A 144179-nucleotide genomic window follows, 5' to 3' on the forward strand; every position below is an offset into this window, starting at 1 on the left:
ACTAATTAATATATGATGAAAGCAAAAAATGCAATTATAGCTGTTACTGCCACAAAACTATATTTTGAATGGTAATTACATGTGTTTACCTGTGCAGTCTTCACACATTTTGTGTGTAAAGAAAGGGCCTTATTTAGAGTTTGTAGTCGCTCGTTGACGGGCATGGTGGATATTCCTTCCATTGTATTATAAGTGGCATATACTATTAGGCAGTTATAATACAGTGGATGGGACATCCAATATGTTTGGTGTGAAGTATCCCAACTGTAAACTCTAAATAGGGCCCTTAGTATTAGCTACACATGATAAATCACCTAATTGAGTAGAACAGTGGGCCTAATTATGACCCTGGCAGACATATTGCCAGCCCGACATTCCGACTGCTGCATTGCAACATTACAGATGGGCTGGCACTGTGTTGGCAGTGCAGTCATGGGGTGGCATGCTGTGGCTCTAGGGAAGAACAATTTGCCAATGCCAGTCATGCTGCAATGCCCCCGGGTGGTCGGGTACACTGTTTTCCTGCAGCACGGTCTGCAGGAGAACATTGCGTGCAACAGTGCCAATGACACGGGGCAAACACAGCTGGCACCAGTAACATGCCTCAAGGGCACACTCACCTTGGAGACATGTTTGCACCACAAAACCAGCCTTTCCGCTGACCTTTTAATGGCAGTGTCCCCACCATGAAAAGGTCGGCGGAAAGACAGGTCGTGATCAGCCGGGCAGTGGAAATGCCGGGATCGCCTCTATGGGCCACCACTAACACTGCAGCAGTGGTAGCAGACATGTTGGTGGTGGCGGCATCCTGAACGGTCCGGCCACCCTGCTCGTGATCCGGCTGTCAGACCGCCCAGGTAGCTGGCGGTCGGACCGCCAAAAGTGACGGCATCTCAAACACTGCCAGGGTGGTAATAGGGCCCAGTGAATCTAGAATTCATTATAAAAACTAGCGCACTCTTTCACCAACGCCAGGTCAAAAAGAAAAAATGTAATTAATATATTTGCATGTGATAAAGATTTTGCTCCTTCACCAACACGTATATACAATTAATTTATTCAGTGAATACACTGCATACCTTTCAGAATTATGTGCAGAATGAATTGCTTCTTTAACACCATTTCCAGGTTTCAGTCTAGCTAGATCTGAAGTAAAGCTAACTGACGTACCTCCTGGACCATTCAAGTGTAGAAACAGCTGGGTTTTTTTCAAGCAGTTTCAAATTAAATTACTAACCAGAACTTGATTTTATGCTTAGATCAACAAAATGTTTCTGTTCTTTGTTTGTATTGCGATAATTGCAAAATGGAGAATTGCTTCGATGTACCTAGTGGTCTATGATTCTCTTAACCTATTCTCGGTTGTAGTGGCCTTTACCTCCCAGTGGTCCCGCCGGCAACTGCGTCTGTAGTGCTAGACTCTGCGTAGAGAAGCATATAGAGACAGTCCAAACAAGATTCTATCATGGCACCGAGCGTGATAGTGAGAAATGGCGAAGCAAACAAACCCAATTCCAGATGGGGTAGTTCCTGGAGAATAAAAACCCTGTTAAGATGGCATAAGGAGGTGCTGTCTTTCCCAGAAATCATTAACCTCCTCACCGAATTTGACAAACCAGCACCCGCTTCCAAAAATGCAACAGTCAACAACGATTCAAATCACGATATAGGCCCTAGTTCACCCTCCATAGCAGAAGAAGACACAACAATAGACCTCAGCAAATCCATCGAGTTTGTGGCCTCCTCAGCCAAGAATGACATTGGTACAACAATCTTTGAAAATCTACCCGATGTATACGAAGTCAGCGAAAATGTAATAACAAAGAAAAGCAACTACACAAAAAAGTCTCATATTGGAAGTACCCAAACAAAAAATATAAATGTGACTTATGTGGAGACATAATGGGAACTTTTAAAGAACTGAAAAAACATGTCTCCAACAAACACAAAGGCTTCTATCTTAAAACATACTGTTCAAAATGTGATAAGGAAGCTGAATACCATAATATTGCATGCCATTATACCAAATGTAAAGGAAGACCTCAAAAAGTAGAGCTGCCATTCCTGTGCAGCTTCTGTGACCTCAGATTTGGAAAAAAATTGGTGTTTCTCAACATGCTTGGCATGCGCATCCAAGAGCGCAAAACGAGGCTAGACTAGCAGCTCTAGCAAGCAGCAGACTGTCAAAATTATAGTCACAGGAAGAAATACTGCTACTAGCAGAATTGGAAAAAGTATATGAAAATAAGAGGAGTATTAATGCGCTGATGGTTCCACATTTTGACAATAAAAACAGAAAACAAATTGCAGAAAAAAGAAGAGATAGAAGAGATAAAAGTAAAAAATCCACAAAAGATGTACTGCAAGCATCAAATGTTTCAGAAAACGACTCTTGCGATGAACCAGAGGTTACAATGGAAGTAACAACAGAAAAGCGCAAAGACTTTATCAACCGCAAACGTGCGCGAAAAATCAAGAACGTTGATGAACTGGAAGACAGAATCTCAGAAATCGAGAAGTACACCCAAAACGTAGAGCAACACAATGCTGCTATGGATCTGATGGATGAGGTAGTGACTTATATCGCAGAAAACATCACTGATATAAGTCCTACACCAGCAAGTGTACCAACAAATGAACCAGCAAGAGAACTCAATAATGAATCTATGAACTCTGCTCAAGATGAGCACCAGAATGCCACAGTAGAGAACAAGATAACAAAAATAGACATGAAAAACGAAAGGCTTAATCGGACGCACAAGAAAAATTATGCCAAAGCAAAGGGCAGCTATAAAGAATACCAGGCAATGTTTCAAAAAGACAAAAAGAGAATTGCCAGGATTTTCACTGATGGGGTAGAAGATGCCACTTGCCAAATCAGTGCTGATGAAATCTTTCAATACTACAGAAACATGATTGAAAAGGAAAACAAGAAAAATCTTAATTTCATGCTGATTGATCGGATAACAGAGGATTATGAAATTAGAAACCTATGTAAAGAAATAACACTGCTCGAAATAACTCATGCCTTTGATAGCTCCAATTTAAAGAAAGCAGTGGGGCCTGATAAGATTGGTCTGAATGACTTGTATAAAGTACACAGCAAACAACCAAGACTGCTGCCCAGAATTCTATTGTCTTGGTTGATGATGAGAAGAGTACCAGAAATTATCAAAAAGAACCGATCAATTTTGATACCCAAGAATGTACCGATTAGTGAACTTAAAAAAATCAGTTACTGGTGTCCAATTACCATCGGTACTGCATTCATGAAGTTATTCACAGAAAATTTATTGTTGAATTGAATACGAGACAAAAAGGCTTCAAGAAGGTGAGAGGTTGTCTCGAGAATCTGACTCTCCTGCAAAATATCATAAAAAGGGCCCAAAAAACAGTCACTCATTAGCAGTTGTGTTCATAGATATATTGAAAGCCTTTGACTCTGTCAGCCATGGCCACATTATACAGAGTCTCGCAAGGCAAAGAGTTCCATCATACATCAGAGACATAATAAAAGACCTATACACTGACTCGACATCATCTTTCATGGGAAAGAACAACGAATCAACTACTGAAATAACAATGACATCTGGGGTCAATCAAATCAAATCATCTTTATTCGGTTTTCCATTATTTTTGAAAGACCATAAAAGTTCATAAAAAACATGTTAAAAAGGATAAAACATTCAAAGTTTTTAAGTTTCAAATAATTAAAAGCTTTTCTTTACCAGTATTCTTATGCACGTTGAACAATTCGGTCCATTTTTCACAAATTTGTTCGATGTCTGACACAAAATTTAAGAAAATGTACTATAGATTTTACCATAAGTTCATTTTCCAAAAACTGCAAGGCCAGATAAGCTGGACGACATTGACGCATCTTCAGAACCTTCAAAAGTGGTATTATCCACTGTCTACGTGGTGAAACATAAAATTTACAGAAAAAAAGAACATGAATAGTAGATTGTGAGGATGTTGAATCGCAAGGGCAAGGGGATAGATTGGGAGACCAGTCATTTTGAGCGGGAAAAGAAATCATACGATGAAACATGTTGAACCTAAAACGGGTCAACAAAAATTTTCCATAGTAATTTAAATTAAACTGTAGGTACGGTTGGATGGTGGGAACAAATTGTATTAATAAACATTGCTGCACAGTTGGTTTCACTATCTCACTTAGTAAACGCATTTGGGACAAATGAGACAAACAAACTGTTTTTAAATCTTTGTTTGAGAGGTCTATTACTGAGGGGAGGTCGTCAAAAAATCTTGCATATCCAATGTCCGCAAGAAATGTCTTAACGTAATCCAGCCATCTAATCTTTCTCATGTTGTCGAGTCTCAAGCAGTCTTGGACAATAGTTCTCGTGAGATGACATTGTTCCGTTGCCCAGATCCTTCGCCACAGCATGACCGGTTGGATTTTAATAATGTCTGAAACATAATCCAAACCAAGTTCAAGATGACAACCATATGTCGTGGTACTTTTTGGGACTGCCAGCAAGAACCTTAGGAAAGAGTTTTCAATTTTTTGAAGCTGATCTACATTTGCCCCCCCAGACCCCTGCTCCATAGGTCGCAATACTGAGACATTTTGCGTTATATATTTTTAGCATTTCTGCCGGAGGTCTTTTACCTAGCCGAAGCGCAAAAGCCTTCAGTGCGCCAACGGCCCTTAAAAATGCTAATTTACGAGAGTTGACTGCTTCCCTCCACTTAAACGCCTCGTCAATTAAAATCCCTAAATAGGGATATGTCTCCGTTCTTTCAAGGGGTAAATTATCCACGTAGATACTCTTGTTTTTTTTTTCGCTTTATGCCAGCATGCATCACGTACGTCTTTTTTATGTTTACTTTGAGACTCAGGCTGGCCATAAATGAGCAATACGTGTTCAAAATCCGTTGGAGTTGGACTGGGGTTCGGGCTAAGATCACCGCGTCGTCGGCATATAATAGAGCTGGTATCTGCCGACAACCGGCTGATGGAAGATCTTTTGCACCCTCTAACATTGTAGCCTCTAATCCGTTAGTATACAAAGTAAATAGAAAAGGGGCCAGCACACACCCTTGTCTGACCCCCTTTTCTATTAGAAAGCTATCAGTTAGCTGGCCACCAGTCCCGAATCTCACTCTTCCCGTTGCCCCTGTGTATAGTTCGCGAAGGAAATCAACTATTGGTGTGTCAATACCCATTTGCAGCATAATAGTCCATAGTCTTGAGTGTTCAACACAGTCGAACGCTGCTGTAAGGTCCACGTATACCATATGTAGAGAAGAGCATTTTGCGTCTACGTACTTTCCGGCAAGTAGGGTTAAGTTTAGGGCCTGGTTCACCGTACTCAGTCCTGTCCTAAACCCATATTGCAGGTCCGAGATTGCCCCATGATTGATCGTCCACTCCTGGAGACGGTCGAGAAGAATGCGCCCTACCATCTTACCTAGCGAGTCCAGGAGTGAGATGGGACGGTAGCAGGTGGGACTGTCTCTGTCCCCCTTCTTGAAAATGGGGACCAGTATCGAGGTCGACCAGGAATCGACCAAACCAATTTCCTTTGCCGCATTCAATACGTTGGTCAGTAGTGGAGACCATCTGGGGTCAAACAAGGTGAGTCTTTATTCCCACTACTATTTAACATTGCCATGGATCCTCTGATCTGTGATCTTCAGAAAAATGGCAAGGGCTTCACATTTGGATCAGATGGTCTTATTGAGCAAATCACCGCTCTCGCCTTTGCCGATGACATCGCAGTACTCAGCAGTACATGGGAAGGAATGAGTACAAATCTGAAAATCATTTAAAAGGTTCAGTTAAACCACAGGATTAAAACTTAATGTGAAAAAGACACATGGATTTTATGTCAGTCACCATAAAGATAAAATCCTGGTTAACAACTGTAAACCATGGCAATTTGAAAAAGAAAATATTGAAAATATTCAGCCAGGAGAAAGTGAGAGATACCTCGGATTGAACTTTGATCCACACACTGGTCATACAAGCAACAACAAAATTAATGAGGTTCTTGTCAATTGAACTCAAAAACTTGATAATCTACCACTTAAGCCCACGCAGAAAATAGAAATTTTGTGCCAGTACTTGGTTCCTAAACTATCATTCAAATTAGAAATGACAGGAACAGAAGCAAAAACTTTAAATATTCTGGATCGAACAATAAAAAAGTATGTCAAACACGTTCTACACCTTCCTGCATACACATGTGATGGTCTCCTATATTCGAAAAGATCATTTGGGGGCCACAGTATTCCAAAACTATGTACACAAATTGGTCTCAATAAAGTCAATAGTTTATTTTATCTCAGGGCAGCTCCAGACCTGTACATAGCGCATTCATTCATGTATGCAGGAGAAGATATGAATGAAAAATTTGATAACATCATCAAAACACACAAACTTAACATTTTAAGCAGCAACTTTCTGAGCTATGATTTGAATTTGTTAGCAACAAATGATTGGAGAAAAGAAGAGTTTGAGAAATGGACAAATCTCCCTGTCCAAGGTGATGGTGTTAAATATTTAGCAAGTAATCCAACCTCAAACTTCTGGATCAGCAGGCATAACAAAATGAAAGAAAACCAGTACATAGCTGCGCTGATGCTAAGAGCAAATGTTCTATATACCAGAGAAACCATCCCTATGGGGAGAAATCGAAATCGTGCATTTGCTACATGTAGGTATTGTAATGATGTTTGTGAAACAATTTCTCATATTTCAGGTGCTTGTCCTAAAACTAAGGACATTAGGATAAAAAACATAATAAAATACTGGAATTGCTCATTGATAGAGCAAAAAGGTGTGGTTGGATGGCATACAGGGAACCTCATATTAAGAATAATCAAGGAGAACTACGAAAACCAGATGTAGTGTTTACCAAAAATGGTACAGCTGTAGTGATTGATGTTTCAATTCATTATGAAAATTCTCAGAATTCCCTTGAGTTAGCATTTGAGAGTAAAGTGAAATACTATCAGGATCAGTCACAGCAAATCAAATATCTCACAAAATGTGACACTGTTAAATTTCATGGCTTTATCGTTGGATGTTGTGGTATTTGGCCTCAATGTAATGATGTTGTTCTGGCTGATCTAGGTCTACAAATGGCATTTCCTTTCAAGAAAAATGTTTGCCTGACTAAGTTAATGGACACTCTTAAAATGTGGCAAGTATTCATGGACAATTGAGTAGCAAACTTATACTGAGATGTACACTTTCTTGTAGCACACATGTCACCCTTATAAAGCATAATGTTTTAACATAGGTTTATAGTTGACACAAGAGTTAGTATAGATGTAAATTTTTATAGATGTGAATTTTTCTAGATGTGCTTTTTCTAATTAGATGTGCAATTTGTAGATGTGTATTTTTGTTTTATATATATGTGTGCTTATAAAAATGTAGATATAGTGTGTACATCTTACTCATTGAAATGTCTTGAATGATGAATAGGTTTCAAATAATCGCATACACATAATTATCAAACATTGATTATTGATGTCCTGCTAATCATATGTTAATTTCTCAGGACTGTTAGTAGACAATTTTAAAATTGTTGGAATAGTACTGCAGGGTGTACTATCTCTGGCCTATACGTGATCCCAGTTCCAGTGCGGACAGCATTTGTTTCTGTACTCCGGAGCGAAAGAATGTTGTATTGTTGGAAGCAAAACCAAATTGATGCTGATGGGCAGCATAATAACCCAGAATGAGCCACCGCGAGCTAGTGCATATTAGCTCTTGTGTTTGTAGAGCTAGTGAGGAATATCACTATGACTCATGAATACAGCCCTGCTTTGTCAATTATTATGAATTGGCCCTCTCTATACCTTTCTAATGAAGACTATGTAGGCACTATCTCAATGTGGACTCATCTAAACAGAGTTGGTGAGTCTCATGTAAAAGCTCTGTCTTATGAGGTATACTCCTTGTTGCTTTTAAGTCACTATGAAAAGTAAAGAACTCACAAGTGAAAGGTCCTTTCGGGAATAACACAAGATAGCTGCCACTTCCGCTTTCTTTGGTTATGTGTGTGTGTTCACATCAAATGAGGTTTTGCACATACTTTTTCCGCTCATGCCTTACATATGAGGAGTGGAAGGAAAATCCATGACAAGGAATTAACAATAAATACATTTCAAATATGTCATACATCAAACAGCATCAAGGCTGAGCAGTAATAATTATCCTTATGTGTCTCAAATATAGAAGCGATTTTCCACCAGAGTTTCAGAATTGTAAATATAGTTCAAATCCAGGTGCTTGCTCGTTTCTGCGTTTCCAAATGTAATTGAAATGAAGCAAGAGCAAGTGCAATTGAATGTTCAGGCTGGAGGCACTGAGAAACGGGCTTCAAGAGGTCAGAGTGAAATTAATTTTTAAAAAGGACTATAACATTGCATCCATGATAAATGGTCACCAAAAGCAATATTTAAATGAAATTGTTATGGATATAAGTCACTTGCCAGGCATTTTAACCATTTCAAACATAAAATATGTTTTCAATTCATATATAAAACATTGTTATTATTCACATATTTTGTCATGCTAATATATTAAAACTTAAATGTTTAATACGTATATTAAAAGGAGGATCATTAGCCGAGCTGATGAATTCGCATTTAAATAAATGGAAAAGCTAAATCGAGATAGATAATTTTCATAATTAGGAAAAAATGTGTTACTTGAACTGCAGAAAGATCAAAACGTCAAAACGTAAAAGTTTGAAAAAGGCTGTTTTTGTCCAGAGGAATACTAGAGACATTCATTTTTTCCCATTAAATGAAAGGCTCAAATGCTTTATTTCAAACATAAATCACATCCCCTTCCAAGGAGGCACATGACAAGCTAAATTTGAGGTCTGTCTTGCATTTTAATGCCCTGCCCATACAGCAAACAGATGATCTGTGAATTTATAGATTGTATTTGAAGGATAAACAAACCGAAGCACGAGGGTATGGGAAAGATGTCACTTGGAACAGACATCAGCCCTCAGATTTCATGAGTGTCATGTCTAACCCATGTCACGTTTGCAGATATCAGTTTTAGAAATTTATACGAGTTCACTATTCCAAGAAGGAAAATGTTCAGCTTTTTCCAGCACATTATTAATTGTATCACTATGTGAGAACAGTGGGCGCCTTTAACATACTGCAAGGACAAACACCCTGACTGTGCCACGGCTCATATTTCTCGTGTCATTTTTCAGATAATTTCTACAGTTTTGTTTATTGACCTTTTTGTTTCTTTTGATTTTTATCGCAGGTTGATATCTTGAGTAATCTTATCTACCTTACGTCTAATGATCATTTACAGATATTGATAACGCCTCAATAGAAAAGTATGCCGTATCAATATAGTAATTTTCTATGCCATTGGAACTGGCAGCATTTACATTAAACCATCAACATCCTTTATGTGCCCAGGATTAATTTAGAAAGTAGTTGAACGTGTTTCACGCTCCACATGGAAGTATTGAGAGACTAGGGGGCAGATGTAACAACATCCTGATTTGCGAATCTAAAATCGCAATTTTTGGGGGATTTCTTAAAATTCATTAATTGCGATTAGCAAATAGCGAATCACAATTAAGGAATAATCTCCCATTCATTTCTATTGGCCAGGACAGCCGCGGCCGGCAGTGGGAGTACATGCAGGGTGGTGACGTGGGTAGGGTGTGGGGCAGGGTGGGGGGTAGTAATGTATGGATTTCAGAGCTTCCCCAGTAAGTAAATATTTAAATAAATAAAACGAATTTTGTTAAGTGCACTGCATCCCTAAATGCGATGCAGTGCGTGCAATGAAATTCGTTTTATTTATTTAAATGTTTACTTATCTGTAAAACTCCGTAATCCATACATTACTACCCCCCACCCTGCCCCTCCCCCTCCCCACGTCACCGCCCTGCAGGTATTCCCACTGCCGGCCGTGGCTGGGCCAGAAGGCCCATTGGAATGAATAGGAAGTTAGTCTCAATTTGCGATTCGCAATTTGATAATCTCAAATTGAAAATAATTCCAAGGGTGCAAGGGTGTCAGAAGGACACCCTGTTGCACCCATGAAATGAACATGTGTGCGCATGTGATGCACATACATGCCCTAAGGGCATATTTGTGCGCCATATGGCACCTTCACAAATGCCAAAAAATGCATTTATGAAAGAAATCGCAAATTACTACCAACTTGAAGTTGGTGGTAATTTGCGATTTCTTAATGAGAAATCACACAACTTGGGTGCTTCATACATAGCATTTAAGGAATCGCAATTTGCGATTCCTTAAGTGCTGACGCAAAATTAAGAAATCACATATTTTGCGATTCCTTAATTTTGCGATGCGATTTTCATCATACATCGCACTTTCTGTTTTTTTAGTCGCAAATGCTGCTTTTTTGCGAATCGCAGCGTTTGCGACTAAAAAAAGGGATGATACATATGCCCCAAAGACAATATCTTTGCTTTAGTACACTACATACAAAGGCCTCCAGTAAATGTGGGTATGAAAATCCTTGTTCTGGGTGGATCTGCACAACCGTGATCAATTGTAAGGGTAAGGTTGTGTGTGTTTTGAAAAATCTTAGCGTGCTTTCTAGAATGAGGGATGTGTGCCTGACTCCCTCCTAATTAACAAGCATTTAAATAAGAGCCCAGGGAAGCCCTGGACTGCTAGAAGCACAGCTGTTGGGCATTAAGCCTTTGAAAACTCAATGAAGTTTTAATATATATACACAGTATTCAACGTGCACATTTATTGGTCAATAGATAGCATCTTTACTCATGAACAATTAGGGTCAAAAATATATATACACATATATCAGTAAACATTCGTGATCAATGTTGAACAAAAGGCACATGAAAATATTATCAAGTCATATTTTCAATTCCTATTAATTGGTAATAACCACAGCTCAATGATTGTTATTCGAAATCAATTTCCAACATCCCAATGCATTTCGGGTTACGTAATGAACCCTTCTTCAGGGGATTAATGATATACAATCAAAGGTACAATATTCCATAGGTGGATGGTCTCTCGAAGTGTAGATTCAACAGGATCTAAAAAACAGCAACATACCAAACTGTATTGTGTTCTCACGTATATACAACTATTCATCACAAAAAACGCTCAGGAGTAACACTGAGGGAAAAGAACCAAAAAAGCAAACCACCAAGAGAAAGCACCCGTGTCTCGAAAGTCGATCAATCAGTGTTAAATGCAAAATATCATGTCAGCTATTTTATTAGGAAGAATAGGGGATCAAAGATACTGCGCTCTCAAAAGTGAGGAAAAAACCAACTTAAGTTATCGTAAACGCAAAGAAAACATGCTAGTGACAATATCGCCAAGTGAAAGAGAGTAATGGTTTATCTCCCGTTAAGTGTAAAAAAGGCTACATGAACGTGAAGAATACGTACAATAATTAAACAGCTCCGTGCTCGTCCACTAACTTATCCAGCGTAAATACCCTTGTCGTTTGCCAAACCCTAAACAACAAGTTAACGAAAACCATTTTCAATTATTGTGCAGTGAGTTACAAATGCAAGCTAAAATGAAGTACCAGTTAATGGCTTACCGCCAACTCCAGACGAAACCACACGCAGTTCAAAAATGGTATCCCAGGAACATTCTGTGTACTAAAGGAGAACTCATAGTGAGTTTAAAACTGATGGTCTAAAACCTTACCGAGTGAAACTGTAATGATTGAGCTTGTAAACCGACCTTCCGCCTCCAGCATCGGCGCCCTGAGTGAATCCAATGTTGCGAGTCCGCCCTTCAGATCACGTGGTGCGGAATTCGCCGAGTAAATACAACTCTACTAAACACTAAAAGAGGACTTGTGTCACCAAACTTAGTTTATCACCTCCATTCGCGGTGGTTCAAGTGCGCCAAAATAAGCCATATGCAGCTAAAGAACTGCAAGATAATTCGAGCGTCTGTTCAAAGACTGGGAATGTACTACTAATAAAAATAAATGAGTAAAATTAAAAATAAAGTATCCAGAGCTAAATCAGGGAAATAGGTAATAAAAAACGACTCATACATAGGAGAGTGCTCTGATACTCAGTTAGGTGAACCCAGAAAGAGCCTATACAATACTACCCAAAACACATACTGTATTCCTACACTGAATCAAAAAGTGCGGAATAGATAATAAAGGAGATGGAAGGAAAAGTACAGAGCACAATTGAAATAAAAGAAACTGAGATAAATAAGTGAGTGAAAAAACTCAGTGTTCCCCCTTACAATCTAGAAAACATACACATATATAATTAGAGAAAACACAATAATTCATAATGATCATTTAAACCATTGGGAATAACAGTTCCTAAAAATTTTATCCAGTGTGTTTCCCTTCTGGCTAGAAGTGTATTCAAGTCCAATCCTGGGGAGCGCTCTATGCGTTCTAAGACTGTGTACCTGAGTTGGGGAATTGTGTGTTTGGCTTCTACCCAGTGTCTGGCCAATGAGGAGTTTGTATTGCGATTCCTAATTCGACTTTTGTGCTCTACTATTCGAGTCTTTATTTTTCGACTAGTGCGTCCCACGTAAACCAGTCCACAGGGGCACTTAATCACATATACTACTCCTTCCGTATTGCAATCTGCATTGTATCTTAGTTTGATGCTTGCACCCGTTTGCGGATGCATAAATTGATCACCTGTGATAACGTTACCACATTGTCCGCAGTTATAGCATTTCAGCATGCCCCTCTCTCTTTGTCTTACAGTGCATTTTGGGGATTTCAAAAATTCCCTTAAGTTCTTGGTTCTGGTGTGTGCAAAAAGGGGACTGCCATGAAAAACTGTTGCAAAATCAGGTTCGTTTTCGATTAGTTCCCAGCGATTCCTGATTATTGTCTTAATCTGTGTGGCTTGCGTTGAATTCTTAAGGACAAATACCTCACGTTTCATGGGTAATTTCTCTTTAGATGTCAGAAGTTCATCACGAGTTTTTCTTGACATAATCTGGACAGCTTCACTGAGTATTTGATCTGGATAACCACGCTCCTTATATTGTTGAATCTGTTTTTTTATGTCTTCCTTACATTGGTCTTCATCTGATGTAATCCTCTTGATTCGCATCATCTGCGAGATCGGAAGATGTTTCTTCAAACTATACGGGTGTGCGCTCGTGAAAAGCAACGCATTATTAACATCTGTTGGCTTCCTGTATACAGACGTAGATAACCCGGTTGATGTTTTACTTATTTCAATATCCAAAAAATGGATCTTCTCTTTTTCAATACTATGTGTGAACTGAATCCGGGGGTTCAATTCATTCAATTTACAAATACTTTCTTCCAGTGAATCTCTCGTGCCTGTCCAAATGACTAGGATGTCATCAATATACCTCAAGAGAACTGCTGCATGTCTCTTCCACGTCAAATCTGATAATATGTGTTGTTCCTCAAAGTGAGCCATGTAGGTATTTGCATATGACGGTGCTCCTGGAAAACCCTGTACGCTGAATGAAAAAGTTATCCTGCCACATGAAATAGTTGTTATAGAGTGCAAAATGTAGTAATTCCAAAAGAAAAACTGCTTTATCGTGATCAATTTCTGAGTGTAACAATCGCCATTCTATTGCCTCTAGTCCTTCTTTGTGTGCTATAGAGGTGTATAGTGCGACTACATCAATTGTGCAAAGCCAAATGTCATTCTCAAAAAGATGTTTCTGTGATTCCAATTTCTGTAAACAGTCGGTTGTATCTTTAACATATGTCTCCCATGATTGGACCAACGGTTGTAAATAAAAGTCAAGATAATATCCTAGAGACTCGTGAATAGAACCACACCCGGCTACTATAGGTCGAAAAGGTGGTTGAGTTTTGTGCTTGTGCACCTTCGGTAGCATGTATAAGGTCGGGATCTTTGGTGTAGAGTTGAAAAGAAACTTCTTAGTGTTCTCGTCTATGATGCCGGATTCTAAAGCTCTAGACAGGAACTCATCCAGGACCCTCAATAATTCATTTGTTGGATCTTGTTCCAAAGGAAGGTAAGTGTCTCTATCTTGTATGTGTTCAAGTACACACTTGTTGTAAAAGTCAGTGTCGAGCACCACTAGAGCTCCTCCTTTATCTGCTGGATGAAATGTTACCGAGGGATCTTGTCTCAACTTATTTAGAATGCGTCGCTCCTTGGGACTCAAATTTTGGTGTTGTGTAAAACCATATTTAATTGATTCAAAATCCTTTTTAACAAGAGACTCAAAGGTATCAAGTGTCTTATGGGAGACTGGTGGCAAAAATCTGCTTTTAGGTCTGAATTTTCTCTGTTCCATTGTAAGTTCTTCTTGACTGGGGTTGATGGTAAAAAACCACCTTAATCTTAGTTTTCGCATGAATTTAAAAAGGGCTACCTCCGTCTCTAAAGCATTTGACATATAGGATGGGACAAAAGAGGTTCCTTTGTTAAGTACCTTAATCTCTTCCGAGGTTAGCTGTTTGGATGAAATGTTAATTACCAAAGAATTCACTTCTTCACAGTCCGCTGTGGCCTTCCTTGCTCTTTTTGCGCCTTGGGTTTTTCCACGCCTTGTGTTTCGTCTTGTGGTGTTGACGTTTTGTCGGGTGGAATTTTGGTCATGGGGCCCTCCCCTAAAAAAGTCCACTGCTTGTTGAGGTGGTAGCTATTGTATCTACGTTTGGGGCTGTGAATTGTGTCAAGGTAGCAGGAGGCCTCTGCATCGAGAGGTCCTCATCCGGTACTATACTCTCTTCAGACGACGTAGCATTTGGTTTTTTGAAGACCCTCTTTTGTGCATATTTTTCGGCCCAGGTGTAAACCTCGTCCAGTTTGTAATCGATCGTGTCCCTTCGGAACTTACGTATCTTCCTTTCATGCACTTCCTTTGCATGCGTGTCCAGATTTTTGTTTATCTTGTCTAGTACTTGATTACAGTTCTCATTCTCCATATGGTTACTGATTTCATTCTTAAGTTTATTAATGTCAAACAGTAGTTCTCCTAAAAGTGACGAAATCTCTTCTATTATAAGCAGAATCAAATCAAGAGAACATTTGTTCAGAATCGCGTTCCAGCGGGCCATAAAGGATTTATTATATTTGAAGAGCATCGGGCGAAGAGCAACCCTCAAGCCTCGGGGTATACGCTTGACTTTATGATATTCTATCAGAGTGGTTGCGTGTAATCTTTGGTTCACTTCTTTTCTCATTAAATATTCGAGTTGTTTCAGTTGCTGCGTCGTAGTTCCTGTAGATGTTCCATATTCCCTCACTTCCTTGACTAATGCGTAAATTACTTCTGCTTCTTCTGGTGAGTAGACTTTTGTTTCTGCCTGATTCGTGGTAAGATTTGAAATGTCCTGCCAGGACATAATTGCTCTTGGGTGCTGATCCACTAAGTGGCACTGTGGGTATGAAAATCCTTGTTCAGGGTGGATCTGCACAACCGTGATCAATTGTAAGGGTAAGGTTGTGTGTATTTTGAAAAATCTTAGCGTGCTTTCTAGAATGAGGGATGTGTGCCTGACTCCCTCCTAATTAACAAGCATTTAAATAAGAGCCCAGGGAAGCCCTGGACTGCTAGAAGCACAGCTGTTGGGCATTAAGCCTTTGAAAACTCAATGAAGTTTTAATATATATACACAGTATTCAACGTGCACATTTATTGGTCAATAGATAGCATCTTTACTCATGAACAATTAGCGTCAAAAATATATATACACATATATCAGTAAACATTCGTGATCAATGTTGAACAAAAGGCACATGAAAATATTATCAAGTCATATTTTCAATTCCTATTAATTGGTAATAACCACAGCTCAATGATTGTTATTCGAAATCAATTTCCAACATCCCAATGCATTTCGGGTTACGTAATGAACCCTTCTTCAGGGGATTAATGATATACAATCAAAGGTACAATATTCCATAGGTGGATGGTCTCTTGAAGTGTAGATTCAACAGGATCTAAAAAACAGCAACATACCAAACTGTATTGTGTTCTCACGTATATACAACTATTCATCACAAAAAACGCTCAGGAGTAACACTGAGGGAAAAGAACCAAAAAAGCAAACCACCAAGAAAAAGCACCCGTGTCTCGAAAGTCGATCAATAAGTGTTAAATGCAAAATATCATGTCAGCTATTTTATTAGGAAGAATAGGGGATCAAAGATACTGCGCTCTCAAAAGTGAGGAAAAAACCAACTTAAGTTATCATAAAAGCAAAGAAAACATGCTAGTGACAATATCGCCAAGTGAAAGAGAGTAATGGTTTATCTCCCGTTAAGTGTAAAAAAGGCTACATGAACGTGAAGAATACGTACAATAATTAAACAGCTCCGTGCTCGTCCACTAACTTATCCAGCGTAAATACCCTTGTCGTTTGCCAAACCCTAAACAACAAGTTAACGAAAACCATTTTCAATTATTGTGCAGTGAGTTACAAATGCAAGCTAAAATGAAGTACCAGTTAATGGCTTACCGCCAACTCCAGACGAAACCACACGCAGTTCAAAAATGGTATCCCAGGAACATTCTGTGTACGAAAGGAGAACTCATAGTGAGTTTAAAACTGATGGTCTAAAACCTTACCGAGTGAAACTGTAATGATTGAGCTTGTAAACCGACCTTCCGCCTCCAGCATCGGCGCCCTGAGTGAATCCAATGTTGCGAGTCCGCCCTTCAGATCACGTGGTGCGGAATTCGCCGAGTAAATACAACTCTACTAAACACTAAAAGAGGACTTGTGTCACCAAACTTAGTTTATCACCTCCATTCGCGGTGGTTCAAGTGCGCCAAAATAAGCCATATGCAGCTAAAGAACTGCAAGATAATTCGAGCGTCTGTTCAAAGACTGGGAATGTGCTACTAATAAAAAATAAATGAGTAAAATTTAAAATAAAGTATCCAGAGCTAAATCAGGGAAATAGATAATAAAAAACGACTCATACATAGGAGAGTGCTCTGATACTCAGTTAGGTGAACCCAGAAAGAGCCTATACAATACTACCCAAAACACATACTGTATTCCTACACTGAATCAAAATGTGCGGAATAGATAATAAAGGAGATGGAAGGAAAAGTACAGAGCACAATTGAAATAAAAGAAACTGAGATAAATAAGTGAGTGAAAAAACTCAGTGTTCCCCCTTACAATCTAGAAAACATACACATATATAATTAGAGAAAACACAATAATTCATAATGATCATTTAAACCATTCTCCTTTCGTACACAGAATGTTCCTGGGATACCATTTTTGAACTGCGTGTGGTTTCGTCTGGAGTTGGCGGTAAGCCATTAACTGGTACTTCATTTTAGCTTGCATTTGTAACTCACTGCACAATAATTGAAAATGGTTTTCGTTAACTTGTTGTTTAGGGTTTGGCAAACGACAAGGGTATTTACGCTGGATAAGTTAGTGGACGAGCACGGAGCTGTTTAATTATTGTACTTATTCTTCACGTTCATGTAGCCTTTTTTACACTTAACGGGAGATAAACCATTACTCTCTTTCACTTGGCGATATTGTCACTAGCATGTTTTCTTTGCTTTTACGATAACTTAAGTTGGTTTTTTCCTCACTTTTGAGAGCGCAGTATCTTTGATCCCCTATTCTTCCTAATAAAATAGCTGACATGATATTTTGCATTTAACACTTATTGATCGACTTTCGAGACACGGGTGCTTTCTCTTGGTGGTTTGCTTTTTTGGTTCTTTTCCCTCAGTGTTACTCCTGAGCGTTTTTTGTGATGAATAGTTGTATATACGTGAGAACACAATACAGTTTGGTATGTTGCTGTTTTTTAGATCCTGTTGAATCTACACTTCGAGAGACCATCCACCTATGGAATATTGTACCTTTGATTGTATATCATTAATCCCCTGAAGAAGGGTTCATTACGTAACCCGAAATGCATTGGGATGTTGGAAATTGATTTCGAATAACAATCATTGAGCTGTGGTTATTACCAATTAATAGGAATTGAAAATATGACTTGATAATATTTTCATGTGCCTTTTGTTCAACATTGATCACGAATGTTTACTGATATATGTGTATATATATTTTTGACGCTAATTGTTCATGAGTAAAGATGCTATCTATTGACCAATAAATGTGCACGTTGAATACTGTGTATATATATTAAAACTTCATTGAGTTTTCAAAGGCTTAATGCCCAACAGCTGTGCTTCTAGCAGTCCAGGGCTTCCCTGGGCTCTTATTTAAATGCTCCAGTAAATGTGGACACTAGCGGCACATAGGCACAGAAATGGACACAGTAAAACAATTAAAAAAAATTTAAGGAATCAATGCACACGCTGGCAAACATGCATACGGATACTTAGGAACACTGAGCAATATAGGTGCCCACTCTCATGCACATACATCAGCAGACACAAAGGCCCACAGGATCAAACAGACAACATATAGACACACTTCTGGCAACAAACAAAGACCTGCAAGTTGTATACAAGGACGTGAGAACATACATAGTTGAATTATTCCATCCGTATATGTATGCTTAGGCAGGTCAATGAATTCATGATTCTTAGTTGCTAAATAGGTGAATTGATGGATCTGTGTTTGCGTGCATGCATGGATGCATGATTGAAAAAAAGTATGGGTGGATGGAAAGCTTCTATTGCATGAATGGACAGACAGCGGATAACAATCATGCATAAATAACACTGCTAACTTAGCTGATCTTATGGTATGAAATATATTATACATGTTGGTATTTTGCTGATGTTTTGTATTTAAAACCACATTAACAATCTACAAGCAATCTGCTTTAAACATTCAGTGAATTACGGTCTTTACAAACATGTGATGTGGTCTAGAAGAAGCAATGCATGTTTTCAATCTTTGTGCTGCTGTGACAGTATCTCTATAAGTCATTAGTTGCAACTAAGCAATTTAAGAAAACTGAAGAAAGAAAACAACCAGTATGAAAAACTGAAGAATTTGTTTTGAGAAAAGGGGACTTCTAAGAAGAAGCATTTGTATTTCTGCAGATAAAGAAAAGCAAGGACTATTTTTTCAGTGATGCATGCATCTATAATTACAACACAGTCATAAATTATGCTATTCTGCAATCCAGCTCCAGATTCTGTTTTATGACATGAATAATAGATTTCCTAAGATTGACTCTAGGGCACATTAGGGAGAATCCGAAAAAAGAATACATTTATTTATTTGTTTGGTGGTGTATAGAGCGTTGCATTTTCGCCACTCAGGGTCTGATTATGAAATGGCCAGTTTTAAGTCATGAAGTTACAGGGGCCAGAATTTGCGATCCTGACTTTCTTAGCCCTACATCCATCCAACACAAGTTTTTGTCCCTAAAATGAGGAATAACCATGCGGCATTCAAAACATTGGGTCCTTTTCTAATTAGTTATTCCTCATTCTGGCCAGATTTACCACCTACTGTAAATCTGAGAATGCAGCTATGGAAAGGTGAGGTGCAGGGGGCAGGAGGGTGTCTAGGGGGAGGGTAGACTCTGCGTGCTAGAGGAAAACGTTGTATGCTCCCCCTGTGGTGTTGGAGTGGGTTGGGATGTGACGATGCCTACTACCCACAGCTCCAGCTCCAGCCCCATTCAGCCATATATATTTCTGGGTTCTGATGTGTACCTGATGAAACTAGCTCTGTGGTTTCTGCCCTTAATAATCCAGCACACAGGTACACCTTGTTACTTACAGTTGGGCAGTGTGGTATACTGTATATAGACACCTCTTTTCCCTACTTGTAATGGTGCCCTCAATTACTTCAGCTCACTGCCTTTCGCCTTGTTCCACACTAATCCATTACCATGTGCATACATGCATACAGAGCTCTTAGAGTGTTGCCAGCAACTTTACTTTGAGAAAATGACGAAAATGGTAGAGTCTGATCGTCTAAGGGGGCAATTTTATCTGATGTTATCTAGTTGTGTCCCTTTTCTGAATACAAAATAATAGAAAGTGAGTTTGAAGAATGTTTCTAAGGGTTTTCCTATACTGCGTTGAGCTTGATTTAGCTTTCAAGTCTGGGCCAAGGGCACTGCAAAATCTAGAGCTATTGGTTCTAAAGGATGTGCCTCTATGTATAAGTATCAATTATTTGCATGGTGAACCCAACTTGAAAACAATTTCTAAATAGGCACAAAACATTTCATGAGGATCTGTGAGTGGAAGGGTGTTATCAAATAAGTATACGTATAATTACTTGTGAATGGATGGGCAAATGATTATTCGGGTCATTTTTAAGAGCACATTCTTGGTAAAGAAGAAATACGAGGTGCAGATGTAAGGGTTTGAAAGTTTTATGGAGGTACAGCCCCTTTTGGAGCTACTAAACATATCAACATACCAATGCTTCATTCTTGGATTTTGCTGCTCCCAATAGAGCGATCGTCCATTAATCTATTTCCAAGGTGGATTTATTTATGTACTATGTTTCACGATGAGGAATGTCTTTGCACATTTCTGGTGGAGACAGTTTTTTTCTATACTATTCACTGGGATACTGTACGTTTACTTTTCTTTATAAGTCTTACACTGATTTATAGCATCCAATCAAGTTATGATTCTTCTTCCTAAACATCCTTTTTTCAACACTGTATCTTTCTATTGATGTAGAGTCATTCCGTCACATTGCCGAGCTACTCTGCTTGGTAATTGTTTTGTTACTTTTTTTCCCGCTTGTCTCTGGTCATCTTTTTTCTTGTTTCTTCTTGCAAGCCTTCATTCTCTACAATTTTTCTTTACACTTACAAATAGTACCTTATATGTCTAATTCTTATTGTAAGTATTTCACAGCCTTGAAAAAGTCAAGTTGTGATGAAACACATGTTGGCTGTTCCTCTCTGAAGAAAGAATGTGGAAAATATCTGTATTTGAAGATTACATGGCTGTCTACACTCAATCAGGAGTTTATAGAGCGCACTACTCACCCATGAGGGTCTCAAGGCACTGGGGAGGGGGGAGGTGCAGCTCCGGGTCAGTCAAAGAGCCAAGTCTTGAGGTTCATCTTGAAAGTGTGCAGAGTGGTGGAGCGTCTAAGGTTGACTGGGAGCTCGTTCCAGGTCTTTGCTGCGACGTAGGAGAAGGCTCTTCAACCTGCTCTGGTTCTGCGGATGCGTTGAGTGTCTGCCAGGTAAGGTCGGCGGAGCGAGGTTCCTTTTGGGTAAGTGGAACGAAACTCTTTCATTGAGGTATTTGTGTCCATTGTTATGGAGGCATTTGTAGGCGTGGGTGAGTAGCTTGAAGGTTACTCTCTTTTCGATGGGGAGCCAGTGGAGATCTCGTAGGTGCTGAGTCATATGTTCATGTCGTGGGGTTCAGATGATGAGTCTGGCTGTGGTGCTCTGGATGGCTTGGAGTTTGTGTAGCAGGGTTTTGTTGATTCCGGCATATAGGGCGTTGCCGTAGTCCAGTCTGCTGGTTATGAGTGCGTAGGTGCTGTTTTTTTTGTAATCGGGGGGGATCCACTTGAAGGTTTTGCGGAAGATGCAAAGGGTGTTAAAGCAGGTGGAGATAACAATATTGATCTGGCAGGTCAAGGTGAGGGAGGAGTCTAGAATGATGCTGAGTTTCTGGGTGTGGTCCGTCGGGGTGGGTGGATTTCCGAGGGCAGGGGGCCACCAGGAGTTGTCCCACGCAGTGCGGGAGGGGCCAAGGATGAGGACCTCTGTTTTCTCTGCAACAAACAAGAATTGTGTTCAGCAAAACAAGTCCTGTCTGTCTGGATATTGTACTTTTTGTTTATATTTAGTTTTTTTTGTTGTATATGATTTAAAAATACTAGATCTTGATCCAGTGTGTTATCCCACCTTTGGTAGTAGGGTGTGTTTAACCTATCTAGCATCACACCATCGTATTGTTTTTCATTGAACCTACTATATCCACAATAATTATATGCTTACACACGAGGTGCGATAATGAAACCATTACTACCTTGTTATTCAATTGTCCCTATGCAAAGCCAACCTGTAAAGCTATACTGTCATGCATCTACAAATCTCTCTCAACTCACCTTCTACAAAGTCCAATTTAATCATTGTTTGCAAAGGTTCCTCCTTATCACTGCAAAGCCCCATTAATATCCTTTCTCAAAAACCTCCATTTAAATCACTTCTGTGAAGTCCTATATAGACCCATCAGATCACATCCAGCAAACCTTTGTACTCCACACTGCAAAGCACAATTCAGACACATTGGGACTCATTATGATGTCAGTAGGCTCGCAACCGACAGGCCCTCGGTTGCGGTCTGACTGACAGCTGGTGCAGTGGTCGGACTGCCACATTAAGATGCCGGTGGTCAGAGGCAGTGGGCAGAGGGACCGACCAATACTTATGACACGCTCAAGGAGCCCGTTCGACTGTCGGATAGAGCATAATACCCTACAATAGGGGCGGTCCCTGCTCAGGCACAAGTGCAGGGATTACGATGTCTCTTTCAGACAGCCTTTCTATGGTGATCAGGCTGCCATAGAAAGGCTGTTGGAAACGGACTTTGGATCCCCAAGCAGGGCCCCCGTCCTACAATTGCCTCCGCTATGAGGGCTGGGGGGAAGCTGTGGTGACCCCTCAAAAATCCATACCCATGTGCCAGACACCACATGGTACCTGGCACACGGTGCATGGATGTTTGAAAATATCAATTTTTGCAATGCGGTTTGTGCTCTGGCCCTTTTCTGTCCGCAACACAAGCCACAATGGAAAAATGGATGTTTGCAACCGCCTCATGGGCGGTAGCATCCTAATTTGTTGGATGGAAATGCCGAATCCTACTTGTTTGGTTTCCATTCCATAATGATGTGAGTGGGACGTGCATCCGACTGACATGGTAATAAGGTCCATTCTCTAAATCCCAATATAACCTCTGCTCAACACATCCAGGTAAGCTCCATAATCAGGATATGCCCCTCTTTTAAAAAACCACATTGCCTTTAAAATCCTAATCACGCCCTCTTCTGAAAGGACAGATCCAGTCTCTCTTCCTGAAAGTTCACTTCTGGACAACCACATCCAATTTAATTTATAAAGTGAAGTCCATGTCCTATTCCAGTACTGATATTAAATCACATTTTATATGCCCTCTTGAAACTTCCACTGATTTCCTTCTAAAAAGTTGTAATCTGTCTTCTCGTTGAAAGCTGTAGAAAATTCCAAACAACTAAGGGCCTAATTATGATTATGGTGGTTCGACCGCCCTATTACAAGCTGGGCGGTCAGACTGCCATGGGACCACTCCAACCGCAGTATGCTTGGCGGTCCTGCTGTGGGACCAGCAGACATATTACGATTTTACCATATGGCTCGGTGTTCATGGCAGCGAGCCTGCCATGAAAGCTGTGTCAGAGAATAAACAAAGGGGGCCCTACAGAGACCCTTGTTGCCTCAGGGACAATGGATGCATGCACGGTGGGCACATGTTGTGCCCCCCCTGTGTACATGTACCCTAGTTCCTACACAGCATGCCATGCAGGAACTGCCTTTCACGCTCCATTGGGGTGCCCTTTTTCAGAGGCTCCGCTGTGAGACTGCCAAAGAAATTAAAGCCAGACATGAAAAAATGTGTAATCTGGTGGGTGGTGCTCACACCGCCAAAGTCGTAATAAGGCCCCAAATAGTGAGGATCATTTAAAGAGTGCAAAAGATTTGGGGGGGAAAACTAAACTGTTGAGCAGCCCAGCGACTGGGCGATGCTGACAGCAGACAGTGTCAATAGAACATCAGAGAGTTTATAAGACTCACCTAAGAATAGTGTGTACGTGGACTTTAAAATGACAATGCAAATAAAGGTAAAATAGTCTATTGGTTTTCTTGTATACTGAAGACTGTCGAATGAATTTCCTATAGGCACTTGGAAGCACTTAAGGAGGTGATTTTCTCCATAGATCCAACACACAAGTACCTTGTCAGTTTTTCTGGATAACCGCGGAACTATGTAAATTAGTAGTCATATAGATTTATTATATAAAAAATTATTTTATGTGGATATTCTTTAGATCTGGCATAGATCCCATCTTCATGGACTTATGCTGGAGACTTCTCTGCTTTAGGATAGTGGATTTCCAACCTATGAAAGCTGCTAAAGAGTGGTAATTTTTTTAGTTTAAGTGAGCTGTCAAACAGAGGTAAAGGAAGGGGGGCAAGCTACCATGCTTGTTCAGTTACTTATTTCTGTGCAGATACTGGGAGCTGGGCAGCAAATTGTGCATGACATTTATGTTGGTTTTCTTGTCTTAGAACAATGAGAAAATTGAACTTAAATAATTTTTATCTTTGGTTTCTGTATGGCGCTCCGAGGCGTGATTGAACATACGGCTAAGGTAGGAAGAATATTTACTGTGAATATATCAGATACACATGGGGTAACCTATATAATGTGTGTTTTCAAACGTTTGGTGTGCTTCCCAAAGTACACATTGTAGTGGAAAATTTGTGGGAGGGAAAGTCCCACTGGCATCCACATTGAGAATGGAATACGCCTCTTACAAAACATGTACAACTTCGGACACACGGAATATGCAACTTCGGACAAGAGGAAGGTGAGACTGGCATTTAGAATACGTGCACCCATCGTGTAGGTACGCGTAGAGTGCACGACTTTTGGTAACAATTAAGAAAAAAAAAGAAACCATAACAATACAATAAAACAACTTTCCCACAACTAACATCATTATTTCAAGTACATATAAATTTAAGTTGTACACATAAACAGAACAGTATATTTTTAATACTGTATGATATATATATTTTGAAATAGTGATTTTAATTTTTGAAGATGATTTTAGAGAAACTAAGTATAAATTAAAAAAGAAAAGTTTAAAAATATATTTTTAAACATTTTTAAATAAAAGGAATTTGATAAAACACAAATATTGTAAAAAGGTAAGATTAAAATAATTTTATACTTAAAATTTAGCATTTGAAAAACCTTAGAAATTCACAAAAAAAACATAGCTTTCAGCGACGTAATAGTTAGAAATTAGCATTTCAAAACCTTTGAAATTCACTGAAAAAAACATATGTTTCAGGGACATTATAGTTAGAAATTAGCATTTAAAAAACCTTTGAAATTCACTGAAAAAAACCATAGGTATCAGGGACATTATAGTTAGAAATTAGCAGTTAAAAAAACCTTAGAAATTCACTTAAAAAATCACAGGTTTCAGGGACGTTATAGTTAGTTGGACATTTCACTTATACAAAACCAGAGAAATTCGGCCGTTATAGTTAGTTGAGCTAACTATAACTCGCGCCCCGCAGTGCACTGCTGATCAGGTCACACATTACATCATTCATGACATGATCAGTGACATAACTGATGACATCACTGATGACATCTCAAATGACATCACTGATAACATCATCCATGTGATAATCTGATGAACCTCCTTAATATTAACTTTGATACACCCCTCTAAAATACAGACTACCATTTACGAAACCAAAGACACACCAATACCAGTTACTACATAACCACTCATTGATTCCTAGGTCTACACACTCATCCACTCATTCAGTCATACAATCACATATATATGCAATCACTCATCAATACAACTGTATAATTTGAACTCATACACCTATACAGACACTCACACACTGCCACTCATCCATAGAGTTACTCACACACCTAGTCAGTCATGCAAATAATCAATCACACTCCCATGTACTCACCTATACAGTTATGCACACACCACCTCTCTTAATCATACAGACACTAACACATACTTACTCTCTTATACAATCACTGATACAAGCACACACTCATCCATACAACCACTCTTACAATCACTCACTCTCACATACAGTGATTTATATACTCCAACACTCACATATACTACCTTTCACAAATGTAGTTAATCACACATGTACCATTGAGACATCCATTCACTCACCAACACAGCCATAGACACACTCACCCACTCATACAGCCCTTCAGAGATACACTCTTGAACACATACACCCAGTGAATTACCCACTCACACATCTATGCACAGAGTCACCCACCCCCACCCACCCACACAGACACTCAGGCACCCATATAGATACTCAGACAACCAATCAATAACCTATATAGACACTCATGTAGCTACTCACCAACCCATGCCGCCGCTTACATTCCAACTGACAAACTTATACAGACATTCACACAGTTTAGTCCCTAACCAATGCATTCAGTAAGACACGTTTAATCACTCACTTATACAGCAGTCATGCACCTACTAAATAATCCATTCAGACACTTATACACCCACTCATTCTTCAATACACCTTGGCATATATATGTTATTTTATGGTATGTTATGTTATGTTTTGTTATGTTATCAGGGACTTATAAAGCGCACGTCTACTCGATTGAGTGTCCCGGCACTACAAATTATGGGAGGGGCTAACCGTGGGCACTATCATGCAGAAATCACACTATTGCTGATAAAGCCAGGTCTATAATGACTTTCTAAAAGGGAGAAGATCCTGCGTCTGTCTGAGTGCCAAGGGAGACTATTCTAACCAACTAACAACCCTATACCCCTGTCTTGCATGCTGGTTAACTGTCGTTCGGCCGTCCAACACGCTATTGAAATTCCAGAAACCATCCTTATTGAATCCATTGACATTGCCTTTCTCACTGAAACTTGGCTAAAAGATCACTCCTCTTCCATTCTTGACATACTGTTCCCCCTGGCTACTCCATCCTCCAAAAAGATAGGGCTGTGAAAACTGGTGGCAGTCTAGCAATAATCTATAAAAATGAACTTCAACTCTCCCCTGTGCTTATCCACAATCTTTCTACTTTTGAATATCTTGAAGCAGAACTTAAAGTGCAGGGCTCCCCTCCAATTAGATTACACAACATCTATCATCCTCCCGGTGACCGTCTTACTTTTGTAGACAAATTGTCTGACCTTCACACCCAATCCTCACTTTCCAACTCTGAAGACCTCTTCCTCTGAGATTTTAACCTCCATTGGAACAAAAAGGACGATCCAATGGTTAACCTCCTCACTGATCTACTTGACATCAATAACTTAAAACAACTATGCCACTCCCCCACTCACTCCAAAGGAGCCACTCTCAACGCTATAATTACTAACAATGAGTTGGCCTCCCTTTCCTCCATAGTTCCTATCAGTTGGTCAGTAAGTATGGGCAAAATTTGCGAATTCGCAGTACGCGAATTCGTGCGAAAGCGAATTCGTGGTCCGCAAAAGCGGCAAATTTGTGCGAATTTGCAATTTTTTTTTATTTTTGCGTGTTCGCGGGGTGCTTTGCGTGTTCGCGGGCCGCTTTCAGCGCGCCGACCGCAAAGTTACCCATGCAGTCGTACATGGGCGCAACCATCTTGTTCGCATTGCGTATTTCTGTTTATGGGCGCTAGTTGCATGCTCACGTTGTGCACGGGGCACAATAGCGTGGTCGCATGCGTTTTTGCGTGCTCGCAGAGGAAATATCATGCAAACTTACCCACGCGGTCGCATTGGGCGCGGCCATCCTGTTTTCCATTCACTGCTAAGGTTCTGGGCATGCTTTTTCCATCCTCTTTTAATCTCTGCAATCCTTTGTTTCTTTGAACTTTGTTTTAATTTTTTTTACTCATTATCTATCTCTTTATTTTTCTACATCTATATTTTGTGTTTTTTTCTACTTTTGGTTACTTAAAACTACTTTTTTTAACTCTTTTCTTTTATTTACCTTTTTCCTATTCTTTCTTTCCTATTTTATTTTCCTTTACTGTCCAGGACCATGGCAAAGGGAGCCGGGAAGAACATCAAGGAGAAGGGTCCCGCACCCCGTACCCGGCTCCCTTGCAGTCGCTTAAGGGGGGAGGCAGTAGTAGCCCGGGAGATCTTCTGCGCAGTGGATGTGGTCACACTGATTTACTACGTCCAGTGCCACCTCCCCAAGACCGTTGCAGCAGGTGGCAGGCCCGGTGCCGGGTACGGTCTCCGGGAGCGTCGCCAGCTATGGGGGAAGGTGTGCCGGGCCATGTTTTGGGAGTCTGGAGTCCGGCGCACCTACAACCAGGCGAAGCACCGGTGTTCCAACATCCTGGACCAGGAGCAAGACCAGCTCGACCAGCTTGGAGTCGAGATCCCGGGCCTTGGTGAGTAGTAGTAGCTAGTATTTAATCACTACTTTGTTTTCTCCTGCTCTGTGTTATGATATTGCAATTTGTTTTTTCCGAAGAGCAAGAATGCTGCCGATCACATTGCAGGTAAATTATGTTTCAAAAGCTTCTATGATTGCAGGTGCTCGCCTGCTCACTGGCGGTGCTACTATGCTTACTTGTTTTCAATTTCGTGCTCATTTGGCCTGAGTGATTATGTATGAGTAAGTACTTTACAGAACTGCGTAATGCTAGAGAGACTAGAGACTCAAGTCTAGTCCTTCCTTTGTACTCCTGCTGCCGCTAAGAAGCGATAGTGGTGGATTGATAGTTTGAGTATTTTATGACTTGTTATTTAGTAGTAGGACATTATTTAGTATTCTGCTATCATGATGACGGACTGTGTCTGTCACATCGCGTGCTGCTGAGTGCTGCCAGTCGTAGTAGAACCTTTTTGTTGTTGGTTTAGTTAGTGATTTACAACATAACTTTCCAAGTAGACAGTCTGCGAATCCAGCAATACTGTACTATCCTCCTAGTTGACCAGATCAGATAGGTCAATACATGTAGTGCAATTGTTGGTAATTTGTTTTCCCGAGATAATTTTAGATTATGGTCAAAGAAATCAAATATTTCAAAAAAACAATCATCCATGTTTATTTCATGATCATCAGCAGCACCGCCCAGGGGCAAGATGACAACAGAGACGCCAGCGGAACAAGATGGGCAGGATCGGTCCTCAGAGGTTTCTTCTGCTGGCCCCAGTAAGATGTTCTGTTGTTAATATTAATAATTATACTTCCCTAACTTTTACAGCACCTATTCATTCCAAACTGTTTCCTAATTCTATTTTTTTCAAAATAGTCTTTGATGTTCTTGTAGACTGTTTCTACATTATCCTGCCTCTACTATCACTCTCTGTATTACTACTATTTACTATTATTGTGAGTTGGTCTGTGTAGGTAGCTAAGCTTGCCCAGTCGGCAAACGGTGTTAAACAAAACTCTGATCCAGCAATAGCTCTAGGCACTGAGTGCAGTCCTCTGGGTTGCCCTTGCTGTCTATTCCAGTCTTAACGTTAGTGCTTTGACAATTCCCAACAACATAATGTCAGTGTCCACCAAGAATAAGCTAGTAGTTGGCTTTTTGTTTTGATAGGAGCACATACCATAGCGCTAGTGTTTCAGGGACAATTCTGCACATACAGAAGTATGGACAAGAGAAATAGGACATTGTTGATGGTAGGTGCAGTTCAACTTTCTACATACCTCAGTCAGAACAGAAGTTGCACCCCCAACCCCCTGACCGACTATCTAGTGTGTCTGACCAATGATTAATTACACGACCCAGAAGAACAGAAGAAGACTACCGAGTCCTGACCTATCAGAGTCAGGGAAGTATGCTTGCAAAGTGCAGTATTGCAACTGCAAACCCTTCTGCTCACTCACTCGTGAACAAAAACCACACAGTGTTTTTTAGTTTTAAAATTTTATTTTCAAATAACAAATATAAAAAATATTTCTTTACTTTTAATAGCGCAGTATTCCCAGCGAGCAGTGGTGATAGATGACGTTAAAGTTTAAACAAGACAGCTGAAAAAGCTCCCTCTTGACCTATAAATACTTTTATCATGGGAGTTAGCTATCAAACACAGGGCATACACCAACAATGTCTACACAAAATGTGAATTTTTTCTCATTTTATTTCATTTTTCAGTAAAAAAGTCTTTTTTTACTTTTTATCATAATTTTCAAATGCGACACTTATAAAAATATATACATTCTACAAGGAAGCTTCGGAAAAAATATTTTTTAACACAACAAAGCTATGAATATATATCCTTAGTTATTCAAATTCATATAAAACACAGGATCAATTAAATGTGCACAACCAGGTAAAGAGCCACACACACACAACACATACATACTTCCTAAACATCCATCCCATCACAAAAACAACAAAAAATGTATCCCATAGCGTTGAATCTGGTGTCCAATTGATGACCAAAGTCATTAGATTTAAAAGGAGGGAGAAGGTCGACACGTTTCGGTGGAAAAGACAGGAGTACGGACCACCTTCTTCAGGACCAGTCAGATACAGTGCGATATAGGATCTCTAAACCTGGAATGCGAATCTGAAACAATATACACGAAAGATAGTAATTTACAAATATGCCCTGTAATAGATAGTACATTCTCATTTACATTTGAGACAATGGTATGGACCAACACACACACTCAAATTTCTCACAACTTTACACCACCAGGTGAACCTTATAGCCCATAAGATAAAGTGTGATACCCAGTAGCTGGAAAGAGAAAGAAGGATCTTTTCTATGCCAAAAAGGGTACTAAGGTCCAATGGCAAGATAAAAAAGCCTATTGGATAAATACCTTTCTAAGAAACGATAATATATGTAGAGGTACTCCTACGGGATTTCAGCACCCTGTCACACGATCTAATATTGGAAGGACATAGATATTACTCATCCTTGCTATGTTTAGAATTAAACTCTACATTTACTGATAGTACGGTAAAAATAGTCACCATTGATTACCTGGAGGTTTGCTGAAATCAGTGGAACCAGATTTATATTACTTTTTATTAGAGTAGTTAGGGCAGTTGTATGCTGAAAGGTATAACAACAACAAAATTGCTGTTAGGCCCTCCTCAGACTATAGTACATTTAAAAAGTATTGGCCTGCAAAGAAAACTTTTTACCTGTAAGGTATACAAGAGGGCAGAACGAGGCAGGGAACGGCTATTCGCAGTCTCTAAATTTGGCTTGTTCTTCATTAAAGGTGTGGAGAGGACGCCACATCTATAGAGGAACCATTAGAGGTGCATGTCATAAACATCCTTTCAAAATTGGATGTAAGAATCATTATTTAGAACACACATAGGCCTACTTACTTTTAAGTGTTTTTTGGTTGCAGTGTGGATGTCACAATCGTCACCATAATACGATGTATATTTGGAATGCAGATACCTGAGAAGAGAGCATTCGTAAAGTAAAAAAGAGGGAACTATCTCTTATGAGACAGCTATACCCACAATCAAAAAGGATCTTAAGGTCCCGAGTGCAACAGTTTACTACGGCTCAAATGCAATTATTTATAAAAATTTATTGCATTCATATTGCAAATATAGCGAGATATAAAGAAACCGACCAACGTATCCTCAAGTATATAAAGAGATACACCTTCACCTGAACCCTCCTATCACTAACCAACAGCACAAAGATTTTAACAAGCATGTCGGGTGAGTGTCGTAATGCGAAGGTACAAAACTTACAATAAAGCATATTTGCTCAGCCGAGCTTTTTGAGGGACATTCTTATGGACATTGGTTGGGGTTAGGGAGGGGGGTGGGTTGGGTCTTTTGAATAGTTTATTTTTGTTAGGGAAAATATAATTATTTATTTTACATACTTCAACATAGTGTACGCGTTCATATTATTTTGTGGGGTGGTGGATGGGGGTTACTGTACGTTTGGTTTCCTCAAACTTACCAGCATGAATTATCTAAAACGTCCAAAAATGTACAAAAGTGCCACTAGCAAAGTTAGTGAATTCAATTGCCCTACTAGTACTTTACTAGTACTACTGTCAGTCTCTCCTCTCCCCCGAGTCCTAGCCCGATATTCTACCTCCCCAAAATACTTATCTTACCTGTGATTCGTGTTTGAGAATAGAGCTAGGCACAGCGCTGGCTTCATGGCAAATGGCAATTACGGTTGCCCATGAAATCCATCCAGGACAGAAATTCCATTGTTGTGGTGGTAGTAGGAGTGGTACCATACTAGCAGTAGCAGCATATGAAAAAAAAGGAAATGACATTGAGTTGCCTGAGAGGAGTATTAGAAGGAACAGTATATATTTTTAGCCTAAGCAATGCTGAAGATAAGTATGGGAAAAATATATTTGTATGGATGATTATGGCTACAAGAACAGTGACACAGCAGCGTATCCTTTTTCACGTGTAGGAGGATGCTGTTGACGATGGATCCAATCGATGGTGGGCATGAAATTCAGAATTGATTTGAAAATACTCACTGGTGTTTTTTTAAGCAGATTTACAATATCCTAGGATTCATCTAGCCGCCGTAAAATTGATTTGATTAGGTTGCTTGCACCTTATCCTCCTCAGCAAGTGTGTGGAATTATAGTTGTCATTTAGTCACACCTCAATGAAAACCACACAGCCCGGGGGAAGAGGGTTAGGGTTTGAAAATTGGATGGGAATGGGGGTTTTTGGGAAAGTTTTGTGGAGAGTGGAAAAAAAACACAACATGGACAAACAACACATGAAGAAAAACAAATCTTTGCAAACGAAGATATCCATAAATCTTTTAAGGGACATAAAGGAAGTGCATGCACTACTGCATGCATGAAGTTGTTTGCTAAATGGATGGTTAGGTTATTGAAAAGTAGTACTTACTACAACTTACTAACTATGAAGAAACAATGTGACAGTACAGGGCTGCAGTAGTTACGCAATTTCACTTTCCTATCTGCCCTCAGAGAGAATAAACACTTATTAGTACATTAAATTAGTTTTAAAAATAACAAAGAAACTTATCAAATAACTGGAGTGATGAATTTGAAGCAGAGAGCAAACAAACGCACAGAGTCACACTCATAGAAGTTCACAATAATAACATTATTTAAAAGATAAGGAGAAGTGAAGAGGATACTGGAACTGTATGTTGTAGTTGTCCTGTTCAATTTGGGAAGTTGCATGCATCCAGCCAATCCTCTTATTCGCGGTACTCCTCCATTCCATCTGACGCTCCGTCGATCAATCTTGGTGACCAGACACACTGTCCACCGCCTGCCTGGCGGATGCGGAATTGCGGATCGCTAATGGTAAGCCTGAGTTAATCGTTTTTCCCATCGCACAGGGTAAAAGCCGGCCTGTAATTGTTGATGGAAAAACAGGAAGTGATATTAAAACACCACGGAGAAAAAAATATAAGGTACGGTGTGTAGTGCAAAAAAACACTTTCCGTTTCAGAGGCGACAGTATTACATACAAGCATAATTTCTAAAGTGCGTACTTTGAGTCTCCTTTTCAAGGATAGTAATTAGCACACAGCAGGCCAGGGCCATGCAGATGGTCAAGGCAGGCACCACTGAGTGAATGAAGCAACCTGATGTAGCATACCTCTTTGACACAGACAGACAAAGCATATCTAATTGTATGCAGCAAGCCACATAGCCGCAATTTTACATGAACTGCTGTCTGGACTCTGGCATAACAACATTACACTGGCTCGACCACTTCATACCACGACTAGACAGACATTTAGTTCTGCTGTAGTTGACTGGTTTACCTGTTTGCCACTCACAAAATGGCCATAGTGCTTCTGTAAACCAACAATGATGATCCATCCATCCCAGTGAGTGACTGTAAAGAAAAAAGATATTATGTAACTTTGATCATCAAGACTCATCATCATCATGGTATATTGGCTAACTCAATCTTGTTCATGCAGTCGCATTCTACACACACAGTGAGTCCAAGGACATTTTGCATATTAAAGAATGCAACATTGTGGCCCCTGCAATAGTAGTAGAATTTGAATTAAACAAGGTAAAAAAAACAGAGTAGACTTGAGTTGCATTTAGTGTGTAAAAGATTAAATAACAGACGACATATGATGATTCATTTCATGCACAAACAAACAGCAATTGCTTTTATCAGAGCCAGACAGCCAGTGCTGTCCACTGCATGCCATCTCATTATTCATTACCTGTTCCACTTTTTGTCCGCATCTTGTTCTTAAAGTGGAGGCCCACAGGGCAGCCTCTCGTGTTAATTTTAGAAGTAACTGTCAGCAATCAGCATATTGTCAGTAATTCCAGTCCCACTTCTTTTGAGGGGACTTGTCTACGAAGCAACAGTTTCTTCATTCTGTGTAATCCAGCCACCTGCCTTGATGGAAATGGATAGGGGGAGTCTGGGGGAGAAGGATAAAGGAGCATGACTGAATTGTGAACTTGTGAACTTCAGGATTGCAGACAGTGACACATTCAATAAGGAAATAAGACGAAGACAGTGCTGCTGATGGATTTGCTGTGAGTAGAGTTTTGTTGTGGTAAAAGTTGCAAAACAAAGAAAGACACGCAGGAGTAAAAGTGAATAAGGAGTCAGGACGAAAAAAAAGGAAGTCAGTTTCAGGCCTAGGTGTCAGGGAAGTAGAGCTCATCCTCAAACTCTGTGAATTGAGACAGGAGTAGGTCAGCTAACAGAGGAGAACTTCTGCCACCTAAGTTGGTGTCCTCTTCTTCCTGTGTGGATTCACATATTTTGTAATCTGGTGGTATGAATTGCTGATTCATCTTGATCATTGTTAACCTCTCCACATTTTTGGGCGAGAGGCGGGTCCTTTTGGAAGTTACAATGGCACCAGCAGCACTGAAAACACGTTCAGTAGACACGCGAGTGGGCAAGACAAATAATTGAGAGCCAGCTTGGCGATCAGTGGCCAGTGAGGCCTTTTCCCATACCAATACACCAACTCTGGGGGTTCAGCCATTAGTAGGTAATCATGTGACACACTACTTCTGTCACCTGAGCCGCTGTCCTCATCTTCCTTGCTTGCTTCATGTATTGTGTAATTCGGTGGTATGAAGTGCTGATTCATTTTGATCATTGATAACCTGTCCACGTTTTTGGGCGAGAGACTGGTCCTTCTCACTGTTACAATGGAACCAGCAGCACTGAAAACAGGTTCGGAAGAGACACTTGCGACAGGGCAAGCCAGATAGCTTATCGCCAGCCTGCGGAGCAGGGGCCATTCAGCCCTTTTCCTATACCAATACTGCAATGGGTTTTGATCAATGTAGACCTCTGTTGGGTCATCCAGATAGGCCTGCACCATCCACTCAAGGTCATCCAGGGCTGCTCCACTTTGCGTACCATCTGTGGCCTTTGCATCATTACTGGAACGAGCAAACCCTAGATGACTAATTCAATCCGCTTCCGACAATATTATGGCTGGGCCTGGTGCAGGTGAGGATGATGATACGGTTGCTGGTGTAGGTAACGGCTGTGAAGGAAAGTGACTACCTTCAGCCACAGAAGTGGACCTTGACGCCGGAGGGCCTGCTGATTCAGTAGTACTTCTGCTGGTTCCTTCAATTTCCTGCCCCTCTTTTTCGAACCGAGTGGCTGACCGAGCTAGCCAATGTTTGTACTTCGAAACATCTGCTTCAGTACAAGGAATGAATGCTTTGCTGACCACTGCCTTTTTGTACCGTGGATCTAGAATAGTGGCACAAATGTAATGTTGTTCTGTATGTATTTTTTTAAGCCTTTTATTGTCAACTAGGCGGGTTAATAAGCTCTCTGCCAACGGATATGCGTCTTGCTTGTCAGTATCATCTTTGAATGTTGAAGACACCACCTTCAGTTGGCGCTCTAGCATGCGCAACAATGGGATAGCTTTGCCCAAAGTACAGTCCTCCCTGCTGACTTCACGCGTGAAGACCTCAAAAGGGCGAAGCATGTCTGTCAGGTGTTCCTCCAACTCTAGCCTGTCTTTCATAGTAGAACCCAATGCAAAGACATACTCATTGATTACCAAGCCCTGCTTAGACAGACGCTCAAGCACGTAGAAGGTTGAGTTCCTACGTGTTATCAACTCCTGGATGAGTCCTCTGACTGGCACTCTAAGTTTATGTTGAAGTTTCCCCAGCTGCTTCCGGGCCTTAAAAGAATGGCTGAAATGTGTGCAGATTCTTCGGCAGGTGGTCAGTAACTTGCTGACTGTGTTTTCTTTTTTTAAGAAATCTTGAACAACAATGTTAATACTGTGCGCCAAACACGGCACTCTGAAATAGCCACCATCATTCATGGCCCTAACTATATTACTGCCAGAATCCATGGAAACATAACCAATCATGCGCTTTCTTGTATGCAGCCATTTAAAGACCTTACTGTTAAACTCCTCCTAAATGTTTACTGCAGTATGAGATTTCTCCATGGCAAACATGGCTACTGTTGCATGTTTCCGACTAGCTTGAAAAATGGTGGCAGTGTCAACACCTGCAGACATCTTTTCTCTACCCCTGCAAAAGAGACCCAGTGTGCAGTGATGCACATGTAATCAAGGGCTTGGCACATGTCTTTTGTCAGGTGGATAGTGTGAACAGCACTCTTCTGCAAAGCTGCCCCAATCACCTCCAGCACATCTTGATGTAGTGCTGGAACCGCAACTCTGGCAAAATAGGACCGGCTAGGAACCTTCCATTTAGGGCAGACTGTTGCCACAAATTGTCGAAAACCCACCCCTTCCACGAAAGAAAAAGGGAGAAGGTCCAGCGCTAACATTTTAGCCAGCATTGCATTATAAAGACGTGCCGTTGGGCGGTTGCGTTCCAATGGCGTCTCCGACCAAAACATGCTTTTAATGGTGGTCTGGACCGTTTTCATATGTGATGAGGATGCAGACCTCTTCAACCCAGTTAGGCTCATTGATGTACTTTTTTGCATTGGTGTCTCTACCAGACTACTGTGCCTCCTTGATGTTGTTGGGGTAGAGGAGGGTGTGGGCACTACCACTGCAGAGCTTCTGCCAGGGGTTCTGTGTGTACCAGAAAAAATGTCTCTCGGTTGTTCACCTCCCCCCTGCACGATCAGCTCCTCTTCGTCATCAGATGCAATATCAATGTCTACATTTGGATTTGTACTTTTGGTTTCCCGGATCTTACTTAGGTGCGCCTCCCACTGGATAATGTGGTGTTTTTTGAGATGACCTCTCTGGCCTCCGGTATCATAGTTGGTACCAAGCTTACCCTGACTAACTATTTGTTCACAAATCGAACAAATAACTAGGTTTTCCGCCTTTTTGCTAACACTAAAGAAGTCCCAAACTGGGGAGTTGAGATGTCTGGTGGTGGTGGTGGAGGTGCTACTTTCAATGCCAGATGAAGTGGAGGATGGGTTTGGCCGAATTTGACTCTGTTTTGCACTTACAGTTACAGCACCACTACTTGAGGTAACGGAGGTCGAGCTGAATGGAGTTCACTGCCGGCCCTTCTTCTGAAGAGAAAATATGGCAGCTGTAGGTCGTGTTGGTGTAGTAGTTACCTGTGTTGGTGGTGGTACCAGTGCCACGCCGCCCACATCCCGCTCAGCAGCAATTTGGGATAGGGTACAAATGTCTGTCTGCTGCATGCCCGCTGGGGCTGGAGTGACGACTGTGATGACTGGGTCGTCATCGTCAGACTGTTCATCAGCAGCAGAATACACCACTTCTACTTCTTGTTCGTCGTCATCACCCATAAGTGAAAGCCTTGCTGGAACCTTCCTTTAGGCTTAGCTACCTTTGTCGGCTCATGGCGTGCCTCCCTCTCAGACTGCATTGGTTGGGTCCAATCAAGATCATCAGAAAGAAGTGAGCTTGAAGAAGAACTTGTACTAGCCCTCCTTGACCTTGCTGGGGATCTGGAAGACAATGGATCATCAGGAGGAGTGGCTTGCTCAGATGATACCTCCGCTTGAATCTCGATTTCCTGATGTGCCCCTACTTCTGGAGGATCAAGCATTGTGGGCAGTTGTGCCTCTCCATGCACCTCTCCATGTGCCTCTCCATGCACCTCTACTTGCACCTCTACTTGCGCCTCTCCTTGCGCCTCTCTTTGCGCCACTCCTTGCGCCACTCCTTGCGCCTCTTCTTGCGCCTCTCCTTGTTGCGGCTGTGGTTGTCATTGCGGCTGTGGTTGAACACTCATCAGATGAGTTACACCCTGCATTGATTGGATGCTTCTTTCTTGCGATGAGTCAACGCCAACATTACTGGTCGATGGTGATTGAGCAATTAAAGTGTCTGCCTCTGCGGTACTCATGGCCTTGGGCGTAACTTGGCGTGGTGGCACTGAGACCAATGAAGCTGAGGTGCTGCTCCCAACTTGGTCCCCGGTGGACACCGCTGCTGCAGGCGTAGTTGTTTTCTCCCCAAAAAAGTGTCTGTGGGCACACCAGTCTCCTTGGTAAGTGACGCCACTTGCTTCTTCTGCTCCTTCTTACTGGCAGTGGCACTGGCAGCTTTCTTGGTAGAGGAGCTATGGCCACCTTTCTTTGGTCCCATCTTCTTAAGATGTCAGAAGAACAACAGGCCGCAGTTGCACGAGTTGTCTGTGGCCACACGTGACGTCACGTGACATTGTGCTGCACACACCTCAGCAGGACTTCTTCTTGGCACTGATGATGTACGATGAGGATGATTGATTCATGGTTTTCTTTGTGCACCTAAGAGCAAAGGAAGCAAGAGAAACATCATTTAAATAAATGTTGCATATGTCGTGCTTCAATTAATATTTGCAACTAGGCACTATTATTATTACAACACACCCCTAAACGGAAAGACCAAAAATGAAAATTGCAATAATTTCTAATCAAAAATGGATGTTTTACATTAATTGAAGAGAGACCCTGCAGAAAGCCTTGGTCCATGCACCACACTGAGTACCCCTGGGCATAATAGTTAAAAGCAGGGCAGACTGGGTGCAGGCCTATGGCACAAAGCACACTGCCTGGCTTCAAAATGGCCCCTTGACCCCCACCCACATGGCCAGGCCGTGCCTGGACCAGGCCTCAAAATGGCCCCCACCCCCGTGGCCAAGCCCCAACACCACCCCAAAAAATCAAAAAACACGCAAAAATCACCACAATCCAATGCCATCCATGCCCTAAATGATGTTTAAATTCAAGAGACCCCACAGAAAGCCTTGGTCCATGCACCACTGAGTACACCTGAGCCTACTGGCTAGTGTGGCTTTACACGCACACCAAAATAAAAAAGAAAAATCCACATATAACAGTGAGCTATTCAATTCTATGACATGATATTTAAATTCAACAAAACTCCTAGAAACAGTTGTATCATGCACTCATGACTAACCCTGGGCCTACTGGATACAGTGCCTACCCACAATATATATTTTTTAAAGGTGTGAAATAGTTTAAAAATTGTAGTTGCAGCAACTGCAATGCCCCAAACAAACAACACCAACTTACTTGTAAAATCTCAAATACAAAAGTAATTCAAAAGTGATCCAAACAAAAGTCCTAAAATACAAATATCCAGCAGCAGCCACAAAAAGTAATCCTTCCAGCTCCAGATCCAAATGAAAAGTGACCAGGACATGAACAAAGCACTGGGAGGAGCCTGCTGGAGAGGAACAGGAAGTTGGAGACTCTGGGGCACTTCCTTCCTCCCACCCCCCCAGCAAATTAAAATAAACGACTGCCTTTCTAAACCTCTGCCCATCTCCCTAGGGGTCAGTCAGGGCTCTATCCTCTCCCCCTCTCTATTTAATCTCTTCGTGGAACCCCTCACACTCATCCTTTAACAAACAGGTATCAATTAACCCACCTATATGCCGATGACACCCTACTTTACAAGTAAGATTCAATCCTGGTTCCACTTCAACCACCTCAAACTCAACCCAAAAAAGACCGAAATCATTCTTTTCTCCCTTAAGAACAACTCACTCCTCATTCTATCCTGGATCTCTGACCTTACTGCACTCAACTGCTCTCTCACCATATCCAACTCTGTGAAATCACTCAGTTTTAACATTGACCTGAAGTTTACTCTTATTCCCTACATAAAAAATTCAGCCAAAAGCGCTCTCTGCACAATCCATCACTTAAAGAAAATAAAACCCTTCATTCCAGCAGACAACTTTAAATTAGTAATCCAATCGCTGGTTCGGTCAAAAATCAACTATGGGAACACCATCCTCACTGGAACTTCTAAAGCACAATTCGCCCTGATCAAATTGCTTCTGAACCCTGCCGCTAGGCTCATTAGCGACCTTTAGCGGTTTGATCATATCTTCCCCGCCCTTAAAGCCCTCAAGTGGCTGCCCATTGAAGGAAGAGCCTCCTACAAGACAGCATGCATTACTCACAAAGCCCTGCATCAACGCTCCCTGCAGTACCTCACAGATAAACTTCACTTAGCCGGCTGCTCTAGATCACTGAGGAGCTCCAACACCCTCACTCTTGTACCTCCTCTATTAAACAAGAAAACCACAAAATCTCGCTCCTTTTCCAGGAACGCACCGAACATCTGGAACTCCCTTCCCAAAGATCTTTGTTGCAACTCCTCTTACGCCAGCTTCAAAAAAGACCCCAAAGTTCTCCTACTGAACAAATACTGGGGTCCTTAAATCCGCCCCTGGGAGCTCATCCCACCCCTACCTCCTATTGTTCTCCTCCCCCTCTCTCATCTTCCTTCTCCCGCCAACTACTCCCTCTAGTCCTCCCTATAGGACCTGCCCCGTTCCACCAGATATTACTGAATACTCCCCCCTCCTCAGCCTACCCCCATTCACTTACCCTTCCCCCCTCTTCTCCATGATTTCCCTCCCATGCTAGACTAATCACTCAAGACTCGCATGCAACCCTTTTCAACTAATTTAATATGACGATGTTAATCTAGAGCTGTTTTGACCTTCTTTTTGGGTTTTGAATTCAACCTCATTGTTATCCTGTTACATTCAATTAATCCTATTTATGTATAGCTGTATGATATTGCCTTAACTATCCCCTTCCCTTGCCTCCCTCCAATCCCATACCCTACCCCCTCCTTTTACATCCTTTCCCTCTCTCACTAGCCTAATCTCTCTTGATTTACTGTAACCCTTTTGGCTACTTGTTTTTTATATAGATTGTGTAATATTTAAATTGCTTTCTACCGTTTGTATTGGCTTCTGAATACTACCTCATTGTAATTTTTGCTATATTGCAACGAATACTCATGTAAAGCGCTCTGATACCCCCGGGTCCAGCTAGCGCTATATAAAACATGTTAAATAACTAAATAAATTATAGAGTTGTGATGCTTGAACCTGGAAGGAGCAGCCTCCAATTCGGGCATAAGAGGATTTAGGGATGCAAGCTAACTGAAGTACAGCCGACCTCAGAGCGCGCGCAGGGAGTAGAATTAGAATCTCTTCCTGAGATAGGGGGCCCCCATCCCATGGAGAGATTTGAAGGTTAGAACCATGGCTTTAAACATAACCCTCTTGCGGATAGGTAGCCAATGCATGGTTTTCAAGTAGGTAGACATCCTAGTTCTGGGCTCTAGCATGTAGACAGCCCTTGCTGCAGCATTCAGGATCACCTGAAGGCGTGTTAACGGTAACTAGACATAATATTGAATCCAAAATATAGAATATCCATAATATCGAAGTCAAAATATAGAATGGACAAAATATCGAATGGACAGAATATAGTGGTGAAAAATATCGAATTGAAGGTAAGTAATATAATATCGATTTCTTAAATATAGAAAGTCAAAATATCGAAGTATATAATATAGGTATTAAAATATATCAAATTTTTAATACTATCGAAGTGTTTTGTATGTTAGTATATGTTTGAAAAGTGTATATTAGTTTGGAATTTAGTTTAAGTCATGAATTTTATGTTATTTAATTTTTGCGTAAATTAATTCTGTAGCAGGTTGTGGGTTTATGGGGGAATAGGGTGGAAAGTAATTTAATTATATTAAATAAAATATACATTTTTAGAAATTACTAATTCTTTTCAATTTAATTTTGTATTTTCGTTCTATAGCGGGTTGTGGGTTTATAGGGGAATGGGTGGGAAGTAATTTAATTGTAATTATTTAAATATTTTTATTTATTTATTGCCATTCATTTTGAATTAATTGTTAAATAATTTTTAATTGGTAATTAATTTTTATTAATTGATTAATTGATAATTATGTTAATTTTATTAATTTATTTTCCGTAGTGGATTGTGGGTTTATAGGGGAATAGGGTGGGAAGTAATTTAATTGTAATTAAGTAAAAAATTTGTATTTATTTATTGGTATTGATTTTTTATTTATTGTTAATTAATTGTTAATTGGTAATTGATTCTTATTAATTGGTAATTAATTTGTATTAATTCATTGATTAATCATTACAATAATTGTATTAATTTATTTTCTGTCATGGATTGTGGGTTTATAGGGGAATAGGGTGGGAAGTAATTTAATTGTAATTAATTACATATTAAAAATACTTTTTGTGTATTGATAATTAATGTACTGTTAATTAATTATTAATTGGTATTAAGTGTTATTATTAATTCATTTTAGTTATTGAAAATTAATTAGTTGTTAATTAATTATGAATAGGTAATTAATTTTAATAACTAATATTTATTTGTATTTCTAATTCATTAATTATTACATAATATTACATTGGTAATTAATTTTAATTACATTTTTTATTGGTATTGATATTTAATTTATTTGTATTAATATATTGAATCATTACTTTCCCTACTGTTAAACTCACTAGAGTGAGAATAGTAATTTTTATCCCTACGCTATCCAACGCTTTCCCTACTGTTGCACTCTCTGGAGTGAGAATAGTAATTTAAACCCCTAGGCTATCCAACACTTTCCCTACTGTTGCACTCTCTGGAGAGGGAATAGTAATATTTACCCCTACGCTATGCAACGTTTTCCCTACTGTTGCACTCACTGGAGTGTGAATAGTAATTTCTACCCCTACGCTATCCAACGTTTTCCCTACTGTTGCACTCACTGGAGTGGTAAAAGTAAATGTTACCCTCCTGCTATCCTACGGTAAAAATATTGCATATATATGTATTAAAAAATATAAAAAAAATTATAACTTAAATTATTTTTTTTATAATTGTAAGGTTATTTAAGTATTTTTAAGTATGTTTTAGTTAATTATATTTATTATTTCATACATTTTAAATTACTTTTAGGACATTTAAAAAAAAATGATATTTTGACTAACTATATTTTTCACAACAATATTTTTGAATCGATATTTTTGTACTTACCTGTTTTGTAGATAGGAATTCGATATTTTTGCATTCTATATTTTTTCATCGATATTTTGGTAATTCTATATTTTTGTATTCGATGTTATGTCAGTGATCCGTGTTAAGAAGTATTCTGGGATTCCCAGGTAAAGGCTGTTGACGTAGTCTAGCCTAGATAGGACTAACGCCTGGATCACTGTTTATCTATGTGTTACCGGCAGAAGGGGTAGGATAACTAGTAAATGTCCAACTAACTATAACGTCCCTGAAACCTGTGACTTTTTTATTACATTTCTGAGGCTTTTTAAATGCTAATTTCTAACTATGCTTTTTCAGTGAATAAATATATATTAATTCTTGATTAGAGCAACTTTTTTCAGTAAATTAAGAGACTTAATGACAAAGGGCACACCACGACGCGTTTCAAAAGTCTTGTCTTCTTTAAGTGGTGATCATTAGTGATTGCAGTTCTCAGCCTTAAGTACCTGAGCACGGCATGGTGGGAAATATACTGTTGTTAGTTCAATTGAATATTTAATGCTCAGTGCATATTTCTCTCTAGTAGTTTTTCATTCAAATGTCCATAGTCCACCAGCCTTGTAGTTGCTTTTATTATGTCATGCTAGCTTCCGGACCCTGAATTCACACAATTCCGGGTTGCATCAATGTTATAAATTATAGAAAGACGTCTGCTCACCATTTGACGAGCGTGTCCTTTCCTTGGAATCGCATCAGGCATCTTAGAAGTCTCGACCTCAGTCCTCAGTCTTCTAGGGTTTAGTACCCACGCAGGAACATTGTATCTCCCCGCCGACTCCATGTTATTTTCAACATTGGGCGCTGCCGCTTGTATTTTAGTTTTTAGCAAATGTTATTCAAAAGCGGCACCCACTAGCTGCCGGTGCTGCGTTAGGGGAAAACCTCAATTCCCAAAATTTCAATGTTCAACAAAGGGCGCTGCACTCCCGGAGGCTTGTAAATTGCATTTATTTCATTACCACCAGACCAGCAGGGCACACCACGACGCGTTTCAACAGTCTTGTCTTCTTCAAGTGATGATCATTAGTGATTGCAGTACCCAGCCTTAAGTACCTGAGCACAGCATGGTGGGAAATGTAGTGTTGTTAGTTCAATTGAATATTTAATGCTCAGTGCATATTTCTCTCTAGTAGTTTTTCATTCAAATGTCCATATTCCACAAACCTTGTAGTTGCTTTAAGTCTTTACCTCAGTCCTCAGTCTTCTAGGGTTTAGTACCCATGCAGGAGCATTGTATCTTTCCCCTAACGCGGCACCGGCAGCTAGTGCGCGCCGCTTTTGAGCCACCTTTGCTGAAAAAAAAAAATATATATATATATATATATATACATATCTCACACTATTCCTCCAGCAGGGGAAACAATTGGGTCGCACTACATATCCCAGAAAGCATAGAGGCACTGGCTATCCCCAACAGGAAGTGATGTGAGATGTAATTACCTATATCAAACAGGGGGGAGCCAAGTGGTCGATTGATCGTGAGCAAGGTATTGAGTAAGAACGTAAGCAGCTGCCTTTGAACTTGAAGAGAATGTAAAAGAAAATAAAAAGAAAAATTGCAAAACACGACCTGTGGAGTGCGACCCAATTGTTTCCCCTGCTGGAGGAATAGTGTGAGAATTGTGAGCAGCGTGGTTCAGCTGCAGGGCGCCGCACCCGTGCTGAGCGCTGCGTTCATCGGCAAATGGAACCGGAGTGGATGGATATATATACATATATATATATATATATATATTACCTACTGGCTGTCACCAGTAGGTAGTTATAGTTAGGACCAAGATTCCATAGGAAGAGCATTTTTTGTTTTGCTTATCACTTTGGCTTCGTTTAATGAATCTTCATGAAATTTTCCCAAATATTTTTTTGTTTATATCAGCTCCTATGTTGAAAGTTTTGGGGTGATTCGTCAAGAGGGGCCGAAAAAAAGGGAGGCACCAAAACATGTTTTCTCCTTGCAATTTCCATAGGACACTTTAGACAAGGCTACACGTCGAATTGGTGAACTGAATTACCTCAAATTTGGCAGGGAGAAAGGTCTTGGTCTAGAAAGCATGCTTTTGTTTATTTGGTGTTTATCCATTCAGTAGTTTTGGAAAAATAGCAAACTTTACAGATATCTGTATTTGACAATTCTGCCGTCTGATTGGCTGAGGCGTTATGAGCACGAGCTTGCTGGTTATTGGCTGCGAGCGGTTGCAACTCGGAAGTGTTGGCTGCCATTTTGTGATTCCGTTGGAGTGAGTAAGGGGAATAAAGGGAGAAAAAAGTAGGAAAGAGAAGGGTAGGAGCGCTGTGAGCTCTGTGGGGGTTGTTACGGTGTGCTATACAGGGAGTGTGAAGGGAAGTATTCACCCCTACCTGTGTGAAAGTGCTGTTTTCCCCAGAGTTTTATGGTGCTGACGTGAGGTGCTGGTACACTCGGGGATGAAACTGTGCACCTAAATTTTGAGCTGATTGCTGTAAACTGATGTGCTCTCGGCACTGTAGCATACTGGCCGTTGTAGCATAGCTGTGTAAGTGTTGTTAGTATGCGTTTAGACTATAGCGGGAGTGGAAAGTAAACTACTCACTCCTACCAGTCTGAAGATTCGGGGATCAAACTGCGTGCCTAAGCCGTGAGCTGATTGCTGTAAAGTGATGTGCCGTGGCCACCCTAGGATACTGGCCGTTGTAGCATACCTGTGTTTAAGTAGTCTTAGTATGTATTTATACTATACTAGGAGTGGGAAGCAAACTACTCACCCCTACCAGTCTGAAGACTCGAATGCAGTGTTTTAGAAAGCAGGAATAAAGTAATACTCATGAAGAATATAATGCAGAATGTTGCAATGCCACATAAGACAAATGGTGAAATCAGGTGTGTCTAAGAAAGTGGCTGTCTGTAATAAAGCGATGGAGTCTGCAAGTTATATAAAAAGTGTCTTTATTTAAGTGCCATAAATGGACCCACTGGTGCAAGAGCTAAGGCATCCAGCTGAGGCAAACTCCAACCGCTTCTGCTATATTCAAACCTAAGCTCTTGCATCAGTGAATTCCACATTACATGTTACAGTTCCATGTGACATAAACAATACTTATTAGACATGAATGACTTTAAATTCTATAATGAAAATAAAGGTAGGATACGATTACCACATGAATCTTTAAAAAAAAATACATATTCCAAAATGTAATCATCAAACTTCTTAGGTACCCTGGTACTCCTTTTTTGTAACACAAAATTATCAACAGCAGACCAGTCAGCAATCTCTTCTAAAGTAGATTCAATTTGGTGCGTGTGAGAATTGGTATACTCACATCGGAACTTTGAGGAGGAATACAAACATTGCGCTTATCGGAAGCACATTTGGTACCCTTCTCATCAAACCATGCATTATTGTCTTCAGTCCTTTCAAAAAACATTCTTGTGCAAGAGCTAAGGAATTGAGCTGAAGCAAACTCCAACCGCTTCTGCTGTATTCAAACCTAAGCTCCTGCATCAGTGAATTCCACATTACATGTTATAGTTCCATGTGACATAAACAATAGCTATTAGACATGAATGGCTAAATTCTATAATGAAAATAAAGGTAGGATACGATTATCACACTGCGCCAACCAGTTCCTAAACAATGTTGTGTTTTTTTATCTTGATCGCCAGCTTGTGAGCAGAGGCTGAGAATGAGCTAATTTGTGTGAAAGGGCTTCGTGGATAACAGGCAGGCCGAGAGACGTGTGCATAAAGAATAGACATGGTTTAAAAATGGATGTAGGGTTTAGGCTAATTTAGCAAGTAAGTAGCATATTTGCTTCTGTCATACATCACCCATCCCTGGTTAGGCTGGAGATGTAAGGGGCAATAATGAAAACGGAGTTCAAATGACTGAGCATACTTAGAAAGTTATTATATGAAAATAGTTCAATTGAAGTGTATTAACAAAATGTATAGGAAAAAAATAATCCAAGGATAATGTGAATTTCTAACAAGTCTTGGAGATTGCAGTTCGGAAGTTCTCCAGCGGTTTGAGAAGCGTAATGTTCCAAGAGGCAATTGTTGCCAATGTGTGAGAAAACAAAGCAATCCAATTCATATCCTCGAAGGGACAGTAATGTTCCTTGAATGTTGGAGCAGCATTTTGAATTGGCAGGCAATCTGCGATGTTGTGAAAGGTCGCACGTTGCAGGAGATCTTTCGCGGCTGTGCAGGAATCCCATTCCGCCAGGATACCTTTTTGCGTTGCAGCCCCCATTGCTCCACTGCCCAAACAATCAAGTTCATGGTTTCCAAGATACTCCATTACCTGCTGGATATTGGGAGAGTTTGTTGGGATGTCGGCAAGGCATAGATCCATTCGCCAGTCGAATGGACAAGTTTTGCAAAAAAAGATGGTTGCACACAGATTGCATATGTGTAAATAAATGTCATGTTGTAGCTGGCTCCGATAATAGATAGAGGCAGGCAGCCGAAAAGTTGTTCCATTTTTTCACGATATTGATGTAGCTTCGCGCAGAGGAGTATTAGGTCAGGCATGCTTGTTACCAAAGGGAGCACAGACATTTTCTACGAGCAAAAATAGTGGAAGGATGGCCGCAAACAGAGCGATAATTTTGGGCACTGTTCCTGTTATTCCAGAGATGATCGAATGAATGAAGTCTGGTATTATACCAAAACCAGTTTGAAAGCCTGTGACAAGGAGACAGTGTTAAAAAGTAGTGCCAGACCTTGAGTGTTAGATGTGTTGGAAATTGTGTAACAATTTACAAAGTGTAATTTTTACTATGTTCATCACAATGATTCAACAGGTTTGCAACGTGTGGTAAGGCAACAGAACAGGTGTGACATCATAGATCTACTACATACAATTTACTGCAGTGCGCCTAGACAGCGTGGAAAGACTATAAGATCTGAGCACATGGGTCAGAGCCAGTGATAGCCACACATGCGTTGTGCCTGCCAATGAGGCTCCTTGGCATAAGATAACCCCAAGGTATGGAGATACGTAGAGAAGCATTCAGTCCAATGAGTGAGTGCATGAAACCCCGCGCATTTGTCAATCTTAGCCTCATCTTAGCTGAAAGCATAAAAACAAAGAAGATATATATATATATATATATATATTTACACATATATATATATATTACCTACTGGCGGTTGAAAAAATCGCGGGACACGCGTAGGGTACGTGTACCCTGTCGATCCCCCAAAAAAGAATTAAGGCACCACTCTGCATACGCGCCCCCTGGCGCGTTTTCAGAGTGGAAAGGAAATAATTCACCTTGAATACTGGGGATCCCTGGGGGCCAAGTAGCCCACCAGGAACCTCCAGTATGCCCCAGGGGGCATACGCGCCAGGGGGCTGCGTTACAGAGAGGTGTAAAGAGGCCACACTCCTTTTTACACCTCTCTGCAACGCAGCCCCCTGGCGCATACTGGAGGTTCCTGGTGGGCTAGTTGGCCCCCAGGGACCCCCAGTATTCAAGGGGAATTAGTTCCCCCTCTGCAAACATGCCAGGGGGATGCCTTGCAGGGACGTGTAATGAGGCCATGCCCCTTTTTACACCTCTCTGCAACGCAGCCCCCTGGTGCATACTGAAGGTTCCTGGTGGGCTAATTGGCCCCCAGGAACCTCCAGTATTCAAGGGGAATTAGTTCCCCCTCTGCAAACGCGCCAGGGGGCTGCGTTGCAGAGAGGTGTAATGAGACCACACCCCTTTTTACACCTCTCTGCAACGATGCCCCCTGGTGCACACTGGAGGTTCCTGGTGGGCTAGTTGGCCCCCAGGGACCCCAGTATTCAAGGGGAATTAGTTCCCCCTCTGCAAATGCTCCAGGGGGTTGCGTTCCATAGAGGTGTAATGAGGCCATTCCCCTTTTTACACCTCTCTGCAAGGCAGCCCCCTGGTGCATACTGGAGGTTCATGACCCTAGGCCTGCTCAGGGGGTCCCACAAGGACCCCCAAGGCCCCAAAAAATGTTTCCTTTTTTTTATATCATGGGATGCGCATACCCTGCCATCCCCCCACAAAATGAAGGCACCACTCTGCAAACGTGGGGAACTAATTCCCCATGCATACTGGGGGTCCCTGGGGGCTAAGTAGCCCACCAGGAACCTCCAGTATGTGCCAGGGGGCTGCCTTGCAGAGATGTGCAAAGAGACCACGCCTCTTTTTACACCTCTCTGCAACACAGCCCCCTGGCGCATACTGGAGGTTCCTGGTGGGCTAGTTGGCCCCCAGGGACCCCCAGTATTCAAGGGGAATTAGTTACCCCTCTGCAAACACGCCAGGGGACTGCCTTGCAGAGACGTGTCATTAGGCCACGCCCCTTTTTACACCTCTCTGCGATGCTTCCCCCTGGCCTATACGGGAGGTACCTGGTGGGTGAGCTGGCCCCAGGGACCCCCAGTATTCAAGGGGAATTAGTTCCCCCTCTGCAAACATGCCAGGGGGCTGCGCTACAGAGAGGTGTGATGAGGCCACGCTCCTTTTTACACCTCTCTGCAATGCAGCCCCCTGGAGCATACTGGAGGTTCCTGGTGGGTGAGCTGGCCCCAGGGACCCCCAGTATTCAAGGGGAATTAGTTCCCCCTCTGCAAACATGCCAGGGGGCTGCGCTACAGAGAGGTGTGATGAGGCCACGCTCCTTTTTACACCTCTCTACAAACGCAGCCCCCTGGTGCATACTGAAGGTTCCTGGTGGGCTAATTGGACCCCAGGAACCTCCAGTATTCAAGGGGAATTAGTTCCCCCTCTGCAAATGTGCCAGGGGGCTGCGTTGCAGAGAGGTGTAATGAGACCACACCCCTTTTTACACCTCTCTGCAACGATGCCCCTGGTGCATACTGGAGGTTCCTGGTGGGCTAGTTGGCCCCCAGGGACCCCAGTATTCAAGGGGAATTAGTTCCCCCTCTGCAAACGCTCCAGGGGGTTGCGTTGCATAGAGGTGTAATGAGGCCATGCCCCTTTTTATACCTCTCTGCAAGGCAGCCCCCTGGTGCATACTGGAGGTTCACGACCCTAGGCCTGCTCAGGGGGTCCCACAAGGACCCCCAAGGCCCCAAAAAATGTTTCATTTTTTTATATCATGGGATGCGCGTACCCTGCCATCCCCCCCAAAAATGAAGGCACCACTCTGCAAATGCGGGGAACTAATTCCCCATGCATACTGGGGGTCCCTGGGGGCTAAGTAGCCCACCAGGAACCTCCAGTATGTGCCAGGGGGCTGCCTTGCAGAGATGTGCAAAGAGACCACGCCTCTTTTTACACCTCTCTGCAACGCAGCCCGCTGGCGCACACTGGAGGTTCCTGGTGGGCTAGTTGGCCCCCAGGGACACCCAGTATTCAAGGGGAATTAGTTACCCCTCTGCAAACACGCCAGGGGACTGCCTTGCAGAGACGTGTAAATAGGCCACGCCACTTTTTACACCTCTCTGCGATGCTTCCCCCTGGCCTATACGGGAGGTACCTGGTGGGTGAGCTGGCCCCAGGGACCCCCAGTATTCAAGGGGAATTAGTTCCCCCTCTGCAAACATGCCAGGGGGCTGCGCTACAGAGAGATGTGATGAGGCCACGCTCCTTTTTACACCTCTCTGCAATGCAGCCCCCTGGAGCATACTGGAGGTTCCTGGTGGGCTAGTTGGCCCTCAGGGACCCCCAGTATGCAAGGGGACTTAATCCCCCAACTAAGAACGCGCTACGGGCCTGTTTGAACAGTGTGAAGGTAGGGGCGGGGCTTGAGGTGCTATGTGTGCAAACATGCCCTGTGGCACATTTTAAGTTGGGGAATTAATTCCTCTTCAATCCAGAGGTCCCCTAAGGGCACACTAGCCCACCAGGTACCTCCAGTAAGCGCCATGGAGCTGCATTGCAGAGTGTTGTAAAAAGGGGCGTTGCCTCTGAACACCTCTCTGCAACGCAGCTCCCTAATTTTTAACTATAATGTCCCTGAAACCTATGGTTTTTTCAGTGAATTTCAAAGGTTTTTTAAAGGCTAATTTTGTATTATAATGTTCATTAAACCAATGCTTTTTCAGTAATTTTTATTATTTCTTTTGTGATCTTTTGTAGTTTTAATATCCTAAAAATTGTTTTTGTATTTTTTTTTGTTTGTTATTAAAATAATATATTGTCTTCTGTTTTCTTAAATATTAATATATATGTATATTTGTTTTCATTGGGAGAAAAAAGTGGAGTCGCGCACCCATCGTATACTTATTTCGTGGGTGTACGGATTCAAACCGCCATATTGGTAAAGTCGTGAAGGATGCGCGTTTCAGCCAGCCCACTCAGCTTACTCTTACAGGGAGGGAACTACAATGCTACATGTCCCAGGTCTTCCATGGAGTGATCTGCTGATCACAGGTCTAGTTGTCAGCATGCCACAGCCACTCCCTCATGACTGATTTACACCCACCACACTCAAGCAGCACAGGCGTCACAGGACATGTGACCCTGCCAATGAAAAGGGCCGGGCGCACATGCTTGACGCCATTTCCACTCTCTATCTGGGTGTATCCCTGTGGTTATTATGTTGGTGGCAGCCGAGGCACTTTGGCTGACACAGGCCTCCTGCAATGTGGCGATGACTTGAGGTGCTCAGAGTTAGTGGAATCATGCACACTGTCTGAGAAGTTTGCGACGACATTAGTATACAGGACCGGTGGTCCAGTTTTGCCTGCACATTGTTGGAATGCACGTGGTTTTTGTTGTGGTGATTGTGTGCAGTGTCGGCAGGGGGCATAAGTAGTACATGTGTGCAGTCAATTGCCCCCAACAAGTGCAGGAAGCCTGCTATGGCATGGTTACCTTGCTTGGTCTTCAGCTGTTCTTGCGCAGTGTGGGTGAAGTGAATATGCAGGTGTATCAAGCTTAAATGAACTGTGATGCTTACAGGTATGATAATTGTGCATAATGAGACAGTAACAGAAGTTTGTTTGGTTGTAACTTTGCTTTTCTTTCCTACAAAGGTTACGACCACACAAACTTCTGTTACTGTCATTTTGTTCAGGATTGATCATACCTGTAAGCCTTCTGGTTTGTCCAAGTGCAGTACATTGTACCATATTACGTTTTTGACCATACTAACGCTTGACCATTGTCTTCATTTATCCAACAGGTTTCTGAATACAGAGTTTTGGGATTTCCAGGACGATCTAAAGTTATTTCAATCCACAAGTTGATGTGTCCCATTGGGAATATCACTCGTTGTTTGATGTTTTTGTGTTGTTAATTTATTTTTTTCTAATAAAGTACTGTTTTTCCATTACTGTTGACTACTAGACTTCATGACCTGGCGCACCCCCATTTCAGTGACTACAATCTTGGATCTGGAGCACAGAGGTACGAATTGGGATGAGAGGGTGGTGCGGATACAGGGGCCCAAAGTTGCTTTTGTGTACTTGCTTCCAAGACGTGTGAGGAAGTACTTAGGGCTGGCTGTGAGACTCCTCCGACTTTCGCAGTTGTCTATTGGAAGATACCAGAGGCCAATAGGAGCAGCACAGTCAGCAGCTTTGTCTGAGGAAGGATGTTGATTGTCTGCTTTGTCAGTACCGTCAGCCTGTGGACAATGTTGCAGTGTGCACCAACTTGAGAATGCTGCGCTAAAGTGCCAAACCCTCACCTATAAGTCCCTACTGTTGGTTTATAGGGTGACTCTAAAATGAGCCCTTGTGTTTATTAGGACTTTGTTGTAGCTACATGCGAATCACAAGAAAAAAGATGAAAAAACAAGAAAAGTGGGCAGGGTACAAACACCCTGAACCCCTAGGCCTGCTCAGGGAATCCCACAAAACCCCCAGGGCCCCAACATTTTTTTTTTTTTTTAAGTGTCTGGGTGCACGAATCCGGACAAAAAAAAACAAAAAAACAATGGGGTGTATTCTCAAGGACTTATTGCCGAGTGATCGGCACTTTAGCGCAGCAAAGGTAGCAAAACTATTATCATCCCATTCCCAACCTGGTGCAAACTGCCAATATAGCCAGTTTTCCAGTGATAGCTTCCGCAAAAAACATTACCACGAATGAGAGTGACAATAACGCTACTGATATGCAGAGTAGGCGTTCCCGTGCAAAAAAACAACACAAAAACACCACTTCCCGATATTTTCAATGACCAGCCAAATCTGCGATGCGATCCAAAAACAGGCAATAAGCCGCATTAGCAGTAAGAATTTAACATCTGCCTATTACTGCTGTAAAGCAGGATGATTACCTACAGTATGAAAGGGAGCCGAGCCCAGAGCCACATCTGAAGACCAACACATCTCCTAGAGCGACTGATCATGCAGCTCCGACATCCAAGAAGGTCACAAGACCTACCGCCCCCACCCCCAGGACCTCCCCACGGACCACCCCCCCTACTACCACCGAGGCAGTGCAGAACAGGACAGCAAACCTTCCCAAAATGGCATGGCCCCTCAGCCATACAATAGCGGAATGTTGGGAGAGGTGGGAATCAAGTTGTGAAGGAGGCATGTCACCCATAAATAAAAATGCACACAAAGCCAAGTGTAGTGGTGATGTGCTGGACAGACCTCAATATGCAGAGCACAGACCTCTCCATTTGTACATTTACTGCTGGTGCTTGTAGTGTTGTGGACAGTGGATGCAACCAAGTTACCTCAGCAGTGGGGAAGATCTCAGTCATGTAGCAGTGTCGTTGTCCCCTGTAAGCGGAAGCAGAGTGGGCTGGTCCAATGTACACCACTCCAACTTAGGAGTGTGAATAAATAGGCCGGGGATCTGGGCGTGGTTCACGTCTGGGAAGACCAACGCGTCTGCCAGAGTGGTCATGGGCCGCCGCCGTGACCACCTCAGTGCATGACAAGTCATCGCCGCATAGCTTTATTAAGGCAGAATTCATTAGGCAAAAGACATTGCACCTAGAGTGACCCGCCCGGACCACGCATCCTCGCCGACTGTGCACACACTGAGTGCTTCAGGTGCCACTAACTCTGTGCAGCTCAATTCAACGGCAGGTGGCTGTGTCCCTTGCTGACTGCTGCGTCCGGTCTACACCGCGGTCAGCAGGTCTCACAATTCAAATTTAGTGTTGATTCATTAATTGCAGAGTCCAGTAGGCAACGGACATTGCATCCAGTGTGGCCCGCCCGGACGATGCATCATCACTGGCTGCGCACACACTGAGCGCTTCAGGTGCCTCTAACTCTGTGAAGCTCAAGTCAAAGCCACGTGGCTGTGTGCCCTTGCTGACTGCTGACACTGGCCTACACTGTGGTCAGCAGAGTTCACAATTCAAATTCAGTCTTGATTCATTAATTGCAGAGTCCAATAGGCAACAGACATTGCATCCAGTGCGACCCGCCCGTTCGACGCATCATCGCTGGCTGCGCTCATACTGAGTGCTTCAGGTACCACTAACTGTGCAGCTCAAGTCAACACCACGTGGGCGTGGACCCTTGCTGACCACTGCCTCCGGCCTAAACTGCAGCCAGCAGGTCCCACACACATCCAATCCAATCCTGACCTGCAAGGACACGCCATCATTGCTGAAAGCCCAAAACCGGTCCTTGGATGCTTGTTTCCAGTCCAAGGAGGACCTGGCTTGGCAGTTCGGGCTGGACTTTTCCCATGGGGCACAGGGTCAAGACTGATTTGCATATGGCTGGGTTTAAACTGGAATGGCATGATGAGCAAAAAAACGATGGATTTAGGCCCAGATCTCTGAACTGGGGTGAATGTATGACATGGTTCTGCATTTTGTCCATCAACTGTTGTTTTTGTATTTGTCACCCCGAGTGGGACGGGTATGCTCAGACGTGAGTCCCGTGCTATCAGTGCCACTGGTATCAAGCTATCCAGGCTGATGAGGGCTGAATGCCCGAAACCGGTCCTTGGATGCTTGTTTCCAGTCCATGGGGGACACGGCTTGGCAGTTCGGGCTGGACTGTTCCCATGGGGCACAGGGTCAAGACTGATTTGCATATGGCTAGGTTCAAACTGGAATGGCATGGTGAGCAAAAAAACTATGGATTTAGGCCCAGATCTCTGTACTGGGGTGAATGTATGACATTGTTCTGCATTCTGTCTATCGCCTGTTGTTTTTGCATTTGTCACCCAGAGTGGGACGGGTATGCTCAGACGTGAGTCCCGTGCTCTCCATGCCACTGGAATCAAGCTATCCAGGCTGATGAGGGCTGAAAGCCCGAAACCGGCCCTTGGATGCTTGTTTCCAGTCTAGGGAGGACCTGGCTTGGCAGATCGGGCTGGACTGTTCCCATGGGACACAGGGTCAAGACTGATTTGCATATGGCAGGGTTCCAACTGGAATGGCATGATGAGCAAAAAAATGATGGATTTAGTCCCAGATCTCTGTACTGGGGTGAATGTATGACATTGTTCTGCATTCTGTCCATCACCTGTTCTTTTTGTATTTGTCACCCCGAGTGGGACGGGCATGCTCAGACGTGAGTCCCGTGCTATCCGTGCCACTGGTATCAAGCTATCCCGGCTGATGAGGGCTGAAAGCCCGAAACCGGTCCTTGGATGCTTGTTTCCAGTCTAGGGGGGACCTGGCTTGGAAGTTCGGGCTGGACTGTTCCCATGGGGCACAGGGTCAAGACTGATTTGCATATGTCTGGGTTCACACTGGAATGGTATGGTGAGCAACAAAATGATAGATTTAGGCCCAGATCTCTGTACTGGGGTGAATGTATGACATTGTTTTGCATTCTGTCCATCGCCTGTTGTTTTTGCATTTGTCACCCCGAGTGGGACGGGTATGCTCAGACGTGAGTCCCGTGCTCTCCATGCCACTGGAATCAACCTATCTAGGCTGATGAGGGCTGAATGCCCAAAACCGGTCCTTGGATGCTTGTTTCCAGTCCAGGGGGGACCTGGCTTGGCAGTTCGGGCTGGACTGTTCCCATGGGGCACAGGGTCAAGACTGATTTGAATATGGCTGGGTTCAAACTGGAATGGCATGGTGAGGAAAAAAACGATGGATTTAGGCCCAGATCTCTGTACTGGGGTGAATGTATGACATTGTCCTGCATTCTGTCCATTACCTGTTGTTTTTGCATTTGTCACCCCGAGTGGGACAGGTATGATCAGACGTGAGTCCCGTGCTCTCCATGCCACTTGAATCAAGCTATACAGGCGGATGAGGGCTGAAAGCCCGAAACCGGCCTTGGATGCTTATTTCCAGTTCAGAGAGGACATGGCTTGGCAGTTTGGGCTGGACGGTTCCCATGGGGCACAGGGTCAAGACTGATTTGCATATGGCTGGGTTCAAACTAGAATGGCATGATGAGCAAAAAAACGATGGATTTAGGCCCAGATCTCAGTACTGAAGTGAATGTATGACAGTGTTCTGCATTTTGCCCATCACCTGTTGCTTTTGTATTTGTCACCCCGAGTGGGACAGGTATGCTCAGACGTGAATCCCGTGCTATCCATGCCACTGGAATCAAACTATCCAGGCTGATGAGGGCTGAATGCCCGAAACTGGTCCTTGGATGCTTGTTTCCAGTCCAGGGGGGACCTGGCTTGGCAGTTCGGGCTGGACTGTTCCCATGGCGCACAGGGTCAAGACTGATTTGTATATGGCTGGGTTCACACTGGAATGGCATGGTGAGAAAAAAGAAACGATGGATTTAGGCCCAGATCTATGTACTGGGGTGAATGTATGACATTGTTCTGCATTTTGTCCATCCCCTGTTGTTTTTGCATTCGTCACCCCGAGTGGGGCGGGTATGCTCAGACGTGAGTCCCGTGCTCTCCATGCCACTGGAATCAAGCTATCCAGGCTGATGAGGGCTGAATGCCCGAAACCGGTCCTTGGATGCTTGTTTCCAGTCCAGGGAGGACCTGGCTTGGCAGTTCGGGCTGGACTGTTCCCATGGGGCACAGGGTCAAGACTGATTTGCATATGGCTGGGTTCAAACTGGAATGGCATGATGAGCAAAAAAACGATGGATTTAGGCCCAGATCTCTATACTGGGGTGAATGTATGACACTGTTCTGCATTCTTTCCATCGCCTGTTGCTTTTGCATTTGTCACCTAGAGTGGGACGGGTATGCTCAGACGTGAGTCCCGTGCTCTCCATGAAACTGGAATCAAGCTATCCAGGCTGATGAGGGCTGAATGCCAGAAATCAGTCCTTGGATGCTTGTTTCCAGTCCAAGGGGGACCTGGCTTGGCAGTTCGGGCTGGATTGTCCCATGGGACACAGGTTCAAGACTTATTTGCATATGGCTGGGTTCAAACTGGAATGGCATGGTGAGCAAAAAAATGATGGATTAAGGCCCAAATCCCTGTACTGGGTTGAATGTATGACATTGTCCTGCATTCTGTCCATTACCTGTTGTTTTTGCATTTGTCACCCCGAGTGGGACGGGTATGCTCAGACGTGAGTCCCGTGCTCTACATGACACTGGAATCAAGCTATACAGGCGGATGAGGGCTGAAAGCCCGAAACCGGTCCTTGGATTCTTGTTTCCAGTTCAGAGAGGACATGGCTTGGCAGTTTGGGCTGGACGGTTCCCATGGGGCACAGGGTCAAGACTGATTTGCATATGGCTGGGTTCAAACTAGAATGGCATGATGAGCAAAAAAACGATGGATTTAGGCCCAGATCTCAGTACTGGGGTGAATGTATGATATTGTTCTGCATTTTGCCCATCACCTGTTGCTTTTGTATTTGTCACCCCGAGTGGGACAGGTATGCTCAGACGTGAGTCCCGTGCTATCCATGCCACTGAAATCAAACTATCCAGGCTGATGAGGGCTGAATGCCCGAAACTGGTCCTTGGATGCTTGTTTCCAGTCCAGGGGGGACCTGGCTTGGCAGTTCCAGCAGGACTGTTCCCATGGCGCACAGGGTCAAGACTGACTTGTATATGGCTGGGTTCAAACTGGAATGGCATGGTGAGAAAAAAGAAATGATGGATTTAGGCCCAGATCTCTGTACTGGGGTGAATGTATGACATTGTCCTGCATTCTGTCCTTCACCTGTTGTTTTTGCATTTGTCACCCCGAGTGGGATGGGTATGCTCAGACGTGAGTCCAGTGCTCTCCATGCCACTGGAATCAAGCTATCCAGGCTGATGAGGGCTGAATGCCCGAAACCGGCCCTTGGATGCTTGTTTCCAGTCCAGGAAGGACCTGGCTTGGCAGTTCGGGCTGGACTGTTCCCATGGGACACAGGGTCAAGACTGATTTGCATATGGCAGGGTTCCAACTGGAATGGCATGATGAGCAAAAAAACGATGGATTTAGTCCCAGATCTCTGTACTGGGGTGAATGTATGACATTGTTCTGCATTCTGTCCATCACCTGTTCTTTTTGTATTTGTCACCCCGAGTGGGACGGGTATGCTCAGACGTGAGTCCCGTGCTATCCGTGCCACTGGTATCAAGCTATCCCGGCTGATGAGGGATGAATGCCCGAAACCGGTCCTTGGATGCTTGTTTCCAGTCTAGGGGAGACCTGGCTTGGCAGTTCGGGCTGGACTGTTCCCATGGGGCACAGGGTCAAGACTGATTTGCATATGTCTGGGTTCACACTGGAATGGTATGGTGAGCAAAAAAATGATAGATTTAGGCCCAGATCTCTGTACTGGGGTGAATGTATGACATTGTTCTGCATTCTGTCCATCACCTGTTGTTTTTGCATTTGTCCCCCCGAGTAGAACGGGTATGCTCAGACGTCAGTCCCGTGCTCTCCATGCAACTGGAATCAAGCTATCTAGGCTGATGAGGGCTGAAAACCCGAAACCGGTCCTTGGATGCTTGTTTCCAGTCCAGGGAGGACCTGGCTTGGCAGTTCGGGCTGGACTGTTCCCATGGGGCACAGGGTCAAGACTGATTTGCATATGGCTGGGTTCAAACTGGAATGGCATGATGAGCAAAAAAACAAAGGATTTAGGCCCAGATCTCTATACTGGGGTGAATGTATGACACTGTTCTGCATTCTGTCCAACACCTGTTGTTTTTGCATTCGTCACTCCGAGTGGGACGGGTATGCTCAGAGTGAGTCCCGTGCTCTCCATGCCACTGGAATCAAGCTATCCAGGCTGATGAGGGCTGAAAGCCCGAAACTGGTCCTTGGATGCTTGTTTCCACTCTAGGGAGGACCTGGCTTGGCACCTTGCGCTGGATTGTTCCCATGGGGCAGAGGGTCAAGTCTGATTTGCATATGGCTGGGTTCAAACTGGAATGGCATGGTGAGCAAAAAAACAATGAATTTGGGCCCAGATCTCTGTACTGGGGTGAATGTATGATATTGTCCTGCATTCTGTCCATTACCTGTTGTTTTTGCATTTGTCACCCCGAGTGGGACGGGTATGCTCAGACGTGAGTCCCGTGCTCTCCATGCCACTGGAATCAAGCAATACAGGCGGATGAGGGCTGAAAGCCCGAAACCGGTCCTTGGATGCTTGTTTCCAGTACAGAGAGGACATGGCTTGGCAGTTTGGGCTGGACGGTTCCCATGGGACACAGGGTCAAGACTGATTTCCATATGGCTGGGTTCAAACTAGAATGGCATGATGAGCAAAAAAACGATGGATTTAGGCCCAGATCTCAGTACTGGGGTGAATGTATGACATTGTTCTGCATTTTGCCCATCACCTGTTGCTTTTGTATTTGTCACCCCGAGTGGGACAGGTATGCTCAGACGTGAGTCCCGTGCTATCCATGCCACTGGAATCAAACTATCCAGGCTGATGAGGGCTGAATGCCCGAAACTGGTCCTTGGATGCTTGTTTCCAGTCCAGGGTGGACCTGGTATGGCAGTTCCGGCTGGACTGTTCCCATGGCGCACAGGGTCAAGACTGATTTGTATATGGCTGGGTTCAAACTGGAATGGCATGGTGAGAAAACAGAAACGATGGATTTAGGCCCAGATCTCTTTACTGGGGTGAATGTATGACATTTTTCTGCATTTTGTCCATCACCTTTTGTTTTTGCATTCGTCACCGCGAGTGGGACGGGTATGCTCAGACGTGAGTCCCGTGCTCTCCATGCCACTGGAATCAAGCTATCCAGGCTGATGAGGGCTGAATGCCCGAAACCGGTCCTTGGATGCTTGTGTCCAGTCCAGGAAGGACCTGGCTTGGCAGTTCGGGCTGGACTGTTCCCATGGGACACAGGGTCAAGACTGATTTGCATATGGCAGGGTTCCAACTGGAATGGCATGATGAGCAAAAAAACGATGGATTTAGTCCCAGATCTCTGTACTGGGGTGAATGTATGACATTGTTCTGCATTCTGTCCATCACCTGTTCTTTTTGTATTTGTCACCCCGAGTGGGACGGGTATGCTCAGACGTGAGTCCCGTGCTATCCGTGCCACTGGTATCAAGCTATCCCGGCTGATGAGGGCTGAATGCCCGAAACCGGTCCTTGGATGCTTGTTTCCAGTCTAGGGGAGACCTGGCTTGGCAGTTCGGGCTGGACTGTTCCCATGGGGCACAGGGTCAAGACTGATTTGCATATGTCTGGGTTCACACTGGAATGGTATGGTGAGCAAAAAAATGATAGATTTAGGCCCAGATCTCTGTACTGGGGTGAATGTATGACATTGTTCTGCATTCTGTCCATCACCTGTTGTTTTTGCATTTGTCCCCCCGAGTAGAACGGGTATGCTCAGACGTCAGTCCCGTGCTCTCCATGCAACTGGAATCAAGCTATCTAGGCTGATGAGGGCTGAAAACCCGAAACCGGTCCTTGGATGCTTGTTTCCAGTCCAGGGAGGACCTGGCTTGGCAGTTCGGGCTGGACTGTTCCCATGGGGCACAGGGTCAAGACTGATTTGCATATGGCTGGGTTCAAACTGGAATGGCATGATGAGCAAAAAAACAAAGGATTTAGGCCCAGATCTCTATACTGGGGTGAATGTATGACACTGTTCTGCATTCTGTCCAACACCTGTTGTTTTTGCATTCGTCACTCCGAGTGGGACGGGTATGCTCAGAGTGAGTCCCGTGCTCTCCATGCCACTGGAATCAAGCTATCCAGGCTGATGAGGGCTGAAAGCCCAAAACTGGTCCTTGGATGCTTGTTTCCACTCTAGGGAAGACCTGGCTTGGCAGCTTGCGCTGGATTGTTCCCATGGGGCAGAGGGTCAAGTCTGATTTGCATATGGCTGGGTTCAAACTGGAATGGCATGGTGAGCAAAAAAACAATGAATTTGGGCCCAGATCTCTGTACTGGGGTGAATGTATGACATTGTCCTGCATTCTGTCCATTACCTGTTGTTTTTGCATTTGTCACCCCGAGTGGGACGGGTATGCTCAGACGTGAGTCCCGTGCTCTCCATGCCACTGGAATCAAGCTATACAGGCGGATGAGGGCTGAAAGCCCGAAACCGGTCCTTGGATGCTTGTTTCCAGTACAGAGAGGACATGGCTTGGCAGTTTGGGCTGGACGGTTCCCATGGGACACAGGGTCAAGACTGATTTCCATATGGCTGGGTTCAAACTAGAATGGCATGATGAGCAAAAAAACGATGGATTTAGGCCCAGATCTCAGTACTGGGGTGAATGTATGACATTGTTCTGCATTTTGCCCATCACCTGTTGCTTTTGTATTTGTCACCCCGAGTGGGACAGGTATGCTCAGACGTGAGTCCCGTGCTATCCATGCCACTGGAATCAAACTATCCAGGCTGATGAGGGCTGAATGCCCGAAACTGGTCCTTGGATGCTTGTTTCCAGTCCAGGGTGGACCTGGTATGGCAGTTCCGGCTGGACTGTTCCCATGGCGCACAGGGTCAAGACTGATTTGTATATGGCTGGGTTCAAACTGGAATGGCATGGTGAGAAAAAAGAAACGATGGATTTAGGCCCAGATCTCAGTACTGGGGTGAATGTATGACATTGTTCTGCATTTTGTCCATCACCTTTTGTTTTTGCATTCGTCACCGCGAGTGGGACGGGTATGCTCAGACGTGAGTCACGTGCTCTCCATGCCACTGGAATCAAGCTATCCAGGCTGATGAGGGCTGAATGCCCGAAACCGGTCCTTGGATGCTTGTGTCCAGTCCAGGGGGACCTGGCTTGGCAGTTCGGGCTGGACTGTACCCATGGGGCACAGGGTCAAGACTGATTTGCATATGGCTGGGTTCAAACTGGAATGGCATGGTGAGCAACAAAACGATGGATTTAGGTCCAGGCCTCTGTACTGGGGTGAATATATGACATTGTTCTGCATTCTGTCCATCACCTGTTGTTTTTGCATTTGTCCCCCCGAGTGGAACGGGTATGCTCAGACGTCAGTCCCGTGCTCTCCATGCAACTGGAATCAAGCTATTTAGGCTGATGAGGGCTGAAAACCCGAAACCGGTCCTTGGATGCTTCTTTCCAGTCCAGGGAGGACCTGGCTTGGCAGTTCGGGCTGGACTGTACCCATGGGACACAGGGTCAAGACTGATTTCCATATGGCTGGGTTCAAACTAGAATGGCATGATGAGCAAAAAAACGATGGATTTAGGCCCAGATCTCAGTACTGGGGTGAATGTATGACATTGTTCTGCATTTTGTCCATCACCTTTTGTTTTTGCATTCGTCACCGCGAGTGGGACGGGTATGCTCAGACGTGAGTCCCGTGCTCTCCATGCCACTGGAATCAAGCTATCCAGGCTGATGAGGGCTGAATGCCCGAAACCGGTCCTTGGATGCTTGTGTCCAGTCCAGGGGGACCTGGCTTGGCAGTTCGGGCTGGACTGTACCCATGGGGCACAGGGTCAAGACTGATTTGCATATGGCTGGGTTCAAACTGGAATGGCATGGTGAGCAACAAAACGATGGATTTAGGCCCAGGCCTCTGTACTGGGGTGAATATATGACATTGTTCTGCATTCTGTCCATCACCTGTTGTTTTTGCATTTGTCCCCCCGAGTGGAACGGGTATGCTCAGACGTGAGTCCCGTGCTATCCATGCCACTGGAATCAAACTATCCAGGCTGATGAGGGCTGAATGCCCGAAACTGGTCCTTGGATGCTTGTTTCCAGTCCAGGGGGGACCTGGTTTGGCAGTTCCGGCTGGACTGTTCCCATGGCGCACAGGGTCAAGACTGATTTGTATATGGCTGGGTTCAAACTGGAATGGCATGATGAGCAAAAAAACGATGGATTTAGGCCCAGATCTCTATACTGGGGTGAATGTATGACACTGTTCTGCATTCTGTCCATCGCCTGTTGCTTTTGCATTTGTCACCTAGAGTGGGACAGGTATGCTCAGACGTGAGTCCCGTGCTCTCCATGAAACTGGAATCAAGCTATCCAGGCTGATGAGGGCTGAATGCCAGAAATCGGTCCTTGGATGCTTGTTTCCAGTCCAGGGGGGACCTGACTTGGTAGTTCGGGCTGGACTGTTCCCATGGGACAGAGTTCAAGACTTATTTGCATATGGCTGGGTTCAAACTGGAATGGCATGGTGAGCAAAAAAATGATGGATTAAGGCCCAAATCTCTGTACTGGGGTGAATGTATGACATTGTTCAGTTTTCTGTCCAACACCTGTTGTTTTTGCATTCGTCACTCCGAGTGGGACGGGTATGCTCAGACGTGAGTCCCGTGCTCTCCATGCCACTGGAATCAAGCTATCCAGGCTGATGAGGGCTGAAAGCCCAAATCTGGTCCTTGGATGCTTGTTTCCAGTCTAGGAGGTCCTGGCTTGGCAGTTTGCGCTGGATTGTTCCCATGGGGCAGAGGGTCAAGTCTGATTTGCATATGGCTGGGTTCAAACTGGAATGGCATGGTGAGCAAAAAAACAATGAATTTGGGCCCAGATCTCTGTACTGGGGTGAATGTATGACATTGTCCTGCATTCTGTCCATCACCTGTTGTTTTTGCATTTGTCACCCCGAGTGGGACCGGTATGCTCAGATGTGAGTCCCGTGCTCTCCATGCCACTGGAATAAAGCTATCCAAGCTGATGAGGGCTGAAAGCCCGACACCGGTCCTTGGATGCTTGTTTCCAGTCCAGGGAGGACCTGGCTTGGCAGTTCGGGCTGGACTGTTCCCATGGGGCACAGGGTCAAGACTGATTTGCATATGGCTGGGTTCAAACTGGAATGGCATGATGAGCAAAAAAACGATGGATTTAGGCCCAGATCTCTATACTGGGGTGAATGTATGACACTGTTCTGCATTCTGTGCATCGCCTGTTGCTTTTGCATTTGTCACCTAGAGTGGGACGGGTATGCTCAGATGTGAGTCCCGTGCTCTCCATGAAACTGGAATCAAGCTATCCAGGCTGATGAGGGCTGAATGCCAGAAATCAGTCCATGGATGCTTGTTTCCAGTCCAGGGGGGACCTAGCTTGGCAGTTCGGTCTGGACTGTTCCCATGGGACACAGGTTCAAGACTTATTTGCATATGGCTGGGTTCAAACTGGAATGGCAAGGTGAGCAAAAAAATGATGGATTAAGGCCCAAATCTCTGTACTAGGGGGAATGTATGACATTGTTCTACATTCTGTCCATCACCTGTTGTTTTTTCATTCGTCACTCCGAGTGGGAAGGGTATGCTCAGACGTGAGTCCAATGCGCTCCATGCCACTGGAATCAAGCTATCCAGGCTGATGAGGGCTGAAAGCCCGAAACTGGTCCTTGGATGCTTGTCTCCAGTCTAGGGAGGACCTGGCTTTGCAGTTTGTGCTGGATTGGGCAGAGGGTCAAGTCTGATTTGCATATGGCTGGGTTCAAACTGGAATGGCATGGTGAGCAAAAAAACAATGAATTTGGGACCAGATCTCTGTACTGGGGTGAATGTATGACATTGTCCTGCATTCTGTCCATCACCTGTTGTTTTTGCATTTGTCACCCGAGTGGGACCGGTATGCTCAGATGTGAGTCCCGTGCTCTCCATGCCACTGGAATAAAGCTATCCAAGCTGATGAGGGCTGAAAGCCCGAAACCGGTCCTTGGATGCTTGTTTCCAGTCCAGGGAGAACCTGGCTTGGCAGTTCGGGCTGGACTGTTCCCATGGGGCACACGGTCAAGACTGATTTGCATATGGCTGGGTTCAAACTGGAAAGGCATGGTGAGCAAAGAAACAATGGATTTAGGCCCTGATCTCTGTACTGTGGTGAATGTATGATATTGTTCTGCATCCTGTCCATCACCTGTTGTTTTTGCATTTGTCACCCCGAGTGGGACGGGTATGCACAGACGTGAGTCCCGTGCTCTCCATGCCATTGGAATTAGGCTATTCAGGCTGATGAGGGCTGAAAGCCCGAAACCGGTCCTTGGATGCTTGTTTCCAGTCCAGGGAGGACCTGGCTTGGCAGTTCGGGCTGTGCTGTTCCCTGGGGCACAGGGTCAAGACTGATTTGCATATGACTGCGTTCAAACTGGAATGACATGATGAGCAAATAAACGATGGATTTATGCCCAGATCTCTTTACTGGGGTGAATGTATGACATAATTCTGCATTCTGTCCATCACCTGTTGTTTTTGCATTTGTCACCCCGAGGGGACGGGTATGCTCAGATGTGGGTCCCGTGCTCTTCATGCCACTGGAATAAAGCTATCCAGGCTGATGAGAGGTGAAAGCCGGAAACCGTTCTTTAAATGCTTGTTTCCTGTCCAGGGAGGACCTGGCTTGGCAGTTCGGGCTGGACGGTTCCCATGGGGCACAGGGTCAAGACTGACTTGCATATGGCTGGGTTCAAACTGGAATGGCATGGTGAGCAAAAAAACGATGGATTTAGGCCCTGATCTCTGTACTGGGGTGAATGTATGACATCATTCTGCATTCTGTCCATCACCTGTTGTTTTTGCATTTGTCACCCCGAGTGGGACGGGTATGCTCAGACGTGAGTCCCGTTTTCTCCATGCCACTGGAATCAAGCTATCCAGGCTGATGAGGACTGAAAGCCCTAAACTGTTCCTTGGATGCTTGTTTCCAGTCCAGGGAGGACCTGGCTTGGCAGTTCGGGCTGGACGGTTCCCATGGGGCACAGGGTCAAGACTGACTTGCATATGGCTGGGTTCAAACTGGAATGGCATGGTGAGCAAAAAAACGATGGATTTAGGCCCTGATCTCTGTACTGGGGTGAATGTATGACATCATTCTGCATTCTGTCCATCACCTGTTGTTTTTGCATTTGTCACCCCGAGTGGGACGGGTATGCTCAGACGTGAGTCCCGTTTTCTCCATGCCACTGGAATCAAGCTATCCAGGCTGATGAGGACTGAAAGCCCTAAACTGTTCCTTGGATGCTTGTTTCCAGTCCAGGGAGGACCTGGCTTGGCAGTTCGGGCTGGACTGTTCTCATGGGGCACAGGGTCAAGACTGATTTGCATATGGCTGGTTTCAAACTGGAAAGGCATGGTGAGCAAATAAACGATGACATTAGGCAGAGATCACTGTACTGGGGTGAATGAATGACATTGCCCTGCATTCTGTCCATCACCTGTTGTTTTTGCATTTGTCACCCCGAGTGGGACGGGTATGCTCAGATGTGAGTCCCGTGCTCTACATGCCACTGGAATCAAGCTATCCAGGCTGATGAGGGCTGAAAGCCCGAAACCAGTCCTTGGATGCTTGTTTCCGGTCCACGGAGGAACCGGCTTGGCACGTTGGGCTGGACTGTCCCCATGGGGCAGAGGGTCAAGACTGCTTTGCATATCGCTGGGATCAAACTGGAATGGCATGATGAGCAAAAAAAGGATGGATTTAGGCCCAGATCTCTGTACTGGGGTGAATGTACGATATTGTTCTGCATCCTGTCGATCACCTGTTGTTTTTGCATTTGTCACCCCGAGTGGGACGGGTATGCTCAGACGTGAGTCCCGTGCTCTCCATGCCATTGGAATCAAGCTATACAGGCGGATGAGGGCTGAAAGCCCGAAACCGGTCCTTGGATGCTTGTTTCCAGTACAGAGAGGACATGGCTTGGCAGTTTGGGCTGGACGGTTCCCATGAGACACAGGGTCAAGACTGATTTGTATATGGCTGGGTTCAAACTGGAATGGCATGGTGAGAAAAAAAAACCGATGGATTTAGGCCCAGATCTCTTTACTGGGGTGAATGTATGACATTGTTCTGCATTTTGTCCATCACCTTTTGTTTTTGCATTCGTCACCGCGAGTGGGACGGGTATGCTCAGACGTGAGTCCCGTGCTCTCCATGCCACTGGAATCAAGCTATCCAGGCTGATGAGGGCTGAATGCCTGAAACCGGTCCTTGGATGCTTGTGTCCAGTCCAGGGGGACCTGGCTTGGCAGTTCGGGCTGGACTGTACCCATGGGGCACAGGGTCAAGACTGATTTGCATATGGCTGGGTTCAAACTGGAATGGCATGGTGAGCAACAAAACGATGGATTTAGGCCCAGGCCTCTGTACTGGGGTGAATATATGACATTGTTCTGCATTCTGTCCATCACCTGTTGTTTTTGCATTTGTCCCCCCGAGTGGAACGGGTATGCTCAGACGTCAGTCCCGTGCTCTCCATGCAACTGGAATCAAGCTATTTAGGCTGATGAGGGCTGAAAACCCGAAACCGGTCCTTGGATGCTTGTTTCCAGTCCAGGGAGGACCTGGCTTGGCAGTTCGGGCTGGACTGTTCCCATGGGACACAGGGTCAAGACTGATTTCCATATGGCTGGGTTCAAACTAGAATGGCATGATGAGCAAAAAAACGATGGATTTAGGCCCAGATCTCAGTACTGGGGTGAATGTATGACATTGTTCTGCATTTTGTCCATCACCTTTTGTTTTTGCATTCGTCACCGCGAGTGGGACGGGTATGCTCAGACGTGAGTCCCGTGCTCTCCATGCCACTGGAATCAAGCTATCCAGGCTGATGAGGGCTGAATGCCCGAAACCGGTCCTTGGATGCTTGTTTCCAGTCCAGGGGGACCTGGCTTGGCAGTTCGGGCTGGACTGTACCCATGGGGCACAGGGTCAAGACTGATTTGCATATGGCTGGGTTCAAACTGGAATTGCATGGTGAGCAACAAAACGATGGATTTAGGCCCAGGCCTCTGTACTGGGGTGAATATATGACATTGTTCTGCATTCTGTCCATCACCTGTTGTTTTTGCATTTGTCCCCCCGAGTGGAACGGGTATGCTCAGACGTCAGTCCCGTGCTCTCCATGCAACTGGAATCAAGCTATTTAGGCTGATGAGGGCTGAAAACCCGAAACCGGTCCTTGGATGCTTGTTTCCAGTCCAGGGAGGACCTTGCTTGGCAGTTCGGGCTGGACTGTTCCCATGGGACACAGGGTCAAGACTGATTTCCATATGGCTGGGTTCAAACTAGAATGGCATGATGAGCAAAAAAACGATGGATTTAGGCCCAGATCTCAGTACTGGGGTGAATGTATGACATTGTTCTGCATTTTGCCCATCACCTGTTGCTTTTGTATTTGTCACCCCAAGTGGGACAGGTATGCTCAGACGTGAGTCCCGTGCTATCCATGCCACTGGAATCAAACTATCCAGGCTGATGAGGGCTGAATGCCCGAAACTGGTCCTTGGATGCTTGTTTCCAGTCCAGGGGGAACCTGGTTTGGCAGTTCCGGCTGGACTGTTCCCATGGCGCACAGGGTCAAGACTGATTTGTATATGGCTGGGTTCAAACTGGAATGGCATGATGAGCAAAAAAACGATGGATTTAGGCCCAGATCTCTATACTGGGGTGAATGTATGACACTGTTCTGCATTCTGTCCATCGCCTGTTGCTTTTGCATTTGTCACCTAGAGTGGGACAGGTATGCTCAGACGTGAGTCCCGTGCTCTCCATGAAACTGGAATCAAGCTATCCAGGCTGATGAGGGCTGAATGCCAGAAATCGGTCCTTGGATGCTTGTTTCCAGTCCGGGGGGACCTGACTTGGCAGTTCGGGCTGGACTGTTCCCATGGGACACAGGTTCAAGACTTATTTGCATATGGCTGGGTTTAAACTGGAATGGCATGGTGAGCAAAAAAATGATGGATTAAGGCCCAAATCTCTGTACTGGGGTGAATGTATGACATTGTTCAGCATTCTGTCCAACACCTGTTGTTTTTGCATTCGTCACTCCGAGTGGGACGGGTATGCTCAGACGTGAGTCCCGTGCTCTCCATGCCACTGGAATCAAGCTATCCAGGCTGATGAGGGCTGAAAGCCCAAATCTGGTCCTTGGATGCTTGTTTCCAGTCTAGGAGGTCCTGGCTTGGCAGTTTGCGCCGGATTGTTCCCATGGGGCAGAGGGTCAAGTCTGATTTGCATATGGCTGGGTTCAAACTGGAATGGCATGGTGAGCAAAAAAACAATGAATTTGGGCCCAGATCTCTATACTGGGGTGAATGTATGACATTGTCCTGCATTCTGTCCATCACCTGTTGTTTTTGCATTTGTCACCCCGAGTGGGACCGGTATGCTCAGATGTGAGTCCCGTGCTCTCCATGCCACTGGAATAAAGCTATCCAAGCTGATGAGGGCTGAAAGCCCGACACCGGTCCTTGGATGCTTTTTTCCAGTCCAGGGAGGACCTGGCTTGGCAGTTCGGGCTGGACTGTTCCCATGGGGCACAGGGTCAAGACTGATTTGCATATGGCTGGGTTCAAACTGGAATGGCATGATGAGCAAAAAAACGATGGATTTAGGCCCAGATCTCTATACTGGGGTGAATGTATGACACTGTTCTGCATTCTGTCCATCGCCTGTTGCTTTTGCATTTGTCACCTAGAGTGGGACGGGTATGCTCAGACGTGAGTCCCGTGCTCTCCATGAAACTGGAATCAAGCTATTCAGGCTGATGAGGGCTGAATGCCAGAAATCAGTCCATGGATGCTTGTTTCCAGTCCAGGGGGGACCTAGCTTGGCAGTTCGGGCTGGACTGTTCCCATGGGGCACAGGTTCAAGACTTATTTGCATATGGCTGGGTTCAAACTGGAATGGCAAGGTGAGCAAAAAAATGATGGATTAAGGCCCAAATCTCTGTACTAGGGTGAATGTATGACATTGTTCTACATTCTGTCCATCACCTGTTGTTTTTTCATTCGTCACTCCGAGTGGGAAGGGTATGCTCAGACGTGAGTCCCATGCGCTCCATGCCACTGGAATCAAGCTATCCAGGCTGATGAGGGCTAAAAGCCCGAAACTGGTCCTTGGATGCTTGTTTCCAGTCTAGGGAGGACCTGGCTTGGCAGTTTGCGCTGGATTGGGCAGAGATCAAGTCTGATTTGCATATGGCTGGGTTCAAACTGGAATGGCATGGTGAGCAAAAAAACAATGAATTTGGGACCAGATCTCTGTACTGGGGTGAATGTATGACATTGTCCTGCATTCTGTCCATCACCTGTTGTTTTTGCATTTGTCACCCAAGTGGGACCGGTATGCTCAGATGTGAGTCCCGTGCTATCCATGCCACTGGAATCAAACTATCCAGGCTGATGAGGGCTGAATGCCCGAAACTGGTCCTTGGATGCTTGTTTCCAGTCCAAGGGGGGCCTGGCTTGGCAGTTTGCGCTGGATTGTTCCCATGGGGCAGAGGGTCAAGTCTGATTTGCATATGGCTGGGTTCAAACTGGAATGGCATGGTGAGCAAAAAAATAATGAATTTAGGCCCAGATCTCTGTACTGGGGTGAATGTATGACATTGTCCTGCATTCTGTCCATCACCTGTTGTTTTTGCATTTGTCATCCCGAGTGGGATGGGTATGCTCAGATGTGAGTCCCGTGCTCTCCATGCCACTGGGATAAAGCTATCCAAGCTGCTGAGGGCTGAAAGCCCGAAACCGGTCCTTGGATGTTTGTTTTCAGTCCAGGGAGGGCCTGGCTTGGCAGTTCGGGCTGGCCTGTTCCCATGGGGCACAGGGTCAAGACTGATTTGCATATGGCTGTGTTCAAACTGGCAAGGCATGGTGAGCAAAAAAACGATGGATTTAGGCCCTGATCTCTGTACTGGGGTGAATGTATGATATTGTTCTGCATCCTGTCCATCACCTGTTGTTTTTGCATTTGTCACCCCGAGTGGGACGGGTATGCACAGACGTGAGTCCCGTGCTCTCCATGCCATTGGAATCAAGCTATTCAGGCTGATGAGGGCTGAAAGCCCGAAACCGGTCCTTGGATGCTTGATTCCAGTCCAGGGAGGACCTGGCTTGGCAGTTCGGGCTGCACTGTTCCCATGGGGCACAGGGTCAAGACTGATTTGCCTATGGCTGGGTTCACACTGGAATGGCATGATGAGTAAAAAAACGATAGATTTAAGCCCAGATCTCTGTACTGGGGTGAATGTATGACATTGTTCTGCATTCTGTCCATCACCTGTTGTTTTTGCATTTGTCACCCCGAGTGGGACAGGAATGCTCAGATGGGAGTCCCATGCTCTCCATGCCACTGGAATCAAGCTATCCAGGCTGATGAGGGCTGAAAGCCCGAAACCGGTCCTTGGATGCTTTTTTCCAGTCCAGGGAGGACCTGGCTTGGCAGTTCGGGCTGGACTGTTCCCATGGGGCACAGGGTCAAGACTGATTTGCATAAGGGTGGGTCCAAACTGGAATGGCATGGTGAGCAAAAAGAATTATGGATTTAGGCCCAGATCTCTGTACTGGGGTGAATGTATGACATTGTTCTGCATTCTATCCATCACCTGTTCTATCCATCACCTGTTGTTTTTGCATTTGTCACCCCGAGTGGGACGGGTATGCTCAGACGTGAGTCCCGTTATCTCGATGCCACTGGAATCAAGCTATCCAGGCTGATGAGGGCAGAAAGCCCGAAACCGGTCCTTGGATGCTTGTTTCCAGTCCAGGGGTGACCTTGCTTGGCAGTTCGGGCTGGACTGTTCCCATGAGGCACAGGGTCAAGACTGATTTGCATATGGCTGGGTTCAAACTGGAATGGCATGGTGATAAAAAAGTGATCGATTTAGCCCAGATCTCTGTACTGGGGTGAATGTAAGACATTGTTTTGCATTCTGTCCATTACCTGTTGTTTTTGCATTTGTCACCTCGAGTGGGACGGGTATGCTCAGACGTGAGTCCCGTGCTCTCCATGCCGCTGGAATCAAGCTATCCAGGCTGATAAGGGCTGAAAGCCGAAACCGGTCCTTGCATTCTTGTTTCCCGTCCATGGAGGACCTGGTTTGGCAGTTCAGACTGTACTGTTCCCATGGGGCTTAGGGTCAAGACTGATTTGCATATGGCTGGGTTAAAACTGGAATGGCACGGTGAGCAAAAAAACGATGAAATTAAGCCCAGATCTCTGTACTGGGGTGAATGTATGACATTGTCCTGCATTCTGTCCATCACCTGTTGTTTTTGCATTTAAGGCATGCTCAGATGTGATTCCTGTGCTTTCCATGCCACTGGAATCAAGCTATCCATGCTGATGAGGGCTTAAAGCCCAAAACTGGTCCTTGGATGCTTGTTTCCAGTCCAGAGAGGATCTGGCTTGGCAGTTCGGGCTGGACTGTTCCCATGGGGCACAGGGTCAAGACTGATTTGCATATGGCTGGGTCCAAACTGGAATGGTATGGTGAGCAAAAAAAAATTAGGGATTTAGGCCCAGATCTCTGTACTGGGGTGAATGTATGACATTGTTCTGCATTCTATCCATCACCTGTTGTTTTTGTATTTGTCACCCCGAGTGGGACGGGTATGCTCAGGCGTGAGTCCCGTTATCTCGATGCCACTGGAATCAAGCTATCCAGGCTGATGAGGGCAGAAAGCCTGAAACCGGTCTTTGGATGCTTGTTTCCAGTCCAGGGGTGACCTTGCTTGGCAGTTCGGGCTGGACTGTTCCCATGAGGCACAGGGTCAAGACTGATTTGCATATGGCTGGGTTCAAACTGGAATGGCATTTTGATAAAAAAAAACGATCGATTTAGCCCAGATCTCTGTACTGGGGTGAATGTAAGACATTATTTTGCATTCTGTCCATTACCTGTTGTTTTTGCATTTGTCACCTCGAGTGGGACGGGTATGCTCAGACGTGAGTCCCGTGCTCTCCATGCCGCTGGAATCAAGCTATCCAGGGTGATAAGGGCTGAAAGCCGAAACCGGTCCTTGCATTCTTCTTTCCAGTCCATGGAGGACCTGGCTTGGCAGTTCAGACTGTACTGTTACTATGGGGCACAGGGTCAAGACTGATTTGCACATGGCTGGGTTAAAACTGGAATGGCATGGTGAGCAAAAAAACAATGGATTTAGGCCCAGATCTCTGTACTGGGATCAATGTATGACATTGTTCTGCATTCTGTCAATCACCTGTTGTTTTTGCATTTGTCACCCTGAGTGGGACGGGTATGCTCAGACCTGAGTCCCGTGCTCTCCATGCCACTGGAATCAAGCTATCCAGGCTGATGAGGGCTGAAAGCCCGAAACCGGTCCTTGGATGCTTGTTTTCAGTCCAGGGAGGACCTGGCTTGGCAGTTCAGGCTGGACTGTTCCCATGGGGCACAGGGTCAAGACTGATTTGCATATGGCTGGGTTTAAACTGGAATGGCTTGGTGAGCAAAAAAACGATGAAATTAAGCCCAGATCACTGTACTGGCGTGAATGTATGACATTGTCCTGCTTTCTGTCCATCACCTGTTGTTTTTGCATTTGTCACCCCGAGTGGGAAGTGTATGCTCAGATGTGATTCCTGTGCTTTCCATGCCAGTGGAATCAAGCTATCCATGCGGATGAGGGCTTAAAGCCCAAAACTGGTCTTTGGATGCTTGTTTCCAGTCCAGGGAGGACCTGGCTTGGCAGTTCGGGCTGGACTGTTCCCATGGGGCACAGGGTCAAGACTGATTTGCATATGGCTGGGTTCAAACTGGAATGGCATGGTGAGCAAAAAAACGATGGATTTATACCCAGATCTCTGTACTGGGGTGAATGTATGATATTGTTCTGCATCCTGTCCATCACTTGTTGTTTTTGCATTTATCACCCCGAGTGGGACGGGTATGCTCAGATGTCAGTCACATGCTCTCCATGCCACTGGAATCAAGCTATCCAGGCTGATGAGGGCTGAAAACCCGAAACCGGTTTGTGGTTGCTTGTTTCCAGTCCAGGGAGGACCTGAATTGGTAGTTCGGGTGGACTGTTCCCATGGGGCACAGGGTCAAGACTGATTTGCATATGGCTGGGTTTAAACTGGAATGGCATGGTGAGCAAAAAAATGATCGATTTAGCCCAGATCTCTGTACTGGGGTGAATGTATGACATTGTTTTGCATTCTGTCCATCACCTGTTGTTTTTGCATTTGTCCACCCGAGTGGGACGGGTATGCTCAGATGTGAGTCCCATGCTCTCCATGCCACTGCAATCAAGCTATCCAGGCTGATGAGGGCTGAAAGCCCGAAACCGGTCCTTTTTAAAAAAAAAAAACTCTTTAGTATCGACTGCACAGAAAGCAGGTTCTTATACAATGAAATTGAACCATCACAGTCAGTTTTTGACTTTCCTCCCCATAATACATATGGTGAATATCTGCAACCCAAACTCTTAACAAATGAACCTAGTAAATAACTGAGCATGTGTCCTGGTCGTCCATCATCCATTTCATGCCCAAATTATGCAACTTAGGTCATCCATATCTAAACAGAATTATTGTCACAAAACATAATAACACCCCCCCACAACATTCCCCCACCCACTCCCAACCTCTACTGGTCGCTACTTCCTCAACGAGGCACCTTCCACTGGGCTAACAATGAAGACCGACCTCCTTCCTTGCTTGAGAGTAAGTAGCACACACTCGTGCCTATGGGCAGGGTTCTCCCTTCTAGGTAAATTCCTCTGGATCAGATAAATTACTGAGACCCTGTCACCTGAGAGGGGACCAAGTCAAGCCCTTCCAACTCCACCAGCATAGCTTGCCCGAAACCGGTCCTTGGATACTTGTTTCCAGTCCAGAGAGGACCTGGCTTGGCAGTTCGGGCTGGACTGTTCCCATGGGGCACAGGGTCAAGACTGATTTGCATATGGCTGGGTCCAAACTGGAATGGCATGGTGAGCAAAAAAAATTATGGATTTAGGCCCAGATCTCTGTACTGGGGTGAATGTATGACATTGTTCTGCATTCTATCCATCACCTGTTGTTTTTGCATTTGTCACCCCGAGTGGGACGGGTATGCTCAGACGTGAGTCCCGTTATCTCGATGCCACTGGAATCAAGCTATCCAGGCTGATGAGGGCAGAAAGCCCGAAACCGGTCCTTGGATGCTTGTTTCCAGTCCAGGGGTGACCTTGCTTGGCAGTTCGGGCTGGACTGTTCCCATGAGGCACAGGGTCAAGACTGATTTGCATATGGCTGGGTTCAAACTGGAATGGCATGGTGAGAAAAAAACGATCGATTTAGCCCAGATCTCTGTACTGGGGTGAATGTAAGACATTGTTTTGCATTCTGTCCATTACCTGTTGTTTTTGCATTTGTCACCTCGAGTGGGACGGGTATGCTCAGACGTGAGTCCCGTGCTCTCCATGCCGCTGGAATCAAGCTATCCAGGCTGATAAGGGCTGAAAGCCGAAACCGGTCCTTGCATTCTTGTTTCCCGTCCATGGAGGACCTGGCTTGGCAGTTCAGACTGTACTGTTCCCATGGGGTACAGGGTCAAGACTTATTTGCGTATGGCTGGGTTCAAACTGGAATGGCATGGTGAGCAAAAAAATGATGGATTAAGGCCCAAATCTCTGTACTGGGGTGAATGTATGACATTGTTCTGCATTCTGTCCAACACCTGTTGTTTTTGCATTCGTCACTCCGAGTGGGACGGGTATTGTCAGACGTGAGTCCCGTGCTCTCCATGCCACTGGAATCAAGCTATCCAGGCTGATGACGGCTGAAAGTCCGAAACTGGTCCTTGGATGCTTGTTTCCAGTCTAGGAGGTCCTGGCTTGGCAGTTTGCGCTGGATTGTTCCCATGGGGCAGAGGGTTTAGTCTGATTTGCATATGGCTGGGTTCAAACTGGAATGGCATGGTGAGCAAAAAAACAATGAATTTGGGCCCAGATCTCTGTACTGGGGTGAATGTATGACATTGTCCTGCATTCTGTCCATCACCTGTTGTTTTTGCATTTGTCACCCCGAGTGGGACCGGTATGCTCAGATGTGAGTCCCGTGCTCTCCATGCCACTGGAATAAACCTATCCAAGCTGATGAGGGCTGAAAGCCCGAAACCGGTCCTTGGATGCTTGTTCCCAGTCCAGGGAGGACCTGGCTTGGCAGTTCCGGCTGGACTGTTCCCATGGGGAACAGGGTCAAGACTGATTTGCATATGGCTGGGTTCAAACTGGAATGGCATGATGAGCACAAAAAAACGATGGATTTAGGCCCAGATCTCTATACTGGGGTGAATGTATGACACTGTTCTGCATTCTGTCCATCGCCTGTTGCTTTTGCATTTGTCACCTAGAGTGGGACGGGTATGCTCAGATGTGAGTCCCGTGTTCTCCATGAAACTGGAATCAAGCTATCCAGGCTGATGAGGGCTGAATGCCAGAAATCGGTCCTTGGATGCTTGTTTCCAGTCCAGGGGGGACCTGGCTTGGCAGTTCTGGCTGGACTGTTCCCATGGGACACAGGTTTAAGACTTATTTGCATATGGCTGGGTTCAAACTGGAATGGCATGGTGAGCAAAAAAATGATGGATTAAGGCCCAAATCTCGGTACTGGGGTGAATGTATGACATTGTTCTACATTCTGTCCAACACCTGTTGTTTTTGCATTCGTCACTCCGAGTGGGACGGGTATGCTCAGATGTGAGTCCCGTGCTCTCCATGCCACTGGAATCAAGTTATCCAGGCTGATGAGGGCTGAAAGACCGAAACTGGTCCTTGGATGCTTGTTTCCAGTCTAGGGAGGACCTGGCTTGGCAGTTTGCGCTGGATTGTTCCCATGGGGCAGAGGGTCAAGTCTGATTTGCATATGGCTGGGTTCAAACTGGAATGGCATGGTGAGCAAAAAAACAATGAATTTGGGACCAGATCTCTGTACTGGGGTGAATGTATGACATTGTCCTGCATTCTGTCCATCACCTGTTGTTTTTGCATTTGTCACCCCGAGTGGGACGGGTATGCTCAGACGTGAGTCCCGTTATCTCGATGCCACTGGAATCAAGCTATCCAGGCTGATGAGGGCAGAAAGCCCGAAACCGGTCCTTGGATGCTTGTTTCCAGTCCAGGGGTGACCTTGCTTGGCAGTTCGGGCTGGACTGTTCCCATGAGGCACAGGGTCAAGACTGATTTGCATATGGCTGGGTTCAAACTGGAATGGCATGGTGAGAAAAAAACGATCGATTTAGCCCAGATCTCTGTACTGGGGTGAATGTAAGACATTGTTTTGCATTCTGTCCATTACCTGTTGCTTTTGCATTTGTCACCTCGAGTGGGACGGGTATGCTCAGACGTGAGTCCCGTGCTCTCCATGCCGCTGGAATCAAGCTATCCAGGCTGATAAGGGCTGAAAGCCGAAACCGGTCCTTGCATTCTTGTTTCCCGTCCATGGAGGACCTGGCTTGGCAGTTCAGACTGTACTGTTCCCATGGGGTACAGGGTCAAGACTTATTTGCGTATGGCTGGGTTCAAACTGGAATGGCATGGTGAGCAAAAAAAATGATGGATTAAGGCCCAAATCTCTGTACTGGGGTGAATGTATGACATTGTTCTGCATTCTGTCCAACACCTGTTGTTTTTGCATTCGTCACTCCGAGTGGGACGGGTATGCTCAGACGTGAGTCCCGTGCTCTCCATGCCACTGGAATCAAGCTATCCAGGCTGATGAGGGCTGAAAGTCCGAAACTGGTCCTTGGATGCTTGTTTCCAGTCTAGGAGGTCCTGGCTTGGCAGTTTGCGCTGGATTGTTCCCATGGGGCAGAGGGTTTAGTCTGATTTGCATATGGCTGGGTTCAAACTGGAATGGCATGGTGAGCAAAAAAACAATGAATTTGGGCCCAGATCTCTGTACTGGGGTGAATGTATGACATTGTCCTGCATTATGTCCATCACCTGTTGTTTTTGCATTTGTCACCCCGAGTGGGACCGGTATGCTCAGATGTGAGTCCCGTGCTCTCCATGCCACTGGAATAAAGCTATCCAAGCTGATGAGGGCTGAAAGCCCGAAACCGGTCCTTGGATGCTTGTTCCCAGTCCAGGGAGGACCTGGCTTGGCAGTTCCGGCTGGACTGTTCCCATGGGGAACAGGGTCAAGACTGATTTGCATATGGCTGGGTTCAAACTGGAATGGCATGATGAGCACAAAAAAACGATGGATTTAGGCCCAGATCTCTATACTGGGGTGAATGTATGACACTGTTCTGCATTCTGTCCATCGCCTGTTGCTTTTGCATTTGTCACCTAGAGTGGGACGGGTATGCTCAGATGTGAGTCCCGTGCTCTCCATGAAACTGGAATCAAGCTATCCAGGCTGATGAGGGCTGAATGCCAGAAATCGGTCCTTGGATGCTTGTTTCCAGTCCAGGGGGGACCTGGCTTGGCAGTTCGGGCTGGACTGTTCCCATGGGACACAGGTTCAAGACTTATTTGCATATGGCTGGGTTCAAACTGGAATGGCATGGTGAGCAAAAAAATGATGGATTAAGGCCCAAATCTCTGTACTAGGGTGAATGTATGACATTGTTCTACATTCTGTCCAACACCTGTTGTTTTTGCATTCGTCACTCCGAGTGGGACGGGTATGCTCAGATGTGAGTCCCGTGCTCTCCATGCCACTGGAATCAAGTTATCCAGGCTGATGAGGGCTGAAAGACCGAAACTGGTCCTTGGATGCTTGTTTCCAGTCTAGGGAGGACCTGGCTTGGCAGTTTGCGCTGGATTGTTCCCATGGGGCAGAGGGTCAAGTCTGATTTGCATATGGCTGGGTTCAAACTGGAATGGCATGGTGAGCAAAAAAACAATGAATTTGGGACCAGATCTCTGTACTGGGGTGAATGTATGACATTGTCCTGCATTCTGTCCATCACCTGTTGTTTTTGCATTTGTCACCCCGAGTGGGACGGGTATGCACAGACGTGAGTCCCGTGCTCTCCATGCCATTGGAATCAAGCTACTCAGGCTGATGAGGGCTGAAAGCCCAAAACCGGTCCTTGGATGCTTGTTTCCAGTCCAGGGAGGACCTGGCTTGGCAGTTCGGGCTGGGCCGTTCCCATGGGGCACAGGGTCAAGACTGATTTGCATATGAGTGCGTTCAAACTGGAATGACATGATGAGCAAATAAACAATGGATTTATGCCCAGATCTCTGTACTGGGGTGAATGTATGACATCATTCTGCATTCTGTCCATCACCTGTTGTTTTTGCATTTGTCACCCCGAGGGGACGGGTATGCTCAGATGTGGGTCCCGTGCTCTTCATGCCACTGGAATAAAGCTATCCAGGCTGATGAGAGGTGAAAGCCGGAAACCGTTCTTTGGATGCTTGTTTCCAGTCCAGGGAGGACCTGGCTTGGCAGTTCGGGCTGGACGGTTCCCATGGGGCACAGGGTCAAGACTGACTTGCATATGGCTGGGTTCAAACTGGAATGGCATGGTGAGCAAAAAAACGATGGATTTAGGCCCTGATCTCTGTACTGGGTTGAATGTATGACATTGTTCTGCATTCTGTCCATCACCTGTTGTTTTTGCATTTGTCACCCCGAGTGGGACGGGTATGCTCAGACGTGAGTCCCGTTTTCTCCATGCCACTGGAATCAAGCTATCCAGGCTGATGAGGACTGAAAGCCCAAAACTGTTCCTTGGATGCTTGTTTCCAGTCCAGGGAGGACCTGGCTTGGCAGTTCGGGCTGGACTGTTCTCATGGTGCACAGGGTCAAGACTGATTTGCATATGGCTGGGTTCAAACTGGAAAGGCATGGTGAGCAAATAAACGATGACATTAGGCAGAGATCACTGTACTGGGGTGAATGAATGACATTGCCCTGCATTCTGTCCATCACCTGTTGTTTTTGCATTTGTCACCCCGAGTGGGACGGGTATGCTCAGATGTGAGTCCCGTGCTATCCATGCCACTGGAATCAAGCTATCCAGGCTGATGAGGTCTGAAAGCCCGAAACCAGTCCTTGGATGCTTGTTTCCGGTCCACGGAGGAACCGGCTTGGCACGTTGGGCTGGACTGTCCCCATGGGGCAGAGGGTCAAGACTGATTTGCATATCGCTGGGATCAAACTGGAATGGCATGATGAGCAAAAAAACGACGGATTTAGGCCCAGATCTCTGTACTGGGGTGAATGTAGGATATTGTTCTGCATCCTGTCCATCACCTGTTGTTTTTGCATTTGTCACCCCGAGTGGAACGGGTATGCTCAGACATGAGTTCCGTGCTATCCGTGCCACTGGTATCAAGCTATCCCGGCTGATGAGGGCTGAATGCCCGAAACCGGTCCTTGGATGCTTGTTTCCAGTCCATGGGGGACCTGGCTTGGCAGTTCGGGCTGGACTGTTCCCATGGGGCACAGGGTCAAGACTGATTTGCATATGGCTAGGTTCAAACTGGAATGGCATGGTGAGCAAAAAAACAATGGATTTAGGCCCAGATCTCTGTACTGGGGTGAATGTATGACATTGTTCTGCATTCTGTCCATCGCCTGTTGTTTTTGCATTTGTCACCCAGAGTGGGACGGGTATACTCAGACGTGAGTCCCGTGCTCTCCATGCCACTGGAATCAAGCTATCCAGGCTGATGAGGGCTGAAAGCCGGAAACCGGCCCTTGGATGTTTGTTTCCAGTCCAGGGAGGACCTGGCTTGGCAGTTCAGGCTGGACTGTTCCCATGGGACACAGGGTCAAGACTGATTTGCATATGGCAGGGTTCAAACTGGAATGGCATGATGAGCAAAAAATCGATGGATTTAGACCCAGATCTCTGTACTGGGGTGAATGTATGACATTGTTCTGCATTCTGTCCATCACCTGTTCTTTTTGTATTTGTCACCCCGAGTGGGACGGGTATGCTCAGACGTGAATCCCGTGCTATCCGTGCCACTGGTATCAAGCTATCCCGGCTGATGAGGGCTGAATGCCCGAAACCGGTCCTTGGATGCTTGTTTCCAGTCCAGGGGGGACCTGGCTTGGCAGTTCGGGCTGGACGGTTCCCATGGGGCACAGGGTCAAGACTGATTTGCATATGGCTGGGTTCACACTGGAATGGTATGGTGAGCAACAAAACGATGGATTTAGGCCCAGATCTCTGTACTGGGAGAATGTATGACATTGTTCTGCATTCTGTCCATCGCCTGTTGTTTTTGAATTTGTCACCCGAGTGGGACGGGTATGCTCAGACGTGAGTCCTGTGCTCTCCATGCCACTGGAATCAACCTATCCAGGCTGATGAGGGCTGAATGCCCAAAACCGGTCCTTGGATGCTTGTTTCCAGTCCAGGGGGACCTGGCTTGGCAGTTCGTGCTGGACTGTTCCGATGGGGCACAGGGTCAAGACTGATTTGAATATGGCTGGGTTCAAACTGGAATGGCATGGTGAGGAAAAAAACGATGGATTTAGGCCCAGATCTCTGTACTGGGGTGAATGTATGACATTGTCCTGCATTCTGTCCATTACCTGTTGTTTTTGCATTTGTCACCCCGAGTGGGACGGGTATGCTCAGACGTGAGTCCCGTGCTCTCCATGCCACTGGAATCAAGCTATCCAGGCGGATGAGGGCTGAAAGCCCGAAACCGGTTCTTGGATGCTTGTTTCCAGTACAGAGAGGACATGGCTTGGCAGTTTGGGCTGGACGGTTCCCATGGGGCACAGGGTCAAGACTGATTTGCATATGGCTGGGTTCAAACTAGAATGGCATGATGAGCAAAAAAACGATGGATTTAGGCCCAGATCTCAGTACTGGGGGGAATGTATGACATTGTTCTGCATTCTGCCCATCACCTGTTGTTTTTGTTTTTGTCACCCCGAGTGGGACAGGTATGCTCAGACGTGAGTCCCGTGCTATCCATGCCACTGGAATCAAACTATCCAGGCTGATGAGGGCTGAATGCCCGAAACTGGTCCTTGGATGCTTGTTTCCAGTCCAGGGGGGACCTGGCTTGGCAGTTCGGGCTGGACTGTTCCCATGGGGCACAGGGTCAAGACTGATTTGCATATGGCTGGGTTCAAACTGGAATGACATGATGAGCAAAAAAACAATGGATTTAGGCCCAGATCTCTGTACTGGGGTGAATGTATGACACTGTTCTGCATTCTGTCCATCGCCTGTTGCTTTTGCATTTGTCACCCAGAGTGGGACGGGTATGCTCAGACGGTGGTCCCGTGCTCTCCATGAAACTGGAATCAAGCTATCCAGGCTGATGAGGGTTGAATGCCAGAAATCGGTCCTTGGATGCTTGTTTCCAGTCCAGGGGGGACCTGGCTTGTCAGTTCGGGCTGGACTGTTCCCATGGGACACAGGTTCAAGACTGATTTGCATATGGCTGGGTTCAAACTGGAATGGCATGGTGAGCAAAAAAATTATGGATTAAGGCACAAATCTCTGTACTGGGGTGAATGTATGACATTGTTCTGCATTCTGTCCAACACCTGTTGTTTTTGCATTTGTCACCCCGAGTGGGATGGGTATGCTCAGATGTGAGTCCCGTGCTCTCCATGCCACTGGAATCAAGCTATCCAAGCTGCTGGGGGCTGAAAGCCCGAAACCGGTCCTTGGATGCTTGTTTCCAGTCCAGGGAGGACCTGGCTTGGCAGTTCGGGCTGGCCTGTTCCCATGGGGCACAGGGTCAAGACTGATTTGCATATGGCTGGGTTCAAACTGGAAAGGCATGGTGAGCAAAAAACGATGGATTTAGGCCCTGATCTCTGTACTGGGGTGAATGTATGATATTGTTCTGCATCCTGTGCATCACCTGTTGTTTTTGCATTTGTCACCCCGAGTGGGACGGGTATGCACAGACGTGAGTCCCGTGCTCTCCATGCCATTGGAATCAAGCTATTCAGGCTGATGAAGGCTGAAAGCCCGAAACCGGTCCTTGGATGCTTGATTCCAGTCCAGGGAGGACCTGGCTTGGCAGTTCGGGCTGCACTGTTCCCATGGGGCACAGGGTCAAGACTGATTTGCCTATGGCTGGGTTCACACTGGAATGACATGATGAGCAAATAAACAATGGATTTATGCCCAGTTCTCTGTACTGGGGTGAATGTATGACATAGTTCTGCATTCTGTCCATCACCTGTTGTTTTTGAATTTGTCACCCCGAGTGGGACGGGTATGCTCAGATGTGGGTCCCGTGCTCTCCATGCCACTGGAATAAAGCTATCCAGGCTGATGAGAGGTGAAAGCCCGAAACCGTTCTTTTGATGCTTGTTTCCAGTCCAGGGAGGACCTGGCTTGGCAGTTTGGGCTGGACTGTTCCCATGGGGCACAGGGTCAAGACTGATTTGCATATGGCTGGGTTCAAACTGGTATGGCATGGTGAGCAACAAAACAATGGATTTAGGCCCAGATCTCTGTACTGGGGTGAATGTAAGACATTGTTCTGCATTCTGTCCATCACCTGTTGTTTTTGCATTTGTCACCCCGAGTGGGACGGGTATGCTCAGACGTGAGTCCCGTTTTCTCCATGCCACTGGAATCAAGCTATCCAGGCTGATGAGGGCTGAAAGCCCGAAACTGGTCCTTGGATGCTTGTTTCCAGTCCAGGGAGGACCTGGCTTGGCAGTTCGGGCTGGACTGTTCTCATGGGGCACAGGGTCAAGACTGATTTGCATACGCTGGGTTCCAACTGGAAAGGCATGGTGAGCAAATAAACTTTGAAATTAGGCCCAGATCACTGTACTGGCATGAATGTAAGACATTGTTCTGCATTCTGTCCATCACCTGTTGTTTTTGCATTTGTCACCCCGAGTGGGACGGGCATGCTCAGACGTGAGTCCCGTTTTCTCCATGCCACTGGAATAGAGTTATCCAGGCTGATGAGGGCTGAAAGCCGAAACCGGTCCTTGCATTCTTGTTTCCCGTCCATGGAGGACCTGGCTTGGCAGTTCAGACTGTACTGTTCCCATGGGGCATAGGGTCAAGACTGATTTGCATATGGCTGGGTTAAAACTGGAATGGCATGGTTAGCAAAAAAACAATGGATTTAGGCCCAGATCTCTGTACTGGGATGAATGTATGACATTGTTCTGCATTCTGTCAATCACCTGTTGTTTTTGCATTTGTCACCCCGAGTGGGAAGGGTATGCTCAGATCTGATTCCTGTGCTTTCCATGCCACTGGAATCAAGCTATCCATGCTGATGAGGGCTTAAAGCCCCAAACTGGTCCTTGGATCCTTGTTTCCAGTCCAGGGAGGACCTGGCTTGAGAGTTCGGGCTGGACTGTTCCCATGGGGCACAGGGTCAAGACTGATTTGCCTATGGCTGGGTTCACACTGGAATGACATGATGAGCAAATAAACGATGGATTTATGCCCAGATCTCTGTACTGGGGTGAATGTATGACATCGTTCTGCATTCTGTCCATCACCTGTTGTTTTTGAATTTGTCACCCCGAGTGGGACGGGTATGCTCAGATGTGGGTCCCGTGCTCTCCATGCCACTGGAATAAAGCTATCCAGGCTGATGAGAGGTGAAAGCCCGAAACCGTTCTTTTGATGCTTGTTTCCAGTCCAGGGAGGACCTGGCTTGGCCGTTTGGGCTGGACTGTTCCCATGGGGCACAGGGTCAAGACTGATTTGCATATGGCTGGGTTCAAACTGGTATGGCATGGTGAGCAACAAAACAATGGATTTAGGCCCAGATCTCTGTACTGGGGTGAATGTAAGACATTGTTCTGCATTCTGTCCATCACCTGTTGTTTTTGCATTTGTCACCCCGAGTGGGACGGGTATGCTCAGACGTGAGTCCCGTTTTCTCCATGCCACTGGAATCAAGCTATCCAGGCTGATGAGGGCTGAAAGCCCGAAACTGGTCCTTGGATGCTTGTTTCCAGTCCAGGGAGGACCTGGCTTGGCAGTTCGGGCTGGACTGTTCTCATGGGGCACAGGGTCAAGACTGATTTGCATACGCTGGGTTCAAACTGGAAAGGCATGGTGAGCAAATAAACTTTGAAATTAGGCCCAGATCACTGTACTGGCATGAATGTAAGACATTGTTCTGCATTCTGTCCATCACCTGTTGTTTTTGCATTTGTCACCCCGAGTGGGACGGGCATGCTCAGACGTGAGTCCCGTTTTCTCCATGCCACTGGAATCAAGTTATCCAGGCTGATGAGGGCTGAAAGCCGAAACCGGTCCTTGCATTCTTGTTTCCCGTCCATGGAGGACCTGGCTTGGCAGTTCAGACTGTACTGTTCCCATGGGGCATAGGGTCAAGACTGATTTGCATATGGCTGGGTTAAAACTGGAATGGCATGGTGAGCAAAAAAACAATGGATTTAGGCCCAGATCTCTGTACTGGGATGAATGTATGACATTGTTCTGCATTCTGTCAATCACCTGTTGTTTTTGCATTTGTCACCCCGAGTGGGAAGGGTATGCTCAGATCTGATTCCTGTGCTTTCCATGCCACTGGAATCAAGCTATCCATGCTGATGAGGGCTTAAAGCCCCAAACTGGTCCTTGGATCCTTGTTTCCAGTCCAGGGAGGACCTGGCTTGAGAGTTCGGGCTGGACTGTTCCCATGGGGCACAGGGTCAAGACTGATTTGCCTATGGCTGGGTTCACACTGGAATGACATGATGAGCAAATAAACGATGGATTTATGCCCAGATCTCTGTACTGGGGTGAATGTATGACATTGTTCTGCATTCTGTCCATCACCTGTTGTTTTTGAATTTGTCACCCCGAGTGGGACGGGTATGCTCAGATGTGGGTCCCGTGCTCTCCATGCCACTGGAATAAAGCTATCCAGGCTGATGAGAGGTGAAAGCCCGAAACCGTTCTTTTGATGCTTGTTTCCAGTCCAGGGAGGACCTGGCTTGGCCGTTTGGGCTGGACTGTTCCCATGGGGCACAGGGTCAAGACTGATTTGCATATGGCTGGGTTCAAACTGGTATGGCATGGTGAGCAACAAAACAATGGATTTAGGCCCAGATCTCTGTACTGGGGTGAATGTAAGACATTGTTCTGCATTCTGTCCATCACCTGTTGTTTTTGCATTTGTCACCCCGAGTGGGACGGGTATGCTCAGACGTGAGTCCCGTTTTCTCCATGCCACTGGAATCAAGCTATCCAGGCTGATGAGGGCTGAAAGCCCGAAACTGGTCCTTGGATGCTTGTTTCCAGTCCAGGGAGGACCTGGCTTGGCAGTTCGGGCTGGACTGTTCTCATGGGGCACAGGGTCAAGACTGATTTTCATACGCTGGGTTCAAACTGGAAAGGCATGGTGAGCAAATAAACTTTGAAATTAGGCCCAGATCACTGTACTGGCATGAATGTAAGACATTGTTCTGCATTCTGTCCATCACCTGTTGTTTTTGCATTTGTCACCCCGAGTGGGACGGGCATGCTCAGACGTGAGTCCCGTTTTCTCCATGCCACTGGAATCAAGTTATCCAGGCTGATGAGGGCTGAAAGCCGAAACCGGTCCTTGCATTCTTGTTTCCCGTCCATGGAGGACCTGGCTTGGCAGTTCAGACTGTACTGTTCCCATGGGGCACAGGGTCAAGACTGATTTGCATATGGCTGGGTTAAAACTGGAAATGCATGGTGAGCAAAAAAACAATGGATTTAGGCCCAGATCTCTGTACTGGGATGAATGTATGACATTGTTCTGCATTCTGTCAATCACCTGTTGTTTTTGCATTTGTCACCCCGAGTGGGAAGGGTATGCTCAGATCTGATTCCTGTGCTTTCCATGCCACTGGAATCAAGCTATCCATGCTGATGAGGGCTTAAAGCCCCAAACTGGTCCTTGGATCCTTTTTTCCAGTCCAGGGAGGACCTGGCTTGAGAGTTCGGGCTGGACTGTTCCCATGGGGCACAGGGTCAAGACTGATTTGCATATGGCTGGGTTCAAACTGGAATGGCATGGTGAGCAAAAAAACGATGGATTTAGACCCAAATCTCTGTACTGGGGTGAATGTATGACATTGTTCTGCATCCTGTCCATCACCTGTTGTTTTTGCATTTATCACCCCGAGTGGGACGGGTATGATCAGACGTCAGTCACATGCTCTCCATGCCACTGGAATCAAGCTATCCAGGCTGATGAGGGCTGAAAACCCGAAACCGGTTCGTGGTTGCTTGTTTCAAGTCCAGGGAGGACCTGAATTGGCAGTTCGGGTGGACTGTTCCCATGGGGCACAGGGTCAAGACTGATTTGCATATGGCTGGGTTCAAACTGGAATGGCATAGTGAGCAAAAAAATGATTGATTCAGCCCAGATCTCTGTACTGGGGTGAATGTATGACGTTGTTTTGTATTCTGTCCATCACCTGTTTTTTTTGCATTTGTCACCCCGAGTGGGACGGGTATGCTCAGATGTGAGTCCTATGCTCTCCATGCCACTGCAATCAAGCTATCCAGGCTGATGAGGGCTGAAAGCCCGAAACCGGTCCTTTTTTTAAAAAAAAACTCTTTATTATCGACTGCACAGAAAGCAGGTTCTTATACAATGAAATTGAACCATCACAGTCAGTTTTTGATTTTCCTCCCCATAATACATATGGTGAATATCTGCAACCCAAACTCGTAACAAATGAACCTAGTAAATAACTGAGCACGTGTCCTGGTCGTCCATCATCCATTTCATGCCCAAATTATGCAACTTAGGTCATCCATATCTAAACAGAATTATTGTCACAAAACATAATAACACCCCTCCACAACATTCCCCCACCCACTCCCACCCTCTACTGGTCGCTACTTCCTCAACGAGGCACCTTCCACTGGGCTAACAATGAAGACCGACAGTCTGCCTTGCTTGGGAGTAAGTAGCACCCACTCGTGCCTATGGGCAGGGTTCTCCCTTCTAGGTAAATTCCTCTGGATCAGATAAATTACTGAGACCCTGTCACCTGAGAGGGGACCAAGTCAAGCCCTTCCAACTCCACCAACATAGCTTGCCCGAAACCGGTCCTTGGATACTTGTTTCCAGTCCAGAGAGGACCTGGCTTGGCAGTTCGGGCTGGACTGTTCCCATGGGGCACAGGGTCAAGACTGATTTGCATATGGCTGGGTTCAAACTGGAATGGCATGGTGAGCAAAAAAAAATATGGATTTAGGCCCAGATCTCTGTACTGGGGTGAATGTATGACATTGTTCTGCATTCTATCCATCACCTGTTGTTTTTGCATTTGTCACCCCGAGTTGGACGGGTATGCTCAGGCGTGAGTCCCGTTATCTCGATGCCACTGGAATCAAGCTATCCAAGCTGATGAGGGCAGAAAGCCCGAAACCGGTCCTTGGATGCTTGTTTCCAGTCCAGGGGTGACCTTGCTTGGCAGTTCGGGCTGGACTGTTCCCATGGGTCACAGGGTCAAGACTGATTTGCATATGGCTGGGTTCAAACTGGAATGGCATGGTGAGCAAAAAAACTAAGGATTTAGGCGCAGATCTCTGTACTGGGGTGAATGTATCACATTGTTCTGCATTCTGTCTATCACCTGTTGTTTTTGCATCTTCGCTGACCGCACACACACTGAGCACTTCAGGTGTCACTAACTCTGTGCATCACAACCCATGGACCCTTTATGATTGAGTTTTGTGCTGTAGACACCAGATGCAATGATGTCACCTCAGGCAGCAGGAATATCCCGAAAGGACCGTAATAATTTCTTTACATGAGCACACTCATTTCTGGTGCCCCTACCATAATGCACCACAATTCAAGGGCCCTTTACGATACAATCTTTTGTGTGTGATTTAAGATCTGGTGTCCCTACCTTAGTGCACCACAAGTCACGGACCCTTTATGATTGAATGTCTGTGTGTGATCCAATGATCACTGTTGTAGTTGTTGCCAGCACCAACCATTCCCTAAGGGCTGGCTTACACTCACCCCACATGCATCCAGCACAGGCGTCACTGCACATGTGAACCTGGTAATAAAAAGTGGCAGGGCACATGTGCCCATAGCCAGTTCTAATATCTATCTAACTGTTTCAGTGTGTTCAACATGTATGCATGATGGCCCTGAGCCCTACCACATTACATTATGCTGTTGACTGCGGATGCAACCATGTTAGCTCTGGCAGTGGGGAAGACCTTGGTTATGTAACTTTGTCTGAGTCATTCTATGAGTACATGGGTAGAGACTGGCTGATTAGAGTACTGCAAGGAGAGTGTATGGTGAATTTATAGGTGCTTGGAGATTGGTGGAGTGTTTGGATAAGTACATATGTTGGCGGAGCCTAACCCCAAGCACAAGCTTGGCTCTAATTGGCTGCCAACTAGTGGCAACCCCGGTGGAGTGTCAGGACTGCAAACCAAGCCTAGGAAAAGCCGACGCTACACACGGAGCGTGAGTAGGCACCGTGCTGGTTCCTGAGGCACCCGCCTCCTTTGCTACGTATGGTGAGATGTCTCTTGGACGTAACCAGGACATGCTACCTACAGACAGACAAAAACTGACACACACTTTCTTCCTCTCTGTTTTCAAATTCCTCAAAAATATTGTTTATTTATTGTTAAATGTTGTGTTTTCTCTCACTCAGAGCTAATACCAATCCACATTCCTCTCTCTTTTCTCTGCCCCTTAGGTACCTCTCATAAACCCTTCTTGTCCTATAATCATTTTTAACATTATATGGCAGCATGATTGTTGGGAAAATCTATACCTCACACCCACCCTCAATCTTACTTACCAAGCTACTCCCTGATTGTACTATCTGCACCATTTGCCCACGGTTACTTTGGATGCACTATGGTGAGTTGTGCTGTCTTCCTGAGAATCCTATTAACCATTGCTGAAATACTTCACAAACACCTCACACATTTGTTAATCCTCTATGTGGAGCACCAGAATCAGGACGTAAGAAAATAGCAACATTTTCCCACCATAGGCATGGGCTCATCCAATGGCACTGTGGCGGGGTCTGCCATGCTGCCTTTCACTGAGCCACAACCTCCAGGTAGTGATTTGGGGCTGGAGTTAGACTGATATAAACTTCCATGCTGTGGTACAGTAAGCAGGTTTGTTATTCTTGTTCCTTACCCTGTGTCTGGCAATGTTCTTGGCATCCGATGGCAGTAAGTCTGCAAAGGGAGCACCACAAGGGCTTATAATGTGATTAATGCAAATATAGGGCAGTGGATTAATATGGAGATTAACCATGGGCAGGTGGAGCTAGTCCTGACTTATGAAGCTATCACATGGGTATAGGATGCAGCACACTGGAAATTGGCTTGTCTGTATTAGTCTCTGGTCTGCAAAGATGAGCTGTTTCTGATGATGGTGGTGCAAAGGTGTGTGAGAGAATTCCTATGTTGTAACAGTTGTATAGTGTCTCACACACTGGCAAGCCCAGAAAGTCTTCCTTGGTGGTTGTTTGAGGCACAAAGTTGGTAGGTAGTGTGTGCATTTGCACAATGGGAAATATTTTGCTATTGCCCATGGAGTGCACAGTGGTGGTCAAAATGTTCAAACTAGTTGCTGCACATAACTATGGAGTGAAGGAAAGTTGTAAGAGAATGAGAGGTGCATTTATACATACTTATCATGCTTAGAATAATTAGGTTATTGGATAAGATGTTCCCTTGGTGTGCTCAGTGGTAGGATGTGGGTTTGTAGTTAGGTGTAAATTGGAAGCATTGCGTATCTGGCATTAAATGCTCCCGTCCTCTATGAAGTCCAGCCAGAAGCAGTAATGTTCAATCCAATGATAGGGCTTTATTAAAATATATTCTTATCAGCTTCGGATTTTGCATACCAAAGCTGTAAGGGGACTGATTTGGCCGGAGCTACTTTCCAGGAACTCTCATCCTCTAGGAGTTTAGCTGAGGTCTGTGTTTAAACCAAACGTGACGGGCACCTAGCATGTAAAATTAAATTGTTTGCTGATGATTGTGTGGATTTAGTATTATGTTGGATTGCCACCTCTCTGGCAATTTTTTTTTTAAGATCTTAACCCTCAGCACTATGTAGGTGCTCAATTTACATAAAGAGTGTTTTGTATTAAGATTTCTATTGTCAGTTCTTCATGAATTTCAGGATATATATGTTGTAGACTGTGTGAATATCTAGTAAAATACACTACACATCTACTTTGCCTATGTGATTCCTTGTACAGCTTACACAACACATTGTCACTACTAATACTAATTGTTCATAAAATGTATATGCAATGAATAGCTGTAGGGTTATGATTGGGGTCTCCTGCAAACCACATCTGTGGTGCTGTGGAGGGCATATTTATTAATATAACACACGATCAAGTGAAGGGCAAATGTTGAAAAGATTCCACAAAACCACAACAAGTATTTGTTTTAATTTTAAACTGTATCCCTCTTTTACAAATTCAATGTATTATAAAAGACCTTTATTTGGGTGTACTACATGACTAATCCCTTTGGTTAGTTTCTGTATGTGACATTGGAGTACTTTCTTTTTATGAATTTTATTGGGTGGCTTTCGGCAACTAAGTAACAAAGAAATTTACATTGCTAATTGGAGGGGCGATTATTCCAAACCAGGTGGCCTGCATCAATGCAGAACGCCCTTGAGCATAAGGTAAACATTCCACTACCTTCTACATCACTAAGGGGCTCATTATGATGGTGGGCGACACAGTTATGGGACTGACCACCAGAGGTGCGGCGGTCCCACCTGCCAAATTAGGATGCGCCCACTATACTGGCCGGCGCACCTGCCCCTTTACCATTGCACAGCATTTCCCTGCACCACATGGCAGACTTCACCACCATATTAGCGGCCAAGTCCACCCGGCCGCAATCGTAATGATTGCCGACCGTCGGAAAAAAGGAAGACGGAATTTCCATCCTCCGCAGTACCCACCGATGTAATCTGGCGGTAGGTAAATCAAGTTACGATGGCGGCCACATTCTCTCCCCTTGAAGGTATGGCAAAGTACATACTGACACTTACAGTAAGTTACATCAATAGTTGATGAATGACTTCGTATTGGAAACTTTAAGATGGCACACAAATAAACTGCATGAAGATTTGAATGTTTATGTTTTTCCTTACAGGTCTAAAGAAAGAAAAACGAATAAAACTAAATTTCCTTGCCTTAACAGCTGTTGCCATAACACATAAATCTGCTGCAGAAGCTCTCAAAAATGAGAGAAATAAATTCAGAAAATGTATGAAGAACATTTGGTGTAAAAGATAACGATTTAAAGATCATGATAAAAAAGGTATATTCAATCTCAAAAACGAATTCAATTGCTTTTGAAGCAGTAAAAACACATTAGAGAATTATAGACACGAACAAGAACATTTTAAAGTCATATTTAGGCTTTTCTCTTTTAAGCGTTTATTTTTGCTTATTTCTGTGATGTTTCTTACTAAATGTCCATTGTAACATTAGGTATTTCAATTAGTTAGGAGCTATCACAACAAATGTCTTGTGCGAGGTTTATATAAAAAATGGTTCACTGTTTATTAAGAGTTCAATTTATTAAATATTTTTAAAAATGCAATTCACATTCCATTAGTTCAAAAATTATTTTTAATATTTCGCAATGAGCATCTATAAGCTATGTAAAATATAATACATTGCAATACCTAGTTTTACAATGGTCATTTTCTTAATTAATTAGGTTGTTTGCTATGGGAATTTACAACCCACTGGGTTTGAGCTATAGTAGGGTCACTGGTGTTCATTTCTTTTTCCAAAATATTGCTTTTTAAAAATTCGTAATAAGTGTTTTTATCAGTTTGCAAATAGTGTTCTCTATTTTATACCGCAGCTTAACCCCAGCAGTGGTTTACAAATCAAGTCGCTTTTTGCAGTGATTTCTATAACGTACATTTAATTTAGAGGAGAATTATTGCAGGGTATGTTCTGTCTTCCCACTCATAATGTGTCCAGTGAATTTATGGTATACTGTGATAAACACAGAATCTTGTGACATGCACTTTAACTCACACTCACAGACTCTCTTCAATGCCCTTGCTCACATTTCATTACCTCTCGTATTCTCTCTGGACACTGTCTCATATACAGGAATATTAGTAATTTAGGAAAGCAAGAAAGTGTTCAAATATTTTTAAAAAACACCTTGCGAACTCAGTTGGGATGATAATTCGCCGACTTCTTATCACAGATGATGGCATTGTAATGGTGTGTCAGCCTAGCCAACAGCATAGAACCTTGCAGAACTTTTAAAAGTTTACATTTAATCAGATTAATGTGTAGGCCTGCATTTTAAAGCATGTGAAGCCTGATGCTTTCAGTATGCTTGACAGTGTTTCTCTCCACTGTGTGACTATTTGAAAGTGGTGCTGTTGTTGTTTGGATATTCATAGCTGTGAACGTGTCACACTTCAAGTCAGTCTGAATTTTAAGTGACCTCATGCATTCTTGGACTTTAAATTGTGCTGTTAAAATTGTTAGTAAAAAGCCTAGTAGAAAAGTGTAGTTGGCTAAAAGAGGAGATTAGCTGAATGAGCAACACAAGAAAATGGGACACCTAGCAGCTATGAATTTTTGTTGTTATGTTTCTTTGGTATATGAAAAGGTTTGGGTCATGCTTTCCCTGCTGCCCCATGCTATCAATGCTGAGTTGTGAGTAAAAGGTCCTTATGTATTACAGGATTTATGTCTATGGAAAATGTGAAAATACAGTTTGACCAAGATTCACGCCTCACCAGCCAGTGATATCACCAAATGATCAAACCTTTAAATCCAAGCAAACAAAAACTGGAAGATGGAAAGGAAATAGAATCATATTAGTGACATCCCTAAACAGCAAAATTCAAAAAGACTAATCTTAGAGTAGTCTTTCTTGCTATGGCTGTGTATAACTAAGTTACAGTTCATTGGCCTCGGTAGGCAAAATAAAAAATTGCACATTCTGTCTCATTTATTTTCTTTGACTGGCTTTTAGTTAGTAGTTGTGCAAGAGTTTATCAGTATGTAGATCTTTACACTGATGAGAGCTGTACGAAATTGGATTGTTTGTTGACTTGGGTGTGTTTCCTGGTCAAGCAACGGCACTATTCCTTGCAGGGTGAATGACAAAAAGTCACTAAATTAGCCTGTGTTTAACCCTGGTAGTTTGACACAAAAAGCAGTCAGGCTGAACTTGGAGGCAACGTATAAAAGATTTGCGCAGCACAGAAACAGTAATAAAGTGAAAACACAATACAATAGTGATTTTCAATTAATTATTTGACACCAAAATGACAAACCTTCAATATGTAGAACTGGAGTTAAGAAGATTTTAGAGAAAATAGCACCAAAACACAAAGCGACAACTATGGATAACTGGGTGCACTGGACCAGGTCAAAGTAACTAGTTTAGTTAGACAGCAATGGAGTGCTGGTTGGCTACAGTCACCACATTCGTTTTGCTTAAAGTTTACCTTTTAAAATCAGTGAACCCTTCTGGTGTATTGTGACAGCCCTTACTTGGTCCTTTGTTCCTTTGCTGCTATCCTGCGTGTCTCTGCAGTGAGGATCACCCTAGCGCCTCGCCGGACCCGCTTCGCGGGTCCCGCAGCGCTTTTTGACTTCTGAAGCTGTTGGCTCTTGGGAACTCTTTTGTGAGGAGCGCGGGGCAGGTGATAGCGTCGGCGGGGCTGCGAGCACACAAGCAGGGACTCCAGTGTCCAGGAGTCCCTGCACGCCCAATCTGTCACACCTGGGCTGCTCTCCCCGCTGGCCACGCCCCCCACCTACGGAGTGAAAATCGGACCTTGCCTACGGCCCACTGGGACCCTTCTGGTGTATTGTGACAGCCCTTACTTGGTCCTTTGATCCTTTGCTGCTATCCTGCGTGTCTCTGCAGTGAGGATCACCCTAGCGCCTCGCCGGACCCGCTTCGCGGGTCCCGCAGTGCTTTTTGACTTCTGAAGCTGTTGGCTCTTGGGAACTCTTTTGTGAGGAGCGCGGGGCAGGTGATAGCGTCGGCGGGGCTGCGAGCACACAAGCAGGGACTCCAGTGTGCAGGAGTCCCTGCACACCCAATCTGTCACACCTGGGCTGCTCTCCCCGCTGGCCACGCCCCCCGCCTACGGAGTGAAAAGCGGACCTTGCCTACGGCCCACTGGGACCCTTCTGGTGTATTGTGACAGCCCTTACTTGGTCCTTTGTTCCTTTGCTGCTATCCTGCGTGTCTCTGCAGTGAGGATCACCCTAGCGCCTCGCCGGACCCGCTTCGCGGGTCCCGCAGCGCTTTTTGACTTCTGAAGCTGTTGGCTCTTGGGAACTCTTTTGTGAGGAGCGCGGGGCAGGTGATAGCGTCGGCGGGGCTGTGAGCACACAAGCAGGGACTCCAGTGTCCAGGAGTCCCTGCACGCCCAATCTGTCACACCTGGGCTGCTCTCCCCGCTGGCCACGCCCCCCGCCTATCAGCCTATGAGCCCGCTGTATTTTTGTTTAAAGGCGACCAGTGCTTCCGCTTCGCGGGAGTGAGCGGGAGCGCGCCGGGAGAAGCCCGGGACAAGGGCGGGCCCTCTGTGGCCCTCAGAGGCCTGAAGAGACTGGACTGGGCATATCCCTATGATTACTTGTTTCCATTTGCGCAACTTGTAACCAAGTTAACCCTGCGTATCCTACCATTGTTGGTTGTTTATTATTAATGTCACTTTTATCCTTGAGTGCGGATATAGGTATGCTAGATAAGATAGGGGGGACGTCTAATGGCACCTTGGATAATTACTTCATTAAATCAGTGGGGGACGACTCGAGGGAGATTACTTTAGCAGAACGACGAGCAGAACGCTGTCGTTCTGTAGAAAGTATGAAAATTAGGTCGGTATCGCAGTCACCTGTTTCCGTTGTCCTCATGGACCGAGGGAGCCCAAATGGCAATGATAGACCATCACAAACAGATGACTTGCCTTTAGTATTTAGAGACCGTATACCCACTCCTGTTACTTCTCCCAAACCAGATTTAATTGTCCTTTCCCCCACACATTGTATAACTATGCCCTTAACAACGAAGGCCCAGATCACCCCCGCACCTCCACCTTGCATTAGTCTACGGAACAAGGCAAAAGCCAAAATTCCGCTAGCTAGAAACTATGGCCCACCCCCGACAAAAAAAAGGCGGAAAAGGGGGGAATCCTTACAACCAAAACTAAGTCATTCAGACTTTGGTAAAAAGACAAAAACTATTCCTGGGTGCGACAAGGTTGTAATTGGTGCATCACAGTCCCTAAATCCAACGTCCCAACCGTTAGTCACTCCGCAATCCAAGGGGGACTTGTATATTCCTATCTGCCCAGATACCATCACATCCCAAACAGTCCAAACCCATGTAACTTTAGAAAGTATTGAAATTCTAATAAAAAACTATTCTTTAGCAATTCTAGGGAGACTGGACAAGGTCGAAGAACGAATTGGGAATCTGGAAAAGGAATTGGGGAAGAGGGACGTTTCCACCTTATTAGTTCAAAATATGGTTACTCAAACCAATCCATTGCCTGTCCAATCCACTACCCCTGCCCCTAGTTCTGTATCATCTAAGGCCCCAACTATAATGAATACTGCTGACAATAAAGGTGGGAGATTTCCACCAACCCTGCCAAAGCCACAACCTGCCCAGACTCTGGCCACAATAGCCTGTAAACCATCAATCGGGATAGGAGGAACATTACCGAAAAAACCACCACAGGAAACCGAGGGCCTTAGGCATAAGCAGGGAAGATCACACAGGGTCCCACTACCAGAACTACCCCCGGAAGCAGTTCCCTTTGTAGTTGTTTTAACAGGGGTCCCCGTACTTGAGGAAAATAAGCGGGAAGGCTATGCCCAATTGAAAAATAAGATCATTCATTGGCTTAGGCTAAACCGCCCACTTCCAAGTGGTATAGATGGAGACATCATAAATGTTCGCCGAACACACTGGTTGGGTGGTAAACACAAGGACATTATGGGCGATGTGGTGGTGGTGAATTTTAGGGACCCCAATGCTGTCCATTTTATATTAAACTGGTATGCAGGCAATAACACCAATATTATCCCCCGACCACTAACATACTTCTATCCTAGATCAGTGGTTTTTCCATCTCAGCACCATCCTTCTCAACCCATGCAAACACAAGCTTGTCCCTCGATCGCACATGATGTTAGGATGAACCCTTATCCATCGTACCCTCTGTTGGCTCCAGACCCTTATGACTGGAACCAAGTACCAACAAGGCCTACTCTTTGCGCCAACAGGAGAATGGACTATCTAAACCCATTTACGCCCCTGGAGACTACCAACAGATATGATATTTTTAACGGTCTAGATGAGTGTGATTGACGCTCTATGAGCAGAGGGAATTATGGAAGAGGTATTAACCTCACCAGAGTAGACGGTAAAGAGGTTGGAATAGAAGGGATGGTGAGTGTAGGGGTTAACTGCTTAACAACAGTAATACTTACCAACTCGGCTGTAGTTGTGGATACACCAGCCTTGAGCTCGAGCAATAACATCCAGCAACTTGTTGGGTGTAATGTCGATCACCAAGTCTCCACAAGTATACTCAGGGATGGCCGTCTTGAACGGAATTTAAGTGTAGTACATCCTACAAGGGAGTTGGATGAATTGAGCTCCATGGGAAATCCCCAAGATACAGATACTGGGGCTGCTTCGGGTTGTTTGAACGTTTTGCTCAGACCCATATTAAATGTATCTCTGAGGGATGGAAATGTTGGGGTGGAGGATGGAATGGGACATGATGTATTGGGTGCTGTGGAAGAAGAAATGCTAAGACACCAACCAATGTCCGAGGAGACAACTCTGGTAGGGCAACCCACGACCTCGGCCGATGTGCTAGAGCCCTTAAGGTTGATCTCCTGGAACATAGCCGGTGTCTTAAAACATCTGAGGGATCCAGAATGGGCAGGATTCGTTGACACTAATGATTTTTGCCTGTTACAAGAAACTTGGGCAGTGGTAACACCCCATAGAATAGGGTATAAAACATTTGGAATAGGCGCCACCCCATCTAGGAGTGGAAGGCCGTCGGGGGGTCTCCTAACTTGGGTGAAAGTCGATTTAAAGGTTCAAATTGAGGTGGTAGATGCAAACTCACCAGACATATTAGTGCTTAAGATCATTACACGCGAAGGGAAAAAATTATATTTAATAAATGTTTATAATAGACCATCACCTCTATCAAAAGCTTCGCCAACACTAGCTAAATTAGACATTTTTCTAAGTGGGTTAGATAGTAAAGATGATCATGTCATTTTGGCGGGTGATCTAAATTGTAATTACGAACCAATCCTGGGACTTAGTGACATTTTTGATGATGAGGATAATGCAAACAAAATCCCTGCACTAGAGAACGCCAAACCGATTAAATGTTCAACTTTGGCAGTCCAGATAATAAATATATGTGCGGCTTATTCTCTCAGGGCCTGTAATGGACGTCTTTCGTCTGATATTCTGAGAAAACCAACTTTCTTTTTTTTTTTTTCCTTTTTCTCTTTTTTTTTCTTTTTGTTTTTTTTTATGAAGGACCTGATCCAGTACGGCAGATTGCACCTGCTATACTCTGTTGGCATTTCATCCTGCAGGCAGAGTCCTCACTAAAGCCCAATGGTGCCACCGGGCAGCACTGGAGAGCTATTGCCAAGAAAAAGTTTCAGGACCAGTCTGGTTCTCGGAGAAATTGTTATGAAAAATGAGTAATTTCCAAGAAGATTATATGTCCACCAGGAATGTCATACCATAGGTAAATATGTATTTGCTTGTATAATGACAATTTCTATGGGTTGTTTCTCTGATGCTCCAGGAGAGACTCATGGAAGCATATATTATAGCTGGTTACTGACAGCAAATTATTTGCTGCTTCTGGATAGACTCCTCTTTTTTTTAATTTTATTTTTTATTTTTATTGAGATGGATCGGAGTATCAAAACAGAGTTACAAATATAAACTGGATAGCATAAGATAAAATCAGACATTACAGTTAATATGTACATTTTCTGTATCTTCATAAAATCTCAACAAGCAGCCAGTACATGACAAAATGTTACAATCCAGATAATGCAGGAGGAGCGGCCCTGTTCGGCACTGGGTCTATTTTTATCTCAACTCTCTCCAATTGCTAAGAGGAGCCCAAATCTTTTTACCATAGTCTTTCCTCCTTTTTCCCTTAAAGCTATATAGGCATTCCTCTATATTATGAGTCCCAAGCAGCCTAGTTAACCACATCTGAAAAGTGGGAGCGATCGGATCTTTCCAGGCCGCAGCAATTAGGATTCTAAAAACAGCCACAGACAGAAAAATAAAAGCTTCGGCTTCTTGTTCAATTAATAGGTTTTCATCCCTGCCGAGCAAAACGGTAGTTGGGGATAGAGAGATTTGGTGCTCTAGCAGCCCCGATAAGAATTTTTCCATTTCTGTTAAAACTGGCGTAAGATTCTGACAAGAATAGAAAATATGCGATAAATCAGCCGGGCCTTGATTACACCTTGGACATCTATCATTGTCTCTTATACCCCATTGAAACAACTTTGCGGGGGTATAGTACAGGTTAAAGACCATCTTGTAATGCTGCGCTTTTAAATTAGTTGCTCTTAATACTTTTTTATTCAGTGCGAGAACATAATCTATGTCTATATTTGGATCCCCCATTCTTTGAGCCCAAGCAGATTCTATTTGTCCAATGTCATCGCCCAGTCCCTGTAGGAGATAGCTATAGCCTATTTTAATCTTGCCACCATTCATGACATACTTCATAATCGGATTTACCTCCTGAATTGATAACCTCGGTCTGAGTGATTTCACCGTTTGCTCTAATCGTTTACATAAAAACCAGTGGCTAGCAGGGATACCAAATTTTTGTTGTAAATGGTCGAACCCTAATAATTCATCCTTACACATGACATCCCCCAGACATCTGATACCCAACATCTTCCATGTACTACTATTTCTATTCCGTCCAAGATGAGAAAAGGGTTTTGAACTCCATAAGTCAACCATACCATTGATCTTCGGAATCTTCAGAAATTTCATTATTGCCTTCCAAGTGCCCCACGCACTTAACATTACTTTGCTTTTACTCCTTTTAAAGTGTGAGACGTTAATTTCACGTGTTAAGAGCCCCAAAGCCCTTTCTCCAACTATTAATTCATATATTGAGGGGATTCTGTAAGAGCCAGGTGGAATCTCTAGATCATCATATTTCAATAAATAATTCATTTGCAACATTAAACAGACCCAATGGTATAACCTCAAATTAGGTGCAGATAACCCTCCTCCCTCCAATGGTGCAGAAAGTCGAGCTAATGATCTCCGAATTTTCCCATATTGCCACACGAATTGTGAGAAAACAGCATCCATTTTTTTCAACAAACACTCTTCAACGAGTAACGGTATGGCACGGAATAGGTACAGTAATTTCGGGAACAATGACATTTTCAATACATTCACCCTTCCGATCAAGGATAAATGTAAAACATCTATTCTTCTCAATTCTTTATCTATTGAGGTAAGTAAGGGCAGATAGTTTTCCTGAGTGATTTTCCCCACATTAGCATTGATTCTTACCCCAAGGTACACCGCAGAATCCACATATCTTTGATCCCTTTTATGAATGTTTTTTGTACCAATTATTATTGTTTTTTCTGTATTAAGCTTATACCCAGAGCACAATCCAAACTCATGTGCCAGATGAGTTAGTTCAATTATTGCCGTTTGAGGATTAGTGGTAGTAATTGCCAAATCATCCGCATACGCCAATAATTTGGTACTATGTCCATTAGTTATAACTGGTAAGATTTTATCAGAAGCAAGAATTTTCCTAATAAAAGGGTCAATATAGAGTGAGAAGAGTATCGGGGAACAGGGGCATCCCTGCCGTGTTCCTCTTCTAATCACCACTTCTTCAGACTGCAAGCCCATTGCGGTAATTCTGGCTACGGGATCCATATACATAGTTTTAATAGCATTCCTACATTTCTCTCCAAAGCCCCTTCTGGCCAAAAAATCCCACATGAAATCCCAGACCACACGGTCAAAGGCCTTTTCGGCATCTAAGAGAATCATGGCCATATCTCCCCCCGTAGCAGCCATTGCGTCAAATAGCGAGATTGCCCGCGCCGTGTGTTCAGTCGTACCTCTTCCCGGGACAAACCCGTGCTGCCAGGGTGAGACAAGTTGACCGATAATCCTCCCTAACCTTTTCGCCCATACTTTAGAATAGAGTTTAGCATCCGAATTTATCAGCGAAATTGGCCGATAGGAGCCGGGATTTTCCTCAGGTTTCCCCTTCTTGTGAAATATTACGATATTAGTTTGTTTCCATGTATCAGGGATCTTCCCAGAGCAGATTATTCCGTTAAATAGGTCTACGAGCAAAGGAAGGATTTCCTCTTCCAGAACCCTATAAACTTCTACTGGTAGACCATCCGGGCCTGCGGCTTTACCCGCTGCTAGTTCATGTAATGCAATCTTAATCTCCTCTGCTGTTATGTCTAGATCCAGTTGCTCCTTATCCTCCTCCTCCAGCGTTGGGCATGTTGGCCCGTGATCTTGCAAAGGTGGTAACACCCCAGTCTCCAGATAATACAGTTTCTGATAAAACTTCTGGAATACCTCCATTATTGCTTTTGGATCTGTATGTTCAACGCCATTATACTTGATCTTACCAATTTTATTTTTATTTGTTTCTTGCCTAATGCGCAGAGCTAATGCTCTTCCAGCTTGCTCGCCTGTCTCATAGCGCCTCGCTCTGTGTGTCTGATAATCACAGATCTCCTTCTGCGTGATTATTTTTAAAATCTCCCCCTTAATCAGAGCCATAGTTCTGGCCGTTTCCGAGCTATCCTGACCTGAGACTATTTCCGCTATATGACGTTTCTCAGCTTCTGCTAAGTCTAGGGTGCGTTTTTCCACTTTACCTATATCCTCTTTCCTTAGTTTGGCTGCACAGCTAATCGTCTCCCCCCTTAATGAAGCCTTAAAGGATTCCCATACGCCATTTCTGGATGCGCTATATCTATTGATCTCAAAAAATCCTTTCGCCCACTGTTTAATATGTTTAACGAACCTTTCGTCATTTAAAAGTTTCCTTTCAAAAGTCCATCTTGAAATTTTCCTCTGCATATTAGGAATCTTATAAGTCAATATCAAGGGGTTGTGGTCCGAGATAATTCTTGGTAATTTAGCGATTTTAACCTTACAGATTTCTCCCATTGTCACAAAGAAATAGTCTAATTTAGAATATTTCTGTGCCGGATGTGAGAAATATGTATACCCTAGGTCCCCCGGCATTTTTTCTCCCCATACGTCGACCAGGCCATGTGACTGTATTAGGGAACTGAGAGCTCTATTTACCTTTCGTTTGCGCCCTATATATCTGCTTCCCTGTTTCCAGTCAGCTGAAATATTCATATCACCGCATACTATCATCGGGGTTGCCCAATTAGCCAATTCTTCTTCCAGTTTATCATAAACCATTGCTCGTCTTCATTTGGGCCATAAATCACACACAGTGTAATCCCCATATGCAATTCCACTAGGACCCATCTACCAGACCCATCGGTTTTGCTGCGTTTCACCCCCCCCAGATTACATTTTGCTAAAATAGCCACACCTCTAATCATAGATGATTGCGATGAACATCCTATCAACGTATACCCATGTATATCCAACAACTTCCTTTTAGCCCAGGGTATATGGGTTTCCTGAATACACAGTATGTCTATATTATTCGATTTAACCCAATGACTCATTCTTTGCCGTTTTTTCCAATCGTTTAGACCCCCTACATTTATAGTACAAATCCTAATGTCTGACATTATAAACACATTTCTTCTCCTTGCATTGTCTGCTATCCATAAGTCTAGTGCTAATCATAGTCAAACTCCTTTCCATCTCAGAAATTTTCTTATTTTTGGCCCACTCTTTTCTGCCCTCCCCCTCCCCCTGTTCCCTCTCCCCCCCTTGCCCTGCTGCCCCTCTCCCCACTCCCAGCCAGAGCTCTGCCCCTCCCCCCCCTCTTTCAGAGGCGCTCAGACTAAGGTCTGTGCACGTGATGGTTCGCAGCCTAGATTGAGGAGATTAGAAACTATGGCCCATCTTTAAATTTCCTAAAACCCACCACCATGTATAATACACGCCACACCACCTGGTGTTCCTATTTGTGATCAACTTAACCTAGATAGGAATCCCTTTTAGCAAGATACTGCCCTAATACTGACCAGATTTGTTATACGGGCAGATTTCCATACATTGCTAAACATTGCTAAACATTTCTAGATGCCCTACAACAACAGAAATTCTTTGGCCTTAACTTCAGAGGAAAAATATAGTGTTCTTCCGTCTTTGATTATTTTCAACTGAGCAGGGTTAATCAGGTATGCCTGCATACCCTTATCCTGAAACGGTTTGATCATCTGCCGTAATCTCCAGCGTCTCTCCACCGTGACATGACAAAAGTCAGGACGAACGAAAAAAGAGTAACCATCAACATTCTTTTTTTTGTCAGGTCTCGCCCTCTCTGAGATTGCTTGCCTCAGATTGAAATTGCCCAAAAAAATCAGGATCGCCCTCGGTTTGTCTCCCTCTTTCGCATTCTTATGAATTTTAAATGGGATTCGATGTGCCCTCTGGACCTCCCTAGACCAATCCCAATCTTTCAGATCTGTAAAGGCATGTTCAAATAACTTAACCACAAATGCTTTCATGTCTGTATCCTCTGATCCTTCCGGAATTCCCCAAAAATGCGCATCTATATTTAATAAATGTTTATAATAGACCATCACCTCAATCAAAAGCTTCGCCAACACTAGCCAAATTAGACATTTTTCTAAGTGGGTTAGATAGTAAAGATGATCATGTCATTTTGGCGGGTGATCTAAATTGTAATTACGAACCAATCCTGGGACTTAGTGACATTTTTGATGATGAGGATAATGCAAACAAAATCCCTGCACTAGAGAACGCCAAACCGATTAAATGTTCAACTTTGGCAGTCCAGATAATAAATATATGTGCGGCTTATTCTCTCAGGGCCTGTAATGGACGTCTTTCGTCTGATATTCTGAGAAAACCAACTTTCAGTAGAAACAATTACAGGAGTAATCTTGATTTTGTAATTGTCTCTATTTCTACAAGGCACTACATCCAGGACTTCGAGGTCAAGGATAGAACAGAAAGTGATCACTTTCCACTGAGTCTATTAATAGAAGTATCATTATTGCAGGGTGATGTGGGTACTTTGCTAGCAGATAATGTCGCCAACACAGAGATACATGTTAGCAATAATAGACGAGCCCTCAATTGGCCATTCATATTGGACCATGGTGAGGTTCTGGCGCAGATATATATACTCCTTGCCGGGTCTTTCGACTCATTTGTAGGCTCCAAAGATATAGAAGGTAATCACACTCATTTTATGTTCTTGCACAAAAAATTTCTTAACGAACTTAAAATGCTTGTAACTAAAATGCCCAAAAAAACCCAACAAAAAATACAGAATCTGTCCCATAGCACACCATGGTATGACGGAAGCTGTAGGGAATCCAAAAAAGTTCTCATTTTAGCTATAAAATCAAATATTTTACCTGAGATAAAAATTGCTAGGAATAATTATAAGCAAGTACAAAAGGTCTCTAAAAAAGCCTGGGAAGAAGAATTATGGACCGATATGCTGTTGGCTGTTAAAAACAATGACAATGTTGGTTTCTGGAGGTTGGTTGCCAATAGGAACCACGTAGGGAGAGTGGTTAAAGACGTCCATTTGGACGAATTAACTTGGGTTAACCACTTTACCAACCTATACAAAAAATATGAGGGCATTGGAACAGATGTGGATGCTCCATGTCTCGAATACCCCACAGAGTGTATGGGTTTTACAATAGCCGAAACAGAGTCGGCAATTAAATTAGTAAAGTCAGGTAAAGCACCAGGTTTGGACAAGATCCCTGGTGATCTTTATAAACATGACACAACAACCTGGGCACCTTATTTAAATTACTTGTGTAATATATTGTCCCTTTGCTTAGATTTCCCGGAAAGTTGGCGCGGGGCAGAAATTGTTTTAATTTATAAGAAAGGGGACCGGATGAACCCCTCTAACTACCGGCCAATCAGCTTGTTGGACATCCTCCAGAAAATTTATTCACAACACATATTAACCCGTGTCAGTGACTGGATGGATGTGAACACAATTTTAATGAAATTTCAAGCTGGGTTCCGTAGTAAAGTAAGCACAATTGACCAGATATTTAGATTCTGCTGTCTCTACTGGAAATATGTTCACATCAAAAAGGGTCATCTATACGTTGCTTTCGTTGATCTGAGAGCAGCGTTTGATTTAGTGCCTCGCAATCTTCTATGGAAAACATTGTATGATGTAGGATTGCCAAATAGCCTCTTGGTGCAAATAAAAGAATTACACGAAAGGAACTTTGCAAAAATCCGATGGGGCCCAAATGGGGAATTAACCCAAAAAATCCCTATCGAGAGCGGAGTCCGCCAAGGCTGTGTTTTGGCCCCTACACTCTTTTCACTTTTTGTGAACGACATTCCAAATTTTTTAGAAGGATGTACAAATGACTCACCTAAATTGAATGGCGAAAGGGTGACATCATTGTTGTTTGCCGACGACACTATTTTGATTTCCCAAACAAAAAGAGGTCTCCAAGCTTTACTTAATTCTTTTAGCAGTTATTGTAGGAAGAAAGGCTTGGAGATAAATGGGAATAAGACCAAATGTATGTCTCTTAATCCACAAAAAACAGCTAACGGATGTTTAATTTTGGACGGAATTAAACTAGAATCGGTCTCGCACTTTACGTACCTGGGTGTTACTCTAGATTCAAAGTTCACCTGGAAAGCCCAAAGGGAAAAAAGTAAGCTAGCATTTATTCAGAATGTTAAGCCAATCCTTAAAAAACAGAGTCTGAGCACTAGTAAAGCGGTGTCCCCAGTAGTTGAATTGTTTAAATTCAAGGTTCAACCGTCAGCGCTTTATGGCGCAGAAATCTGGGGGCCAGGGTCGAAAGACTCCTTTCGTCTTTTGGACAATAACTTTATGAGGAGTTTGGTAAGAGTCCCAAGAGGTACTCCTCTAGTTCCTCCTGAATTGGACCTGAACATCAAAAGAACCGACCACTATACCATAATCCGCCCGTTGATGTTATGGGTTAGATTATGGAGAGTGCCCGAACTACAGGACTATAGGGATGGGTTAAAAGAAATTATGGAATATGGTAACTCTTTAACTATCCCATGGATAAAGCATGTCAAGATTTGGCTCACTGAAATAGGTCTAATCCATTTCTGGGAAAATCCGGAACTCCTACCGCCCAATGCAAAACCAATTTTAAAAAGGGCATTCTGGAGTTGCATGGTGAGCAGGGCAACAAATGCTTCGGTTGTCGGAACTCTGGTAACAAAATTTTTGAGCTTTAAGGATGAGCCTCTTTTCGAGACTTTTCTCGATGAGATAGAACCACCCCTAGCCAAGACCCTTTTCCTAAAATTTAGGTATGGAAATTTGCTTATTAAAAGCACATTAGCAACATGGTCTAGGAGGACAACTTGGAAGCTGATGATTTATGTACCATGTGTGAATGCAAACATCCTGTAACCGAGGCTCACATGTTTTTTATTTGTCCTGCTTATTCAATACCCAGAAAAAGATGGATAAAACCACTATGCTTACTGTTAGGTTTAAACTCATGTAACCAGGCATTAAGAATAATTAAAACAAACTCTAACCAAGTAATAATATTTAGTGTTAGCCGATTTTTACATTCAATATTTTTTTTTAGGAAAAAAAGGGACAACAGTTATAAATGATTGATGTATATTCCCACAACTGAACCAGCAGATGATTACCTCAAAACGGGGATTATTTGGTATATTCCAAAGGATGTGCTTAAATTTATTTTTTTTTGAAAATATGTATATGTATAACTGTTTAAAAATGTTTTAAATTGTAATGTTTTTTGTGCTTGACTCTTTTATGGCATTTTCTGCCGAAATAAAGAAATTTGAATTGAAATCAGTGCCAAGTGTCCTGTTCACTGTGGAGGGGGCCGGGAGGAGCAGGGAGAGAGTCACAGGAGGCTGCTGTAGTAGTGCGAACAGCAGGCCAGGCGTCCCGGATAGACGTTGCTGGAGCTTCATGTTGGTGGTCCCTTTTTTTTTATTTTTTTTTTTATTTCATTTTGGCAAGCAAGTCAATACAGAAAACATTATATCAAAAACAAATTCCAGAGTGATTTCAGGGGAAGATCAAATATACTAATGAACTAATTAACACAATATATTCTGACACATAATACCACGTCAGCCTGACAGGAAAACTAAATATAAGAAATCAAAATAGACGGAAAACATTCAATCTTCAAAGTTCAGAGCTCCGTAACAGTTCATCTTATAACATATAGGACTTATACAAAATTAACCCATATCCTTTCCATTTTTTCTACTGCCTTTCGGCTACTATTCTTAGCAAGAGCCTTTTCAATAGAGTATATTTCATAAATTAAGGTTAACCATTCTGCCCTACATGGTGGATTCGGTGAAATCCATGCTCAAGCTACCACCAGTCTAGCACAAGATAGTGCTATATTTAGCCTGCTGGTATTATTATTGCTTCTTGTATTTAAGGCAAGTAAAACCATAGGTGCAGTAAGTGGAAAGCAAATCAGTTGTTTTTGGAATAGGGTATTTTCTATTTCTTGCCAGAACGTAGCCAAAATAGGGCACGAATAAATCATATGAATGAGATCTGCTGCCACCAGATCGCATTTAGGACATTTAGGGCCAGATGTAGGTAAATATATTTTACCGACTCATAAATACCGAATTTTACCGATTCGGTATTTATGAATCGGTAAAATATAAGGAGGGAGATGTAGGTAAATCCAGATGTGGATTTACCGAATCTGTAAAAGTCGGTATTTACCGATTCGGTAAATACCGACCGGTAATGCCCATTCATTCCTATGGGCTTTGAAGCCGTTACCGACCGACCTACATCTGGCCCTTAGTACGATCGCTATTTTTGGACCATTTCGAAATTTTCAGCGGAGTATGATAGAGTTGGCTGACCGTCCTATATAGTTGAAGCTTTAAGCTCGAAGAGTGAACTATTTTGTTAATATTAACAAAAGCACTAGATATGTTCTGTGGTGTCACATTTATTCCCAATTCTATAGTCCATTTTTGTAACAATCTCAGGCAATCATCCACGTTATGTTGGCTTAAGAGTTTGTATCCAGAGCTAATTAAAGATTTCTTTTTTGTACTATACAGGAAACCCCACATATCCGAGCTTGTGATTTTGTTCAGCTTCATTTTTCATATTAAGTAATCCCTAACTTGCATATATTTAAGTAGTTTTCCCCTGGTAACTTATAAAGAAATTGTAAAGACGAGAATTGAAGAAAACTATCAGAGCCATAAAGGTCTCCCAGTGTCTTAATCCCATAGATGGCCCAATCCCTCCCAGCTTTATCATTAAAGATACCTGGTAATCCTGGATTGTCCCATAATGGTAAGTCTGTATGAAAAAAAGTAATATCACAAAATTTCATGATCTGGTTAAAAATCGCTACCGAGTCTCTTGCTATCCTGAATTTTACTCGTTTGAAAAAATTAGGGTCTTGTACTCTTGCTAAAAATTGAGATGAGTTAGTGCCTAACATTAATTGATAAAAAAAGAAACAGGTTTCGTTTTTATTTAGTAAGCTCCTAAGCCGTCCTAGAAAGGATGCATAGAAGTAAGACTTAAAGTCCGGAAATTCCAATCCGCCTTTTTCTAGGGATAGTTTTAGTATCGTCATAGATGTCCTGGGGATTTTGTAACTCCAAACAAAGCTGCTGCATATTCCCTCCAGTTTCCTAAAAAATATACTGTTAACTCGAAGGGGAATGGAACGAAAAAGGTATAAAAATTTGGGCAAAATGTTCATTTTAATCAAATTAATTCGGCCCAAGATATTCAATGGAATCTTGTGCCATTTTTTCAAAACCGTAGAAGTGTATTTAAGTAGAGGGTCATAATTTAATTTATTGATTTCACTGGTTTTAGAAGACATTTTCACCCCTAAGTACACTGCTGAGTTACATAACCCAATAACTGGTTGGTTTTTCGCTTCTTCTTCTGCAATTCCAGTTAATGCTTCTATTACATTTGTAGTATATATGGCTAAAATCGTCTGCATATGCAGTAATTTTGAGTATTTTATGTTCATGATCTAGTGGTTTTATCTTTTCTTGATTCTGCAGGTCATTAATAAAAGGTTCCATGGAGAGAGCAAACAGCAGGGGTGAAAGTGGGCACCCCTGCCGAGTAAATGTAAATGTACAGGAATTTATATAGCGCAAATCACCAAGCGGTTTCTAAGCGCTTGCTTAGGGAACCCGTCCTGGTATTCCCCTGTGAGATAACCCCGGCAGGGTATCCGCAAGGTGAAAGCCAGGCATCCCGCCACGAGGGGCTGTTGTGGAGATTAAGCAAGCTATTGCCCAGAGTCGCAGAGTGTGAGCCCGTGAATCGAGTAGGCACCGGAGCGAGAATTGTCGAGTCCATGGACATTTTAGGACTCAAGACCCCGCCGAGCCAGGAATTGAACCCTGGTCCCGGGCTGACCTCTGCTTCCAGGATGCCTCCTCTAACCAGTGAGCCACACTTCTCCACTTGATATTGCAAAAGTTGGTGATAATAGCCCCGCATAACTAATTTTAGCATTGGGTTCCCTATAAATAGCCTGTATGCCTCTAAGAAAGCGATCTTTAAAGCCAAACTGAGTTAGCACTTCCCATAAAAAATCCCACCCCACCCGGTCAAACGCCTTTTCTGCGTCCAGAAGTATCATACCGAGTGGGGTGCGATTAGTAGCAGCTATGTCAAATGCCGTAATTGCCATATTGACATGCGCTGTGGTGTCCCTACCAGCCACAAAGCCATGTTGTTGTTCGTTGACTAAGTGAGGCATAAGGGGTGCCAGTCATAATGCTAGCAGCTTAGAGTAAGCCTTAGCATCAGTATTTATTAAGGAAATTGGCCTGTATGACCCGCATTGCGTCGGAGGTTTCTTTTTTTAAAACAAAAACATAATTTTTGCGGTTCTCCAGGATTCCGGAGCCTTACCTGTTGTGCCTATTGTATTCACAACTAGGCACAAAAGGGGGAGTAATTCTTTGGCGCAGATTTTGTACAGTTCAATAGGAAGCATATCTTCCCCTGCCGCTTTATTGGGTGGGAGAGAAAATACTGCTTATCGTAATTCTTCAATAGTGTATTCCTCTTCCAAGTTGTCTAGGGTAAGCTGATCCACATATTGTTTTACGGGCAGCTGCCAGCGTATTCATTGAATGGTGGCATGGCCCGCAATGTCTTGGCGTAAACTGTCACTGTTTGAAGTCAAGACGAGCCCAAAACCTTGAATATAGCTCTCTGAGGCCACACCAAGGGTTCAGGATCCAAGCTGCTCCACTTGGGGTTAGTAACCTTCTTCTGCTGAGTCCAGGTGCACGTTGTTGTGGAGCCTTTTATGTCCCTGAGACTCAGATCAGTGGGCCAGCAGACTAGCCATTGGAGTCACTGTGGTAGCCCTGGGTTCAAGATGAAGTTATAGGTCCAGTCCTCCTTCCCAGGGAAGAAGACAGCAGGGCAACAGAGCACCAGTTTAGTTTAGAAAGGCAGAAGGCCAGCAGGGCTGCAGTCCAGCAGAGCAGCAATCCTTTCAGTAGCATAAGTGTCCTTCTTACTGGCAGAGTCCACAAGTTTAGAAGTGTACTAAAGAGTTGGTATCTGAGGTTCCATTTCTTATACACTGGTGCCTTCCTTCTGGAATGTGGGATAGGCTTCTAGACAGTGGCTTTGAAATGTACGGAATCTCCTGACTCCCCTGTCCTGACTCTAAGCTGGCTGCAGTAACAATGTGGAGATGTTAGATCCATTGTTTGAGGGCAGAGCACTCCCTATTCAGTTGCAAGTGGGGCTGTGCTCAACTTCGCACCCTCTTCCTGTCAGAAGATGGCCCATTAGGGCACACCTAATCCCTCTGTTGTGTTACTGTCTGGGTCGAATTCACAATGTCTGTCAGTTGCACCCAGTCATGTGATCCAAGACAGGATATAAGCAGAATAGGCTGTGGGCAGAAAATGATAACTTTCTAAAAGTGGCATTTTCAAAATTGTAATAAAAAATCCACCTTTACCGTTACATAGGGTTTTCCATTACAATTCCATAGACACCAAACATGACTTAGCTACCTGATGTCAATTGGAAATTACAGTTTATTAAATGTAAGGAGGAATCTCTAATGGTATTCTATGCGAGTGGTATGTCTCAGAGTAGTGAAAAAGGAATTTAGTAGTTTTTCACTACCAGGACATGCAAAACTTAAAAGTAAATATCCAATCTTGTAATTACATACCACCCTGTCCTATGGGCTACCTAAGGTCTTCCTTAGAGGTGACTTATCTGTAATAAAAGGGCAGTTTAAGGCTTGGTAAGAGGATTTTAATGTCAAGTTGACATGGAACTTTAAAATTGCTTTCATGCTGCTGTGACAGGCCTGAGACAGGTTCGAAACTGCTACTTAAGTGAGTGCCACACTAAGTATTGCAGGCCCACTGGTAGCATTTAATTTACAGGCCCTGGGTATATGGCATACCACTCTACAAGGGATCTATAAGTAAATGAGATATGCCAATTTAGTATAAGCCAATTAAACTATGTCTTAGGGGAGAGAACACAAGCGCTTTAGCACTGATTAGCAGTGGTACAGTGCACAGAGTCTTAAGGCCAATGAAAATGAATTCAGCAACAAAATAGAGGGTAATGGCAAAAGGTTTTTGGGTGATCCTGCAGAGAGACCAGGTCCAACAAGGGCTATTGCCATTTCAGTGGAGTTTTATCAGTTATTATAGCTTTAAACCTAAAACATAAAGAACTAGTTATATTTAATTTTACGGACTTCCTTACAAAAACTCAGAACCTCATTATGATGGCAGGCTGTTGGACTGCCGACAACCATCGCAGGGGGCAGGAGACCGCCCGACAATAAGTATGTGGACCCATCTGCCCAATTATGATAAGACTGCCAGCACGGTGGTCGGAAAGTGCTTTTTTTCTACTGTAGATTGTGCTGTAGTGCAGGAAAAGGGCTGCAGTTCAAGCCACATTAGAATAAAGCCCTTTGTGCACCATGTGGTTCCTGGCACATGCTGGATGTATGTGTGGGGGGCACTACATGTGCCCCCAGGGCCACTTAGAAATGGCTCACGGGAGACCGGTGCCCTGCTTGGGACCCACAAAGTCCATTTCCAACTGCCTTTCAATGGCGGTCGGACCTACATGAAAAAGTCAGTCAGAATGGGACATCCTAATCCCTATGGCAGTGCCTGCTTAGGCACTGCCTCATTGAAGGGATAGGTTATCGACTGCCACCTGATGAGATCTTGGATCCTTTTGTAGGCGGCAGTCTTTCCCCTCAACTGCCTGCATCCAATTGTGACTGATGGCCTGCATGTCAGTCGGCACTGTCGTCCCACCAACATCGTAATTAGGTCCTAAGATTGCTTAGAGTTCCATCAAACCTCATAAATGAAATGGAAATATTTCAAATACATTTTTTAAATGATCATCAAAAAATGCTCAGGAAGCGAGACTCAATGTTTACTTTAATTTTAGTTCAGAGGCTCCAATTATTACCTTACACTCCATATGAACATTCAAGTACTACACAGTTAACACGTGAATTTATTACAATGCCCATCAATGTATTACAACTAGAAGGCTTTATTACAACTAAAAGGCTGTAACGCAATAATTATCTTAGTTGTCACGCAGAACTTGGAAACTAGATACATGTGAAATTTCATATTCAAAGCATTGCTTGCTTGTAGAACAATCTGTATATTAAAGGTGAAAGACTATTTAAGTCCATTAGGAACTTCACTAATAAGTAAACAATTTTACGCTCAATGCAACTCAACTCCTACTGAAAATATATAAAACTTTAATATAGCAAAGCAAGCTAAAAGTGCAGAGATTTTAGAAACACTGACATCATGAAGTTCAGAGAAAATTGTCATTCACAAGGAATCATATATTTCGCAACTGTAAACAATCCAATTGTGTGTTGTGATTATACATTACATTATGCATTGCAGAACAAGAAGTCACCTGTACACTTGCCAAATAGTGACAAACTCTTATATACAAATCATAATAAATTGACAAGCATAATTGTATTGTTAATAAAACAGATTTAGTGTTGGATTCAAGCTTGTACATAGTGCAAATAGAAAAATAGTTATAAAAAATGTTTCCATGTTCAATTATTGAATTGTTGTAAACTATATTTGATATGCCTAACATGACAGGCTTAATAACACACATAACAATGACAGCAAAGATATATTAGGGTAATTCAGAGAAACACTAGGGTGAGCTTTGCATAGCTAGGGTATATATTTTTCAAACTTTTTCACAGGATTGGTGCTAATTTTGATTGTGGCTGCAATGGCATTTTTTATGATCTTGACAATGGAGAATTAAACAAACATAGTAGACCTAAGGAATTGTGCAAGGTGTGGGTAACTTGGAATGGAGGGTTTGCCTACAACTCGCAATGAATTTGCGGTTCTGAATAAGAGTTATCTTCCTGAACATATATGTTTACTGGAACTCAGCACTCTCCTTGCCCACTAAATAATAATGTCATGAAGCAAAAGAGTCTTAAGTACTGAGTACTAATTCAAAGACAGTGAGCTAGTATTTTGCTTATAGAGCCTTTCCATTATCATAAAAATATAATAGAACGGATTGCATAATTAGATGAATTAAATGTATTATTAATCTTAAGAAAATCTTTGTCATTATTAAGAATAAATAAAGCATACACGACAGGAGTTTTAATCAATCTTCGCACGAGACAGGGGTTGACATATGTGACAAAGCTATTTCCGATCCCATATGCAGGTTACATGCAAGTCAGTCCTAATTATCTGATGGATATAAGAAATAGGGTTGCTGGTTAAAGGGGGGCTTATTAAGCAAAAGCCAGAATCCTTCCCATGGTGAACTACAACATTGACTCAATTCTGCTGATCAAGAGGAAGCATCAGTGCATGGGAAGCACAATAGGCATACCAAGCCTGTTGGAACCGAAGCATAGATAGCCTTCTCACGCCTATGTATAAAACTGACGCTTAAAGGACTTAGTCTGAACTTGGTGTGATGCTTTATTATACTAACAGGGAGGTGATGGATGTATTAGAATTCCCAGCCTTAAAACAGTGAAGATTTTTGGAACTGATTCACCCTCCAACACATCTGATTTGAAAGGGGAGGAAGAGGTCTCAGCACTTCAGAGGAACTTCCGCCATATGGTATGGTGCCTGGAGGCATGGAGGAAAGAGAAACAGCAGGATTTCCAGTTTGCTGTATCTGCCGCACTTTGTCCTGCAATCTCTGGTCCAAGGGTGACCACAACTACCAGCCTGCTCCCTGCTGCGGCGCACGGCTGCCACGTCACTCACCAGCACCAGGAAGTGATTGAAGAACTCCCACAGACTCCCACAGGGCAGGATCAGTTTCCAGTTTGCCGTATCTGCTGCCCTTTGTCTTGCGGTCTCTGGTCCTGGGGGGACCACACCTACCAGCCTGCTACCTGCTGCGCTGCACAGCCGCCATGTCACTCACCAGCGCCAGGAGGCACTTGAAGAACTCCTGCAGACTCCTGCAGCACGGGACGCGTGCAGGTGTGCCCGGGCCAAGGGTTGGCCTGTCTGCACCCGTCCGCGGCCGTACGAGGCTGGGATGGGCCATGGCTCTTGATTGTGTTCCTGGACTTTGGTTTTTCTGTGATCGAAGCCTTACTAAGGATAAAGACTCCAATAAGTAAGGTAAAGAGATGGGGAAACGTAAAAACCCCATGGCCTCCAAAAGGTCGTTCCTTGACTTCTTCGATTACACATTTTCTAACAACAGCAATGGGGGCAATCACAAGTGAAATAGAGTCTGTGGAGGAGAGACTGGGTGCAACACAAAGGGCCCTCGAAAATAGTATCCCAGTAGATTCTGTGTGTGACCAAACCACAGGTCCGCAAATGATTCCTGACTTGGATATAGACGTGTGTGGGAGCTTAGCGAACACCAGAGCCACTCAACAAGGGGCCACTTAGATAAGTTTTGCCCTCTTCCATTACAGAAACCTAAAGCATCTGTAAAAACCAAGAAAGATGTTCAAATGTTGGCAACAAGAACAAAAACTGTGGAACATCCCTCAAAGATAATCCCGGGACACCATGTTTCCAACGTATATACAGACTGTAATAACACTGGGTCAGCGGAGGATGCTATGTTGTGCAAACGTATGGTTAGCATTATAGAGGCCGCCATTAATTTGCTCATTGATCCACTTGTGAGTGTTTTACATAGCACTGAAGTATCGTTAAAAATGCTAATTGGCTCAAGTGTTACAAAGAGAACTTCTGGGATATAGTCTGTCATAATTCCCAATGACAACCTGACCGTAAACTCTGCAGGCTGTCCTCCTGTACTGCCACATACATTGGGCAGTATTACAAATACTACAAACTCTATGCAGGCAACAACGCTACCAGTAAATCAGTCAGAGCATTGTCATTTGGTTACGACTGGCACAACTTGTTTAACAATTGCCCAAAGGGATAATGGTTGTAAAAATGGCAGGCCTAATTTATTAGGTAGATACCGTACCCATCACCCTGAAAATTGTAAGGATAATGAGAGAGTGCCCCATCTTCCTCCAGATGCTACCCCTTATGTCATTATTCTAAAAAATGTCCCTCACTTTCTACCTAACAAGGAAGAAGACAGGAATCAGCTTAAGAATAAAAACAGTACGTTGGATGATAAAAGCTGTTGACTGGACAAGGAGTGAAGACCTGCATTACAACATAATTAATGTTGAGCGTATCTCCTGGGTGGGCTGGCAGAGAAAAGTGGAATTGGGGTATTGCATTGTGGTAAATTTCAAGAACAGGTTTTTAGTACATTGGCTAATAGATAGCCTTGTTTGGAGCTCTAATGTAGGGGGTTCCATCAAAGCAGTTCCACTCGGGTATTTTTATAAGCCACTGCCTAATGTAAGATCTAGCCTTTCAACCACATATTCCAGTATGCCGTTACTGTTTGCTATCCAAGACTCTAACTGTTTTTGCTCGCTAGATCATGTAGATTGACTGGCCTTATAGTCTCTTGGTGCATCCAGTGGCACACAGTTTGACTTAGACAGTCCTTGTCACTCATCAATGAATTGTCCATTGCTTGTTAAACATATAACACAAGAAGGGCTATCTATAAATCTTGAGCAGGGAATAGATAATCAAGCTCTGTCCCTCACACCCAGAATTGCCAAAACCATTTATTTGGCAATTTTAGAGACAAAGTTATTTTCACCTGAAGTATCTGCCCCTGTTGAGTTGGATGCACAAGCACCGACTAATCGGGTGGCCTGGGAGGGTCCAGCCTCAGCACTAAGCGGCGCTAAGTGGGTGCAAATTATTCAGAACACTCCGACAACTCATGGAAGCCTTTTTTAGAATATTGTGGGCTGTAGAACAAATAAGTGATAGAGGAATGGGTTAGCTTTATTGAAAAATATAACATAGTTTGTTTTCAGGAGACTTGGATGCGCAACATTACATATTTAAATAGGTTTTGCTCCATTCACACACCAGCAACAGTATCCTTAGGAAGACACAATAAAGGATGGCTTCTAACCCTAGTCTCAACCACTTTAAATAGGAACCTGGGAAACATTTGCTTGGAGTCCCCTCACTTTCAAATATTAATATTTTATATAAGAAAAATCTGACTCTGGTTGTTGTAAATTTTTACCATAACAATTTTAATATGTTAGATACCTGCTGTATTGCCCAATGATTGGAATCCACATTATCTAGGCATATTGAGGAGATAACTATGGATTTTGTTCTACTTTGGGGAGGTGACGACAACTGTAAGATCTGCCTCTATTCTAAATGCTCTGCATGCCATTTATTTAAAGGGGACAGTGATGGTGGTCCCATTTCGAACATAACCCGTGCGGGAATATACTTAATTCCCTTTTGTTAAAATACTCTATCTTTATATGACTATTGATCTCCTAGAAGATGTGGGCTCTGATTTGGCAACATATGTAGGGAGAGGCCATGGCACTCTGATTGATTTTATTGTTTTATCTGATTATTTTAACTTGCATTCTGTTATTTTTAATAGGCACAAAAATGGACTAAGTGATCATTATCCTTTATCATTAGATTTGGTGAACATACTTGATGACAACCATGATCCTGTAGGAATACTCCCTTTGAATCTTGCTAGAAATAAGGTGTTACTTCAGAAATGGTCGGCTATAAATCCAGACCTTGTCCTTAAGCAGAACACAGAAGTCAATCTAAGAGGAATTTTAGACTACCTAGTTAAGGATATAAATTTTGAGTCCATTGTAACATCTTATTTGGCAATAACTGAGACTACGAATGCGATATTAACTAGGAAGCAACGTGCTAGACCACAGAATAATAAACGGTGGTTTAACAGTAATTGCACCTTTCATCACAGTAAATTAATTATGCCTTAAAAGAAAAACCCTGAGATACTATGAAGATACAAATCTTACGCCATAATTATAAACATGCATTGAAGAAACATAAGACCAAGCTCAGGCAAGAAGCTTGGTGTCAGCTTCATGTGGAATGTCAAAACAGAGACTCCAGACTTTTCTGGCACACCATAAATCAGGAGTATTTTAATGGTTCTACCAATGAAAATATTGATGTAACAATTATGCCTGAGGATTGGGTAGATCATTTTTCTGGACTGTACCGAAGTTGTAATAATTCGGATGTGAGGTCTACTTATCAATCTGGGGATATTTCTCTGGCACCACTGTCATTGGAAGAGTTGGATAGAGCCTTATCCCAGACAGTTAAAAATAAGGCCTGTGGACCTGATGGCATGGCAGCAGACCTGTTTTTTAGCCAATATTCCCCTCTGGCTGTCACTCCTGACCAATTTACTGAGATGCTATACGGCTCATGGTTCCCCAGATTCCAGGAGAACAGTGATTATAGTCCTCATTTTTAAAAAGCTTAATAGGTCGGACCCCAAATGTTACTGCCACATATCATTGATTGATTGCCATTGCACATGTAAAATCATGGGATACGTAATATTAGAGAGGCTAGAGACTTGGGCAGTTGAGGTGGGGAAATTCTCAGACGTCCAATATGGGTTCAGGAGTGGCATTGGCACTGTTACACAGTGTCTGAACCTGCATCTGGTCATTGCAAATACACCTTAGCCAGGCCTGGAACCCATAATTTGGGGTTCATGGACCGGACGTCTGCGTTTGACTGGGTGCAGAGGGGGAGACTCTGGGAGAAGATGCTCTCTATGGGCATAGAACCATTGATTGTCCACTTCTTGGCAGCAATGCACCAGGGTGTAATGGACAGAGTATGGTATGGTGTCAATGACAAGCTCACTATCCCAATAAAGATGGATCGTAGCGTCCGGCAGGGTTGTGTCGTCACCCCTTTTTTATTTTGCCTCTACATTAACGACTTGGAGAGCAATTTGGTTACTGGGAATATGGATGCACCCCAGATAGGCTGTAGACCCCTTCCAGCACTTCTATATGCTGATGATTGTGTTTTAATGTCCAGAACTGTGGTGAGGTTGCAGAAGCTTTTAACTAGTTTTAATGACTTTATGAATGATCTTCGCGGATGGGTGCAGGTCCGAGTGTTTCGTTGCTTGAATGTGCCGTGGTTCCGTTCATTGAGGTTGCTTTGTAAAGGAGCTGAGCGTAATACACTTATACCCCGTGTGAATTGGCTGACGCTACTTTGGACATTCGAGTGGACGTTCTCATTTGTTTTGGATGTGTACAACAGGCTAGGAGGTTGCCTCGTCTATCTAGGATTCCCTGTCCTGTGGGCAGGTCCTTTAAGTACCCGTGTCCTGATGAAGCCTAAAGAAATATTTGGCGGAAACGCGACCGCGACTGCGTCGACACCATTCTAAGGAGTCCTCTTACATTGATTGTTGTGTTTCATTTCTGGCGCCTTCTCTCTTTTATATTATAGTGCATAAAGAATTTAGAACTTAGGCGCTGAGAGGACTTCCTTTGTAGCTTTATATCACTTTAAGGTTTTGTGAATATAGTTGATTCCATATTATTTTTCTTTTTTGTAGGGTACACCAGGTTTGTTTATATGTAACGTATATAATGTACGTGTATGATGTATATAGATAAATATGTATAGCTCATTCATAATTTTTTCTTATGTTGTGTGCCACCTTCTCCTGTGATGCGTATATTTGTGTTTGTAAAATTGTGAAATTATATGCTGGACAAATAATTGTACACTACAAGATAATTAAATATATCTTGTGAGAGAAAAAAAAGTTTTTTTGAATTTATCCCTCCACATCCCCTTTGTTCTACTTTTTCATCCCTGTGATGTACCTAGCCCAGGTTTTGGAGGGTCATTTGAGCAGAACCCCTATATAACTTTTTCAGTTTATGAGTGATCTTGGCCTGAAAACAAATGTTGCTAAATCCCATGCTATGGTGGTGGGCAAATCTCCCACGAACACAAAAACATGTTTTGTTAATAATGAAAAATTACTTTGTGTACCCAGCTTTTCCTACTTGGGCATTCTTTTTAATCAAATAATTTCATGGTCCCACTTAGTGGAGGCAAGAATTAAAGGTTTCAATCGTAACGTCGAGGTTATGTTTAGGTTCACAAAAAAATGAGGCCCCCGGCCTATAAAAGTCATCACAGATATACACAAGGCTCGCAAGTGCGCCATCACCCTGTATGGCGCTGGTGTTTGGGGGTTTTGTATCACTGTAGGTTTACAGAAAGTTGAAAATATGTTTTTGAAACTGTTGTTAACAGTGCCTAAAAGTACTGCTGTCACTATTTGTCATAATGAATTAGGTGTAACCCCATATTCTTTTCGTCTCCAGTTATTCCCTGGATTATGTATATACATGAGTCACTGGGGAAGCTTGAAGTTCAGACTGTATTGAAACTCCCGGTAACATAGCCAAAATTCCAAGAGTTAATCTGAATAGAATGTTAATGACATATAGCTATGAAGTCAGTGATCGTTTAGAATATAGTAAGAAAAGAGTTGTCGAACACTCATTGTTGGTTTGTGCTTTAGGTACTGAACACTATCTCTCTTTATATTTTAATCACCTTAAGATGTTTTATCTTATAAGATTCAGGATGGGTATCGCCCATTTATTGGTTTCCTATCTGTGTTACGTAAACTGGATTTGTGTCCTTGTGACTCAGAATCAACATAAAGCACTTCACATTTCATGTTTTTTTTGTGGGCTCTATACTACTCCTAGACGCTCTTTTTTAAAACCACTGTTAAGATTTTTAAATTTAAGAAAGTGCAGGGCTGTGTTACAATATTTGCTCCTTTTGAAAGATGAGTTTATCTGTTTAATGATTTAAAAATACATTTCCACAGTGGTTCGGCATCGGCATCGGAACATGGTTGGTAAATGATTTTATATTCCTCAACATGATATTTTTGACATAAACTTGATTTTTTAATATTGTATCAAATGTTTTTATTATGTAATCTTTTATTGTTGATTTGCACTCGAATAAAGATTCATTGATGATGACTCAATTAACATGTGCTTAAGCTTTGTACAAAAAGCAGTCAGGCTTATCTTTTAAAGTATGTGCAGAACACAAACAGTAATAAAGTCAAAATACAACACAAAAAAACCCTACACCAATTTAGAAAAATTGAATATATTTAAATACATTATTTGACAACAAGCAACCAATCAGTAGAACAGGAGTTATGATTTTTTAAAGTTTTCAGTCAAAACTAGCACCCGAAAGATCAAAGCACCAACCGTAGGCATCTAGTCATGCAAGATTGGGTCAAAGTCATAAAAAAATATGTCCGACCACAATGGAGCACAGGCTGGATACAGAGAGTGGATAGGGTCTGGTCAGATCTTACCTTCGGACTGAGAAAAACATTTGAAAGAAAATACTCTAAGAAGGTAAAGTTTAGCAGGGCAAGGATGCAGGCAGTGTCCGAAGAGGAGATACCATCGTCGGGGAACTGTTGATCAAAGTCACAGTGAAGATTTCTACGTTCGGACCTAGTTTCTTATTTGGAAGTCGAACATCTTTAGCGGGATGAGGCAGAAGGCTGTAGCGATAGGAGTTAAGGCGGTCAGATTGCCCTTTGGCAAAGGACCACTGGACAGGATTTGCTGCAGCAACAAAAAACATAGCGGGAGAGGCTGTGAAGTCAGGCCTACTGGCGATGCACCTTGGGTGGATAGGCGAGCAGGTTAGTCCCTGAGAGTCCTTCTGCATGTCCAGAAAGTGAATTGAAGAGTGGGTTTGAGGACCCTATTTTTATACCTGATGCCTTTTTTGGAGTCAGAGAAGTTTCTAGAGGTTTCTCTTTGAAGTGCTAGGAACTTCCTGACTCCCCTGCCCTGGCCCCAGGGTGGCTGCCGGGACAATGCTGCAGTGACAACCCCTTTGCGTGAAGGCAGAGCACAGCCTGTCTATTTGCAAGTGGGGTGGTGTCCAGCTCCACCTCCCTATCCTGCCAGCAGATGGCCAATACAGGAACACCTAAACCCTCTTTTTTTTACTGCTTTGAAGGAATTCACAAAATCTAACTGCCAATTATACCTAGTCATGTGATCAAGGACAGCCTGCAGGTACCACATGGCAAAGGGGAGGAAAATGCAAACATTCTAAAAATGGCATTTTTCAAAATTGGAATTGATACTCCGACTTTACCATCAAAGAGTATTTTTTATTGCAAGTTCATATATACCAAACATGTAATGATTATTTGTCCCTAACCAAAAGTTATCTCTTATTTAATGTAATAAGTAAACCCAATGCTATCCTATTAGACAGGTAGTTCTCACAGTAGTGAACCACAAACTTAGGAATTTTTCACTTCTAGTACTTGCACAACTGAAAAGTACATGTCCAAACTTTTAATCTGAAGTTACCCTGCCCTTTCCGCTACCTATATCCGACCTTAAGGGGTGACGTATATCTTATATGCAATAAAAGGAGAGTTCAAGGCTGGACAAAGGGGCTATATTGCCAAGTTGAATTGGCAGTTTGAAACTACTTATGTGCGTGGCACAAAGCGTGCTGCAGGCCCACTGGAAGCATTTAATTTACAGGGCCTGTGTATACTGTATAGCAATCGACTTTGAAGTAAATTAAATATGCCAATCAAGTGTAAACAAATGTTATCATGTTTAGAGGAGTGAGCACAAGCACGTTAACAATGATTAGCAGTGTCAAAATGCAAAGAGTCCTAAGTTGGAAAGGTGGAGCGAGAAAGAGAATGGGCAAGCGGAGGGAAGTTAGAGAAGACTGAAGCGGCATTCACAAGTACGAGCTACCGCGGTTACGGTGGATCCAGAGACCTGGCTTGGTGGTCCCCAGCTCCTGGTCAGTCTCCAGTGGTCCCCACCTTTGGGCCCCCGGGGGAGTTCCTATTTAACGGTCTACCTGAGTAGTTCAGTTGTGCTTTTCTCAGAGACCGCTACTCACGTCCGAACCAGAGACTTTTGTGGGGGGGGAAATTCCCCTTCCCTGACTAGGTATACTCTAAGTATTGGCTGTAGGTTATTCAAGCAGTGTGCCAACCCTATCTCCATAAATGTATACAATTTAATATTCATTTTAACAATGACTGAACAAGGTTAGGACATTGAGGAACAAGTGGTTACTCAGTAATATTACAGAAAATTGCAGACATGCAGTTACCTTTAAATTCCTACAATATGGTCTCCCTTCAACGGGTGGAGACAATACTTTCCATATGTGGACATTGTAATTCCATTAACTTACCAAGACCACATAAATTGGTTTAACCCTTTCACCGCGGCGGAATGTCCGCCGCGGTGTGGGCGTTCTATTGCGCGGGCGGGGCTGCGTCGGCTAACGGTCGTGCGCAGTATCCGCGAGGTAGTGCTTGCATCGGCCGGTGGCTGATGCAAGTACAGAAGGGGTTAAAGGTTCCCTCCCACACACCATGGAAAACCTGAGACTCGGTCCTCTCAGTAAAGAAGGAGTGACTTGGCCAGTCCTGGCTGCTTACACAACGCACACTAATATTGCTAATTTAGATGCAGCTGTATTAAGCAGACTATATGAAGATCTAGTAAAGATTTACATCAGTCTTACACAGTTCAGGATGCAAAGACTCACAATTAATCCTGTGCTGACTGCTCAGGCTGCACAACCACAATTGGCTACCACAGGTATCAGCCCGCAAACACTGAATGCCATAATGGGACAGATTCCCACCAATCAGGAGCAAATTCCATTCTGGATAGCACAAAAAGTGCTTTTTCCCCATACAGGAAAAACCACAGAATATTAACAATTTGCTTGCCAATGGGGATGGCTCCCCGGTGGAAGACTGTGTCGGTTGGGGTATAGTCTTCGCTGCCGTCTACACCAGAACACATGGTACCCTTTCACTGGATGTCTTACCTGAGGTACTGAAAAAAGAACAGAATAAGTACAGAGCAGTACCTGCCCTGGACTTGGGATGAAACTAGTCAGCAGTTTTGCTGCATTATCAGCTGATATGTTGAGTAACGTTAAGGGGGAGGCAGCCGCATTGGCTACTTAGCAGCATCTGAGGGAGTTCTTTCCTGCACAAAACAAGACGCAATCATGGGGTGGGTCTCCTCAACAGGAAACCACTGAAAAGAAATATAATCTAAGAAACTGTAATAATATTAGAATGCCTGACAGGTGTCAGGATACTGATACACATTCCTCTCATTCCTTTCAGGAGAGGTGGATGGCAAGAGCATAGATCAGAAGAGCATGTGAAGCCGCAAAGGGAAACACATGGCACTTCAGACTACATCCTTAGAAAAGACTCCTAAACCGCAATTCAAAAAAGAAGAAGTTAACTCGGTTTAAAATAAGGCATGAACAGGCTACGTAGGACTCTGCTTCTGAATGGGGACTAGGAAGTGATGATACTCGACAGAAGTCATGATAGCTCACAGGAACTTGCAGTTGATCCGTGTTAGCAGGACTGAGTGAATATATATCACACTGGAAACACCTGATACGAGGGTAAGTGTCCACCATTGTTTATGTGAAATAACGCTCCAGTTGGAGGGGGACATGCCCAGGAACATCAAGGCTCTCTTTTGGGAGAACTTGACATATGGTTACGATATTCTTTTGGCTGAAAAGGATTAGCCACCCAATTTCGTAATGAGTCCCCAATGGGGGAAATGGTAATTTTACCTGCTTTCTCTTACCTTGTTCCAAAATCTTCACTACAATCAAGTTGGGTGGAATGATGAGTCACCTGATCATGAGATCCCATTAAAATCAACTACTCAACCGCAGAGACAGTACCCAATTAAAGATGAAGCTACAAAACAAGTTAATGAAAACCTATAACAACATGAATAACAACGTGTAATAAAAAATTGCACCTCATCAATTAATAATCCCTTGTTTCCCGTAATGAAACCGGACAAATCATACAGTCTTGTTTTAGACTGCAGACATTTGAACACATCCACATGCACATTTGCAGTACAAAAGGCACATAGTACCGCACTGATGAATAACATTGTGCAGGTTCACAACAACAATTTTGTCTTTTACCTCAAAGATATAAGAATAGCCTTGGGCTATTTTCAGTCAGAGTAACAGAGTTACTTCAAAATTTTGATGAAGAGGCATTTTCCTACGTAGATGATATCTATCTGATGGACAGTTAATTAATGGAACACTTGAACAGAGTAGACCGTATAATTGTGGGGTTTGCTCACATGGGCTACAAATTTAATTTCAAAAAATAAAAAATTGCCCATCTCAATGTCCTGTTTCTGGGAAACAAGTTGTCAAGTGAAAGCAAAAATCTGGTGGCACATTTATTAGAAAAATCTGCATTGCTCCAACCTCCAATGACTCTGAAAAGACTTAAATCCATTTTAGGACTTATGAATTTTGGCAGAGTATTGATTTTGGATTATGCAGAATGAGTAAAACTGCTCTAACATTCAATTAGACCTTATTTTTCAATCAACCATTGGACACAGGAACACACAAACATTTTGCGTTCCATACAAGCTGACATGATATCTTCCAAACATTTAAACACACGTGTTAACACAACCAACCTGGTGATCCGCATAGTCGCTGGACCAACCGGGTAAGCCTATATAACTTTCAATGAAGGGGATACAGTACTTATTTCATACAAAGCACATTGGTATACAAACGCTGAAATGCGGTTTGCACCCACTGAGAAAATTCTCACAGGGGTACAGACTGCTGTAGTAAGAGAGAAAGCACACGGGAAGCAAATAATTGTTGTTACCCCGGTACCAACCTTAGAGGCTGTTACAAAATCAAGCTTTCCAAATGCCAAAGCATTACATCCAGAATGGATTCAGTGGGTTAACTCTCTCACTGCAACAGATGCAGATTACAGATTCGATTCTACAATACAAACAGAAGCATTCCAGCAGTATGAACAAAAATATCCTCAGCTGAATGAAATAATGCCTCTAGTTCGATATATCCACATCATTTACACTGATGGATCTGCTCAACCTGCCGTTGGGCCAAGACACCAATATTCTGCGGCATGCACAGTCATAAAGGGGCACATGCATGATGGGAAGTTCGGTCCTGAAAAAACACACACAGTCCCTAGGGGATAGTACAAAACTACTAGGAAAACTCAAAGCCCAATTCTGGCACTACAAAGTTCGGATCACGGATTCCCCACACTTATAGTGTGCAATTTATATTACTGTGTCCAGTTCTATAATGAATATCTCCACTATTGGGGCCAGAATGGATTTTGAGATTCTGAGGGTTGCAAAATTAAGCCTCAGCTGCTTTGGGAACAAGTGGCAAAGCTCAAAGAATGCTTGCCACAGGCTCAGATTATCCAGATATTGAGTTATCAACATGTTGACGTTCACGTTGCAGGAAATTCCATAGCTGATAAAGCCGCTAAGGCAACAGTTTGCACTACTGCCATTGCTGGAATCACTCATTTTAGAATGAGATTATACATCATGGTGGCTGTCAATGTGGCTGGCAATGACATACACCTGCCGAAAGGTTTCCCACTCAAGTACTTCTATAAGTCAGATGACCAAAACATTCCATATGTTCAGATTTGTAGATTGGGATTAGTACGAGCTGCACACAAGGGTCTGGGGTCAGCACACATAGGAGTTACTGCAACAGTCTCGCTTCTGAAGCAGTGCTATTGGTGGCCTGGACTAACTTAGCATACCAAGGACTTTGCCCTCAAATGTGACATCTGCTACCAGATGAAGGGCCCAACTGTAGCACGTCTACCTCAGACACGTCTATTGATCTGAGACAAGCCTATGACTTGAGTTTATTTGGATCCCTGTGGTCCTTATCATCAGATGGGGTTTACAAGTACATCTTGGTGGCAGTGGATTCATGCTCCAGATTCCTGTGGGTGTGGCCACAGTGCTTTGCTGAAGGCTGAACTAATATAAAGGATTTGTGACTCTTCATCTGGACATATGCAACTGCACACTACATTCCGACTAGGGCCTGGTGTTTAGCTTTCTGTATTATTAGGAGAAGTGATAGGACGTTTGTGTGTGGCCTTGCGGTACTCCTCCCCCTATCATCCAAAGGGATATTCGATAGTTGAGAGGAAAAGCTGTGGATTAAAGCAGTCCTTAACATCAAGGGTTAGGGTTGGGTCGCAGTTGGGTCAAACACTTATATGGGGTACAGATGGCACTTAACAACATGCCAAGAAATCCCTGGGGGTTGTATTCCTTATGAAATCCTGTTTGGTGTGAGAATCTGGGTACCAGACCTCAACAATGTAAGCACAGTGGTGACGGAATCATTATTTGATATCAATAAACATTTGGCAGTTTTAAAGGAAATCAATTAATTCTGGGGCATTCATAGCAATGTCCAAGTAAAAAGCACAATAGGTGAAGGTCATACCGGCAAGAACCAGCTGGGTCCCAAAGATTGAGGACCTGTTCAGGGAAAAGATTGTGTACAAGAAATAATTTGGGCCTTATACAGAGCACCAATACATGTCCTGGCTGTCAAAGGCACCAGAACTGTACTTCTTATGACCCTTGTCCGCCACTGAGACAAAAGGTTTCTCTCCATTGATCTGATCAAACTACAGTATGTGACCAATTCTCAACAATAGGTTTTGTGAACTCCTGGGTAGCGGCTGCACTCCTCTCTACTATTCTCAATGAAATTTTGGTGAAAGTAAGGTCTCAATCTGTAAGACCATTTGAAAGGTTGAGAGTTTTTGAGAGGACATTGCAGAAACAGTACAGTCCAAGAACTAGCTAGTAACAGGGTATTCATTGGAGCCGGCCACCTCCAGCAGCCCCTGGCCTGTCAGGCATTATCGTGTCATTAGCTGTAAAAATTTCCCACAGCTTGATGTAGCAGATACAGGCAGGAAAAGTTTATTAAGGACGGCTTTTGGAACCAGTACTTTAGGTAACCATGAATGAGGAAAGTGGGAGAAAAGACTTGCCCTAACATAAAGGGAAAAAAAAGGCAAAGAAAATCTTGTAAGAAAAGAAAAGTGATGACACAAAATTGAATCCTACAGTTATTCACCCAATACAGACCAGTAAAAGTGACATGAAGGAGGAAAAAACAAAGAAATCAGATCTATTGTTATTACCCAAGTGCACAAACAAGGCCAGTATCCAGTAAAAGCCCCTCAGGTTCATAGAACAAAGCAGTGAAAAATCTTGCATCCCAATCAAAGGGTCAAAATATAAAAACCAGTTTGGTCAAGTACTCAGGTTGTTTCAGCAACACTGCAAGACACAAGAAGGCCCTGGTATGCCCCCAAAACCCTGGTTAACAAAGCAAACCCTTTACCCACAGGACTCCTAACAGTACAATTGGATTGGTTGCATAGAAAATTAAATATGGTGATGGGAAGGAGATATGACCTCTCACAGCAAAATGCAAGAGCCTTGCCTGCCCGAGCTTAAGGGCAGGTGTATGGGCAGAATGGGGCCAACAAGCCCAAGTCCAGGACAACCCATAAACAATAGCCGTTAAATCGCAAGATCGCACAGCTCTCTCTGTATAAGCCAGCTAGTGGGCTCTCAGGTGTTCCTTTCAGAAAAAGTTTCCCTATAGTAGTCGGCTTGCAGGTGTTCCTCTGCGAGTCGGCCCGCAGGTTTTCCTGTGCGAGTCGGCCCGCAGGTGTTCCTGTGTGAGCCTGCCCGCAGCTGTCTCTGTTTGAGGAGACGGACCACAGCTGTTTGTCTACGAACCAGTCAGTCTGCTCGCAGGTCTTACTCTATGAGCAGGTCTGCCAGCTCGCAGCTGTCCCTCTGCAAAGTACCGGTCGGCTCGTAGTTGTTCTTCTGTGAGCCAGGTCGCTGTTGTATTTTTGCAAGCGAACACTAGAAATATATAGCAATCCCTCTCTCTGTACGAGATAATCACTTCACGTTCACTGTCCCCACATCACCGTATAGCAGCTATTCCTTTAGAAGTGGATGGGCATCAGTTGGCAGTATACTAGTGGGCCCGCAGCTCTCCTTTTTCGAGCTGACAGGTCGTAACTCTCCCTGTAGGAGCCAGCAAATCGGCTCAGAGGTCTTCCTCTACAAATGAGCCTACCGGCCCACAGTTCTACCTCTGCGAATGACCAGTTGGCTCTCTACTCTTGCCCTACTAGCCGTTGGGGCTGCTGTTGTAGCTGAGCAAGGCAATACTGGAAATATACCGCAGCTTTCTCTGTGAGATACTCCATTCACACTGTTTCTCCCCACATCACCGTCCCACACCCATGCCTTTGGAAGTCGACGTCCCGCAGCTTTACTTATAGTAGTGGGCCCCCAACTGTTTGTGTGCGAGCCGGTAGCACTCCTTCAGCGAGCCAGGCAGTCGGCTCGCAGGTCTTTCTCTACGAGCCAGCCTGCCAGCCCGTAACTGTTCATCTGTGAACCGGCCCATAGCTCTATGTGTGCGAGCCAGTGAGTTGGCTTGCAGTTTTTCCTGTACGAGCCAGCCTGTCCGCCCACAACTGTTCCTCTATGATGTGTCTTGTAGCTCTCTCTGTACGAGCCAGCTAATGAACTTGAACGTGTTCCTCTAGAAGCAAGCCCGCTGTCTTGTAGTTCTCTCTCTGGGAACCATTGGTGGGTTCACAACTGTTATTTTTTAAGAAATGCCCCCTGAACCTAGCCAACCCAAGGACCTCATTATATTAAAACGTGTGACCCCAGACTACGTAGAATTATGCAGGTAGTACTGTTCCATTGTGGAAATCATTGATGTAGTTTCTTTTTTTGTATTTTTATAATTATATATGTGAATATTTTTATAATTATACATTTGAATATTTATATATAATTATTTTAATTATATTAATCTGTTTTCCAAATTGTTATTTTTTTACAGATATTTTGCATCATTATTAAGAAAGAGATACAATGTTCTCGTAAGTAAAGTATTTATTTAAACTCGCAAAAAACTGGTATTAATAATAAAAATATAGAAGAGACAGATAGAACAAGAACAGTGAAACAACAACAAAAGAAAAATGTTAAAAAAAGTGGAAAATTGGATTATCGGAAAAAGAATTATGTTGGAATACATAACAAACAATTTTCAGAAATTAGAAAAAGAATATATAAAAGTAGAGTACTGCAGAATTCTCTACAAATTGTAAACAATATAAAAGGAGCTCAGCATTTTACAGACAAAAAAAGAGATTCTAAGTGTAATTGAAGAAGCTTTTGAATTAAAAAGAAGTAGTACACGTCAACAATCTATTGATTTTGTACTAAATTTCATAAGAGAATATGGAAGAAAAACTGTGAAACAGAAGATTGAGATATTCCAAGGACTGGATCCTTGCAAAGTGGGAAAAAATACAGGCTTGTGAGGTCATTCTCTGGCTTGTCTTTCTAGGAAAGTTTGTCAAAGTCATTTTCATTATTTGAGAATGTTAGCAGTATATCATTCAGAAATGCAGAAATTAGTTAGAATATTATCCTACGTGAAAAGTCCTGCATTATGTCTAAATGAAATTAATACAGCTCTTTTGCATGGTTCATTGTTGGATGTAAAAAAAGTATGATGATATAGAGTTACGTTATTTTGCCGCTCAAGAGGAGTGTAGAGAAAGTGAGACTTTGATAAGTGTAGGTGTTGAAGAAGAGGAGGAAGATACTTCTGATGCCAAGTTTGAAAAAGAAAAAAATAACTTTCAAGTAGTTTCTGGTGAAAATCCCTACTATGAAGGGTCATTAGAATCTCGGGGGATCGCCACCGCCCGTATGGCAGTGGTGATCCACCCGAGATCCGTGCCCGTCCACCACCCACTTCCCCCGTCATAATACTATGGCAGGAGAGACTGTGGCGGACGGAAAAGACTGTGCGCCGCTTTTCTGCCTGGTCAACAAGTAGACCGGGCAGAAAAGAGTTTAATATGGTGGCGGTGTCTGTTAGACACCGCCAGCCATATTACTATGGGGATGGAAGCATGCCTTTCCATGGCGGCATTGCCCTCATGAAAAGGCATGTGGGAATTGCTTGCTGGGGCCCGTTGGGCTCTGGGGGGTGCACATGGGGGGTACCTATTTCAGGCTATAATTTGTATGCAGCCTAAAACAGTTAAGCTGCCTCCAACAGATTTACAAAGAGGTTTAAAAGGAAGAGTTGTGTATTCACATTTATATTTGAAGAAAAATGTTGAAACTGTTGGTATAGAAAGAGAGGATACTGAATCTGCAGTCATTCTTGTTAATTGTGTAGCCACGAAGAGTCAGAAAATATGGCAAGAGTTAGTAGATGTGATGAAAGTGCAAAAGGCTACATTATATCTGGTGCAAAACAATATTTACTATAAAAAAGAAGAAGAAATGACTTTAGAAGATGAAACAGGCATTTCAAGAGGACAAATAGAAAAACTGGAAAAAAGACATCTATGAACATTATACTATATACCCTCTATACTCAAAAGAACTGATAGGAGATACTATTGAAATGTTCCAGATGAAAAAAGCAAAAGGAACTCCCGTGAGTGTGTGGGAAAAAAATGTGGAAGCTTTTTGTTTTCCACAGCTGTTCCCTACTGGAAAAGGTGGACGATATGCTGAACGACCAGTTCAGATTCCAGCTGCAGAATATCGTAGTTTACAACTTTACTCAGACGATCCAAGATTTCGTCAGTGTATTCCATATTTGTTTAATCTTTTATTTGAGAGTGATCTTTCTGCACTTTCATATGCAGTCAACACATATTGAAAACGGGAATGCATCTCTTACATGTTTCTGCAAAGGAATTTATGGAGAAAGTTGAAGGAAGAAACGAACATTTAGAATCACAGTTAATTAATTTGATGGCATGTCAACGTGGCACTAATGAATATTGTATCAACGTCATGGGGAATTAAAATGTATGTTAAGAAATTTAGGAACCCCTACATGGTTTGTTACACTTAGTTGTGCTGAGTATGCATGGGATGATTTACTGGATTTTCTATGAGAAGCAAATTCAAATATAGAACATATAGAATTGAAGATAGCTGTAGAACTGTGTTCCCTGGATCCTGTAAATGTATGCAGAGATTTTAATCATAGGTTTCGGACAAGACGGAGGTCCTCATCCTGGGCTCTTCACCCTCCGCCTGGGACGACTCCTGGTGGCCTCCCGCCCTGGGCACCGCACCCAAACCGACAGACCATGCACGCAACCTGGGCTTCATCCTGGACTCCTCCCTCTCCATGACCAGGCAAGTCAACAACGTCTCCTCGGCGTGCTTCAACATCCTACGCATGCTACGGAAGATCTTCTGGTGGATCCCCACCGAGACCAGGAAGACCGTCACCCAGGCCCTCGTCACTAGCCGACTGGACTACGGCAACGCCCTCTACGCCGGTACCACCGCCAAGCTCCAGAAGAGACTCCAGCAGATCCAGAACGCCTCAGCCAGACTCATCCTCGACATCCCACGACACAGCCACATCTCCGGACATCTGAGAGACCTTCACTGGCTCCCCGTCAACAAAAGAATCACCTTCCGCCTCCTCACCCACGCACACAAAGCCCTACACGACCAAGGCCCAAACTACCTCAACAGCCGGATCAACTTCTACGCTCCCAAACGCCACCTCCGTTCAGCCAACCACGCCCTCGCCGCCGTCCCCCGCATCCGAAGAGCAACCACAGGAGGAAGGTCCTTCTCCTACCTGGCCGCCAAGACCTGGAACTCCCTCCCGACCGACCTGCGCCTGACCCAAGACCACCTCTCCTTCAGGAAGAAGCTGAAGACCTGGCTGTTCGAGCAGTAGCGGCACCCCCCCCCCCCCTCCCCTAAGCGCCTTGAGACCCTACGGGTATGTAGCGCGCTCTATAAGTGTCATTGATTGATTGATTGAAGCTATGATGTCCTTTATCTATAATAAAAAAAATCTACCTATTGGCAAAGTTATTGTTTTTTGGGGGAGAAAAGAATACCAAGCTAGAGGTGCTCCTCATATACATATGGATCAAGGATGTACCTAAATTTGGAACTGATTCGGATGAGACTGTTTTGTGTTTTATTAAGACTATGTTACCTGTGTGATTTCAGAAACAGGAGGAGAAAATATCGTAAGACAGTAAGTTTTACGGTTTCAAAGTCATCGATGTGGAAAGTATTGCAGATGGAAATATAAGTCAAAGGATAAATTTTACACAAAATGTCGATTTGACTTTCCACGTCCTGTAATTTCCAAAGGAAGAGTGAACAGTTTTATGCCAGCAGTGAGGCATACCATCACTCAAAAATCACCCAAAGAGGGATCATCTGGATAAGTCTTGCTGCAGCATGAAATCAAGTTTTGAAATCTGTACAAGAAATTGATTACTTGGCACTTAATGAACCGGAAAGTACAGATATTCTGAAAACAAATTTGTTGGATACATACTATCCAAATAGAAGTCTATACCTGATAACATATGTCTATATGAAATACTGCAACACTATAGCTTTAATAAAAATGTCACAGAAAATATAAATGAAGGAAAATATGCTGTAATTGGATATGAAGGATGTCTGGTAAAGCATGACAAAGGAAATCTGATTAATCACAGGAAATTAAGTTGTGATATTCCAGATAAAAGAGAGTTTTTCTATTTAGCTGTTCTGCAACTCTTCAAACCTTGGCGGACTGAAATGGAATTACTTGGACATTTTGACTGCTATGAGGAGTCTTTCAATGCATGTAAAGATAGCATTGAATGTACAATTTGTCCAAATTATCTACAAATGTTGAACGAAGAGATTAATCGAGAAAGAGCTATTGCAGCTTAATTAGCTATAGATAGTTCTCAAGATAGTCAGAGTTCTGCTTCACAAAGTCACGATCCTCTAGGAGAAGCCATACTTGAAAATGAAGCAGCAATAGCAATGAGTGAAGTGGAAACGGTGATGCAGAAAGCACAACAGGACAATATTGATTTGGAAAATTTAGAGCAACGTCTGAATAGTGAACAGAAAGAAGTATATGACCAAGTTGTAGAACAGATACAACATGCATTACTGCATGAAAGAATGAATGCCAATGTACATCATTTAGACTTATTCTTATGTAAATCAGTGGACAAGCTGGAATAGGGAAACTTTTCTTGATTACATTTTTGTCAAGTTATCTACAGAAAACAACAGATTCACATTTGTCTTATGTTGTAACTGCTCCAACTTGGTTAGCAGCAAACAACATTAAAGGGGTTACATTACATCGGCTACTTATGTTACAAGCACAAGCTATCTAGAGAAGCTTTTTTCCAAGTTTCAAGAGTGCTAAAGAAAAATGCAGCTTCTGGTAATTGATGAAGTAATCATGGTCTCAAACTTAATGCTTGCGTTTGTACATTTGAGGATGCAGCAGATTTTAAAAACAAATTACGATGTTTTATTTGGAGGGAAACATGTAATTGTATTTGGTGATTCACTACAACTCACACCTGGAAAAGGCCAACTGGTTTTTAAAACTCTTCTTCATTAAGACACTAAAAAATATGTGGAAAGTATTGTAAATGTGAATATTTGTAGTTATTTTGAATATAAGGAACTTATCAAGAACATGCAACTAGCAAATGATGAAGATTATGGAAATATTCTTCAAAATATTAGAATTGGTGTCTTAACAAAGGATGGAAAAAAATGCTTTAGAAAGTCGGCTACTAAAAAACTTGTTTCCAACTGAAAATATTGTGGCTGAAACAATCTACCGAAGAATTGCAGAAAAGGAATCTATAATTTGCCTTATGCCAACACTAAAAGAATGCTCTACATTCAATGAAGAACTGTTGAAAAGGAGAATGAACCGATAATGAAAATGGCAGCTATTGATAAAATAGAACATGCCATTTTGCCCATATTTTAATTGCCTATTTTAAAAACCCAATGTGCAAAATTGCACATCAAACTTATTTGTATAAATACAATAAATAAAATTGATATACAACACACCCGGTTGAACCTCTGGTTTGCTCTAATTCGCAATGCCTTGTTAGGCCTCTAGGCTATTCCTTTACTATACATATATATATATATATATATATATATATATATATATATATATATATATATATATATATATATATATATATAGTAGAGCAAATTGCGCAAGCGCTTCGGGAGGGCTCACCGCTTCATCCGACCCTCCGGTCTGTGTTTGGCTCCTCTGCAATGTTCACAGGTTCCCCTGAATTAAAATTGGGTCTGACGCATTTCGGGGCCACAAACGCCCCTTCCTCATGGACTGTGCGCAGTTCAACACCATGTTCTCTTCATGCTAGTCAAACGCATCTTAGTTTGAGCAGCTGGCGTTGTCCTCCCTGAGTGGGTGGAGTTTGGCAACATCGGGACTTCTGGTCAATGTAGTTCTGTGAAGTGAAACAAAATAGTAACCTTGAGTAGGTTGGCATGTCTGCACTTTCATTACTGTCATTAAGATCCTTAAGTCGGATGGTAGGGAAACTGCGGGCATCACGTTATTAATAAAAATGGATGTTGCGCTGACAGGCGAGTGTGTTTGATCTCGCCTCAGTCTCTTAGGACAAGATACAAGTTCTGCCCTCAGAGTGGAGCTCGTTCCGCGACCGAGGCTGGCTGCCTGAATATAGTAGAGCAAATTGCGCAAGCGCTTCGGGAGGGCTCACCGCTTCATCCGACCCTCCGGTCTGTGTTTGGCTCCTCTGCAATATTCACAGGTTCCCCTGAATTAAAATTGGGTCCAACGCGTTTCGGGGCCACAAACGCCCTTCCTCAGGGACTGTGCGCAGTGCAACACCATGTTCTCTTCACGCTGGTCAAACGCATCTTAGTTTGAGCAGCTGGCGTCGTCCTCCCTGAGTGGGTGGAGTTTGGCAACACCGGGACTTCTGGTCAACGTAGTCCTGTGAAGTGAAACAAAATAGTAACCTTGAGTAGGTTGGCGTGTCTGCACTTTCATTACTGTAATTAAGATCCTTAAGTAGGATGGTAGGGAAACTGCGGGCATCACGTTATTAATTAAATGGATGTTGCGCTGACAGGCGAGTGTGTTTGATCTCGCCTCAGTCTCTTAGGACAAGATACAAGTTCTGCCATCAGAGTGGAGCTCCTTCTGCGACCGGGGCTGGCCGCCTGAATATAGTAGAGCAAATTGCGCAAACGCTTCGGGAGGGCTCAGCGCTTCATCCGACCCTCCGGTCTGTGTTTGGCTCCTCTGCAATGTTCACAGGTTCCCCTGAAATAAAAGCGTGAAGAGAACATGGTGTTGAACTGCGCACAGTCCATGAGGAAGAGGCGTTTGTGGCCCCGAAATGCGTCGGACCCAATTTTATTTCATTTATATATGTGTGTGTGTGTGTATATATACACACACAGCGAGGCCCATCTGTGGGCATGAAAAGTTACCAACTGAACATTAGCGCGACGTGAGGCACTACAAGTCCCATAAGTCCCATCCAGGGCGTGCATCTAAGCAAGAAGGGGTGTGGTGCCTCAAGCGCTCCTTCATAACTGCCAAAGCCTCTGAAGAGAAGTGGGGACACTTCGAAACACGTCAGGCATCCAGGGCAGTTTGAACAGTTAAAGGATATCGTTGTGCTGGAGGCGTGCTTACCATTCAAGGCTCCTTGTGTGCAGCTGAGGTCCGGGTGCTCCTTTGTACGTTGGGTACTTTGGAGCTGGTATATTTACGCGGCGACCCATGCCGCGGAAGGAGCACCACCCTGAAAGAACCGGGGGCCATGCGGTCTTGACTACGGGCCGAGAACATGGGACAGCAGCATATGGATTTTGCACGAATCCCACACAGCAAGGCCCATCTGTGGGCTTGAAAAGTTACCAACTGAACATTAGCGCGACGTGAGGCACTACAAGTCCCATAAGTCCCATCCAGGGCGTGCATCTAAGCAAGAAGGGGTGTGGTGCCTCAAGCGCTCCTTCATAACTGCCAAAGCCTCTGAAGAGAAGTGGGGACACTTCGAAACACGTCAGGCATCCAGGGCAGTTTGAACAGTTAATGGATATCGTTGTGCTGGAGGCGTGCTTACCATTCAAGGCTCCTTGTGCGCAGCTGAGGTCCGGGTGCTCCTTTGTACGTTGGGTACTTTGGAGCTGGAATATTTACGCGGCGACCCATGCCGCGGAAGGAGCACCACCCTGAAAGAACCGGGGGCCATGCGGTCTTGACTACGGGCCGAGAACATGGGACAGCAGCATATGGATTTTGCACGAATCCCACACAGCAAGGCCCATCTGTGGGCTTGAAAAGTTACCAACTGAACATTAGCGCGACGTGAGGCACTACAAGTCCCATAAGTCCCATCCAGGGCGTGCATCTAAGCAAGAAGGGGTGTGGTGCCTCAAGCGCTCCTTCATAACTGCCAAAGCCTCTGAAGAGAAGTGGGGACACTTCGAAACGCGTCAGGCATCCAGGGCAGTTTGAACAGTTAAAGGATATCGTTGTGCTGGAGACGTGCTTACCATTCAAGGCTCCTTGTGTGCAGCTGAGGTCCGGGTGCTCCTTTGTACGTTGGGTACTTTGGAGCTGGAATATTTACGCGGCGACCCATGCCGCGGAAGGAGCACCACCCTGAAAGAACCGGGGCCATGCGGTCTTGACTACGGGCCGAGAACATGGGACAGCTGCATATGGATTTTGCACGAATCCCACACAGCGAGGCCCATCTGTGGGCTTGAAAAGTTACCAACTGAACATTAGCGCGACGTGAGGCACTACAAGTCCCATAAGTCCCATCCAGGGCGTGCATCTAAGCAAGAAGGGGTGTGGTGCCTCAAGCGCTCCTTCATAACTGCCAAAGCCTCTGAAGAGAAGTGGGGACACTTCGGAACGCGTCAGGCATCCAGGGCAGTTTGAACAGTTAAAGGATATCGTTGTGCTGGAGGCGTGCTTACCATTCAAGGCTCCTTGTGTGCAGCTGAGGTCCGGGTGCTCCTTTGTACGTTGGGTACTTTGGAGCTGGAATATATATATATATATATATATATATATCACCTACTGGCAGTCACCAGTAGGTAGTTATAGTTAGGACCTACTTTCCATAGAAAATCCACAACATTCTATTTGGAATAACGTTGGCGCTGGTGGACGAATCTTCCTGAATTTCTCCAAGAAAATGACCTGCTCGGCTCCGCTCCTTCGGGGGTGGCAATAGTGGATATAACAGGACTAGTTTGCAATAATGATTGTCTATCTTTATCATTAGGTTTTTTCAGGGCCATATCAAGTTTGTTGGCTTTATACCCTCTTTGCAAAAATCTAATCGTGGCTGCATCTTGTGCCGCTGCCAAAGACTAACTGGTGCTGCAAGCTCTGTGAATTCTTAAAAACTCCCCGTAGGGTAAGCTGTAAATAGTATGATGGGTGTAGAAGCTAGTGGCGTACAGTAATGTGTTACCTGCCGTCGGCTTTCTATATAGCCGTGTCTCTAATGCTCCATCTTGAACATACACTGTGATGTCTAGAAAATTTACTGAAATCTGAACTATGTGAGCCGTGAACCTCAAATTCAGTTTGTTGCTATTGATGGCATCCACGAAGTTGGAAGCTTGGTCTGATGTTCCCTTCCAAATGACGAAAATATCGTCAATATACCTCCATATGTGAACTACATGACTGTCATATAGTGCTTTGTGTTCCACCCTGAGGACATGCTCCTCCCACCAGCCTGCGTGCAAGCACGCATAGCTGGAGGAGAAGCATGCTCCCATGGCCACGCCCTGTTTCTGTCTATAGATCTTCCCATCAAACATAAACATGTTGTTATGCAGACACCAGTGTATCATTCTCAATAACATAGTGTTATGTCTGTACATGGAAATACACCTGCTTTTCAGAAAATGATTCACAGCATTTAGTCCATCACCATGCCTTATACTAGTATAAAGGGAGGTTATGTCTAGTGTCAAAAGCATATACTCACTGGACCAATGTATAGCATTCAGATTCCTCAAAAAATCTTTAGTGTCTCTAAGATAGGTGGGCAAAGTAACTACGTGTTCTTGCAAATAGTGGTCCACGTATCTGGAGGTATTTTCGAAGACACTGTCTCTCACCGATATAATCGGGCATCCAGGGACTGGATCCACAAGTTTATGAACTTTTGGAATCAGGTAGAATGTGGGCAACATAGGGTATTCTTTATGTAGAAAGGAGAATTTATCAACCCTTCTCTTTTCCACAAATTAGGTTCCTCTTTGTATTCCCTGCTGATTTTCCTGACATCTGCCGAATTCGAAAGTTCCTAACACTCCACATCATTAAGATGTCTGAATGCTTCGACCTTGTATTGAGCTTTGTCCCAAGGAACAATATTTCCTCCCTTGTCGGAGTTATTTATCACAACAGAATCGTTGTTTTTATTTTTCTCCATGAGTTGGAAATACTGTTGGGTATTGGTGTAATTAGGTTTATGTATGTTTTTGTAGTCTTGCGATATAATGATTTTAGCTCCTCTGTGATACGTTCGTGAAAAATATCCAGAGCATCGTGCGACATAATGGGGACAAAAGTGGATGGTGCTTTGAAAGGACTATTGACTGGGGCTGAAATGGTGATATCTTCCACCTCTGCCATCTCTTTCTTGTTGGAAATGCAATCCTGCATTCCAGCACCTTCAGAACGTAAAGCATTCAGGGTAGAAAGGAGTGGGATTTGCTGAACTGTAAGTCCCGAGTGCAGAGGTCTAGTCGGTTGTTCTGATGTTGGCCTGCTATGGTTTTTAATTGTAAAGAATTTAGCCAGCTTCAGTTTACGGATACATTTGTAAACATCAACTCTAGTCTCTACATAGTTAAAATTACTCTCGGGACAAAAACTAAGTCCCAATGCTAAGAGTTGTTTTTCCGCTGTGTTGAGTTGGATGTTGGTCAAGTTCACAATGGTTTGGTCAACGTTGTTATCAGCTATTGCCAGGTTTTCTTCTTGGAAAATTGACCTCTGCGTCTTACGTTGGGCGCACTTGCGCCTTTGGTGCCTCCTGCTATTTCTGCTCTTGTGGACTGTGGATTTTGTATTCTCGGTCATAATGACATTTTTCTCTGTTCTCTTATAAAAATCAATTTCTTCCGCATAGGTTAAAGGGCCCAGGTTAGAATTATTGCTGGCTTCGCACCACCGCTTAAATCTGATTCTGTGTCACTCGATACGGTGCTGATGTCAGAAGAAGAAGCCATGGTGGTTCTGAGTGTACTGGCATCAGCTTGTGCTTGTTTTTGTGCACTCATGATCCCTTTCTGTTTTTTGACAAAGTCATATTTGCGGGCAAAAGTGAAGACTTGACCCTGCTCGTAGTCATTCTTGTCACGAGCGAACTTGAATGCTTTTCTGGTCTTAATTGATTCCTCTTGTTTTTTAATACGGACCAACATTTCTGAAATACTTTTGTCGATAAATTCTTTATTGCTCGGTGTTGTGAGTTGGTCTAATTCAAGTTTAATGCGAGGGATTTCTTGAATATTTGTATCATGGTCTATTCTCGCATACTTGACAAGAAGGCAGACAAGTCGCATAGAAGCTTCCATATTGCTGTCTGCCCATTCCTTAAGGAGAAGTGGACTGGGATTGTTGAGAAGCTGGGGGCCAGCATGATTCTCAGGCCCCTCGGCACCCTTCCAGCCTCATGGTACTTTTCCAGCGATTTAATTTCCCACCACTTGGTAAGTTCACTCCGATTGTTTTTTTCAAGAGCTTTCAATAAAGTTTAAACATCCGACCCTTGCTCTGGTACCTTTGTTCTCCTATTGCTATCGTCAGTAACTTTGGGTAAGTTATGGAAAAGTTCATCAGCTGCCTTGTCTCGTTCAAGCAACGCCTCGTCTGACATTGCACTTCCCAATTAATGGCTGTTTTTCCGTAACAGGGGTTACTTCGTGTAACTACCCTATGGCTCAGCAGTTTGCAGCACCTTCCCACTTGTGCTGTGTGACTATATTGCTCCCTACTTACTGCGACTACCTCGGCGTTCCGTCGTGACCTCCGCCGCGATACGAACACCTCCGGTGTCACAACCGGAACGGGACCACTTCCGTTTCCGTCGTGCAGGGGGCTGTCCATGTGAAAGCTTGAAACAGCTACCAATCCAAAAGGCTTGAAAAATGGACAGCCATCTTCTGGGTGAGGGGTCCGACATGGGAAGATCAAGCCAATCCTCCTCGGGTAATATCCAGTTACCACTCAGGTGCGTTCTGTCACCAAAAAGAGAGACGGACTCCTTAAATTGTTTCTGCTACTGCCGGCCGCAGTAACGTATTTATTTAGCCATATATAAAGTGCAAAGTGCCGGACAAATTACGCGTTTCGGACAGCGAAGTGGCCTTGCTCACATAACAGCGTCGCATGGTTGTGACGTTTAAATAAGGCAATGCAATGACCATGTGGTATAGTGACTACCAATGCAATAGAAAGTGAAGAAATATTCTATATGAAAAACTACTGGAAAAAGGCTCACACTGCTGAAAAGAAAATTAGCTCCAAATGCATTATGTCAGCAAAGATTGTCACTCAGTTCATGGACAAATGTATAAAATGAACCAATACAAATACAATATATAAAGAATATAAAAAAATATATATAAAAAGTGATTCACAATTCCTTACAAAACTAAACGTACTTTGTAATTTGTAAAAAGCAGTCAGGGATTAGTCATTAACAGCTGTTGAGCTTAGAAATCTACCTTGGCTTCAGACAACCAACATTAGTCATTGCAATTTAATTTCCCCTGGTGATTGAACAATAAGGAACATGTTGAAAATTTTGTATTGATGTTTTTTTTTATGTTCTTAAAAAGATGCCCTTGGTATGCTTATAACTGCTCCTGAAGGGCATATCGCTTGCCGAGCCTGCTGCCAGCATGAGAGGGAAGTAGAAATGAGAGCCACCACGTCTGCCTCAGAGAATATTGGGCAGGCCTGACCCCTGCTCGTCTGTCTCAACTGAATGGGGTGCGGGTGGAGCTCGTGCTGCCTGCTTCTGCCATCGGTACGGAGAAGGACTGGGGTGGAGTCGGGAGGGAAATTAAGAGAAACAGGGGAAAGGACACACAGGGGGTAGATGCTTCGTGTTTTTAGCGGGGCTGCACAGGAGGAGGACCACACGCCCCAGGAGCCAGCAGGGCTGATTGCCGCATTGCTGCCCCTCCCTCTACCTCACCTGGAGAGTTAAGAACTGATTGCGCCTCCCGCTTCACGGGAGACGCTTCGCGTTTGTAGCGGGGCTGCACAGGAGAAGGACCAAACCCCCAAGGAGCCAGCGGGGCTGATTGCCTAGTTGCTGCCCCTCCCTCTATTCCAATGAGAGTATTTAACCAACCAGTCTTTCCCGCCCCGAGGGACGCACGCGGGCGCGCGCCGGGCGAAGCCCGTGCAAAGGGCCGCCCGTCTGTGTCCATCAACGGCCAAAGGAGGCCGGGCAGGGCCACGGTATTAACACCGAACCCTTCGGACCATGTAAGACACTGTTTCATTATTGCAAAGCGGGACTGGAAAAATCCAGTGCATTACCTGCCGTTTGTTGCTGTTTGTTGATTGATATACGTGTATATGTTACCCTTTGTAGGGTTTGATTTTTGGCTATTTGGTGACAATTAGTGTTTTGTGGGGGCACACTAATAATGGCAAAATTAAAAGATGGCAAAGGGAAAGGGGTAGTAGGTACTTTAGAAGCCTTTTTAATAAGAGCTGAATCTGCTATAACACATGAAATCAAGTTAACTGAACGCAGATTGTCCTAAGAATCTCAAATGTTACAGAATCGATATACCACTACCAGCCCAAACCCACATGAGGACATGGTTGATGGAGGGTTACAAATTAATGAGTGTCCATTATTGCCGGCCAAATCCCCCATTATCCAGGACATTTTACATTCTCCTGTTATTAACGATAAACCTAATGTAGTCACGAGGGCACAAAAATCTAAGCAAATAAATGGAAGCTGTTCTGTACCACCCCCTAAAAAACGAAGGGGACAGGCAATAAATAGACCACGCAAACTGATTCATCATATACCTAAGCCTCTGGTAAGGAAGGGTACCCAGGAGGTTATAGAACTTACATCCGAACCTGTGCCCGAGGCACGCCAATACATAGCTTCGGTAGATATAGCACCTACATTGATCACACCGACTATAGAACATGGCCTGGAGGAAAGTTTTTGCAATAAACTGGAAGCGGTAATTAACCCTCACTTAAAACCTATCCTCCACAAATTGACAATTATCGAAAGCAGGTTATCAAGCACAGAGAGTTAACAATCTAGTGTCTATGCCTCATATGCTGAAACTAGACTCAGTCTCAATAAGCCCAAGGGGAAAACTAGAAGTGGGGGCGCTCATAATCCAGATTCCTTGGGTAAAAGCATAATACGAGATGGGAATACAAGTGATGCCAATACCTAAATAAATGCCCCTTCAACGGAAATAGTTGGTCCAATCCAGGGTGGTTTTCAGGCTACAAATCCTCCAAGTACGAAGAAAGTTTTAGGGGTGCATAACACTCAAAATGAAGGAACACTAAATACGGCCACTGTTGGGGAATGTTATTCACGCCATCTGCCCTACAGTGGCCCAGACTCAATTATTAACTTGCCTCCACAAACTACACCCTATATTGTTGGTTTAGCAAATGTTCGCCCTCTAGCCCCTGGTGAAGGAGAAGACTGGCCCTCTATGAGGTACAAATATTTGCATCTTGTAAAGGCTAAGACTGGTATAAATCATAACTTCCTGTTCTCAGAATTTAAGATGGCACGTAGGGTCAGATGGGTTGGTCCAATTGAGAAGTCATTGGAGGGAGACTGTATTGTACTGACTTTTAGGGTCTGATAAGAACTATAATTGATAGGGTGGCCGACCAAATCATGGATAAGTCAAGGGTTTCGATACTACCTCTGGGCTTTTTTTATCGCCCCCCCCCTTATGGCAACCCAATCCAACAGAAACGGAGCGCCAGATAAGACCAAAACAGCAGCCACAGTTCCCACCATGGTACCATGTAAATCGTTTTGAGCTCTTGAGTAGCCTGGCAGAGGTTGATTGACATCAGCTAGAGAGTTCAATGGGAAATGATGCTAAAGATACTGTTATAATCCAAAATTATTCTAGGAGCATTAGTGAGTACATACTTCCCGCTGACCCCTTGGGCAACTACAGCGACTTACAGTTGCCCCATAATAATAACAACACTCAGGGCTCAATAGAAGATGCTGAGGGTGATCAGAACATTATACTAGCCGTACATATAGTGGAGGACAAGAGGACTAGTAAACATTTAGATTTAATAAATGGCCAACTTGATAGAGGTACTCTCCGCCTAATTTCTTGGTATGTGGCAGGCATTTCACGAAGGCTATCAGATGAGGTGTGGGTAGAGTATATAAAATCTATTCATATTATTTGCCTCCAAGAAACATGGAGCAGAAAGGATCCTTTCCTAGACGGATATAATTCACTAGTCGTCCAGGCTGAACCCTCTTTGGCTGGGAGGGCAAAGGGTGGCTTAATGACTTCAATCTCGGTACGGTGTAAGTCACTAAAGATAAATAAAATAATGGCCTCTCCATGGTACCAACTGACTCTGTGTACCGATCTGATTGTTGTACCCTTGCTTCTAATTAATTGGTACCATAATATTTTTGATACTCAGACATCAGTTATTATTGATTCTTTGCAGGTAGAAATTGCTAAAGTGACTGAAAAA

Source organism: Lissotriton helveticus, chromosome 4_1 (genome assembly GCF_964261635.1).
Source record: "Lissotriton helveticus chromosome 4_1, aLisHel1.1, whole genome shotgun sequence".
NCBI lineage: Eukaryota > Metazoa > Chordata > Amphibia > Caudata > Salamandridae > Lissotriton > Lissotriton helveticus.